Raw genomic sequence first — 144,179 nt, 5'->3', positions numbered from 1 at the left:
GTTTTACGTACAATTTATACATGTTCAATAAAGCCCCTCCATCAGTCATTTAATCACAAACAATATTTACATTTTAACAGCGTCTGCAGGAGGCTTTGCATTTGCGTTTACATGAGCTTTTGTCAAGAGCGGAACTTGTGCAAGTCAGAGAATATTTGTAGATCACTCTCTGTGCATTTACAGGTATTAATGAGACAAATGTAACTCCATAGGAAGTTACCTAACGTCTGCTAAATCAGGAAGTTACCTAACGTCAGGCTCAAAAAACAGCCTTAGAAGTGTTTATTTCTTGCTAGCTTTTACAGAATATATGACAAAGTGGTTAACAGTATATTTGCATACAAACAAAATAGAGTTTGCAGCTAGCTACCAGCCTGTGACATCACCACGCTAACAGAGGCTAAAGGTTTTGTAAATCCTTCCAGAGGTGTTATTGTGTTACAAAAAGAGCGTTTTCAGTTTTACAAGTGTTTATTTCTTGCTATCTTTTACATAATATATGACAGAGGATATATTTACACATAAACGAAACAAAGTTTTGCAGCTAGCTACCAGAATGTGATGTCACTATTCTAATGTCCGCAAAATAAGTTCAGAGGTGTTATTAGGTTCCAAAAACAGTGTTTTCGAAGAGACCAGGACTGATGTCACGGTGCAGCTCTACTCTGTCTGTCATCCCCCGCCACTCAAAAAAAAAAAACAAAAAAAAAAACGCAGAACAGATTCAAACAACATGTGACTTTTTACCCTCTTAAAATACAGTGGGGGAAATAAGCATTTGATCCATTGTCAATTGATCCACTGTCATCAGTTGAGTCGTCAAGGGAGCCATCATGAGAGGGTCCATCCCATCATTAGGAGGGACAGCTGCCCTGTCATTAGGAGGGTGCTAACTAGAGTACAATAGGTGCTAATTAGAGCTATTGTTTAGTTACTAGCCTATAGCAGTCTGTCTCTCGGTAGGAGGGGTCTGGTTAGGTTTAAAACTCCAGCTTTTGTGACTTCTTGATTATTCTTCTCTACAAGAGTCAAGACAGAAGTCAGACCACCAGAGCAAGAATTTTAGCTGAGGAAGCTTCTGCGATTTGAAGCGAAACGTCCTTGCGTCAAGCAACCCAGTCCAGTCGAAGATTCAAGCTTCTCTTCTTCATTCCAAAAAGCTCTATTTTGGTCTAATCTGACCACATGACCTTCTCCCATGCTTGCTCTGGATCATCCAGATAGTCACTGGTGAACTTCAAACGGGCCTGGACATGTGCTGGTTTGAGCAGGGGGACTTTGCTGCCCTGCGGGATTTTAAACCATGACAGCATCATATTACTAATGTAATCTTTGTGACTGTGGTCCCAGCTCTCTTCAGATCATTGACCAGGTCCTCCTGTGTAGTTTCTCAGAATCATTCTTACCTCACGAGGTGAGATCTTGCATGGAGCCCCAAGCCGAGGAAGATTAACAGCCATCTTGTGTTTCTTCCATAATAATAATTCCTTAATAATTACTCCAACAGTTGTCTTCTCACCAAGCTGCTTGCCTATTGTCCTGTAGCCCATCCCAGCCTTGTGCAGGTCTACAGTTGTGTCCCTGGTGTCCTGAGACAGCTCTTTGGTCTTGGTCATGGTGGATAGGTTGGAGTGTAATTGATTGATTAAGTGCGTGGACAGGTGTCTTTTATACAGGTAACAAGTTCAAACAGGTGCAATTAATACAGGTAAAGAGTACAGAATAGGAGGGCTTCTTAAAGAAAAACTAACAGGTCTGTGAGAGCCAGAATTCTTGCTGGTTGGTAGGGGATCAAATACTTATTTCATGCAATAAAATGCAAATTAATTATTTAAAAATCATACAATGTGATTTTCTGGATTTTTTTTTTTTTTTTTAGATTCTGTCTCTCACAGTGGAAGTGTACCTACGATAAAAATTAAAGATCTCTCCATTCTTTGTAGGTGGGAAAACCTGCAAAATTGACAGTGGATCAAATACTTATTTCTCTCACTGTATGTCAAGGTTAGCCATCTTCGAACTATTCCAAGGTCTGTGTCCCAAGAATGTTCCATGTGAATTTAAAGCCTGTGGCAGTAATATAACTGGACTTATGCTGAGCACAGACAGGCGGACAGACAGACAGATGGACGGATGCCAGGTCTGCGCAATATCTGATGGCCATATCTTGGCTTTGGGTAAAAATGGTAATAAGAAAATGTAAACACAAATAGGATCCTATGAAAGAGCATTGCAATCACTCATTTCATCTTACTCATCTTCAACTGCTTATCCAGGATCAGGTCGCGGGGGCAACAACTCTTGCAGGGGAACCCAGACTTCCCTTTCCTGGGCCATATTGACCACCTCTGACTGGGGGATCCCAAGGCATTCCCAGGCCAGTGGGAGATATAACTCTCCACCTGGTCCTGGGTCTTCCTCGGGGTCTCCTCTCAGATGGATGTGCCTGGAACACCTCCCTAGGAAGGCGCCCAGGGGGCATCCTTACCAGATCCCCTAACCACCTCAGCTGGCTCCTTTCAAAGCAAAGGATCAGCTACACTACTCCGAGCTCCCCACGGATGACCGAGCTTCTCACCTTATCTCTAAGGGAGACAGCAGCCACCCTCCTAAGGAAGCCCATTTTGGCTGCTTGTACCGCGATCTAGTTCTTTCGGTCATGACCCAACCCTCATGATCATAGGTGAGAGTAGGAATGAAGATTGACCAGTAGATGGAGAGCTTCGCCTTTGGCTCAGTTCCTTTTTCGTCACAACAGGACGAAGCTTCAAAGCAAATCGCCGTTTCAAATCAAATGACACCTCTTTCCAAACGTTGTACAACAGACCAAAATCGTTTTCCCCCAAAATGAAATGGATTTTGATGTGCAGCTGGCTACAAGAGACTGTCAACATTTTCTTATTATTGCCATTTTTATTCTTGTGTTTACTTAAAATTAAGACGCAAGAAGATCCATTCATGGTCCTGGTCTCTGAAACACGGGGGAAAAAAAAAACGCCCTCAAAGGTGTTCTTCGAGGGCCTGGCCAGGCTTAAAACAGTAGCGATGACTGATATAATCGGTGCTTGCGCCCCCTGGTGGTTAGGCTCCACACAGGTACAAATCGCTACACGCATTTGTGGATTTTCCACGGCAGAAGTGTAGTAAAAGTCACGTGTAAGAATACACGAGTGGCCAGATTTTCACAGACACATGGTTACACACACAATGTTTTTTTGTTTTTGTTTTTGTTACACATTTGTGGATCAAAATACACATTTGCAAATACTTTTACTACAATAATGGCCCCATATGCAAGTTGTTGCTCCTGAAATCAGAACTGTTTGACCCACATGGTTCATATTAAGCCATTATGGGTCATTTACCTGAATAAAAAAAGTGTGGAGAACAAACAACAGTTCTTTATACAATGTCAGGAGTCTGCAGCCTTTTAATATATGGCTGCCATCTAGTGGTTGAAACCCTTTACCAAGAAAAGAAGTTTGAAGTTGAAGTGAGGAAGGCCTTTAACGTGAACAAGCATTTGACCAACACTGTGTTGTGGCCTTTCCTTAGAAATCCTAAAGTTTTTGAGGAGTTTGACCTGGTTGTATTTTTTATTTTTTATTTATTTTTTTTATTGTATTTATTCTTTTGCTGCTGTACTGGTGATCCTCAGCACCTTCTTCATTGTTTTATCCCTTTTTATCAGTTTTACATGTAACCCTCAATTCTTTCTGTGCATTTTTTACCAATGATCCTCAATGCCTTTTTTTTTTTTTTTTTTTTGCTGTATCAATCCACAATGTTGATGTCCATTGCATTCTATGACATGTGACATATGTTGTTCCCCCGTAACATGATAACTAAGCATGACACATCGTGCAAACTATTCCTTTTTAAAACCCTATTAACTCAAGCAATATTTTGCATTACGTTTGAGCAAAATTAGAGGAACTTTAACTTTTGACCCCTGTGCAAACTAAAACTGACCCATGTCACCATTCTTGCTGTTTTTACCCCATAACTCCATAACATTCAGTCACAGATAGTTCATAATATACAAAAAATAATCAAATAATAATGTCAAATAATGTTGACGTCCATTGAATTCTATGACGTTACATATGTTACCCCATAACATAACTCAGCATGATACATGGTGCAAACTATTCCTTTTTGAAACCCTATTAACTCAACCAATAATTTGCATCACCTTTGAACAAAATTGGAGCAACTCTAACGTTTGACCCCTGTACAAACGGAATCTGAACTTTGTCACCATTCTTGTTGTTTTTACTCCATAACTCGAAAGAATTCATAGACATAGATAGTCCAAACTATACCTTTTTTGCAATTTTTATGATCAGACAAATAATGTGGCATAGTTTATGATTGGAGCATCTTTTAATTTTGACCCCTGTATAATTCTTCAGTTGACCCCTACCTGGCTACCTATTGACAATTCAAGTGCCCAATTGGTTTTTATCAAAAAGTAATGTCTAAGGAATATGTGTGACAATGCTGATGCTTGTTTCCAGAAATAAACGACTGTTACAGTTATCTGCTCCACTAATATCAGGGTTTTCTCTCAACCTCAGGCTGGATTAAACGCCATTTCTGAATAAAACTCGTGGAGGACACTGCCCCCTGGTGTTGGATTACTTGCATTTCGCCTAAAAATTATATTTTGTGTTAAAGGTTGGATTTAGTCTCCTTGTGTCTGGTTTGCCTCATGACAGCTGGTCATGCTTTTGTGCTTCTTTTGTACAGCCTCTTTGAATCAAAGTTTATGTGTTCTGTACGCTGCATCTTGCTCACTGCATTTAGTGCAGCAAATGACAAACAATAATTCACATGGTGATACAAGCACCAAATCCAGCACAAATTCTCCTTAGACATTGCTCTTTTGAAAAAACCAACGGGCCACTTGAATTTCAATAGGCGGCCACATAGGGGTCAATTGAAGAATTACACAGGGGTTAAAATATAAAATGCTCCAATCCTATTGAAAACTACACCACATTATTTGTCTGATCATAAAGACTCCAAAAAAGTGCAGGGGTGGTGGCCAAGCGGTTAATGCGCTTGGTTTCAGTGCAGAAAGTTCCAGGTTCAAATCCCACCCCAGCCACATTTCTCCATGTAATGTGGAGTTGCATCAGGAAGGGCATCCGGTGTAAAACCTGTGCCAATTCAACATGCAGATCCACCTTGGATTTGCTGTGGCGACCCCGAGTGCAAACAAGGGAGCAGCCGAAGGGTCTTACTTTTACTATAAAATTCCTATCTATGACTGAATGTATGGAGTTAGGGGTAAAAACCTTAAGAATGGTGACAAAGGTCAATTTCAGTTTGTACAGTGGTCAAAAGTTAAAGTTGCTCCAATTTTTGTAAAAAATGGCAAAAATTGTTGATTGAGCTACTTGGATTAATAAATGGAATAGTTTTGACTGTGTTGAATGCTTGGTCTCTAAACTAAAGGTCAAATAATGTTGACGTCCATTGAATCTATGACATGTGACATATGTTACCCCATAACATGATAACTAAGCATGATACATGGTGTAAACTATTCCTTTTTGAAACCTATTAACTCAACCAATAATTTGCATCACCTTTGAACAAAATTGGAGCAACTCTAACTTTTGACCCCTGTACAAACGGAAATTGAACTGTCACCATTCTTGTTGTTTTACCCCATAACTCTATAGAATTCAGTCATAGATAATCCAAACTATACTTTTTTGGAATCTTTACAATCAGACAAATAATGTGGTATAATTTTCAATATGACTGGACCATTTTTATATTTTAACCCCTATGTAATTCTTCAATTGACCCCTACGTGGCCGCCTATTGAAAATTCAAGTGGCCCGTCGGTTTTTTCAAAAGAGTAATATCTAAGGTGTACTTTTGCCAAATTTGGTGCTTGTATCACAATTTGCAGGATTCCTCTGTAAATATTCTGTTATCTGCTGCACTAATTGGGGTTCTCAAACAAAAACCATTGGGTCTTATGCACTCTTTTAACTGTGATCACATGCCTTCTGTAACCCTCAATGCCTTTTTTTCTCAATTACATGTAACCCTCAATGCCTTCCGTACTGTTGGTCCATGACCCTTGATCCATTCATTGCTCTTTTACCTGGGACTCTGAATAGCATCGACGCTCTTTTACTGCAGACCCTGAATGCCTTTAGTTGTTACCTCCACCAATGAGGTTATGTCTTCACCAGCGTTTGTCTGTCTTTTTGTCTGTTAACAGGATAACTCAAAAAGTTTTGAACGCATTTGAACCAAATTTGGTGGAATAATGGGAAATATGTCCAGGATCAATCGATTAAAATTTGGTGATGAGCTGGATTAAACTCTGGAATATAGCATAATGTATTAGTTTGCCCTTTTGTGAAGCCACATCCTTTGATATTGATATGTGGCGTGGCGGAAGAATGTGCTCTCCCGAGTGCCCTTCTAGTTTCACCTATGATCCTTGGTGCCTTCATGATGACGGCACAGAGCGGCTCCGTCACCAAGGGTCACAGGTGAAACAGCAATAGAAGACATTCAGGGTCTTCAGTTCAGGTCCGTTTTGATCAGCCAGCCGTGATCAGTAGAACTAAAATAATGTTCAGCGGGTTGTTTTCCTATGTAGGCCTGGAGATTACAAGTGTAACATAGGTGATCTATTTGCTCATAGCTGTCATCTGTTGGGGGGGAGATCTAATCAAATATCACAAATCAGTATGTTTTCAAGAGGTAAAATTGAATTTTAACAAAACAGCCATGAAAACGTCAAGATCTTCACTATGTGGCAGGTCGTTTCCTCCACCTGCAATTCAGTCAAAGACAGAAACTGGTTGTCCTCTACTTTATAAATGGCTTAAGACTGCTGAGTCTTACATGTTAGTCCAATTCCAAATTTCGTCACATATCTTAGTTAATAAGTTTGATTTTGTTCACCAGCGCCCTCAACCACTCATAAAACCTACTGGTTCAACAGAAAACTGTTGTGGGCTGGGGTGTTTGGCTGGTTTGGTTTTTGTTTTCTGTTTCTCCCTCCAGGTGGTATGCATTCAGGACTGAGTGGCTGAGCATCAGGACCTCACCCTGAACACCTGAGGCTTGTTATCACATGCAGGTCATCAGGACTCACAGCTGTGGTGTATTTTGTCATAATCAGAGATTGCTGCATTTAAACCTTGAATGCACAGTGTGTGATTGCCAGAGACTCGACCTTGTGAGCAGACGTGTGAGATCGACGTCAGGAGAACAATCTCACCATCACGGACGCAGAGACCGCTCCAGGTTTGACGCCACAGTCTGTGAAGGAGGACTGGGTGAGGTCTCACGCTCTTCAGCACACTTCCTGAGGTAATTTGGTTTTGGTGACTTTTATGAAGTAATGACAGTGGATTAGGTGTCCCTCACACCTTGTGTTAGTGAGCTGTCACGTTACGCTAATTGTCTAATCAGCTTCTGCTGCAGTGGAGATTTGAACTGAGTTGTTCTGTGCCTGCAGGGTGAGAAGCTGATGTATAGCTTTAAGCCAGGAAGTGTTTGCTGATTGCATGCACCTTTGAGTTGTGTCTCTGTGTGGAGTTGGACTCACCTCATGTTTTCTTTCTTCACAGACTCGGTTTGTCGCGGCCACCTGGGGGGTGTCGGCGGGGTCCCTGGGTCCGAACTGCTGTGGCTCCGGACCGTTTGCGCTGTGAAGAGCGCGCCGTGTTTTCACCTCACCAGACCGTGGACGTTTTAGTTGTTTAGCACTACTACACTGTTATGTTTATTAAATTCTGTTATCCTTTGAACCGTGCTCTGCTTATTTCATGCTTGGTCCTTCAAACGCTGGGTCGGTTCTCCGCCCGCGTCCGAAACATAACAAAAACTCTTAATATGTTGTGATGTGAGGACCTTTGGGAAAATGCGTGGGGGAATAAGTGATGGTTGTTCACTGCTGTCCTCATTTCATGTGTGTAGCTTGGTGCAAGATAAATGTATAAAGGACAGGCACATTACAGCTTCAAAGGTGTTTTTGATGTTCATTTACAGAACACTGTGCAGAGCAGGTCATAAACATGCAGCTCATGTCAGGAGCTGTTAGTGTTGCATCAATAAAAGCAGCAGATCTGCAGCAGGTCTGCGCTTTTATTGATGTAACACTAATATATGGCTACTCGTGCACCATGGCTTTCAACCAATCGGGTTTTGGTCAACAGTGGACAGTTCTGGAGCTGAAGGTGATTGATAGGTGAAACCATCTGCAGCACCATCGACCAGCGTGAACGCCTCCAACCAGCAAGATGCAGAGTATCATTCGTTTAAACAGGAGAACCAGCAAGTCCCTGCAAAAGCCCAAGCAGACCTCCTGGGAACAGCTCATGGTTGGCATTTGAGGGTTGACCTTGGGAAGCTACTCAGATACCCAGAAACCATCACAAATACAATCTGCAGACGAGAAATTGTGCTGTTCTCAGAAACAGCCAAACAGGTTGGTCATGTTTGAGCTCACAATGCCGTGGGAAGAGAGGATGGAGGAGGCCAACAGAAGGAAGATAGAGGAAATATGCAGGATTGCCGATGTCAGGGTGGCATGGACAGTGTATGTCCACTGAAGTGGAGACCAGGGGCAAGGCCGAGAGCCTCCTGGACATCACCAGTGTACACACAAAAAAAGCCATTGGCGAGGCCCCAGAAGCTGCAGAGAAGACCTCAAGATGGCTGTGGACCATACAGGACAAGCAGTCGGCTAATGCGGCTTGGTCATAGCTTGAAATTGATCACTCCTGGTCTGGGAAAGGGAGTCTGAAGTTGAAAGACCCGAAACCCCCCTTTGACCCCATGTACTTCATTGATGAAGATGAATCTCTCAAAGTAATTAATCACTGGCATTATTCAGAGAACTAACTAGTGTTTTGTGTACCACCAAGTGTTACAGAAAATCATCTCTCCCCATAGCCACCTCAGCCAGCATGGCAAAGTTATCAATGTTGTTGTTGTTGTTTTTTTTTTTGGGGGGGGGGGGGGTTATAACATTTTGACGCCCATTCACGTGATATCAATGTCACTCCAACATCTTCACGTGTATTTTGATCTATTTTTAATTTCTGTCAGTAACCTATAGGAAGTGTGTATATATTTATTTACACAAAGCAGCAGAAGTGTTGCTTGTTGATTTAAACATTTGTTATAAAAAGTCAAATATTATAATGAATATGGTGAACATACGAGGGCTGTCAATAAAGTATAGGTCCTTTTTATTTTTTTCAAAAACTATATGGATTTCATTCATATGTTTTTACGTCAGACATGCTTGAACCCTCGTGCGCATGCGTGAGTTTTCCACGCCTGTCGGTGACGTCATTCGCCTGTGAGCACTCCTTGTGGGAGGAGTCGTCCAGCCCCTCATCGGAATTCCTTTGTCTGAGAAGTTGCTGAGAGACTGGCGCTTTGTTTGATCAAAATTTTTTCTAAACCTGTGAGACACATCGAAGTGGACACGGTTCGAAAAATTAAGCTGGTTTTCGGTGAAACTTTTAACAGCTGATGAGAGATTTTGAGGTGATACTGTCGCTTTAAGGACTTTTCACGGTGCGAGACATCGCGCAGCGCTCCCAGGCGCCGTCATCAGCCTGTTTCAAGCTGAAAACCTCCACATTTCAGGCTCTATTGATCCAGGACGTCGTGAGAGAACAGAGAAGTTTCAGAAGAAGTCGGTTTCAGCATTTTATCCAGATATTCCACTGTTAAAGGAGATTTTTTTAATGAAAGATGTGCGTACGGATTGCGGCGTCGGCTCGCAGCCGCTGCGACACTCCTCCACAGGAAAAACACCTCTGTTGGAAGCCTTAAGGACAAGTTGGATCATGCCCAACTGTTAAACAATTTCTCATATACTCACTCCACTGAAAGCCATCAAAAGCCACCTGGATTTTACAAATGGTTATCAACACGGAGGTGTTTTTCCTGTGACGCCGCACCGCGCCGGCTGCGTCCCGTCCGCACGTCTTTCATTAAAAAAATCTCCTTTAACAGTGGAATATCCGGATAAAATGCTGAAACCGACTTCTTCTGAAACTTCTCTGTTCTCTCACGACGTCCTGGATCAATAGAGCCTGAAATGTGGAGGTTTTCAGCTTGAAACAGGCTGACGACGGCACCTGGGAGCGCTGCACGACGTCTCGCACCGTGGGAAGTCCTTAAAGCGAATGTATCACCTCAAAATCTCTCATCAGCCGTTAAAATTTTCACTGAAAACCAGCTTAATTTTTCGAACCGTGTCCACTTCGATGTGCCTCACAGGTTTAGAAAAAATTTTGATCAAACAAAGCGCCAGTCTCTCAGCAACTTCTCAGACAAAGGAATTCCGACGAGGGGCTGGACGACTCCTCCCACAAGGAGTGTTCACAGGCGAATGACGTCACCGACAGGCGTGGAAAAACTCACGCATACGCACGAGGGTTCAAGCATGTCTGACATAAAAACATATGAATGAAATCCATATAGTTTTTGAAAAAAATAAAAAGGACCTGTACTTTATTGACAGCCCTCATATATGTTGAGCCAATTTTAGGACTTCTACATTGATCCAGTTTTCAAATCCAACATATTTTCTATGGTGACATAACGTCAGATTTCAACATTGGATCATCATTTTGCTCACTTTGATTAGACTATATAATTCCTCCTTCTCTTACGACGGAGTTTTAGGACCACATAGAATTTTTTTATTTTTTTTTTTTTGTACTTCGAGAAAAAAGGCATAATATTACGAGAATAAAGTCATAATATTACAAGAAAAAAGTCGTAATATTACGAGAATAAAGTTGTAATTTTACGACAAAAAGTCGTAATATTACAAGAGAAAAGTCAAAATATTATGACTTTATTCTCGTAAACTTACGACTTTATTCTAGAAGTCTTAAAATTACAACTTTATTATTGTAATATTATGACTTTATTCTCGTAATATTGCGACTTTATTCTCGAAGTCTAAAAAAAAAAAAAATTCTATGTGGCCCTAAAACGCCGTCTCATTCATTTACACAATAGCTGTTCCGCATAAGACGACCTCTCATCAGCACACAGTATCCATCAGTAGGTGTGTCTTATATATATATATATATATATATATATATATATATATATATATATATATATATATATATATATATATATATATATATATATATATATATATATGAAATCAGTACATGAATACCGAAAATATCAATTGCACAGCCTACAAAAGAAAAAAAATAGAACAGAATACAACAGACAAAAGGCACAACAAAATGAATGAGGTCATCAGCAAGACTGCGTTGTTACTGAACCGGATGTTGGAGGAACGTGCATTGCGACACGCGCTGCAAGCATCAACTGTTACGTAATACGTGACACAAGAGGATTCACATCAAACTCTTTGCATTTTCGTCACTTACGTCGGAACAAAACGTGTGCACGCAGTCAGGTTAAACAAACAAGAATTGCGAGAATTAAAAATATTTTCTACTTAAACATTACCCTCATGTGGTATTTTCATTATAATTTTGAAAATAACGATAAAACCGAAAAAAAAAACGTTTCGGTATAGGACTGTGATAGGTGACAAATCATCGTCATTCCACTATCTTTGAGTGTCATTGTCGCTCGTGCTGCATTGAATGAACCTCGGAATCTAAAGCTATCTCCTTTGTTAACGTGCTTATTTGATAACTAATTCACGACTTTTTTGTGAAACTTGAAAATATTAGGAACCGATTAGGTTTACTTTTTCTTTTTGTTGGTCCAGATTTTATGGATAATGCTTATTGCTTGTTAAAAATGAGAGGACATGTGTCACTGTCACCATGACTCAGCATATTGCTCACAAGCATTAACACCTAGGCCCTGATCCAAATCTGTCTTGTTTGTCATTGGTGGGAATTTGTTTGTTCTTTTACAATAAAAATGAAGGACATACATGCTATTCAACATCAAAACATCGGTGGGTGATGCGAGAAGAGAGAGAGAGAGAGAGTGTGTGTGTGTGTGTGTGTGTGTGTGTGTGTGTGTGTGTGTGTGTGTGTGTGTGTGTGTGTGTGTTTGAGGGGCTTCTACCTATTTTCTACTTAGTGTTGTCATAGTTAGTGTTGTTTAAAACAATGTGTACTGTTTTGAGTAGGGAATGCGGTCTTGCCCCAAGTGAAGGAGTTCAAGTAGCTCTGGGATTTCACAAGTGAGGGGACACTGGAGCTGAGATTGGCCGGAGAATCGGCGCAGCAGGGATGGTATTGCATTTGCTCTACCATACTTTTGTGACAAAAAGGGAGCTGAGCCAAAAGACGAAGCTCTCAAAGTACTGGTCAGCCTTTGTTCCAACTCTCACCTGTTGTCATGAGTGTTGGGTTCCTCAGGAGGGTGGCTGGTGTCTCCCTTAGAGATAGGGTGAGAAATTCGGTCATCTGTGGGGAGCTCGGAGTAGAGCCGCTGCTCCTTCACGTTGAAAGGAGCCAGCTGAGGTGGTTCGGCCATCTGGTAAGGATGCCCACTGGGCGCCTCTCTAGGGAGGTTGTCCAGACACGTCCAGCTGGGAGGAGACCCTGGGGAAGACCCAGGACTAGGTAGAGAGATTATATGTCCACACTGGTCTGGGAATGCCTTGAGATCTCCCAGTCAGAGGTGGTTAATGTGGCCCAGGAAAGGGAAGTTTGGGGTCCCTTGTTAGAACTGTTGCCCCTGTGAACCGAGCGCGGATAAGTGGTTGAAGATGATCTCACCATGACCTGACTTTTGAGTGTTTTGAAATCCTGAGTGAATTTGTGGACCCATTAATTGTTTTATTTAGTGTCCCAAACTTTTGACATAAGGAATTATATTGTGAAGCAGCTGTTTTTTGTTTGTTTTTGTTTGTTTTTCATTTTGTTTTTTGATGTTTTGAAATCTTGAGTGATTTTATGGAGCCATTAATTGTTTCATTTACTGTTTCAAACTTTTAAAACAGTGAACTTTATTGTGAAGCAGCGGTATAATTTGGTGTTTCATGTGTTTTGAAACTGAAGCTGCTACTTCATTGTTGGTCAACAGGGAGCTCTTCTTTAAATTAGCATTTCTTTTTATATTTCAAGCATTTCGAAGCACAACCACAGCTTCATGGTGGAGTGGAACAGAGGATTTTCACACAAAACAATTCTAGGCTCAGTTCACCATTCTGTCTTTATGCAAAGGGTAGCTGAAATTTCAGTTCTTAAGTCCTTCTCTTTGCCACTCCACTTTAAAACTGCATACCTGCTGATGTAACAGCCACAGAAACTTGAAACTCTTTCAGCATTATTGTCTTGGTGGCTTCCCTCACTGGTTTTCTTCTTGCATGCTCAGAACACATCTTTTGAGATCTGCCTACAATCACACGATTGCTTCTTTTTGCCTCCATTATGATAGTGTACCGAGGTGAAATTACACATACACACACACACACACAAAAGCTAGTGTCCAAGTACTTATGGACTTGATTGTATAGGCTCACCAGTGAGATCCATATCCTATATGTTTACAGTATCAGTAGTTTTTGTGCTAAATGGATTTTCTTTTCATTTACAAATGCTGTTATTTATAGTTAGACATCAACCTGTCCAGGGACTACAGGTGGAAATGAGTATTTTTTGCTATAACCTGGCATAATGCATCTTTCCTGTTTTTTTAGGTAAATGTATTATTGTGCACTGTCCCTGAGAAATAAAATCATACCATACCATACCATATCATTTTGATATGATAGAGTGATTTTTTTAATATTATTATTATTTTCACTTTTGATACTCTGTGTGCTTCGTACCCTGTGTGCTGCTATACAATGCTGCTGGAACCTCAATTTCCCTGAGGGACTCTTTCCAAGGGATCAATAAAGTTATATCTAATCTGATTATAAAATGTTGCAAACGTGGCAAAGAGTGATGTTCCCATATGCATTTTTAGGGTGTTAATTGTAGTAAATGCTGACAGCTGGTCCATCCTGCTGAATTGGGTGGACTGTCTTGAATGATAAATAAGATGCAATTGTACTCTTTAAAGAGGTCAATCTCAGCCTTGCTGGTGCTTTTTACTGCCCAATAAACTGCAGTAACTCATCTCAATTGTTTTATTTTCTTTTATTTGTCCGTAGATTAAACTTTATAGATGATGCAATTGTCGTCATCAGACGATCTTATCCAAGAACTATGAAATCTATTTTGCAATCTATGTGACAGGATATAAAAGGTTATAAAACGATACCTCCGCCCTTAATCAGTTTGGATGATTCATGTCAGTTTAGGGTTGTTTCACTTTTTCAGGGGTTTTGCTCTAGCAGTAGCTTAAAATTTGTCAAGAAGAAAAATTTGGGCATGAATGCACAATAGCTCTCGGGCCACCAGTTTGAGACCCTTGATACACGCTGTTACAAGTTAAGTTGAAAGTTAGATATACAATTTCTTCCTGCGCCGCGAACGCATCGCAGTGCAGATACGCTGCTGACGTCAAACTGACGCGTGAGGTTGCATCATCACGCCGGGTTTTTACTTCCTCTCCTCGTGAGATCTGACAGAGTGGTTAAACTTCGTGATCTGTTTGTTACATCGTCTTCAGGCAGCTTTAATTAAACAGGTAAGAATCTTTAAACAAGTGAGAATCAAGCAGACGTGGTGTTATTTTGTGTGCGTGCAGTTGTCGGCCTCGATTGTTTTATTTTATTTGGTTTTCAGTTAAATTTTTATAGAAGGTTCAATCACCTTTAAAGGATCGTAATCCAGGAATTGTGACGTGTATTTTACAATCTCTGTAACGTTTGGGATATAAAGGGGGTATAAAAATAAAACATTTCCACTGCCCTTGTCGACTAACCTCTGGTTAGTTCAGGAGAACTCGGAACAATCAGGCTCGGTAAAGAGCAAACTTGAATTGCAATGTAATTAATTAGGAATATGTGTTTTTGAAGTATAGTTAATACAAACTTCTCTTTCTCTCTCTCTCTCTCTCTAATTTTTACTAGAAATTAAAATGTCGACTGAAGCTTACGACGAGAATGAGGCCAAACTCCTCCGGAAAGTAAAGGAGAATCCTTTTCTCCCACTGGGTGAGTGTTACAGTTTTACTTAGTAAGATTATCTTTGTGTATTACTGTGTACACGCTACATTTGGAATAGTTACTCTAAGTGTAAAAAAGTAGGTCCCTCCGGCCGGCTATACTAAAATACAAAATGGATGAAATGAACGAAATTGGGCTGAAATGGAGCCCAACAATCATGAAATGGGGGTGAAATGTAACGAAATGGAGCAGACTGACTCCAGATATGATTCAATTAAGTACTTTTATTTAATTTTTATTTATTTATGTATTTATTTGTTGCGAAATGGAGCAAAATGGGGACAGAAAACAAAAAGGAAACTGACCCATTGGCTGAAGTTTCATCTCTTGAACAGTAGAGGGCGCACCTGCCTCGAGTACATGTGCGCATCTCACAAAAAACAGATGCCAAACAATGATGTCAGTCTGCTCCATTTTACCCCCTTTATGTGATTATGGGTCCCCATTTAGTATTTTAATGTGGTCTCTCTGGCTGCTCCCTTGTTTTTATTTGGTTCGCCACAGCAAGTCCAAGGTGAATCTACATGTTGAATTGGCACAAGTTTTACGCCGGATGTCCTTCCTGATGCTACTCCACATGGCATGGAGAAATGTGGCAGGAGTGGAGTTTGAACCAGGAACCTTTCACACTGAAACCAAGCACACTAACATTTTAGTCTTGTGTTCATGTCATTATCAACAAATGATTCATAATGTTCAATTTATTTAGAGAACAGTGTTATATTTTATTTGTATTTTTTTTCTTATACTAATGTAATGCGTGATCTATTTTTGGTCCTGTAGGCCACACCCTTACAAGATAACTGAAAAAAACGTAGGAATTTGTATTAAATCAATAAATTTGTTATAGAAAATGTTTAAATTATTTTAATATTTTGAATATTTTAGACCTAGAATGTTACTTTTCTATGAAGTGTGTGTGTGTGTATATATATATATCTTCTATTTCATTCAGCTGCTCCCGTTCAGGGTTGCCACAGCAGATCAGTCATTTCCATTTCGCCTGTCCTCTGTATCTTCCTCTGTCACACCAACCACCTGCATGTCCTCCCTCAGCACATCCATAAACCTCCTCTTTGGTCTCCCTCTTCTCCTCCTGCCTGGTGACTCCATCCTCGGCGTCCTTCTCCCTATATACCCTGCGTCTCTCCTCTGCACATATCCAAACCATCTTAATCTCTCCACTCTGACTTTGTCTCCAAACCGTCCCACCTGAGCTGTCCCTCTGATATGTTCATTCCAAATCCTCTCCATTCTCTTTCAGCATCTTCAGCTTTGCCACTTCCAGCTCTGCCTCCTGTCTTTTTGTTAGTGCCACCGTCTCTAAGCCGTACAACATAACTGGTCTCACTACTGTCCTGTAAACTTTCCCCTTCACTCTTGCAGATATTCTTCGGTCACAAATCACTCCTGCTACCTTTCTATGGCATCAGATTGGTGCCAAAACCACTCTCGCCCAAAAAAAAAAAAAAAAAAAAAAAATGCGTTCGGATGTATTATATTATTTCACACGTGTAGATATTAACTGCACATGCGCAAATTATCTCTTTGCGCACACACTCAGAGGAAACAACAATGAAAGGAGACAGCGGCGTTGACCAATTATCGCCTCGTTTCTAACTTCAGTTATCGTCTATCTCGGCGACAGATCTCTAAAGCTTCTGTACAACAATCATTTCCACATAAAGTCAACATTATCTATATACATAAATGGCTACTTTTGTCTTTCTGTCTGTCTGGAATAGGCTCTAAAACTAAAAAAGGTGATCTCCCCAAAGTTACATATTCTGAACCACCATGACTTGGGCTACAACCTGGTACTATTTTCAAACAAAAAGATTTATATTAAGACAACAATATTAATAATCTGATACATACAGTTTTGTCTTTCTGTCTGTCTGGAATAGTCTCTAAAACTACAAAAGTTGAACTCCCCAAAGTTACATATTCTGAACCACCATGACATGGGCTACAACCTGGTACTATTTTCAAACAAAAAAATTAATATTAAGACAACAATATTAATAATCTGATACATACAGTTTTGTCTTTCTGTCTGTCTGGAATAGTCTCTAAAACTACACAAGTTGAACTCCCCAAAGTTACATATTCTGAACCACCATGACATGGGCTACAACCTGGTACTATTTTCAAACAAAAAAATTAATATTAAGACAACAATATTAACAATAATCTGATACATACAGTTGAACCATATGTACCTCAGTGGCAGTTGTACTCCAGCACAAATCTCTCAGCTTTAATAGCTGGCCGCTGGCCCTATGCATATATGCAGGAGCTCAGTAGCCTGCCTACTGCTATAAACAGAGCCCAGACTCCTGGGCTATCTGCTGCTGGCTGCTGGCTAGCACACATAGCGTGGGTGCGCATGCCAGCTTGGTTGTATAACCAAGCAGATTCAAATATCCCCCTTGATATGAATGCATCCTTTCTCTGCACATGCTGCACGTGGGTGCTACAAACCTGTTTGACTCTCCTTGAAAAGATTTGAACAACTCTACTAACTTTAGTGTTTTCAGACCTGTTTATAGCAAAAACAAATGTGAGTATTCTGTCATTTACTGACTAATCATATACTGAACATTTTGATTGTAAGAATATAAATACACAATTCAATACAAAGTAACTTTCTTCCATGTGCTTTATCCCCATACTCCCCTCTACCAATATTACACCCATGATATTTGACACCATGTGTGAATGAGTAGATATGCCATCCTACTTAAAAATAGTCCTTAAATCTGGTATGGTAATATGCACCCTCAAATTGAGATTTGTCTGTACCTGATGGCCAATACTGCATTATGTTTATCAACTTCAAAATAAATACAGGGTAAACTCTTCATAATGCTGTCCCCAGGAACAAGGATTTAGACCTGCAGATAAGGTGCCAGCTCAGAGATGTAGATGGGTTCTCCCCATGCCAGGCATTGGTGGCTGAGAGGGGGTGGGGGTGGTTGGGGGGGGTCAATCCACATGAATTTTGATAAAACATATACACAATCATTATGATATAATACTTATCAGAATACAGCCTATTCCTTCTTGGAATGAAGGTTTTCACTCTTAGCAGAGAGCTTTCAACCACAGGCTGTAAATTAAACTTTAAAAGTTTACTGGATAAAATATCAAGCTTTGTCTTTTCTTGCAATTTGTACATGTACATTTACATTTGCACATTTTCTAAAAATAAAGGTGTCGAGTGTACATGTGTATCACTTGCCTAGCGTTGATCATAATGTATCAGGCAAATGCATGTTTTCTGTATCACAATGGCACTCTGCAGATCATTTGAAAAAGTGATGTAGTTCTAACTGCTGATGGGGCAGCACCCTTTCAATCAGCCAGTAAGCGGGCATATAGCCTGTGTTCTCCAATGGCGCGTTGTATATAGGCTGCTCATTATGATGTAAATATCATAAATTAAATTTTGTTATTTATCAACTCTTCACAACCTGCTGTCCTATTATAATAGTGCACTAGCTTTGGGGTTGATCTAATAGTTTTGGTATGTTGATGTTTCATGGCTCAAACTGTTTTTAGTGGTCAAACCTCTTTTTTTTTTTACAATTGAAAAGATTGTTTGTTCTCTAAATATACCAATGAATGCATAACTTTAAGAAATATGCAAGGCAATATTTACACCATTTAAAGATGGAATGCCTCAAAGTGTGCAAAAAGAAACCACTACTTTAGCTGATAATGTGGCTGGCCTGAATATGGCAGAACCTGCCATCTCTTACAGTTAGTTAGTCAGATGCTCCAGAGTTGGTAACCCCAATCAGCTGTATATCCACTTTCCTGACAGAAGGACAAGGAACATATAGAAATGGATTTAAATAACATTGAAGCGTGCCACCCTCTGCCCCGGAGAAATGACGGTGATAAACGAACCGTCATCATGAGATTCATCAACAGAAAACACAAAACAGCACTGTTAAAACAAGGAAGAAAACTGAAAGGGACAAACGTATTCATCAATGAACATCTCACCAAACGGAATGCCGACATCGCCAGGAAAGCACGCTTCTTGAAGAAACAGGGAAAAATCCAGCACACATGGACTTCAAACTGTAAAATATTCATCAAACTGAACGGATCACCAGAACAAGCAAAAGTCATGGCAATAAGGAACATCGAGGAGCTGGACAAATATGAACAATAGTGTTTATTAAAGCGAGGATCTGGACAAATATGACCAATAAGGTATGAGGACACAAACACATCACAACACCATGACACAGACCAGAGGAACCTATTCATCTACTACCTATTCATCTACATCTGGAGACAAGAAGGATATAACTCAAAGGATTGCTGATCATGGAAAAGTAGAACTGAGAACATTTAAATACACAGACCACAATGTACTGGACTTGGAGCACGATATAGACCCGGACAATAATTTCTTCTCAAATATCAATGACAGTTGTTGCTATTATACAGATGAACAGTTTAATCGGATCATTAAAACGGATAACAAATTATCAATAATCCATTTCAACAGCAGAAGTCTATATGCAAACTTTAACAACATTAAAGAATATTTAAGTCAGTTTAAAAAAATATTTAACATAATTGCTATATCAGAAACATGGATCAATGAAGATAAAGGAATGGATTTTGAACTGGATGGATATGAATTTAATTGTGTAAACAGAAAGAATAAGAGTGGAGGAGGAGTGGCTGTGTATGTGGATAAGAACATGGATTATAAAATAGTAGACAATATGACAACTGTGATCGATAACTTATTAGAATGTATAACTATTGAAATATGTGAAGAAAAAAGCAAAAATGTATTAGTCAGTTGTATATATAGAGCACCAGGATCTAGTATTGAAACATTCACTGACTGTATGGGAAAAATGTTCTCAAAAACTAATCAAAAAACTGTGTTCATTTGTGGTGACTTAAATATTGATCTGCTCAATCCAAATAAGCATAAAATAACAGATGAATTTATCAGTATAATGTACAGTATGAGTTTATATCCAAAAATCACCAGGCCAAGCAGAATTACATCCCATAGTGCTACCTTAATTGATAATATATTCAGCAATGATATTGAGAATAACACTGTGAGTGGATTATTAATCAGTGACATTAGTGATCATCTACCAGTTTTCATCGTTTATAATAGCAACCATCGGCGGAATCAGCCAGAGGAGAAAATAAAATACAGGCGAGTGCGGACAGAGGAAAACATGAACACACTAAAGAAGGATTTACAGGAGCAAAACTGGGAAAAGGTATACAGTGAAAGTGATGTTGATAGTGCATATGAAACTTTTTTACAAATATTTACATCATTATATGATAAAAATTGTCCAATTAAACAAGACTACAGAAAACAAAAAATCCAAGCTCGACCATGGATGACGAAAGGGTTACGAAATGCATGTAATAAGAAAAATACACTGTATAGAGAATTCATAAAACTAAAGACTAAAGAGGCAGAAAATAGATATAAGAAATACAAAAATAGATTAACTAATATTATACGGGTATGTAGGAAGGAATATTATAGTAACATATTATATAATAACAAAAACAATATTAAAGGAATATGGGATATATTAAATAGCATTATCAAAAATGGTAATAAAAAACAGAGTTACCCTCAGTATTTCATTGATAATAATGTCAAGAAGGAAAATAAGGATGAGGTAGTCAACGGTTTTAATAATTTTTTTGTAAATATTGGACCAAGCTTGGCAGAAAAAATTCCCGATTCCCAACCTGAGGATTGGGATAATAATCTCATAGAAAGAAATCCCTGTTCAATGTTCCTCACAGCAGTGGATGGAAATGAAATTATAGACATTGTGAATAATTGTAAATATAAAACATCTACCGATTTAAATGAAATTGATATGGTGGTGGTAAAACAGGTCATTGAATGGATTGTAGAACCATTAACATACATCTGTAACTTATCATTTCAAACCGGTAAATTTCCCAATCAAATGAAAATAGCTAAGGTTGTGCCGCTGTATAAGACTGGGGATAGACACCACTTCACAAATTATAGACCTGTTTCTTTGCTTCCACAATTTTCCAAATTATTAGAAAAATTATTCAATAATAGATTAGACAAATTCATAAATAAACATAAATTACTTACTGATAGTCAATATGGATTCAGAGCACATAGTTCAACATCACTTGCATTAATAGAATCAGTTGAGGAGATTACAAACGCCATAGACCACAAATTACATTCAGTTGGAATATTTATAGACCTTAAAAAGGCTTTTGATACAATTAATCATGACATATTAATCAATAAACTTGAACAGTATGGGATTAGGGGGTTGGTGTTGCACTGGGTGAGAAGCTACTTAAGTAACAGAAAACAGTTTGTGAAGTTGGGGGAATATACATCATCATGCTTGGACAATGCTTGTGGCGTCCCACAGGGGTCAGTATTGGGTCCAAAACTGTTTCTAATTTATATAAATGATATTGTCAATGTTTCCAAAATATTAAAATTAGTATTATTTGCAGATGACACAAGCATTTTTTGTTCAGGGGGGGATTTGCAGGAGTTACTGAGGAGGATCAGTATAGAAATGGGAAAATTGAAAATATGGTTTGACAGAAACAAATTATCATTAAACTTAAGTAAAACAAAATACATGTTATTTGGCTATTGTAATACAGACATACAGGTTCAGTTACAAGTCGAGGGGGTAGATATTGAAAGGGTACATGAAAATAAGTTTCTGGGGGTGATAATAGATGATAAGATAAACTGGAAGACTCATATAAAACATATACAAAGTAAACTGTCAAGAAGCATTTCAGTTCTAAACAAAGCGAAACATATTCTGGACCACAACTCACTCCGCATTCTTTACTGCTCACTGGTTTTACCATATTTACAGTACTGTGCAGAGGTATGGGGTAATACTTATAAAGGTACAACACAATCACTATCAGTAATGCAGAAAAGAGCTATAAGAATTATTCATAATACTGGCTATAGAGATCATACAAATCCACTATTTTTACAATCCAAATTCTTAAAATTCACAGACTTGGTTCATTTTCAAACAGTACAAATCGTGTATAAAGCAATAAACAATTTACTTCCAGCAAATATTAAAAATATGTTTTTTAACAGATCAGGGATTGCAGTCTGAGGGGGAAATTTAATTTAAAGCATCAGTGGGCACGAACAACATTAAAAGGTTTCTGTATTTCTGTCTGTGGGGTGAGGATGTGGAACAGATTGGGAGTGGGGCTCAAGCAATGTCCAAGCATGAACCAGTTCAAACAGCGGTACAAAAATATGTTTTTTTCTGGGTATAGGGAGGAGGAAGGGTAATGAGGGTTAGGGTGTTTTTGTTTTTTGCTTCGGCTTGTAAATATATAGTATTTTGTATGTAAGTAGGTATGTGTAGGTGTATATTTATGTTTGTGTATATATATGTGTATATATGTATATGTGTATATATGTGTGTGTGTATATATATATATATATATATATATATATATATATATATAGATAGATAGATAGATAGATAGATAGATAGATATCGGTTTAGGTGTGTAGGAATCTATGTGTATATGTGGCAAAGGGTATTACTGGTTGTGGGGAAGAAGGGGTAGGGATAAATAAGCTGATGCTTCACCCTACCCCTTTTCGGACATGTTGGGTACACAGTAGGAACTTTTTTGTTGTTGTTTTTACTGATCTATCTTGTAATTGTTGTTGTATCAAATGTTTGAAATAAACAGTTTTCATTCATTCATTCAACATTGTCTACCAAGAGGCTCTTCAGAACTATTGGTCAGTAAAAGCTACATTTAAATATATATTCAACACCTCAAATCCAAAATTAACGTTTGCTTAAAAGCCATTTTATTTTTGTAGCATTCTTATAAACTATATTTGCAATGTATCAACAATTATAAAGGTCATAACAACAATTCTGATTAATGATTATGAGCATACTTGATCTGCAATATAAAGTCTGAAGAACTTCATTGTTTCTTGCATGCAGCAAAATTCAGTTTTCTCTCTTGGTTTGGGGATTCCACCTAATTTGGGTTTTTAGTTCAAACCTTTGCCTATTCGGACTACATGTATACTTATAAGATATCTACAATTATGACAAAATATAAACTTTGGAATATTTTGTAGATTATATCTTAAACAGGTTAACCTGGGCAACGCCGGGTACCTCAGCTAGTTTAATAATAAATTACATAAAGTCTGAAAAGTTACCTGAGATTATTGAAACCCGGCACATCCGAGTCTGACACTCTACACCCAAACTAATGAAATCAAAGGGAATAATGTGATTATTAACCGTCAGATGACAAAGTAAAACCTCTTAAATCACATGCAAACCATTACGGCACCACCTCCCTGAAGGACACAACGGCGTCTCCTTTGTTTTAGCAGACTGACTCCTGTATTAGAGAGGAGGGCTGTCAAACTAACCTCACTCTTCAGAAAAGACGAATCACAGCAGAGCTAGTACTAATCCCTTGTCCCCCCCCCCCCCCCCCCCCCCCAAAGTTTCGAGCGAGACAGCAGAAATCCACAGTGTGCGAGCAGAAATCAACTTCAAGAGGGTGGGGGCACACGATTCCACACTCGCAGTACCTTTTTCCTCGCTCTAGGAGCAGTTTCCTCAAAGTGCGTGCGAGCACAGAGATCATTTGCATGCGCGCAATTAATATCCATGTGTGTGAAATAAAATATGTCCGAACGCATTTTTTTACACACGAGAGTGGTTTTGGCACAATCTGTCGCCATACCTTTCTCCACCCACTCCACCCTGCCTGCACTCTCTTCTTCATCTCTCTACCACACTCTCCAGTTGACCCCAAGTATTTAAACTCATCTACTTTAACCACACTATTCCACTGGGCTCCCTCTCATTCACCACATGTACTCAGTCTTACTCCTACTGACTTTCATTCCCCGACTAAACTCGACCTGGTCTCTACTCTCACTATCGATCACAATGTCATCTGCAAACATCATAGTCCATGGAGACACCCATCTGATGTCATCTGTCAACCTGTCAATCACCATTGCGATTAAGAAAGGACTCAGAGCTAATTCTTGATGTAATCCCACCTCCACCTCAAAAGAATCTGCAATTGCATCTTCCATAGCAATTTCTTGCACTGGTGACAGCATAGGGCTAGTGGCTTAGTCTACCAGAGCCAGCTTGTACAAGCAGTAAGTCAAAAACCAATAAATGAGTTTTTCCTCATCCTGGACAAATAGATAACTTAATGCAGAGCCCTGTTTTATGTTGCGTGATCATCGGCAACTATCTTTGTGTCGTAATGTTCCAGCCAGGAGGTTGCGTGCAAATATCTTTCACAATCATATGTGAATGAAAGCATTCGACAGATGTTTCATAACGACCAAATAAAACATACCTTTACTTGTCCACCTTTGTCCTTATGATGTTGTAACCAGAACACATTAAACAGGCTGTTCTGTGTACACTGGTTCAGCCTTCTTTTCTTTTTCTTTTCTTTTTTTATTCCAGGCATGGCAGGTTTTTTTGCCATTGTTGGATACAAGCTGATGAAAATGAAAAATCGTGGTGACACAAAGCTGTCTTTGCACCTGATCCACACACGTGTAGCTGCACAGGGCTTTGTGGTGGGAACACTGACAATCGGTATGTAGCCGAGAACCACACATTTCTTTAAAGTCAGAGTTGATTTATTTCTCATTTTGCACAATTCTGTTGCTGTTGGTTATTTTGAGGCACAAAACGAAAAGAGTTGTTGTCTAAATTGCTGTCAAGTCCATAAGTATTTGGATATTGACCCCTTTTTTTTTGCCTCTGTACATCCCCACTTTAAAGAAATTAAATGATGAAGACGTGCTCCTAATGTCGACTGAAATTCAGTGGGTTTAACAACAATATTACATTATCCATTTATAAATTCCAACCAGTTTTATACACAGGCCCTGTTTTCACAGGTCATAAGGAACAAACGAAACATAAGGTTTTTTTTTTCTTTTTTTCGTAAAATACAAATCAGTACTTTCACGGCCAGTTTTCTTTCGACAAGTCAGGGGATGGTTACGTGAACATTTCTAATATGTCTTGGACTTTGTCGCATCAGTCATTAAGAAATACAAACAGTATGGTACTGCATTGTAAATTTGATTGGCATCAGTAGTTCTTAAAATAAGGATTTATTAAAAAATAACCCTTATGTGTAGTTTGTCCAATTACTCCTCTGAAAATGGAAACGGTTTAGCAAAAAAAGCTGTAATTCAAAGTGTTTGTGATTCTGAGTCCATAAGTAATTGGACAAATTACACAGAAGGGTGTCCACCCTTATGTGGAAGTTGGAAGCTGATGGAGGATTATCATCAATTTCCCTGGTGGAAGCCACTGAGGTAGTCAAACAACTCCACAGTGGCAAGGCCCCGGGGGGTTGATGAAATCCGTCCAGAAATGCTAAAGGCTCTGGGCGAGGAGGGACTGTCTTGGATGAGACGTCTCTTCAGCATTGCGCTGAGGTCTGGGACAGTGCCTAAGGATTGGCAAACTGGGATGGTGGTCCCCATATTTAAAAAGGGGGACCCGAGAGTGTGTGCCAGGGGCATCACACTATGCAGCCTCCCTGGTAAAGTCTACTCCAGGGTGCTGGAAAGGAGGGTTCGGCCGATAGTCGAACCTCTGATTGAAGAGGAACAGTGCGGGTTCCGTCCTGGTCGTGGAACAACCGACCAGTTCTTCACTCTCACAAGGACCCTGGTGGGTGCCTGGGAGTATGCCCATCCAGTCTACATGTGTTTTGTGGACTTGGAGAATGCGTATGATTGGGTACCCCAGAGGATATTGCAGGAGGTGCTGCGGGAGTATGGAGTGAGTGGGTCCCTCCTCAGGACCATCCAATCTCTGTTCTCACAAAGCGAGAGCTGTGTTCGGCAGTAAGTTTCCAGTGGGGGTTGGCCTCCACCAGGGCTGCGCCACGTCACCAGTCCTGTTTGTGATATTCATGGACAGGATATCGAGGCGTAGTCGGGGAGAGGAGGGTTTCCAGTTGGGTGGGCTTAGGGTGTCATCACTGCTTTTTGAGTGGTGCTTAAGGGTTATTTTTAAATAAATCATTAATTTAAGAATTACTGACGCCAAGCAAATTTACAACACAGTACCGTACTGTTTGTATTTCTTAATTGCTGATGTGACAAATTCCAAGTCATGTTAGAAATGTTCACGTATCCATTCCCCGACTTGTCGAAAGAAAACTGCCTGTGAAAGTGATGATTTGTATTTTACAAAGAAGAGAAAAAAAATCTTGTAGTTTTTCAAATTGAATGTGATTTGTTTTTTTTGTTTTTTTTTAAAGTAAAATCAAAACTCTACATTACAAACACATCTTGACTAATTTTAACTCCACTGTGTAATTATGCAGGGGAAAAAAATGCTGTCCAAATACTTATGGACCTGACTGAGCATAACATTCATGTGTAACTTAATGTCCTCTGTTCCTCTGATTTGTAGGAGTCCTGTATTCAATGTACAGAGATTACTATGCAAAGCCCAAAGAAGAACAGAAAGCAGCGCAACACAAATGAACATGGATTTTCGTATAGTTAGGTAGTAAATATCATACATGTAACTGAACATCATATTTTTAAGTGCTGTAGAACATTTATTTTTATGTCATAATGTTATGTGTTTTGTTTTTTTTCCATGTAAATATGCTCAAGGTATTGATCATTTCCGAAAGTGTACACTAAGGGTAAAAGTATCAGCGCAGCAGTTGTAGCGGTTTTAGTACTTTGAATTTGACCTATTTAAAATCAAACTGATGGCACGCGATGCGACTGACGGCCTTCTAGTTTGAATCGTGGTGATTTGAGAGCAGTACGACTGAAACACGTTCTGTATTTAAACAAACAGCTTTTGATGCACTCCATTATTAAGTTATTGCACTGGGTGTGTGAGATGCCACCACACTGTAAAGAACAAGGGAAAACTGCAGGATCTTCATCCAGAAGATTCTGTACAAAGTTTGAGCACGCATAGTATTTATTCTACCAACTGGCCCACAGTATCCTGTAAAATGTCTCTGTCTGTCTCTCTCTCTCTCTCTCTCTCACTCACTCACTCTCACACACACACACACACACACACACACAGGGTGTGATTCTGTTAAAAAAATGGAGCCTTATTAAGTTTGATGTACTGCTGTATACTGCCTGCACAGACGATAGTCATTCTGCATTTTGAGCTTATTTTTGTGTGAAAATAAAGATAATTTTCTGTGTGAATTGCTTCCACTTGCTGCATGAACAATTTGTTTCTTACATCTTATTTTATACCAGTATTTATTATTTTATATATATATATATATATATATATATATATATATATATATATATATATATATATATATATATATATATATATATATATAAAATCTGGTGTATCAACATTGAGCTTACTGGTTAATTGGAACATTTTAATGGCGACTTCATTGCGCAACCATAGTTGTGCAAAACCAATCACAGTAATAAAGCACTTACAGATTGTCTGTGTGTTGCACTTCCACTCCCACCAGTGGTTTGTTCTTTTAATTATTATATAATATATATATATTATATTTATTATATTTAATTATTTCAATTTAGCCTCAGTTTAACCAGCACTTATTTAAAGTGCTGTAGAACTTTTATTTTTATAAATGTCAGCATGTTTTTTTTGGGTGGGGGGTGGGGGGGTGTTATGCACTCATCCTTACACATCCTTCTTAATGAATGAAGATTAAGATATTCTGAGTTCCTAAACGGTGGTTATTTTATTTTATTGCCTTCCAGAAACTGACAGAGGAAATACTGTATAATTGTGTCTGTTTACAGGCACTAAATCTAAAAATGGGTGGCTTCATGATTTGGCACTCCTTAATTATGACAAAACAATCTTTGATCACATGGGAAGAAAGACATTCTTACTTGTATTATTAAGCACTATTTGTGTTTATTTTATTTATCATTATTAACCCTATAATGTCTGAGCCAATAAATGTGTATCAAAAATTACATATACGGCATATATTATGCTTCCCTTCAACTGGTCCATAATAGATTTCCAAACCTCCCTGCTGATCTGTGTGAGAAAGTGATTTGTGGTGTATGTCTCCCTCTTACGATGATGTACAATATTGCTCTGTCAGAAAACCACTTTTCCATCAGGAGTTCAATAACAGCAGCTGCATTCTGGATAATTTGGAAACCCTTAAGGCTTTTAAATGGCAAAGCTGTCAACAACGTGTTACAAAAATCTGACAGAAACTAAATTGGTGAGTTTTGCAATACATCGGAAATGAAAAATGTTACTCATCACCTCTCTAATATACTGTGTGCATCAAATGACAGACTCCTGTTTCACTGTGGTGAATCACAGTCATCCAATGAAATGGTGAACTGATCAAACAGGTTTCTTAATTTGGTGGTCCAGTGACCATCATCTCAGCCTTATTTGAGTTGAGAAGCAGAACGTTCATTGACATCCAATTCCTCACTGCAACCAGAGAGGCTATAATTTAGCTCATATGAGCAATGTTAGGCCCATCTTCAGCAATCGCTGGTAAATACAGTTGCATATCATCTACATAACGAACGTTCAGCTCAATGCAACAAACAATGGTGCCACAGTCAGGGAAAATAACAATTGGGCCAAGAACTGAACCATGAGGGACAGCAGGTGTAACAGTGGCAAATCCAGGTGCCATGTTGTTGAAAACTACAGTGGGATTGACCCGGCAAATATAATCTCAGCCACAAAAACAGAGATATCAAAATAATAATAATTCTCAGTCCTAATCAATAGGACACTGTGATCAACTGTATCAAATGCAGTACTGAGGTGCGACAGTAACACTGATACAGAGTTTGAGTCCACAACCTTAGTAAAAGCAGTTTCAAGAGTGAAAGAGTGCAGATTGCACTGGCTCAAAGAAGCTGTTTTCAGACATATTTGACCATCTGATTAGAAACCACTTTAATTATGGTTATAATTATACACAGGTCTATATTTTGCCAAAATTTCTGCATCCAGGCCCAGTTTTTTTTCCGAAAGAGGTTTCAAAGTGGTGACTTAAAAGTGTCTGGAAATATTCCAGTGGAGAGTAACAGATGAACAATATTTTGAACATCAGGTTCTAATATATATACCAAAACTCCATCATCCAAGATGGTAATAGACTGAGAGAACATGTAGTACTCTTGGCACTCATGACCACCGTGGAAAGATCAAAAAGAGAAATGGGTTCAAAATCGGTCAATGCCCTTCTGATGTTAACACAGTTTGTCAGATAAGTCATAGCAAGCACGCAATCTATCATCGCAACATTGTAGTGACCCGCTTCTAATCAACAATCTTATTACAAAAAGACCTAAAAAGACATGAATTAAATGAAAAACAAATTAATGAAATTAAACAGTTGTTTCCATTCAACACAGTTTATTTGCAGCACAGAAAGTATTAAGTAAATAACACATATTAAAAAATAGAAAATAATTTGAAGAATCTAATTCAGGTATTTACTCTGGCTTGGCGGCCTGCTCCTCCATTTCATTGAGATGATGTTAGGGCCCGGTCACACGGCAACAGCAATAGCTGGACGAAGGATAAGTCATAAATCATCATGGTAAGGTGGACGAAAGATCCTGCAACTTTCCCATCACCAAAACTCCTGCAAACGAAGAGCAAAATAAAAAGAACGAAACCAAATGGAAACGAACGAAATAAAAACAAAGCAATTTTCAACCTCAACGCTTTAAACGAAACATTCACGATGACGTGACTGAAAGCCGGTGCAGCCAGCCGGGTCCTCATGTCCACAGCACGTCAAGAACAAAAGCAAAACAAAATACGGACAAAGTGAGGTTGCCGTCGCTATTCATTCAAATTTTTCAACAGTTTAAAAATTCTGATGACGTGCCAGCTGCAGGAAAAACGCTGGACGAAGGTTAAATGATGCCTCCTAAAGTCAACGAAAATCCAGATTTCTTGTTTTGTTTGGGCTTTGTTAGTGCCGTGTGACCGGGGCTTTAGTTGCCTTTGCACAATGTGTCAGTTTCACTTATTTGGATTCATGTACGAGCAGCGAGTGAGAAATTTTGAGCCTGACCCAGAAAAAAATTGGGTGTGGTTCTCCATCTTTAGCATTCTGAGAAACCAATATTTCTCAAAAATGTGTGAAATTTTGACTCACTGGGTGCAATGTTGAGAAATGTTGGTTGTCTCAGAATGCAAAATAATGGAGAACCACGACCTACTTTTTCTGGGTCAGGCTCAAAACCTCCCAATTGCCCTGCGAGCTCCAACATAAACAAATGTATGGTTTGTTTTTTTTTTCAGGTTTGCAAATGTTTAAAACCATAATATATATATATATATATATATATATATATATATATATATATATATATATATATATATATATATATATAAAACCTCATCTGAATTAAAGTGATCTGAACTAAATTTAGTTCCGATAACTTCCGATAACCCTTCGGGGATCAATAAAGTATCTATTTATCTAATCTTTCTATCTAGTGGGAGGAAATTGGACCGCTAATGATTTTCAACGTAAGCTAAAAAGCTAATCTGCTAAAGAAAAAGTTACCATTGCTAATTAGCTGTTAACTGATTAGCTCAACTGTGCCCAACATGGTGTAAAAATAAGTAGCACATTTTGCATAGTCAGGAGATGCTTTTCAGTTTTGTGACAAATTTGCATAATGTTGAATTAAAAACATTTTTTAGGATTTCATAGAAGCTAAACAGAACTGCACATGGTCTTGGTTAATTCAGACTTTGGGTCTGCAAACAGATCACAAATGATCAACAAATAAACAAATAAATAAATCATGCATATTTGACATATCTAAATGCCGTTTTTAAAATTTATTTATTTTGGGTTTCAAGCCCTGAAATGCTCACATTGTGGGCTAGATGGCGACAAAAGCTCCTCAAGGCCTATATTCATTTGAGAAGTTAACTTTTGGTGAAAATAAGATGGGCTGGAAGCCAAAAATAATCTTACACGTGTCACTTGCCCTTATAGACAATTTATGCATTATTGTTATTATTATTAATTTGTTTTTGTGTTGCATTAACTCAGAATCTATGAGGTATTTTTTGTTTTTGAGACGTGGTTTCTGACAATATATTAGATTAATGGTGTGTAAACCAACTCATTTAATCTCTTTAAATTATAATCTGTGATTGAATACAGCTGTAAAGCTCTTTAATGTTATTAATATAACATTAGTGGCTTTTATTTGATGAAAATTCTACACCACTAATATGTTCCAAGAAGAAGAAGAGAAGAGAATGAAGCATGTTTTGGGTGTCAGAGCGTTGTCCCCAAGGCCTTTGTGTGCATCTGACTGAAGAAGCACAGCAAACATCTCTGGTGCAGCACGGAGGTAAAGAAGACGGACATGCAGCTGGACTGATTACAGAATTTGGGTTTTGGACATGTGCTATAGGACAGATCAGCACATGTTTTCAAACTGCAACACATTCTTTTCACTCCAAACTATTACTGTTGTACAAAGGACACAGTCACAGTCTTCACACTTTATGGTCTTTTACTAGTAATAAATCATTGCTCTGTGGTGTCCTCACCTCAGTGTCCTCATCTTCTGCAAATTTATTTAATTTTTGCATCACTGCTATGCATGCTATGTGTAATCCTGTTGCAAATGAACAGGATTACACATCCCCAAAATACTGTGCATCCCGAAAGTATTCACAGCATTTCACTTTTTCCACGTTATCTTACAGCCTTATTTCAAAATGGATGAAATTAATCTTTTCCTCAACATTCTACACACAATACCCCATAATGACAATGTGAAAAAGTTTTTTTTTTCTTTTGCAAATTTATTAAAAAAAAAAAACCTAAGCAATCGCATGTACATAAGTATTCACAGCCTTTGCCATGAAGTTCATAATTGAGCTCAGCTGCATCCTGTTTCCACTGATCATCCACCTGGGGTAAATTCAGTTGATTGGACATGATTTGGAAAAACTCAGCCACATGGGGTGTGCAGCCAGTACATTCTGAGCGCCGGTCCCAAGCCCGGATAAATGAGGAGGGTTGCGTCAGGAAGGGCATCCGGCGTAAAACAAGCCAACCCAACTATGCAGACTCGGAATCGAATTCCCATACCGGATCGGTCGCGGCCCGGGTTAACAACGTCCGCCATCGGTGCTATTGCCCAACAGGGTGCCGGTGGAAATTGGGCTACTGCTGGGCGAAGACGATGAAGAAGAGGAGGAAAACGTTGCCACGAACAGCGGGAGAAGAAGAAAACTAGAAGGGTGGAAATGAGAGTGGGGACTTTGAATGTTGGTAGTATGACTGGTAAAGGGAGAGAGCTGGCTGATATGATGGAGAGGAGAAAGGTAGACATATTGTGTGTGCAAGAGACCAAGTGGAAGGGAAGTAATAGCAGGAGCATCGGCGGTGGGTACAAGTTGTTGTACCATGGTGAGGACAGGAAGAGAAATGGTGTTGGAATCATTTTAAAAAAAGAGTATGTTAAAAGTGTGTTGGAGGTTAAGTGAGTGTCTGACAGGGTGATGAGTGTGAAGTTGGAAATTGAAGGGGTGATGATGAATATCATCAGTGCATATGCCCCACAGGTAGGTTGTGAGATGAAGGAGAAAGAAGATTTCTGGAGTGTATTAGATGAGGTGGTGGAGAGTCTGCCCAAGCATGAAAGAGTGGTGATAGGAGCAGACTTCAATGGGCATGTTGGTGAAGGGAACAGAGGTGATGAGGAAGTAATGGGTAGATATGGTATCAAGGATAGGAATGGGGAAGGACAGATGGTAGTTGATTTTGCAAAAAGGATGGAAATGGCTGTGGTGAATACCTACTTTAAGAAAAGGGAGGAGCACAGGGTAACATATAAGAGTGGAGGAAGGTGCACACAGGTGGACTACATTCTTTATAGGAGATGCAAGCTAAAAGAAATCACAGACTGTAAGGTGGTAGCAGGAGAGAGTGTCACTAGACAGCATAGGATGGTTGTTTGTAGGATGACATTAGAGGTAAAGAAGAAGAAGAGAGTGAGAGCTCAACAAAGGATCAGATGGTGGAAGCTGAAGGAGGAAGACTGTTGTGTGAAATTTAGCGAGCAGGTGAGAGAAGCACTAGTTGGAGGGGAAGCAATTTTGGACAACTGGAAAAGTACTGCAGATGTGGTGAGGGAGACAGCTAGGGCAGTACTGGGTATGACATCTGGACAGTGGAAGGAAGACAAGGAGACTTGGTGGTGGAATGAAGAGGTCCAGGAAAGCATAAGGAGAAAGAGGTTGGCAAAAAAATTTTGGGATAGGTGGAGAGATGAAGAAAGTAGACAGGAGTACAAGGAGATGCGGCGTAAGGCGAGAAGAGAAGTGGCAAAAGCAAAGGAAAAGTCATATTGCGAGCTGTACAAGAAGTTGAATAGTAAGGAAGGAGAAAAGGACTTGTACCGATTGGCCAGACAAAGGGACAGAGCTGGAAAGGATGTGCAGCAGGTTAGGGTGGTAAAAGATGCACATGGTAATGTGCTGACAAGTGAGGAGTGTGTGCTGATAAGGTGGAGGGAATATTTTGAAGAGTTGATGAATAAAGAAAATGAGCGAGAGAAAAGGCTGGATGATGTGGCGAGAGTAAATCAGGAAGTAAAAGAGATTAGCAAGGAAGAAGTGAGGGCTGCTATGAAGAGGATGAAGAGTGGAAAGGCAGTTGGTCCAGATGACATTCCAATGGAGGCATGGAAATGTCTAGGAGAGATGGCAGTAGAGTTTCTAACCAGATTGTTTAATAAAATCTTGGAAAGTGAGAGGATGCCTGAGGAGTGGAGATGAAGTGTGCTGGTTCCTATTTTCAAGAACAAGGGTGATGTGCAGAGCTGCAGTAACTACAGAGGCATAAAGCTGATCAGCCACAGCATGAAGTTATGGAAAAGAGTAGTAGAAGCTAGGCTTAGAAAACAGGTGAAGATCTGTGAGCAGCAATATGGTTTCATGCAGAGAAAGAGCACTACAGGTGCAATGTTTGCTCTGAGAATACTGTTGGAAAAGTACAGAGAAGGCCAGAAAGAGTTACATTGTGTGTTTGTGGACTTAGAAAAGGCTTATGATAGGGTGCCAAGAGAAGAGTTGTGGCATTGTATGAGGAAGTCTGGAGTGGCAGAGAAGTATGTTAGGGTAGTGCAGGACATGTACAAGAATAGTGTGACAGTGGTGAGATGCGCAATCGGAATGACAGACTCATTCAAGGTAGAGGTGGGATTACACCAAGGATCAGCTCTGAGTCCTTTCTTGTTTGCAGTGGTGATGGACAGGTTGACAGATGAGATCAGACAGGAGTCCCCATGGACTATGATGTTTGCAGATGTCATTGTGATCTGTAGTGAGAGTAGAGAGCAAGTTGAGTCTAGTCTGGAGAAGTGGAGATATGCTTTGGAGAGAAGGGGAATGAAAGTCAGTAGAAGCAAGACTGAGTACATGTGTGTGAACGAGAGGGAGCCCAGTGGAATAGTGCAGTTACAAGGAGTAGAAGTGGTGAAAGTAGATGAGTTTAAATATTTGGGGTCAACTGTTCAAAGTAATGGAGAGTGTGGTAGAGAGGTGAAGAAGAGAGTGCAGGCAGGGTGGAATGGGTGGAGAAAGGTGGCAGGAGTGATTTGTGACCGAAGAATATCAGCAAGTGTGAAGGGGAAAGTTTACAAAACAGTAGTGAGACCAGCTATGTTGTATGGTTTAGAGACAGTGGCACTAACAAAAAGACAGGAGGCAGAGCTAGAGGTGGCAGAGCTGAAGATGTTGAGATTCTCTTTGGGAGTGACAAGAATGGACAAGATTAGGAATGAACATATCAGAGGGACAGCTCAGGTGGGACGGTTTGGAGACAAAGTCAGAGAGGCGAGATTGAGATGGTTTGGACATGTGCAGAGGAGGGACCCAGGGTATATAGGGAGAAGGATGCTGAGGATGGAGCCACCAGGCAGGAGGAGAAGAGGGAGACCAAAGAGGAGGTTCATGGATGTGCTAAGAGAGGACATGCAGGTGGTTGGTGTGACAAAGGAAGATACAGTGGACAGGGTGAGATGGAAACGATTGATCTGCTGTGGCGACCCCTAATGGGAACAGCTGAAAGACAAAGAAGAAGAAGAAGAAGGACATGGTTTGGAAAGACACACACCTGTCTACATTTAAGGTCCCACAGTTGACAGTGCATGTCAGAGAACAAATCATGTGTAGAGTTGGCCACTTGTCTAAACTGAGTGATCGGGGCAGAAGAGCGTTAGTCGAGGAGGTGACCAAGAACCCGATGGTCACTCTGTCAGAGCTTCAGCATTCCTCTGTGGGGAGAGGAGAACCTTCCAGAAGGACAACCATCTCTGCAGCAATCCTCCAATCAGGCCTGTATGGTAGAGTGGTCAGATGGAAGCCACTCCTTAATAAAAGGCACATGGCAGCCTGCCTGGAGTTTGACAAAAGGCACCTGAAGGACTCTCAGACCAGGAGAAACAAAATTCTCTGGTTTGATGAGACAAAGATTGAACTCTCTAGTGTGAATGCCAGGCATCATGTTTGGAATAAACCAGGCACCATCTGTACAGTGAAGCATGGTGGTGGCATCATCATACTGTTGGGATGTTCTTCAGCAGCAGGAACTGGGAGACTAGTCAGGATTGATGGAAAGATGAATGCAGCAATGTACAGAGACATCCTGGATGAAAACCTGCTCCAGAGCGCTCTTGACCTCGATCAGACTGGGACGATGGTTCATTTTTCAGCAGGATAATGACCCTAAGCACACAGCTAAGATATCAAATGAGTGGCTTCAGGACAACTCTGTGAATGTCCTTGAGTGGCCCAGCTAGAGCCCAGACCTGAATCTGATTGATTCTGTGTGGAGTCTGTATGTTCTCCCCATGTTTGCGTTGGTTCCCTCTGGGTGCTCCGACTTCCTCCCACATCCAAAGACATACAGGTGAATTGCAAACTTTAAATTGTCTAGGTGTGCATGCAAATGTGAATGTGTCTGTTTGTCTATATGTGGCTCTGTGACAGATTGGCATCTTGTCCAGGGCATACCCCGCCTCACGCCGTATGACTGCTGAAATAGGCTCCAGCTGACCTGTGACACTTAATTGGAGTAAGCAGTTGAAGATGAGTGAGTGTGAGTGAGTAAATTAATTTAGTCCAATTTGGAATAAGGCTGTAACATAACACAATGTGGAAAATGTGAAGCACCGTGAATACTTTCTGGATGCACTGTAGATGCATCACCATCATACCTGTGCCAAAAAAAAATCAGCTCCATCCTGCTTCAATGACTACCGTCCGGTGGCACTGACACCCATCATCATAAAGTGCTTCAAACGGCTAGTCATGTCACACATCAAATCCATCCTCCCCCGTACCAAGGCCCCCCAAGTTCGCATACAGAGCCAAGCGATCTACAGAGGACGCAATCTGCTCAGCCCTGCACCCAGCCCTCACCCATCTAGACAAGAAGGACTCATATGTGAGAATGCTGTTCATAGACTTCAGTTCAGCGTTCAACACCATAATACCTCAACAGCTCATCTGCAAACTGGACAAACTGGGGCTCAGCACCTCCCTTTGCAACTGACTGTTGGACTTCCTCACCCAGAGGCCACAAGCAGCCCGTGCTGGCAACAACACCTCGAGTAGCATTGTATTGAACACAGGGGCTCCCCAAGGCTGCGTGCTCAGTCCACTGCTCTTCACATTACTGACACATGACTGCACAACAACTCACAGCACAAACCACATAGTTTGTGAAGTTTGTGGATGACACAACTCTGGTGGGGCTCATCACCAATGGCGATGAGATTTACTAAAGGGAAGAGGTCAGCCTTCTGACCACATGGTGCAGAAACAACCACGTCCTGCTGAATGTCAGCAAGACCAAGGAGATTGTTGTTGACTTCCGGAAAGGTCACATCCAACACCTGCCACCGACCATCGAGGGTGCTGCTGTGGAGAGAGTGAGCAGCACCAAATTCCTGGGGGTGCACATCAGTGAGGACCTGTCCTGGACCACCAACACTGCGTCATTGGCAAAGAACGCTCAGCGGCATCTCTACTTCCTGCGCAAACTCAAGCACGCAAGTGCTCCACCAGCCATCATGAGCACTTTCTACCGTGGCACCATTGATAGCACATGTCTAGTACATGTGAAGAATTGACAATAAAGCTGACTTTGACTTTGAGATGGACAAATCCACAACATGCAGAAACTAAGGAGGTGCATCAGTATCACCATCGCAAGGAAGAGTTCTCTGGCACAGTCCCAACCAACTGCAAATGCTCCAATTTTAAGAAATATGATTTAAAATGTATTTATAGGTATATGGTCCCATGAATAAATGGTATCCAAGAATAAATCGCCCTGATCATCGTAAGATCTCAGACCATCAAAGAGGAACATCATGGCCCTGAAGCTGTACAGGAGGCAACTGATTAATTTCACCCTCAAAATTCAGGGTTAGGGTTTGGAATCTGCATGAATTTTGATGCTGGGTAGTTGAAATATCAATGGGTGCAATTTGTGATGTGCGTACGGTACAGTGTCAATAGCAACTGCCTTTAATTTAACAAACATCTTCCCCCAAATCAAGTTTTTTAATGTCAATTGTTCCATCTCTGTCTGCTGTGGAATACGTTGTGTTCCAGTGTCTTCAGACTGTTCAGGATATTCTAGCTTTGGAAATGGAGCTTCATGTTGACAAATATTGATTGGACTGGCCATCAGCCTCCAGTCAAGGAAACATGACGGTTTTCCCTGGAAGACACTGTGTGACTTTGCTGTTGTTACAAGGACTGGCTTGTTATATCAGCTGAGCCACAGTGTTTAATATTCATTGAGATGAAGTAATTTTTTTATTTTTATTATTTTTTTGACACGTGTGTGTCATCTGATAAATCAAGAGACTCCACTGGTTTTACCGATCATGTGCCTATGGAATAAGAATGAAATCTGAATTACTTTCTTTGGCCTTGTTTCACCTGGGAGCTGTGAGGGTTTACAGATGAGCGCTGAAGGAGGAGCAAACACGCTCACGTCTCTCCTCGGCCACCGTCCATGTCGTCAAAGACTTTTCATCTACATCTGCTGAACAAAGTGAATGCGGGCGGACCGCGGGGGTCCGAGTTTATGTAACAGATCAAATGTACGTCTGAGCTCTCGGGCTCCTCCACCACTATCATTAAAGTGCTGCTCCTCGGCTGTGGAGCCTGTCCCACAGGCTGCCTGAGAGTGGTGGCAGTCCCATCTCATTTGTTCACTTTTCTCCCAGTTTCTCAGCCGAGTCTATCCTACCCCCAGGCTGAGCGCGTCCCGTGCCAGTTTTACTAAGCCTGGAATCCACTGAAGCGACTGAGAGAAGCCTTGAGGTGGACGCCAACAACTCCCTCAGTCCACACTCTGACCCTCATACGCACTCATTCTCAGACATAAAATAGAATATATATTTAAGTTATGTCGACCGGCCTCATGAAACTGAGTTATGAGAACCTGTTACTGAAATTCAGTGTATCGTACGATAATTTCTGTTTGCTCTTCTACTCCTCTGACGTCCTTTGGCCAGTTTCTACAAAACTTGAGATGCAGATTTGTTTCATCAAAGTTCAAGGTCAATGAAGTCAATGGTCAAGATGTAGATGCATTATTATTATGTTTTATTATTTATAGTTAATTATTCTTATCATTATAATGTGCTTTTAAACAGAGCCCACAAGAAGTTAAAACTATAAAACAAAACACAAAAGGCATTTTGAAATACAACCCCAATTCCAATAAAGTTAGGATGTTGTGTAAAATGTAAATAAAAACAGAATACAATGATTTGCAAATCCTCTTCAACCTATATTCAATTGCATACACCACAAATACAAGATATTTAATGTTCAAAGTGATAAACTTCATTGTTTTTGTGCAAATATTTGCTCATTTTGAAATGGATGCCTGCAACATGTTTCAAAAAAGCTGGGACAGTGGTACGTTTACCACTGTGTTACATCACCTTTCCTTCTAAAGGTGATGTAACACTTCCTTCCTTCTTCAGTTATACATGCTGATAACTGCTGGTAATCTCGTTCATATAAAATCCTTAGAAGATTGCCTTGCAGCAGTGAGAAGTTGGATGTCTAGAAACTTCCTACTTTTAAACTCTGAAAAGACTGAAATGATGGTTCTTGGTCCAGTGAGACATCGGCATCAATTTGACCAGTTAACACTCAGCCTAGGCTTGTGTGTCATACATCACACTGACAAAGTGAGGAACCTTGGGGTAATTTTTGATCCTTCGTTGTCCTTTGGCCTCCATATTAGAAATATTACTAGGACTGCTTTCTTCCACCTTCGAAATATAGCGAAGATTCGTCCCATCCTGTCTATGGCTGATGCTGAGACCCTGATCCATGCGTTCATCTCTTCTAGATTGGACTACTGCAATGTTCTATTTTCTGGTTCACCGCAGTCTAGCATTAGGGGTCTCCAATTGGTTCAAAATGCTGCAGCCAGACTTTTGACACGAAGCAGAAAGTTTGACCACATTACACCCATTTTGACGTGTCTTCACTGGCTTCCTGTCCCAGTGAGATCAGATTTTAAGGTTCTGTTACTAACCTATAAAATTATTCATGGACTGGCACCTCCCTACCTAGCTGACCTTACGTACCGGCCCGGGCTTTACGTTCTCAGGGTTCAGGACTACTTTGTGTCCCTAAGGTGAATAAGAAGTCTGTGGGTCACAGAGCTTTCTCTTATCATGCCCCTGTTCTGTGGAATGATCTCCCTGCGTCAATAAAACATTCAGATTCTGTGGAGACTTTCAAGTCCAGACATAAGATGCACTTATTTTCCCTTTCATATGTCTAGCATACTGGTGCAGTTTTTTTTAAATGCTTTTTACTCTACTCTACTTTACTCTACTTAATTCATGTTATTAGTAATTGAAGTGGGCCGCGCCCTCACCTTCACCTAAATTCTGGGTCTTTTGGTGAAGCTTAGGGCTAGCGGCCGGCGATCACCTTAGTATTTCTTCTGTTTTTCTTGTTGATTAATGCTGGCAAATTATACAGTATTTTTTGTCTTTCTGATGCCTGATTCTGTTTTTTCTCTGTTTAAGGTGCAGCTCCATCCAGAGATGGGAGTTGTGTTTGTGTTGGCGAGCCTCCTGTCCTGTGCACCAACAGCAATTCTTGTATATTCATCCGTGAATTGTTCTGTGAATTATTTCTGTAATTTATGTCTGTAGCATGGCCCAAGCAGAGGGTCACCCCTTTGAGTCTGGTCTGCTTGAGGTTTCTTCCTCAGAGGGAGTTTTTCCTTACCACTGTTGCTGTGGGGGTTGGTAAGGTTAGACCTTACCTGTGTGAAGCGCCTTGAGGCAACTCTGTTGTGATTTGTGTTGGGTATTTTCTCCTCCAAACATTTTTAAAACCTTTAACAAGACAAACAGAGTCAAGAAACACCAGTGAGACAGAAAGTCAAATTTTACGCGCGGAGTGCAGTCAGGCTGTACACCAAGGCTACACTAAAGTCTGGCCTGCTTTTCCGCTCTTTTTATTAAGAGACGCCCTCATCACATAAACAAAAAACTTGTCCTAAGGGTGGGGGTGATGACGCAAGACAAGTTTCTTCCCGTAACATAAACGCATACGTCAATAAGTGCAGCTGTAAGGAAGAACACTTTCTTTTACACAGGTCAGCACATCTCGTTCGTCTGTTGCAGTTATCAGCTGTTCTGCATCTGCCTGAAGTGTCCTGTCCTTCACACTCCTTCACACTAAGCACCACATCACAACAGTCAAAACGTTCTCTTACTCCCAGTCGTTAGAGGCTGCGAAAACAAAGTTATATTATAATAATAAGTACATCCAGCCCTTCATTCCCAGCTCAGATTGACCCCAGAGTGCTAAAACAAGGTTGACTAACACATACATTCTCGGGGTTAGGTGCAAACAGCACAACACCGTTTTCATAAGAAAGAAGACGAAGGTACAAATGTTTAACAGTGATAACATATATATATATATATATAAAATCCTTAACAATTTGGCGCTATATAAAGGAAATAAATTGAAATTGAATTGAACTGAATTGAATTCTAACAACACTCAATAAGCGTTTGGGAACTGAGGACACTAATTGTTGAAGCTTTGTAGGTGGAATTCTTTCCCATTCTTGCTTGATGTACGACTTCAGTTGTTCAACAGTCCGGGGTCCCCGTTGTCGTATTTTGCATTTCATAATGCGCCACACATTTTCAATGGGTGACAGCTCTGGACTGCAGGCAGGCCAGTCTAGTACCCACACTCTTTTACTATGAAGCCACGCTTTTGTAACACATGCAGAATGTGGCTTGGCATTGTCTTGCTGAAATAAGCAGGGACGTCCCTGAAAAAGACGTTGCTTGGATGGCAGCATGTGTTGCTCCAAAACCTGGATGTACCTTTCAGCATTGATGGTGCCATCACAGATGTGTTAGTGCCCATGCCATGGGCACTAACACACCCCTGCTGGGTTTTGAACTTTGCGCTAATAACAATCTGGATGGTCTTTTTCCTCTTTTGTCCAGAGGACACGATGTTCATGATTTCCAAAAACAATTGAAATGTGGACTCATCTGACCGCAGCACACTTTTCCACTTTGCTTCTGTCCATTTCAAATGAGCTCAGGCCCAGAGAAGGCGGCGGCGTTTCTGGATGTTGTTGATGTATGGCTTTTGCTTTGCATGGTAGAGTTTTAACTTGCACTTGTAGATGTAGCGACGAACTGTGTTAACTGACAATGGTTTTCTGAAGTGTTCCTGAGCCCACATGGTAAGATCCTTTACACAATGATGTTGGTTTTTAATGCAGTGCTGCCTGAGGGATTGAAGGTCACGAGCATTCAATGTTGGTTTTTGGACTTGCTCAAATTTTTGGTGGTGATCTGGATGAACCAATGTTCCTTTCTTTATTTATTTAACCTGATATCACAGAGGTCTGATTGTGATAAAAGGCATTTCAGTGACCATTATTAATATTTCCAATCTTAAAGCAAAACTAGTCAGAACACAAGTTAAATACCACCAGTTTTCATGAAGCATGAACGTTATTCTTGCATCTGCAGTAAATATCAGTCAGACCAACCTGACTGATACAGTATTTACATTTGAATTTAGATAGTGCTGTACATGGATTGCTTCAAAAAAGAACTATGAGTCTCGTAGTTGTTATATTTAGGTTGTTTTCAGATCATGTTGTTGGCAGCTGATCAGAGAGCAGGAGTTGGCATGACATACCTCCTGCTCAGGAAATTCCTTTCACAATCTCTTCATCTTTGACAATAACATTTGAAGTGATCTTAAAACATTGTATGATTGCATGAAATACATAAAGAAAAAATAAAATAAGGCCGGCACTCATCTTTGATCCTGACTGGGAAACTTTGATCCTAATCCAAATGCTAGTCTGGTGATCAAAGAGGTGGGTTTGAGACCAGAGGATATTCAGTTTGATTCCCTGTCGGAGAGGAAAATTACTGAGGAGCCCTTTACAAGGTTCTTAATCTTAAAGTTCCTCCTGGTGTGCAGTGGAGCACTTTTCATGACACAAACCTGATGTGTGTATGAACTGAATAATGTGAGGCATCACTATAAAGGGCTTTGAGTGCCTAATTGAGATGGAAAAGAAAAACAGTCTATTTCCTGACCTTTGATGCTATTCATGTGGTTTGGCAGTGTTAGAGAATGAATCTCTGGAATACTGTGTTGATAGCAGCTTTAAGAACAGGGACTCCGGTCACAGAGTGCGGCACAGAGAGATCAGTCCAATAGAAACCCTTTGTTGAACAGTTACAGGTGAACACAACATTACCACTGAGGCATGGGTATGGGTGGGGGGTGTGTTATATGATGTCATCAGCTACGGCAAGTGCGCTAAGACCAAACTAAGACAAAATCTTCTAATGATATATAGCTTCTAACAATTGTACCAATTGATACAAGCCCCAGTAGACCTTCTTGTATTATATAAATAATTAGAATTTTCAACATAACTGCTCTTGTTAATTCTATTGCTCCTGACCACTAAATGTTGATCCGTAAAGTTGACCTTTTGATCAGACTGCTGAATTTTGATTATGATCCTAAACTTAGATTCCATTCACTGACCTTTGATCCTGATCACTGCACTTTGATCCTTAATACTGACCTTTGGTTCCAATTGCTGCTCATGGTCCTAAACTTTTATTCTATTCACTGACCTTTGATCCTGATCACTGAAGTTTTATCCTTAATGTTGACTCTGATTGGTGACTTTTGATGATAATTTTTGACAGTGGTGTTGGGGAGGTGATGGTCTAGTGGTTAAGCGTTGGGCTTTAGACCAGAGGATCCTCGGTTCAAATCCCAGCCTGACCAGAAAATCACTAAGGGCCCTTGAGCAAGGTCCTTAATCCCCTAGTTGCTCCCGGTGTGTAGTGAGTACCTTGTATGGCAGCACCCTCACATCAGGGTGAATGTGAGGCATTATTGTAAAGCGCTTTGAACATCTGATGCAGATGGAAAAACGCTATATAACTGCAGTCCATTTACAGTGATCACTTACCTTTGGTTGCCATTGCTGAACTTTGAGCACAATCTTGAACTTTGATCTCGATGAGCCCATCTAACAATGTTAACAAAAACCTAAAATATAATGGCTTCTTCCTTGAGTTATGTCCTGCATATTTTGGTACAGTTCTGTTTCTTCCTTTTTGTATAATCCTGCTAACAACCTGAACACATGCGAGTGGTAACATAACCTACTTGGTAGGTAAAAGATTAATTGAGCCCACATACAGCATATGCATTAATTACAGTATATTTTAAACCAAAGGGTACTTAGAGAGTGTACGAGGTCTATTAGAAAAGTATCCGACCTTATTATTTTTTCAAAAACCATATGGATTTGAATCACGTGTGATTACATCAGACATGCTTGAACCCTCGTGGGCATGCGAGAGTTTTTTCACGCCTGTCGGTTACGTCATTCGCCTGTTGGCAGTCTTTGAGTGAGGAGTCGTCCACCCGCTCGTCGATTTTTTTTCATTGTTTAGGAATGGCTCAGAGACTGTTGCTTTGTTTGATAAAAATTTTTTTCAAAACTGTAAGGCACAACTGAGTGGACACCATTCAATAAATTCAGCTGGTTTTCGGTAAAAATTTTAACGGCTGATGAGAGATTTTGGTCTGGTAGTGTCGCTTTAAGGACTGTCCACGGCGCCTGACGGCGATCTGCGCTTCGAGGCGGCAGCGTCTCGCCGTTTCAAGTTGAAAACTTCCACATTTCAGGCTCTGTTGACGCAGTAAGTCGTCAGAGAACAGAGAACTTTCAGAAGAAGTCGGCATGAGGAGTTTATTCGGACATTCCATTGTTAACGGTCATTTTGTAATGAAAGAACGTGTGGGCAGAGTCGCATGTCGGGCTGGACCCGACCGCGGGGGGTCGCGGCAGGAAAAACATCTCCGTTGGAAATCTTAACGGGCAAGTTGGAACATGCCCAAGCTGTTAAACAATTTCTCAGTTACTCACTTGTTGAAAGCCATTAAAAGCCGCCTGAATTCTACAAATGGTTTTCAACACGGAGGTGTTTTTCCTGTCGCGGCGCACACAGATTTGACGAGTCGTCACGGAAACGACTCGGCGAATTTGCGCGTACGTCTTTCATTAAAAAAATGTCCTTAAACAGTGGAATGTCCGCATAAATTCCTCATGCCGGCCTCTTCTGAATCTTCTCTGTTCTCTCACGATGTCCTGGGTGAATTAAGCCTTAAATTAGGATGTTTTCAGCTCGAAACAGGCCGACGACAGCGCCTGGAAGCGCTGCAGGACGTCCCGCTCCGTGGGAAGTCCTTACACCGACAGAAACACCCCATAATCTCTCATCAGCCGTTAAACTTTTCACAGAAAACCAGCTTAATTTCTCGAATAGTGTCCACTCGGATATTCCTCACAGGTCCAGAAAAAATTTTGATAAAGCAACGCGCGCCGTCTCGAGCAGCGTGTGAAACAAAGGAATTCAGCCGAGAGGGCGAGACCACATCTCACTCAAGGCCTGCCCACAGGGAAATGACGTCACCGACACGCGTGAAAAAACTCACGCATGCGCACGAGGGTTCAAGCATGATTGGTGTAATCGCATGTCATTCAAATCCATATAGTTAAAAAAAATAATAAAAGGGTCGGTTTATTATCTAAGAGACCTCGTATACCTCCGCCAAAACTCAATAATCCTGTTTATTTGTCCTAAACCAGGTTGATGAACAAGTGGGGGCGCTGTTTTACCAAAGTAAAAATAACAAAAGAAGTCAGTGGGAGATAAGATGTTCAGTTACACTTGAACAGGCAATCGATCTCTTTGGCGTAGCTGAAAATGTTAGAAATTACGTAAATTGCCTCGAGAATCCTTTTTCACTTCTCATGTACAAACACAAACACATTTATTCATGCTCACACTCAGGCGAGGTCACGGGGCTCCTGTGCTACATCAGTGTTCCTTTCTGGGTGAATGCGTTGGGTCACAGTAGAAGTCATCCTGGATGAAATAAATAGTCGGTGGTCATGGCGATGGAGGCGGACATACTGTGGAACAATGTGGCCTTTGCCAGGATGCCGGACTCCTGAGTGTCCTGCCTGTACTTGGTGGAGAGGGGTTTTGAAGAAAAATGACCCATTGTCTCTCTCATCCTGCTTCTGAGCCTGAGCAGTGAAACGATGTCTCTGGAAACCCGCCCAGGATACGCCAACATAAAGAGCACAAAAAGCTTCACTTTTATGCACATGGCCAGGTAGGCACTTTTTTTTCCCTCTTCTTTTAATGAATCTTCTGCAGTGCTGCGGGTTAAACTGGAAGCTCTTATACTGCAAAATTATAGGTTATAATCGAAATGAGTACTTAAATTGAAGATCAATGGTTTATTCATGTTTGTGTTTTCATGCATAAATACATCATATTTGGACAGATTGACTCAAGTGAGGTTTTGCAACGTGTCTAGTTTTTTTTTTATTTTTTTATTTTTAAGTCGTTTGGTATCATGTTGTGCACTGAAAAAAAGGAATTGTTGGACCAGCTTAATGAAGTGTTTCAGTTGGTAAGATTAACATGAATTAGGCTGATTCAAATGCACTTAAGTTAAATAATACATTTACCCCAACTTCTACTCTTAATTTGGACAAACCTAATTCATTTGTGTGGTATCAACGGAAGCAATTTGATTAGCTTTTCTCTTTTTCAGTGTTTGTAACAAGAAAATATTCTTTTGATGATTTAAAACATTGCGAAGAGTGATTTCATGCCTAAATTTTGCTTATAGCAGAGGAATATCTACACACATAAATGTAGGATTGTGGAAGTTTGAGAAATCTAACTTTACATTTTTACCATATTTTGTAAAAGTGTTCAGAAAAAAAAAAAGATTTTACGTACATGTTTTGTGATTTTTGGTGTAACTACCACTTTTTCTGAAGCCTCTGTAATTTGTTTAAATAAACAAAAATTTAATCTCTTGTTAAGGCTGTTAAGGATGGCTGCATCAACAAACACTGAAAAAAGAGAATAGTTGAACCAGTTTAAATAATTTTGTAACATCTAAATGAATTAAGTTGTTTGAACATAAGTTTGGAAGTTACAGTTGACCTAGCTTACTAACTTAAGTTCAAACAACTTAATTCATTCATGTGTTACCAGTTGAAACAACTTTTTATGTTGGTTCTTTTTTCAGTGAACTTAAAATCTGTACTGTTGTAAAGACATTTTAAATTTGCTCAACTTAAAGATATTAGTTGCACCAACTTAGATTAAAGAAATTGCACAAATTGCTATGTTATGTTTGACAACTTATGTTGTTCAACTTAAAACTCACCCTAACCCTAACCTACTTATTTTAGGTTCATTGAACAAGCAACTGTGCCTTAATCTCAAAGTTTTAAGTTGGTCAAACACCACATCAGCGTTTGAAATATTTTATGTAAATGCAACTGTTCTGCTTAAGTTGAGAAAATTATAAATGTCTGTGCCTTATTTTTTTTTTTAAGTATTATCAGTTATGACTAATTTCAGCAACTAAAGCACTTTACTGACTACAATACAGTGAAAAAAGAAAATATCTGAACCAACTTAATTGAACTGTGTCAATTAGTAACACCTGAACGAATTAAGTTCTTTGAAATTCAGTTAATAAATTATATTAACACGTGTTAATTTAACTTAGAACCAAACCAAATTTGACCCCTGCATCCATTGATGTTGATCACATTTGTGGCCCTGAAAAATGTACACCTATGGATTGTCAATCAAAAATTATTGATTTTCAATCAAAAATTCCGAGAATTCACCATTGATCCTGATCACTCATCTGTGATTCTGCTTCGAATCGAACCTTATCAAGCACAGATCCTGCTTGCTGAACTTTGATCCTGATTACACCCTTTGATCCAAAAAACTGCCAGATCTCCCAGTGTTCTTGAAAATGAACAAAAATTCCTTATTTGACCTCGTACCTGAATCTAATTCTCCACCCAAACTGAATGTCTCCTCCTTGGCTCATAATCCGACTGACATGCAGGACAACAAACCTAAGAAAATAATAACATTCTTTCACTGCTCAGATAATGTACACAAATTAAATTATTTTGCTCGTAATGTTGGCGAGCCAGAGTGTGGACTGAGGGAGTTGCTGGAGTCCACCTCAAGGCTTCTCTCAGTCGCTTCAGTGGAGTCCAGGCTTAGTAAAACTGGCACGGGACGCGCTCAGCCTGGGGATAGACTCGGCTGAGAAACTGGGAGAAAAGTGAACAAATGAGATGGGACTGCCACCACTCTCAGGCAGCCTGTGGGTCAGGCTCCACAGCTGAGGAGCAGCACTTTAATGATAGAGGTGGAGGAGCCCGAGAGCTCAGACGTACGATTGATCTGTTACCTGAACTCTGACCCCCGTGTTCCGCTTGCATCCACTTTGTTCGGTAGATACAGATAAAAAGTCTTTGAAATTGACAGTGGCCAATGAGAGACGTGAACGTGTTTGCTCCTCCTTCAGTGCTCAGTTGTAAACCCTCACAGCTCCCAGAATCAGAATCGAATTGATTGCTAAGCAAGTTCTCACATATAAGAAATTTGATCTGGTGTCATTGGTGCATAAACAACAATAAAAAGAAAAGGAAAAAATACTTCTGTAAGAAGTAAGGGAGTCAAATAAACAAATAGGCAAAACTATGTTCACTGTCAAATAAATATAACATAGTGAAATGGGGCTGTGCAAAAGCATGCAGATGTACGGCACCTTTCAGTGCAGGGATGATCAAGCTGTACTTTTTGGTGAAACTGGGCCATAGAATTCTGATTTAATTTTTAATCCATGAGACACAATTTCTTTTCATGAAGATTAAAGCACAGTAGAATCTCTTGATTTATCTGTTGACATGTGACCACGTGTAGATTTTTATTTATTCATTTATTCATGTCGGAGAAGTTCTAACCTTTAAAATGAAAGGCATAAGAGGCCTGATCCATACCCTGCATGCAGTGATTGTTTTTTTTATGTATGTACAACCCCAATTCCAGTGAAGTTGGGATGTTGTGTGAAATGTAAATAAAGCAGAATACAATGATTTGCAAATCCTCTTCAACCTATATTCAAATGAATACACCACAAAGACAAGATATTTAATGTTCAAACTGATACACTTTTTTGTTTTTGTGCAAATATTTGCTCATTTTGAAATGGATGCCTGCAACACATTTCAAAAAAGCTGGGACAGGGGGAACAAAACACTGGGAAAGTTGATGAATGCTCAAATAACACCTATTTGGAACATTCCACAGGTGAACAGGTTAATTGGAAACAGGTGAGTGTCATGATTGGGTATAAAAGGAGCATCCCCAAAAGGCTCAGAAATTCACAAGCAAAGATGGGGCAAGGATCACCACTTTGTGAACAACTCCATGACAAAATAGTCCAACAGTTTAAGAACAATGTTTCTCAACCTTCTATTGCAAGGAATTTAGGGATTCCATTATCTACAGTCCATAATATAATCAGAAGAGTCAGAGAATCTCAAGAACTTTCTACACGTAAACGGCAAGGCCGAAAACCAACATTGAATGCCTGTGACCTTCGATCCCTCAGGCGGCACTGCATTTAAAAACCAACATCATTGTATAAAGGATCTTACCGCGTGGGCTCAGGAACACTTCAGAAAACCATTGTCAGTTAACACAGTTCGTCGCTACATCTACAAGTGCAAGTTAAAACTCTACCATGCAAAGCGAAAGCCATACATCAACAACATCCAGAAATGCCGCCGCCTTCTCTGGGCCTGAGCTCGTTTGAAACGGACAGACGCAAAGTAGAAAAGTGTGCTGTGGTCTGATGACCCACATTTCAAATTGTTTTTGGAAATCATGGACGTTGTGTCCTCCAGACAAAAGAGGAAAAAAAAAAATCCAGTTTGTTATCAGCGCAAAGTTCAAAAGCCAGCATCTGTGATGGTATGGGTGTGTGTTAGTGCCTATGGTGTGGGCAACTTACACATCTGTGATGGCACCATCAATGCTGAAAGGTACACCCAGGTTTTGGAGCATCACATGCTGCCATCCAAGCAACGTCTTTTTCAGGGACGTCCCTACTTATTTCAGCAAGACAATGCCAAGCCACATTGTGCACATGTTACAAAAGCGTGTGTTATGTGTCGGACGCAGGACGGAGAACCGACCAGCGTTTGAAGGACCCAGTATGAAATAAGCAGAGCACGGTACAAAGGATAACAAAATTTAATGACATAACAGTGACGTGTTAAATACAACAAATGAGTGCGCGGTCTGCGAGGTGGAGATGACGGTGTGCTCCCAGCAGCACTAACGGTCCGGAGCCAGAAACAGTTCGGACCCAAGGACCCCGCCGACACCCCCTAGGTGGCCGCGACAAACCGAGTCTGTGAAAGAAGAACCATCATGTGAGTCCACACTCCACACACAGAGAGACCACTCAAAGGTGTACATAAACAGCAAACACTTCCTGGCTTAATTACTAATCAGCTTCCCACCCTGCAGGCATGGAACACCCTGTTCACCTACTCAACTGCAGTGGAAGCTGATTAAACGACTAACATAACAGCTCAATATAATAAGGTGTGAGGGACACCACATTTACTGACTGTACTAATGTTAGTCACAAAACCTAACGTACCTCAGGAAGTGTGCTGACGAGCGTGAGACCTCACCCCCTCCTCTTTTACAGACCATGGCATCAAACCTGGACGTTCTCTGCATCCATAATGATGAGATGGCTCTCAAGACGACGATCTCACCCGTCTGGTCACAAGGTCGAGTCTCTGGCAAATACACACTGTGTACTCCAGACTTAAATGCCACCATGCTCCAATCCGTGTAGATGCACCACAGCTGTGAGTCCTGACGAGCTGCACATGATCAGCCTCAGGTGATCAGGGTGAGGTCCTGATAACTCAGCCACACAGCCACTCAGTCCTAAACGCGTGCCACCTGGAAGGAAAAACAAAAGACAGAAAACAGAAGACAAACAAAAGCCAGCCAGGCACCCCAGCCACAACAGCGTGGCTTCATAGTAAAAGAGTGCAGGTACTAGACTGGCCTGCCTGCAGTCCAGACCTGTCGCCCACTGAAAATGTGTGGTGCATTTTGAAGCGCAAAATACGACAACGGAGACCCTGACTGTTGAACAACTGAAGTCGTACATCAAGCAAGAATGGGAAAGAATTCCACCTACAAAGCTTCAACAATTAGTGTCCTCAGTTCCCAAACACTTATTGAGTGCTGTTAGAAGGAAAGGTGATGTAACACAGTGGTAAACATACCAGTATCCCAGCTTTTTTGAAACGTCTTGCAGGCATCCATTTCAAAATGAGCAAATATTTGCACAAAAACAATAAAGTTTATCAGTTTGAACATTAAATATCTTGTCTTTATGGTGTATTCAATTGAATATAGGTTGAAGAGGATTTGCAAATCATTGTATTCTGTTTTTATTTACATTTTACACAACGTCCCAACTTCATTGGAATTGGGGTTGTAGATAAGACTTCATATTTTGACTTTTTTGTGACTTATTCATGAAGCCAGTTAGACCAGTCAATCATACATATTTTATGAATCAATATAAGCTTTTGATGATCTCTCTAGCCACATTGGTATTACAGATATACTGCACCCAGTGGTGCCATAATTCAAAATGTGTATTTGGGCTATGTTTTACTTGACCTTGATATTTGTCCAATCTGTTCCAAAACCATGTAATACTGTCACCAAGTGTGGTGAAAATCCATCCAACAGTTTTGTGCCAAACATGTATTTTGAGCTACATTTTGCTTGACCTAGACCTTTGGCCAGTCTGATCCAAAACCTAATCAAATGGAGACACTAACCCAGATAACATTCTCAACAAGTTTGATAAAAATCTGTCATGCACAAACACACACTGGAGCGATTACAATATTGCTCACCACACATACATGGTGCTAAAAAAAAATAAAATAAAATCTTAATTTTAATTAATATTAAACACTGTGGCTCGGCTGATACACCAAGCCAGTCCTTGTAATGACAGCAAAGTCACACAGTGTCTTCCAGGGAAAACCGTCATGTTTCCTTGACTGGAGGCTGATGGCCAGTCCAATCAATATTTGTCAACATGAAGCTCCATTTCCCAAAGCTAGAATATCCTGAACAGTCTGAAGACACTGGAACACAATGTATTCCACAGCAGACAGACTCTGCTTTGACTTCAACGCTTCGTTTTTTGCGACCTTTAAAACATGATTATTCTAATGAGGTAGCACATATGGAATAAATAACAAGAAAAAAAATGTGTTTGGGGGAAAAATATATGTTAAATGAATTATGAACCCAGAATATTTAATGGTTTGTGTGGTCATTTTCATTTCCATTACTGCATTTAAGGCTGGCAACACATAAAAAAAGAAACCTAGAGCACCGAGCATGTAGAGCGCAAACATCCACCAACACTAGTTTCCAATTCCACAAATTTTTACCTTAGAGTCCTATTAGAAGTGGCTTTTCATAAGCTAAATTAGATGTGATCACACGTCGGGAGTATGTATTTAGTTTATACAGTTGAATCAAAGCTTTTTTTGTGTTGTTGTTAGGTTTCTGAATTCTTTTTCAGATAATTTTCACAGAACATTGGTTATCTTTGCTACGTACAATTTGTCACCTTTGGCACTCGGTTTCCGACTGATGAATGGAAGATGGACAAACAGGCATAAAATTGGAACCTCCAATTTTGGTGACGTAGGTGAATTCATAACCCAAAAAATGAGAGTGATTGAGGCACTTTTGATTGAGATATAATGCAAAATGTGCACCAAATGGGCTTTTCAATATTAAATTCCAATGTCCACAAAATCCACAATCTGGATCAGATCTGGATCAAACTTTGTCAGGTGATAGTGAGTGTTAGTCTGCACCTCACTATTAAATATGAGAGAGATTGGAGCATGTTTGATTAAGATATAATGTAAAATATACATTATATGGGGTTTTCTATGTTGGATTTAAATGGCCACAAAATGTGTAATCAGGATCAGATCCGGTGTCGCCGACCGAATGGCCCCCAATGAAAAATCGGTCCCCTCTGCCTTCACTGCGCATGTGTCATTTCTGTGCATCAGCCATGGTTTACGGATTATCACCTTGTTTCTGCTTCAAACTTCCCTCCAGTCATCATCTGTCTCAGTGACAGATATCTAAAGCTTTTGTACAACAATCATTTTCACATAAATTCAGCATTATTTCATAATTAAAGACAGAGGAAGCGATCAGAGTGCAGCTGCAAGCTGCTGCGTTCACTGCGCCTCCGGAATTTCAAAGCGACTGTAGCCACTCACTGATTATCACCTTGTTTCTGCTTAAAACTGCCTCGTTTCTACTTAACACTGACTTTAGAATAATTTAAGAGGTTTTACCTTGTCACCTGATGGTTCATAGTCACATTAATCCATTTGATCTCTTTGGGTGAAGAGAGTCCATCTCAGATGAGCTGCTGTGGTCCCAAATGACGCATGCGTAGTGAAGGCAGAGCAGACCAATTTTTAGGGGGGACCGTTTGGTTTGCAACATCGGATCAAACTTTGTCAGTCAATAAAAGATACCATCCTACATAACGCTTTCAAATATGAAAGAACTTCGATCTTTTTCGACAGTTATGAATTTTTAAAAATTCTTTCAATGTTAATGATAGAGATTTTTTCAATTTTCCAAGATTTTTCCTGACTTTGACCTTTGAACTTGACTATCAGGATATGAATCCTCTGTCAAAATTTCATAACAATATGTGAAAAATTGTGGGCTACAGACTGTTTAGAATCAGACAAACAGGGGTGAAAACATAACCTCCTCCAACTTTGGTATGTAAAAAATAATAAAAAATAAAATATTGGGACACAAAAACATTTGCCACTTTGTAATGTTGCCATTTCTTCTCATAACATTGAAGAGATGTTTTGGCATTGAGGATACCAATCAATGATGCATTTCTGGTGTTATTTTGTCCCATGTGTCCTGCAAACATGTCTTAAGGTGTGCAACAGTACAGGTTCATCGTTTTTGCATTTTTTTTTCTTCAAAATTCCTCACATATTCTCTGTTGGGGGCAGATATCAGGACTGCAGGTGGTCCAGTACCCATTCTTCTGCAGCCTTTGTAATGTGTGCAGAATGTGGTTTGGGATTGTCTTGTTGCATGAATGTTCATGGAAAAGATGTTATCGTTAAGGCAGCATATGATTCCCCATTGTCTCAGTGTACTATTCTGCATTAATGCTGCAATCACAGAAGTATAAATTGCCTTTACTGACATAACACCGTACCATGACACACCCTGGGTTTTGGACTTGTTGCTTATATCAGTCTGGATGGTCCTTCTCTTCTTTGATTTGGAGCACACACATTTATTTCTTCCAAAAAAAATCTGCAATACTGATTCATCAGACCACAATACACATTTCCACTGTGTGATGGTCAAACCCAGATGCCTCAGAGCTCAGAGACTTTGATGCCACTTCTGGAAAAGGTTAACATAAGGCGTCTTTGCACAGTAAAGTTTTCAGTGGCATTTGCAAAGCTAAAACTGCAGTGTAGTGCTTGAGAAAGTGTTCCTAAAGTCATCCCTTGTTTATGTGTTTATATCAGCTATTGATGAATGATGGCTCTTCATGCAGTGCAGTCTGAGGAATCAGAGATCACAGGTGGTCAGCTTAGGCTTGTGCTCCTGGTCTTTTTGCACGACATGCCTCTAAATTCCTTGAATCATTTAACTATATTAGGTACTATAGAGGGAGACATATGCAAATCCCTTCCAACCTTTCTTTGAGCAGCACTGTTTTTAAATATTTCAATAATTTTCTCAAACATTTGTTGACAAATTGGAGATCCTCTGCATATCTTTGCTCCTCAAAGATGCAGTCTTTTGTGTCTACTGCTTTTATACAAAATCACGATTACCATTCACTTGAAATCAGTAGTTTGAAATAACAGAATTATTCAGTTCATTTTATCCATTCTCTATGCAATGTGGAGTTGCCTCGAAATGGGCATCCGGTGTAAAACTTGTGCCAAATAAACATGCAGTTCCATCTCGGCTCTACTGTGATGACCCCCGAGTGGGGAAAAAAAAAAGAGGAAGGTGCTGCATACCTTAAATGCAGGAATGGAGGTATATTAATATATGCAATGAATTTTACCTCACTAAAGACTAAATATCTTGGTTCATACTGTTTACAATGATGTCGTAGTTAATATAATGATCACTTTAACCTTTTTTGTTTTGTTTTTGTTTGTATTGATTTGTTATTGCATTTTCAATATCATCCCACCTTTTTCTGATTTGGGGTTGTGCATTTCATGCTGTATTTGCCAACATAGTGAGCATTATGTCGTCCCCAAGGTTGCTATCATGTTAGATGGTTGGACTACAGCGATGGGCACAAGTGTTCAGTATTCAACCTACATCATAGTTTTAAACTGTTTGTTCAGCATCCACTAACCATCCTGTTGTTGGCCGTCATTTTTATGGGATCTTACATTGGAAAAACAAAGCTGCTGTTTCGATTAATCTTCTCCATCAAAGTTCACCAAATCTGCAACATGTCCTCATTATATTTTCTTTGACTATGGTGAGTTATAGGATGATAAAATGTATTGTTTTTGAGTTATTGTCTTCACAGTATTGTTGGGATACAGATACAGATTCTTTATTGTCATTGTAACAAGTGCAACGAAAGGTAAGGTGTAAGCTTGTCAGTGCAAATATAAACCTGAGTAAACCACACACAGGCTTGAAAGGCCTGGAGAAAAAAAGAAAAAAAAAACCTAAAATTTAACTGAAAGAAAGAGGTATGTCCAGAGTGAAAATTTTAAAAAAGAAAAAAAAAATTATAAGAATGTAGTAGCAAAAAAAGTGATCGCATATAAAACAAAGAGAAAAGTATGTACAAAACTGTGAATATTTCAGTGGCAGTGGATATTGCACAAAAAACAAATATGGGATGGACTCACTCACCCACTCATCTACATTTCTGCAATGCAGGGGAAAAAGTGATAATAAAATAAATATTTATGTTTGTGTGCAGACTGATATTATTTTAGTCTAAATTCAGCATTTTACATTGAGTCATTGCAGACAGTAAACCCTGACAAAGGAAACTATGGGCAATGGGTTTTACTGTCAAAGAGCACAAGTGTGACCACTGTGACTAACACACATTCATCAGAAGACTTCACCGGACCATCTGTGTCTTTTGGACACCAGGAACATTTTGAAAGGAAAGGAACACGCTGCAGTTTGAAAGCACGTGCTGATCTGTCCCTTAGGGTTAGCACATGTCCCAAACTCAAAGGCTGTAATCAGTCCAGCAGCGTGCCCGCCTTCTTTTCCTCTGTGCTGCGCCAGAGGTGTTTGCTGTGCCTCCTCAGTCAGATACACAAGGAGGCCTTGGAGGCGTCGCCTGCAGACGAAGAGTCCTGTAGGCGTAGTTGGTTCTCCTTTAGAGCATTTGTTAGTCCACAGATTATTCAAAAACGGTGAGTGCTCACTGTATGTGCTCATAATATCTCCTCGTCCTGCCACACTCTGCTCTCTGATACCCAAAACATGCTTCATTCTCTTGGAAAATATTGCAACACTGTTCAGAATTTTCATCAAATAAGAGTCACTAAATGTTACACTAACAAAACTAAAGATGGCTGCTGTTGTTTACAGATGTGTTCAGTCACAGATTATTTAGTTTAAAGGTATTTATAGGGGTTGTTTTATGTACTATCAAGAATATATTTGAGCCCGACCAATATGGATTTTTTTGGGGGGGGGGGGCTAAAAATTTTATGATACCAATATATCCGCTACTATGATTCCTAACATTCCATTATGAAATCCTCATGAAAAACAAATGTAATTGAGACATCATTTTATTATTTAATCATGAGCTTTATTATAAATAATTATAAATATATCCAACAACCAACCAACGTATATCACTCTGTTATCACGCTGCCTTCACTCCAGATTGGCAGCTGCCAGTCGCTCACCATTTATATACAATAGACTTCTTGGCTATTTTGGCACTGCCTAGCTGGCGGCATAGTGAACACCCCCTTTTCTAGTTTTTTTTACTAATAGCCCAATTTCATAGCCTTAAGAGTGTGCATATCATGAATGCTTGGTCTTGTTGGATTTGTGAGAATCTACTGAATCTACTGGTACCTTGTTTCCCATGTAACAATAAGAAATACACTCAAAACCTGGATTAATCTTTTAAGTCACATAGCACTACTATTATTCTGAACACAACTGTATACAGTGGATTTACTTTAATGCACTTGCATTCTGCTTTGTGCAAGTACAATATAAAGGAAAATACATGTAGCTGATCTGCAGATATTCAACACTGCATGGGTTGAGAGTGCGGGGAAAAAAAAAACTGACCAGGACATCTTCAATCAAACCTTAACTGTTATCTTAACCTACATTAAATGGCCGAGTAAAAATAAAACAGCTTTTCCACAGTTTAATCCTTTAAAATAAACTTCATTCACTGTGATAACCAGATCTTGATGCATCCCATTTATCCTCTGCTGAGTTTAAAGATCCCTCACATACCTAAACAACAGGAAATGGCTCATAAAACTCAGAAAGTCCTTTAATCCGACATGAAACATCTCCTAATCTGGTCTTGTTCATGCTGTTTGTGACTAATGTGACAAAAAAAACGCAGCTGCCATTGCTGTGATTTAATGGTGGGGGGGCATGACGTGCCGTGTTCCATAAGCAGACTGTGAAGATTAAACATCAATGTACAGAGTGAGACCTGTCCACTGCTCTGAGATGTGGGCATCTGCCTGGATTAAAGGTGTAAATATTATGACACTTGACGTGACTGAACGTACATGCTGTGGACTGAAGGCGGAACCACAAGAAGCGAGGTAACTTGTGTCTCTGTGACGCTTCTGTCTGAGTGACCTTTTGGGGTGACCTTTTGAGCTCACACTAATGTGTGTGAAGTGTTCCACAGCTCGGTATGTGAGCCTTCACTGTTACTGTCTAAATGTTTGTGTTGCGTAGCAGGAGCATGGAAAAAAAAAGAAGAAAAAAAAAAAAGGCCTCACATACAGAGAAGAAGAAGAAGAGACACTGATCATGTGTGTCGCTTTGGGGATGGTTGAGTGTGTTGCGATTGCCACGCTCTCTCAGCTGTGTGTTCATTTCTATCCGCAGCAACATTTCCTCAAGTCTGAACTCTTGTTTGAGGGTCACTTGCCAGAGGAGGATTTTTTTTCCTTTTTTTCCTACGCCAATGTTTTTTTTAAATGCTTCCTTCTTGGGCAGAAGGCTGGTGTAATAGAAACCAGACACAATCCAGAATGTGAGGCATTCTCAGCGGCCAGACCTCACTTCTGCATGGAGCAAAACAGGATAAATAGGAAATTTAGTCTCATACGTTTCAGCATTGTTTCTTATTTTTGACATTTTGGAAGAGATGAGAAAGACGGAAAAGGCTGGGGAGTTATGGATGTGGAAATCTGTGGTTATTCGGACTGTGTGGGGGGCATGTAGAGAAGATATGGACGACTTTCAGGACTAGGAATGCATGTACAGCTTTCCCAGGTGGGTTCCCTACTTATGTGCGTTTGACAAAACCTTACTGTGATTATGATTATTATTAGTTTATTCTGCGCTATCACTGATGGTAAGGATATTCCAGTCAGATTGTGAATTTGCTAAATTATAAGATCAAACAACATACTTCACAATCCTACAAATATCAGTAAACCAGAAGATTTCTGCTGCAGTCGCTCTGTTGTTTAACATTCAGTTCTTCCAAAAGGTTAAATTACAGTATGATGCAATAGTATTTATGGAAATCAAAACCGGCCTATATATTGTATGTACTCATGAATTTAGACGTGGTCATACATTTGACCACGTCTAAATTCTTAGTAACGCGTTACTCTAATCTGGCCACTTTTTTACTAACGCGTTAATCTTTCCAAATCAGTAATCAGATTAAAGTTACTTCTCCATGTCACTGTGCGTTACTATTATTCTTCATTGTGGGTCGATAACAGCATTAAACTTGGTCCGTGGGCAGGAGGTCGGGGTTCGACTGAACTGCCCACTTTCAGTGAGCTGTGAGCTTTTCATCCGCGTTTTTTTGCAGCTGCTCGACTCGTCCTCACCTCTTAAAGCGCGGTGATCAGCACACCTGCACTGAGCTTTACAAAGACATTTTTATACTTTTTTCCTCCTTTATTTGGAATTGTGAGCTGAGCCGCTCTGTATCTGCTCGTTAAAAACAGCTGATCCTCCGCGACACGTCAACAACTAACACTATTTTCCACTCAAATGCACCTAAACTCTCTTTCTGAGGACCACATGATGTGAAAACGCAATAAAACTTTCTTACCTGTAAATCTGGTCATGTTTTCTGCATAAATAAATGTTATCCATTCTTTGTGCTCAAACGCCAAAGCAGGGGCGAATCTAGATGGAATGGGGGCGTGGGGCAGGGATGTGCCCCCCCACAACACCCCTAGATTAAAGGTGCAATTTTGAAGCCGTTTTTTACTACAACTAATATTGCTTAAAATAATAATAATTTCGACAAGTAAAATGTTTAGAGAGAATTTAAATGTTAGAAAAATGTTAGAATTTAATAGTTACATTTATAAACAATGTAGGTTCGAAATTGCAAGTTTTACTGTTACAGTGCTGTCAACAGTTAAATATGAGGTCAAGAAAGAGGTCTTTATTTTACTTTTTATAAAACAAGTATTTATTTTCATTGAAGTCAAGAAAGGGTGACTATAAAGTGAGTTTTGGCAAAACAGGTATCATTGTCATGTTGAGGTGGCAGAGGGTTGTTGTCGGCAGCTGGGAAAAGTAACTAAATAAGTAACTAGTAATCTAACTTAGTTACTTTTACAATTGAGTAATCAGTAAAGTAACTAAGTTACTTTTTCAAGGAGTAATCAGTAATCAGTAATTGGATTACTTTTTCAAAGTAACTGTGGCAACACTGCATTTGACTGTGTGAGCTGCTCTTACGACACAACACCACAAAGACATATGCTGATGATCATTTAATAATAAAATAATGGTAAAAACATCAAGAAAACCAAACCAATTTTCTGTAAATTCATGTAAGACCTATACATATATATATATATAAATATATATATATATATATGTGTGTGTGTGTGTGTGTGTGTATGTGTGTGTGTATTTATACAAACTTTTCACATTTCACTGAGAAGTGTTTCTAAAATAGACTCAGTGATGATGCACTTAATGTGAAATAAACTGTTTTCTTCAGTTAAATACAACTTGTAAGTGAACCAGATAAATTCAAGTGATTTCTTTTCACATCTATTTTAACTAACATTAATGATGTGCGGTGCAAAGGTTCTACACACACTAAAGGTGCCTAAGACATTTGCACACCACTGGGGGAAACTTAAAGTAAAATGTGTGACCACTTTTCACCTCATATATATATATATATGTATATATATATATATATATGTATATATATATATATATATGTATATATATATATATATATATATATATATATATATATATATATATATATATATATATATATATGACATGTACATATTGATTATATGTACAAAACATATAAGCATGTATATGTATATACATATATACGTGTGTGTGTGTATAATTTATTTGAAAATGGGTTTGTGTTTTATTAGGTTTTTACAATTATTTTATCATTAAATGATCATCAGCAAATATCTTTATGGGGTTCACACACTACAAAACATCAGTGTGTGCAGTTTTGTTAGATCTGAATGGTAATTATTCACAACTGGCCAGACATGGATAAGTGATAGAAAATGAATAAATGGTGATTATGGCCTTAATGACTAAAAATAAATAAATATAACTTTACACTGGAAAAACAAGTTAATCTGACCTAATAAAGTGCTTCAACTGCTAACAGTTGAATTAACAGCTCAACTAAGTTTTTTTTCTTTTTTTCAGTGTTTTTGGCAACAAAAAAATAAAATGTTCTTATGGGGATTTAAGACATTCCAAAAAACTTTTTCAGGCCCTTGTGAGTGTTTGAGGGTGTTACCTTGAAATCTTAAGCATAACGTTCAAAACACACACACACACACACACACACATATATATATATATATATATATATATATATATATATATGAACTTTTTCACGCCTGTCGATTGTGTCATTTCCTTATAAGCAGCCTTTGTGTGGGACGTGTGCAGTGCGCTCGGCGGATTTTCATTTCAAGGAAAAAGACGGAACACCTGGAGCAGCGCCGCATCAAATTTTGCCAGAAACTGGCCGACAGCCAGGTGGAAACCATTCGGATGATTCAGACGGCTGTGGGCATCACACAGATTAAGGAGCGGTACAACCGGTTTAAAGACGTCCGCACAACGGTGGAGAGCATGCCATGCTCCGGTCAGCCATCAACATGCTGAAATAACCAGATCATTTCCAAAGTGAATGCTGTGGTGATGCGGGACCATCGTGTGACTATCCAAGAAACTGCGGAAGAGGTGGACATCAGCACTTTTTCAGCACATTCCACTGTAGAAGACAGAAGATTTGGCCATGAAAAGAGTGACTGTGAAATTCATTCTGCTTCTGACGGCGGAGCAAAAGCGCCTTCATGTTGAAGTCTCATGCCCACCTCTTCCACAATTTCTTGGATAGTCACATGACTGAAAAGTCACTGAAAGCCGTCTGAATCTTCCGAATGGTTTCCACCTGGCTGTCGCCCAGTTTCTGGCAAAATTTGATGCAGTAGCGCTGCTCCAGTTGTTCCGTCTTTTTCCTTGAAATGAAAATCCACCAAGCGCACTGCACACATCCTCACACAAAGGCTGCTTACCAGAAAATGATGTAATCGACAGGCGTGAAAAAGTTCACGCATGCGCACGAAGGTTCAAGGTTTGCTCATGCAAGCACACGTGATTCAAATCCATGAGGTTTTTGAAAAAATAAAAAGTCTGATACTTTTCTAACAGACCTCGTGTATGTGTGTGTGTGTGTGTGTATATATATATATATATATACAAATTTAATGTAAATTCCTTCAGCAATATGTACGTCATGAAAATCACAATTCTCTGACCAATCTAAAAAATGAAAAAGTTTCATTTATCAACACAAATTAATTAAGTTTGACCAGATTAATTTAACAAAGTAGTGTAAATAGTATTTAAGAAAATTTGGATAAATTTAATTCTTGTGTGTGTTATTGATTGAGTCAGTTTTTTTATGTTGGCCCAGCAATTCCCTTTTTCAATGCAATTTTGATCCAATTTGGCTTTGCAAAAAGTGGTTCTATTAAAACTAAATATTAAGATAAAGATGATAAAAACTAAAGATTTGATTACCAAGAAGACAGTATTCGGCGATCACAGACACAAACACATAATAAAATGACTCGCACAAATCAACACATGACAGTGCATCGGTTTTGTTTTCGTCAAAATCACAGAGCAGATGATTTGTACGAACAGACTCAGTGCACTTCTCTGCAATTACAAAAGGAAGGAGTCCTACTTGTTTTTTGTTTTTTTTTTCCTTCCACACCACCCTGAAGCAGGTGCTAATCTGGAAGTCAGGCCTCATTTCCCACCAATAACTCTCCTGTCTCACCTGCAGCCACAGGAAGCCCACAGCTCCATGTGGCTTTGAGGTTCCATCCCTTTTCAGAGGTTCCTGATATTGGTTTGTTAGCAGGATGATGAAACTGCTTTATGTCAAACTTGATGTTCCTGATGTGGATTAGCGAGCAGTAAATTTTTGTTTTCTAGATAAAGGACAGGAAGTAATTAATGACGCTGCGTAATAAGGTGTTTTGGATATTGGTGGAGGTATGCACTCAAATAATTGTCTTTCTTTGTATGGCATATTTATTTTTTCTACACTCAACCATTTGACATTTCTACCTCTAGATCCTCGAGCTATAACCTTTTCACAATAAATTACAGGTAATGTCACGTGCAGTAGGTTGTAGGATTAACCTTATGGAAGAAGGAATTACTTAATTACTTAATCACTGCAGCACTAAGGTAACATTCTGGAGCAATGACTATTAGAAAAATAATACTTTGCCCTCAATAAAGAAACATGTGTCAATGTGCGCCAAGGACTTACCTACGGTGTAAGTATTGATGATTCCATTGTCGAGTTATTGTGTTTTAAAGAGTGAGCCCACACAGACAAATGGATAGACAGCTGTGTGACACAAAAAAGCATCTTATGATGAGGTCCACTGGTTCCAGTGCTTCAACTTGGATTCTGTAGCATGTATCAGATAAGATAATTTTTCTACCTTCACGTTTGATACTCTGTGTACCCTGTGTGCTGCTATACAATGCTGCTGGAACCTCAGTTTCCCTGAGGGAGTCTTCCCAAGGGATCAATAAAGTTCTATCTAATCTAATCTAAACGAAAGAGTCTAGCATTCCCCCTTGACTCGACTCCAGTCCATCTCAGGTTACTTGGCTGGCAACATGCATAGAGGGTGTCTTGCGCAAGGACACAGATAAGTGTGACAGGGAAACAATCCGAGGTCTACATATTGGTAGCCCAACTCCTGTCTACTGTCCAATGATGTCTTTATCTTTCACCCAACAGTGGATATCTGGATGTAGCATGAAGAAAGTGCTTAACCTGATAATATAGGTCACACCCATTTGTATTCTAACCCTCATCCAGTCATATTAAACCTGTACAGTCTTCTTTTCCAAAACAGAGCGTGGTCAGGCAACCAGATGACCAAAGTCTTTTTTCTCTGAACTAAGCCAGAGGGTCTGTAACCTTTCCCGTCAACAGAGCCATTTGTAACATGGATATGACAAGTCATATCCATGTTACAAATGTTTGCGTAATTAAAAAGGCCAGAGTTTTCCTTGTCATTCCTGACCCCTTTTTTGATTGATCAAGAAAAATGTGCATACTGCACTAACTTTAAATTAATAACTTTAAATATTCCACAAAGAAAACATATTTGACCCTTAAAATGAATGTAAAAAGATAACACAGCTTATGAAGTGATATCCATCCATCCATCCATCCATTTTCTTCCGCTTTATCTGGAGTCGGGTCATGGGGGCAGCAGCTCAAGCAAAGCCGCCCAGACCTCCCGATCCACACACACCTCCCCCAGCTCCTCCGGGGGAACCCCAAGGCGTTCCCAAGCCAGCCGAGAGATGTAATCCTTCCAGCGTGTCCTGGATCTTCCCCGGGACCTCCTCCCAATGGGACGTGCCCGGAAGACCTCTCCAGCGAGGTGTCCAGGGGGCATCCGGAAAAGATGCCCGAGCCACCTCAATTGACTCCTTTCGACGTGGAGGAGCAGCGGCTCGACTCCGAGCTCCTCCCGAGTGACCAAGCTCCTCACCCTATCGCTAAGGGAGCGCCCAGCCACCCTGCGGACCCGCGATCTCGTTCTTTCGGTCATGAGCCAAATCTCATGACCATAGGTGAGGATCGGAACGTAGATCGATCAGTAAATCGAGAGCTTTGCCCCCCTACTCAGCTCTCTCTTCACTATGACGGTCCGATACAGCGACCGCATCACTGCAGACGCTGCACCGATCCGTCTATCGATCTCACGCTCCATCCATCCCCCACTCGTGAACAAGACCTCAAGATACTTAAACTCCTCCACTTGAGGCAAGGACACAATACATACATGTATACATACATATACATACATACACTCAACAAAAATATAAACGCAACACTTTTGGTTTTGCTCCCATTTTGTATGAGATGAACTCAAAGATCTAAAACTTAACTAAACTAAAACTTAACTTAACTAAACAGGTGTGCCTTAGACTGCCCACAATAAAAGGCCACTCTGAAAGGTGCAGTTTTATCACACAGCACAATGCCACAGATGTCGCAAGATTTGAGGGAGCGTGCAGTTGGCATGCTGACAGCAGGAATGTCAACCAGAGCTGTTGCTCGTGTATTGAATGTTCATTTCTCTACCATAAGCCGTCTCCAAAGGCGTTTCAGAGAATTTGGCAGTACATCCAACCAGCCTCACAACCGCAGACCACGTGTAACCACACCAGCCCAGGACCTCCACATCCAGCATGTTCACCTCCAAGATCGTCTGAGATCAGCCACTCGGACAGCTGCTGAAACAATCGGTTTGCATAACCAAAGAATTTCTGCACAAACTGTCAGAAACCGTCTCAAAGAAGCTCATCTGCATGCTCGTCGTCCTCATCGGGGTCTTGACCTGACTTCAGTTCGTCATCGTAACCGACTTGAGTGGGCAAATGCTCACATTCGCTGGCGTTTGGCACGTTGGAGAGGTGTTCTCTTCACGGATGAATCCCGGTTCACACTGTTCAGGGCAGATGGCAGACAGCATGTGTGGCGTCGTGTGGGTGAGCGGTTTTCTGATGTCAATGTTGTAGATCAAGTGGCCCATGGTGGCGGTGGGGTTATGGTATGGGTAGGCGTCTGTTATGGACGAAGAACACAGGTGCATTTTATTGATGGCATTTTGAATGCACAGAGATACCGTGACGAAATCCTGAGGCCCATTGTTGTGCCATCCATCCAAGAACATCACCTCATGTTGCAGCAGGATAATGCACGGCCCCATGTTGCAAGGATCTGTACACAATTCTTGGAAGCTGAAAATGTCCCAGTTCTTGCATGGCCGGCATACTCACCGGACATGTCACCCATTGAGCATGTTTGGGATGCTCTGGACCGGCGTATACGACAGCGTGTACCAGTTCCTGCCAATATCCAGCAACTTCGCACAGCCATTGAAGAGGAGTGGACCAACATTCCACAGGCCACAATTGACAACTTGATCAACTCTATGCGAAGGAGATGTGTTGCACTGCATGAGGCAAATGGTGGTCACACCAGATACTGACTGGTATCCCCCCCCAATAAAACAAAACTGCACCTTTCAGAGTGGCCTTTTATTGTGGGCAGTCTAAGGCACACCTGTGCACTAATCATGGTGTCTAATCAGCATCTTGATATGGCACACCTGTGAGGTGGGATGGATTATCTCAGCAAAGGAGAAGTGCTCACTATCACTGGTTTGTGAACAATATTTGAGGGAAATGGTGGTATTGTGTATGTGGAAGAAGTTTTAGATCTTTGAGTTCATCTCATACAAAATGGGAGCAAAACCAAAAGTGTTGCGTTTATATTTTTGTTGAGTGTACATACATACATACATACATACATACATATATATATATATATGGTCAGGACGGTGGTGGGATTGAACCCCAGACGGCTCGCACTAAAGACCATTGCTCTACCAGGTCAGCCAAAGGGGAATTCCCTGTTAGCCAAGCTAGCAGGAACATCTTTTCATTCAAGACCCAGGACCTTCATCCTGCTACTATATATAGGGTGTCCCAAAAAATATACAACATTTAAAACACATGGTTTGACCCTTAAATGCTACAAACTTAATCACCTATGTTTCTTTTTTACTTGCAGAGACCCTGAAGTTTATGTTGATGCCAAGCAAGACTCATATATATATATATATATATATATATATATATATATATATATATATATATATATATATATATATATATATATATATATATATATATATATATATATATATTATATAGTATAGTATATATTATATAGATATATATATATATATATATGTATATATATATATATATATATATGTATATATATATATATATATATATGTAGATATATATATATATATATATGTATATATATATATATATATATGTATATATATATATGTATATATATATATATATGTATATATATATATATATATATATATGTATATATATATATATATATATGTATATATATATGTATATATATATATATATATATATATATGTATATATATATATGTATATATATATGTATATATATAGATATATATATATATATGTATATATAGATGTATATATATATATATATGTATATATATATATATATATATATATGTATATATATATGTATGTATATATATATGTATATATATAATATATATATATATGTTATATATATAGATATAATATAGTATATATATATGTAATAATATATATAGGATATATATAGATATATATATATATGTATTATATATAGTATATTAATATATTAATATATGATATATATATATGTAATATATATAATATAGTGTATATAATAATATATAATGTATATATAGTATTATATATAGATTATATGATAGCTAGTATATATGTATATAGATAGAGAATATATATAGTAATATGTATATATATATATATATATAGTATTATATTGTAGTATATATAATATATCATAATGTATATATGATTATAGTATATATAATATATGTATATATGTAGAGATAATATATGTAGATATATTATATATATGTATATGTATATATAATATATATATGTATGTATATATATTATATATATATTTATATATATATATATATATGTATATTATATATATATATGTTATATATATATATATATATGTATATATAATATATAATATTATATGTATATATATATATATATGATATAGTAATATAGTATGATATGGATATATAGTATATTGTAATATGGAGATATATATAGTATATAATGTATAATAGTATATATATATTATATATATATGTATATATATATATATATGTATATATATATATATATATGTATATATGTATATATATATATATATATGTATATATGTATATATATATATATATATATATATATATATATATATATATATATATATATATATATGTATATATATATATATATATACACACACCCCAAATAAAAAAAGGGATGATATGGAAAATATGTGTGTGGGGGGGGGGGGGGAGGCATAATAATCCTTCCATTTACTTTGGTTTATATTTCATTGCAGACAACAAGGCCACAAGCTATTTCATGTTTTGTTCATTTTATTTGTTAATAATGTCAATTTTTCAGCCTAGGCCCTTGTTTTAGATGCTTTTAGGTTCAGTTTTTCAGTCAGAACAAATTATAATCAGTGCATCATTGGGTGAAAATACTCACTTCTTCAAGAGCTAAACAGCTATGCAATGGAACTTGAAAACCTGACAGTAAAACTGCTTCTTGTCACCACTGAATATGAAAAAATGTCATTACAGAGGTACCCTTGTACTTGTTTACTTTTTAAACTCACTAATTATACAAGTAGGGATTTACCTTAGTCACAGCGGAGAGTGGCAGAGTCAAACGGGAAGTGTTATCACAATTAAATAATCTTGTCCCCTGTTCATTGGTAAGAAGAAACATTTCACTTTGTACCATACTCCAGAGCCTTCCATTGCGTAGCGCTTTGATGTTAGCATTCAAACTTCACACAAAATTAGCCTTTTCTGTAGTGAAACGCTGAACGCAAAACTTCTAAAAAACTGGGCCTGGGTTATAAACATCTGTAGTTTCCCTTTAAGGTGTGTGTCAGGCACTGGGTGACAGTTTGCTAATGTGTTTTAGCCAAAGAAAACATTTCTTTTTCTTGAGTGATGCAATCGGTTGAAAGTTCACAGCCGCTCCATTAAGATTTACTGCACAAGGTGTCTTTATATTTCAGACATTAATAGGATTCTGAATAATTAACAACTCCCAGATAATTTTTTGAGTCCAATAGAAAGTTCCAAAAACCACATTTGTGAGTCTGAAGTAAATCTGTCAGATAACTACACAAACACAGCTGAGGTAAGAGACATAACAGAAACAATGGGCTAAAACAACACCGCGAGAACGACACACTCAATGTGACTGCTAGAATTAGGGCTGTAACTGCCAAGTGTTTTCATTACAGTCAGCTCATATTTTCCTAAAGTGTCCAACACACACAGAGGTTACGTGATCACCCCGCCATGGTATGACCCTTCAAAAAGAAGAGCACAGGTTTTGACACACTTTTGGTAGAACTGTGCTGCTTGAGTCAGCGACTTGAAGCATAAGATGGTGCCAAGTAGCGCCACATCCACCCCAGTACACCACACCGTGGGTCCTACATGGCAACCACCCAGACAGAGAACTGGTCCCTCTCCACTTATCCAAAGTAACTATGTATCTGCAGCAGCCAGGCGGAACATCCTCTTGGTCCCCAACACTGAGACACCTGTGTGTTGGATCATGCACAGAAAAAAAATGCCATATAAATAACATAATCATAAGCATTACCATAACCACAATCACTGTCACTATCTGACATAATCATTATCATAATCATAATCACGATAATGACCGTAATCTCCAATCATAATCACAATAAAAACAGTCCAGCCTCACATTATTTTCAGTACACCGTCACAACAATAATTTTGTGATACCTTCATTTTGTGATTAAATCACTTTTCGTGAGGCCATCATATTGGCATGACATCAGATTGAATAAAAAGTAAATAACAATCATAATCATAATCACAGTCATGTTGATAACCATCCTCATAATAATAACAACCATAATCACAGTGACAATCTTAATCATCATGACCATGCTCATACAGAAGCCCTAAGGGGCGATGGATTCATATATTTTATTTTTCATGATAATGAGTAAATTTTCTTGTTAGCACCAGAAAACAAAGATTATTTTGTGGTAAGAATAAGCCAAATGATCTATTTATCTCAAGAAGACAGAGTTTTGTTTTTCTGAGCTAATGAGATAATTTATTAGCTTTACAAGAAAACGTGCTTTGAAAACAGAGGGAAAAAATGTTTGAATCCATTACAAACCAAGTATGAAGTCAGAGAAAGCAAATCCAATAGCTGCTACAATGACAAAACACCCCTCATCTGGGGAGCAATGTGAGCAGATGCAGTGAGTTGGGGATGGCGGAGGGATCACCTGAGCCCAAAGGGGTGTGTTTTTACGAAACTGATACATTAAACAAGATTATTAGTTTTCAAAAAGCCGGACGTGAGGGTGATCCGTCTGTATCCGTCCGCCAAACCCCCAATGAAGTAGATACAGTCATATTGTGTGGTTTTTTAAACCTCAGAAATGATATGTGTGAAATGATATGAATCATGATTTTCAGGCCGTATCTTGGAGGTTGACAAGTCTGACATTTTGTTTGTTTTGGTATGAGCAGATGACAATTTCATATTACGCACTGACAAAACAAAGATGGCCGAAAGAAAATAGTTCCACACAACCTGGATCCACTACACCTGATCTGGCAGGGTCTGGATCCACTTGTAAACCCGAGGATCCACATCCGGCTGAGATATAAAAATGATAATGCCATTAACATCTTCGAGACAAGCGCTGCTAACAAGCTAACTTCAGCTCAGGTGTTTTTTACATCATATTTTGGGTGGTGAACAGTGGTTCTCATAATGGTGTTAATCCTCTTACTGTCATACTGTCGCTCACAAAGTACAAAGTTTTGCACTTTTAAATTTATTCAAAGTGACAGTGGAAAAAGGCCTGGATTCTAAAGAACTTCTCTCTTGCAGGAGATCCAGCTGTTCAGAACCTCAAACAATGGACTAAAACAGTTTTTAGAAAACACAACATGGTTGTGACAATGGCGGACTTTATTTTACAAAATCCTTCCCTTACTGGTCCCTGTGGGCATTCAAGAGAGGTCCCCCTTTGCCGATAACCTGCGCAATAACATATGATTGACATATGAGATATGTCATATGTCAATCATATGTTATTGCGCGACAAATGACACATGACAAATGATATATGATTTATATTGTAACCTGAATCTCTTTGTTCTAAGTGGTAAAACCAGTTCAACCCAGTCAACATGCACATTTAAATAAATTGACTAAAAGTATATCAAACTAAGAATATAATCATTTAAGTAATTACTTAATACCATACAAGTAGCAAAGAAAGCAAAATATTAGATAAACACACAAATATATCTAACAGTGGTTTTGCTTTGGTGTGGGCTTTAAAAATTATGATCCATTTTTTCCTCAGTAATCACAGACCAATGACCTAATGTTTTCAAACTGCCAATAGCTGCTACAAATGCTGTTAGCATCTTACCAACAACCTCTGCTAGCAAGCTAACCTCAGTAGGCCTATGTGTGTTTATTACATCATATTTATGGTACGCTAACCTGTGGTTCTCATAACGGTTATGACCCACTTAGTTCCTCAGCTGCTTCAAATGCTAACACCATTAGCATCCAAAATTACATTACGCTATAGCAAGTACCGGTGCATGTCTTAGTTAATCTGTTCAGAAATGTAACCACACAGCAAACCATATGATTTCAGATATTCTCACGGGCTTTGATCTTAAATGTATTTCAATCTGAGATGTTTTCATTTCATCATCTTGTTTCAGCAAAGTACTAAACAACAATACATTCAAAGATGATGACAATATACTTTAAAAAAAAAAAAGAAATGACAGCACCCGTGGCCAGTATTTACAGTCTTTTTCAAACAGTTCATTCTCTGACTAAAAATATAATTATTGCATTTTTTTAATCCTTTGCATTATGCATTCTAAACAATGGGAATTTCTGCTGTTCATAATAATAACTATAAGCACAGTCACAATCAAAATGACAACTATACTCAGGCTTAATCATAATCATATTCACAATCATAATTGTGAGCATAACTTCAGCTCTACATATAATTAATTTATAAAGGAGGTGATTCTCAAGTGGTAAAGGGGTGGGCTTGTGACCACAGGATCCTTGGTTCAAGTCCATATCAAACCATAAAATCACTATTGCCCCTTTGGCAAGGTCCTTAATCACCCAAGTTGCTCCCAGTGTGTGTGAGAGAGAATGTGAGGCATCATAATAAAGCACGTTGACCATGAAAGTGTGATATAAATGCAGTCCATTTATCTTCACAATCAACTCTTCATTCTGTCTTCACAGATTCTAGTTGAAAAGCTTTCAGACCAACATGAGTTGGAGCTTCCTCACTCGTCTCCTGGAAGAGATCCACAACCACTCCACTTTTGTGGGGAAAGTGTGGCTGACAGTGCTCATCATCTTTAGAATCGTGCTCACTGCAGTCGGAGGAGAATCCATCTACTCGGATGAGCAGTCCAAGTTCACCTGCAACACCAAGCAGCCCGGCTGCGACAACGTATGCTATGATGCCTTTGCTCCCCTCTCACACGTCCGCTTCTGGGTCTTCCAGATCATCATGATCTCTACGCCTTCTATCATGTACATGGGCTACGCTATCCACAAGATAGCTCGTAGGTCAGAGGAAGAGCGCAGGAAGCAAAACAGGCTCCTTAGGAAACCGCCTCATGCCAGATGGAGGGAAAGCCACTCTCTAGTAGATGTCTTAAAGGAGGATGAAGATGACGATACTGAGCCCATGATCTATGAGGACACAACACAGGCTCAAGAGGCCAAGCCAGAACCATCAAGTAAAACTAGTCAAGATCCACCAAAACATGATGGTCGCCAAAAAATTGTAGAACATGGACTGATGAGAATCTATGTTCTTCAACTGATGTCGCGAGCTGTTTTTGAAATAGGTTTTCTCGCTGGTCAGTACCTGCTCTACGGATTTCGAGTTAATCCATCATACGTGTGCAACAGAGTCCCCTGCCCGCATCGAGTCGACTGTTTCATCTCTCGTCCCACGGAGAAAACAATCTTTCTCCTCATCATGTATGTGGTGAGCTGTCTTTGTCTAGTTTTAAACGTGTGCGAAATGCTACACTTGGGAATCGGCAGTTTTCGGGACACTCTTCGCCAGAAAAGAAACCGAGGACATCGGACACTCTATGGTTTTCCATTCTCTCGCAATATTCCTGCTTCCCCTCCAGGATACAACCTTGTGATGAAATCAGACAAACCAGGCAAGATCCCGAACAGCCTCATCACTCATGAACAGAACATGGCCAATGTGGCCCAGGAGCAGCAATGCACCAGCCCGGATGAGAACATCCCGTCCGATCTGGTGAGCCTACACCGTCATTTACGGGTTGCTCAAGAGCAGCTTGATATGGCCTTCCAAACATACCAAACCAAAAACAACCAGCAGATCTCTAGAACCAGTAGTCCTGTATCTGGGGGCACAATGGCAGAACAAAATCGAGTTAACACAGTGCAGGAGAAGCAAGGAGCCAGGCCAAAGTCCACCACAGAGAAGGCTGCCACCCTTGTTAAAAATGGAAAAAACTCTGTCTGGATCTAAAGACAACGTTTGTTGGAAGTAATCGTAGCTTGACGATGTGTGTTCAGTGCACCTTTGGACAAAAACAGAACACAAACAGCTTGTCAATCACATTTTAATGTATAGGTCAAATGGTGAGTAGGATTTGTTTTAAGGAGGGAGAAAATGCTTATGAGGAAACCGTCAAATCCAGTATCATGAATCGTTTTTGTTTGCGTATAGTGTCCATCTGTGCTTCCCATAGCATTTGGACATAATTAACATCTAATTAGTTCAATATCTAATTCTAGCTAAGTGGTCATAGTATATGCAACAAGCTATCTAGAACTGATTTATCATCAACTGCCACTGAAGTGGACTTGAACCTAAAAAAAAAAGGGAAAAAAAAAACGTGTGTGTGAATGGGTTTTCAAGCCAATTTTCAAGATGTGGTGCAAAACTGTAAAATTGCACATTAAGTTATTTCTGCTGAATAATGATTGCTGTCTTAAGAAAAATGCAGATGTAACGTTCAGGGATAAGTATTTTGATGCAATATGGATGCGTACTGTGTTTGGCCAAGTGGTTAGTGCACTTGATTTCAGTGTGGAAGGTTCTTGGTTCAAACCCCACCCCTTCCACATGTCCCCATGTAATGTGGAGTTGTGTCAAGAAGGGCATCCAATGTAAAATATGTGCCAATTCAACAAGCAGATCCACCTTGGATTTGCTGTGGTGACCCTGAGTGCAAACAAGGGAGCAGCCGAAGGGACTTGCTTATCGATGCGTACTGTGTTAAAGGGGTAATATTGTGCTCTTTTTCGGCAAGTTGTTGTAGGTGGTGAGGTATCTTCCAGCTGTTATCAAAGTTTGGGAACATATTTGCTTTTTGAGGCACTGATCCAGTTAAAAAAATTAAAACGAAAACAAAACACTGCTCAGCAGATGTGTGTGACATATGTCACAGAAGATGAAAATACAATTTAAGGCTGACATTTTCTTATGGGAAGTTCCTGCACAGTCAAAGAATTGTGACCTTGAAAGATTAAAACATATTTTGTGTATATAACCCTATAAAATATGAAAATTATGAGAAACACCAAGTTACAGTGCATCCAGAAAGTATTCACTAATTATTCCAAAATGGACGAAATTAATTTTTCCCACAAAATTCTACACGCAATACCCCATAATGACAATGTGAAAAAGTTTTTTTTAGATTTTTGCAAATTCAGATAGATAGATAAATAAATAGACCAATAGATAGACTGCTTAACTGATTTCATCTGTGATGTTAATCAGTGAAATCACCTTATGGAGTGGGTGGTTGTAAATAAAACCTGCACAATCTGCCCTTTCTGTAATGAGTTGAAGACCGGATTGTCTTGAGGCACAAATCTGGGGAAGGGTACAAAAACATTTCTGCTGCTGTCCCAATGATCACAGTGGCCTCCATCATCTGCAGATGGAAAAAGTTCAGATCCACCAGAACTCTTCCTAGAGCTGGCTGCCCATCTAAACTGAGCGATCAGGGAGAAGAGCCCTAGTCAGGGAGGTGACCAAGAACCTGATGGTCACTCTGTCAGAGCTCCAGATGCCTCTGTGGAGAGAGGAGAACCTTCCAGAAGGACAACCATCTCTGCAGCAATCCACCAATCAGGCCTGTATGGTAGAGTGGCCAGACAGAAGCCACTCCTTAGTAAAAGGCACATGGCGGCCTGTCTGGAGTTTTCCAAAAGGCACCTGAAGGAGTCTCAGACCAGGAGAAACAAAATTCTCCGGTCTGATGAGACAAAGATTGAACTCTTTGGCGTGAATATCAGGTTTCATGTTTGGAGGAAACCAGGCACCATCCCAACAGTGAAGCATAGTGGTGGCAGCATGGTGGTGTTTTTCAGTGGCAGGAACTGGGAGACTAGTCAGGATTGAGGGAAAGATGAATGCAGCAATGTACAGCGACATCCAGGATGAAAACCTGCTCCAGAGTGCTCTTGACCTCAGACTGGGGCGATGGTTCATCTTTCAGCAGGACAATGACCCTAAACACATAGCCAAGATATCAAAGGACTGGCTTCAGGACAACTCTGTGAATGTCCTTGAGTGGCCCAGCCAGAGCCCAGACCTGAATCTGATTGAACATCTCTGGAGAGATCTGAAAAAATGCTCCCCATCTAGCCTGATGGAGCTTGAGAGGTGCTGCAAAGAGGAATGGACAAAACTGCCCAAAGATAGGTGCACCAAGCTTGTGGCATAGGCTTTATTTAATAAATTTGCAAACAACAACAAAAACAAAACAAAAAGAAAAACAAAACTTTTTTCATGTTGTCATTAAGGGGTGTTGTGGGTTAAAGTTTGAGGGGAAAAATTTATTTACTTGATCTTGGAATAAGGCTGTAACATGACAAAATGTGGACAAAGTGAATCACTGTAAATACTTTCCGAATGCCCTGTAGATGTGTCAGTGCAGGCTCAGAGCAAATAACTAATTTTCTGACATGGTGATGCATGCTTGATTTGGACTACACACAATGCACAGTAGAAATTAATCCTGAGCTATTCTGTCAGCGCTACATTTATGTTCTGTTTTAGCATGTTGGGTCTTCAAAATGACCATTTTAGCTCTTTTATCCATGTTTTTGGAGCACTTTCTAAATGTTACACTCACTTAGATTCAGAGTAACAGCTAATTCTCTGCCTTCGCTGTTGTCATACTTCAAAGTGCCTCAGACTTTTAAAGACTTCTAGTGTTGTATTCATGAAGAAATAAACTTCAGATAAACCCCTCTGCTTTTCTGCCTTTGGGACGTGTGACTGCAGTGTGAGTTGGTTCTTTACTTTTAGATGATGTACTTTTGGTTTTAGCAGAACAATGAAAAATATTTTCTGATATTATAGTTAGATTTTAATATTAGAAATAGATTTATAATATTTTATTGTATTATAGTATAATTATTTATGTTATATAAGCAGTGTGTTTGAGTGTGGTCCACCTTTTGTCTTTCTGGAAAGAAGACAACGCTTGTCTAGGGGCAAACATCTCAATACTCTTATGTCATGAGACCTTTTACAAGAAAATATAGATTTGTATGAAGGTCATAGTGATATGAAAGTGGCCTACAACCATACAATAATGTGAAACCCAATACAAATCTGTGGATTCCAGGACTCCAAGGATGTGTGCACTCTCCCAGTGCAATTCAACTTACCTCAATCAAGGTTATGCTACCACTCGAGTCTGTTGATTGTTTCTTCACAGGATTACCAAAAACTAATGAACCAGTGTCAGAGAGCTTTCCTAGAGGGATGGCACGTGGGACAAGGAAGGACACATTAAGTTTAGCTGTAGATTTGGATCAAAAAGCAAATTCTTTGATGTAGCTTGCTGTGCTTTGATCCTGATTAATTTGATTCTGTAATCAGAATAAAAAGGCAGTCCTCATGAACACATTGTTTTGGTGCAATCCAGGTCAGCTGGTGGACCAAAGGTTACAAATTAGTATCAAAACTGAGTGGAGAGGATCAAAGATCAGTGATCAGGATCCAAGTGTGGCCGTCATGATTAAAGATGAGATGTTAGTTATCACTATCTTGGGTCAAGATCCAGATCAAAGGTCACTAATGAGGATCAAAAGTCAGAAAAAATGATCAAAGATGAGTCATCATTCAACAAGATCACAGTTCAGCATTTCAGAACCAGTTATCAGGATCACAGGTCAGTAGTCAGGATCAAAAGTCAGGAACATGATCAAAGATGAGTTTTCAGAGATCAAGATCAAAGTTCAGTGATTGAGTACAAATATCAATTATCAGGCTCACAGGTCAGTGATCATGATGAAAAGTCAACTCACACAATATAAAGTTAAGGTCAAGATCAAAGTTCAGCCATCATCATCAATGTTCAGCTATGAGGGTCAAAGAGAGGCAAAGAATATCCACTATACACCATGGCTTTTCACAGACATGTACCGCAGTGATAGTTTCATAGATAGGACCAGGGATTAGTATCTGGATTATACCTTTTAGTACTTCATCTTGACAGCAATGCTATAATGTCTGATTTGAATAACTTACATATCATTTATGTTATCACTAGCAGAGATACCTGATCAGAAAGCAATGCCATTATGAAAAAGTCATTAACAGACTTATGATAACAGAACCTGAACCCACAGCATGATGCTGCCACCACCATGCTTCACTGTAGGGATGGTGCCTGGTTTCCTCCAAACGTGGCGCCTGGCATTCATGCTAAAGAGTTCAATCTTGGACTCTCAGACCATGAAAAACAAAATTCTCTGGTCTGATGAGACATTCAGATGCGTTTTGGCAAACTCCAGGTGGGCTGCCATGTGCCTTTTACTAAGGAGTGGCTTCCATCTGGCCACTCTACCCTACAGGCCTGATTGGTGGATTGCTGCAGATGCTTGTCCTTCTGGACGGTTCTCCTCTCTCCACAGAGGAATGCTGGAGCTCTGACAGAGTGACCATTGGGTTCTTGGTCACCTTCCTGACTAAGGCCCTTCTTCCGTGATCGCTCAGTTTAGACGGGCGGCCAGCTCTAGGAAGAGTTCTGGTGGATCCAAACTTCTTCCATTTACAGATGATGGAGGCTGTGCTTATTGGGACTTTCAAAGCAGCAGAAATGTTTCTGTACCCTTTCCCAGATTTGTGCCTCAAGACAATCCCGTCTCAGAGGTCTACAGACAATTCCTTTGACTTCATCCTTGGTTTGTGCTCTGACTGTCAACTGTGGGACCTTATATGTGGACAGGTGTGTGATTTCCAAATCATGTCCAATCAACTGAATTTACCCCAGGTGGACTCCAGTGAAGCTGTAGAAACATCTCAAGGACGATCAGTGGAATCAAGATGCACCTGAGCTCAATTTTGAGCTTCATGGTAAAGGCTGTGAACACATGTGATTTCTTAGTTTTTTATTTGTAATAAATTTGCAAAAATCTCAAAAAGAGGGTTTTTTCACATTGTCATTATGGGGTATTATCTATAGAATTTTGAGGAAAAAACGAATTTGTATATTTTGGAATAAGGCTGTAACATAACAAAATGTCTTGTGAACACTTTCTGAATGCACTGTACATACCTAATGTGACACAGAGCACATTTTATATAAATACTTTTTTCCAGTATATTTCTGATGTGATGATTTAATAAGTAAAACAATTTGTTTCTAGTGTGGAATCAGTGAGTCATAGTTGGAATAAATTGACTTAAATCAGTTATAAAGGAAGGATCTGCTGGGCTTCAGGTGATGCTAATGCAGGCTTTGAGGAAAAGCAATACAACGTATGCACAGTACACTAATACTTCATTATCAGTCTTCTCAGATGCAGTTAGTAAAACATACAGCTGTATCATGTCAATTTTAGAAGCATTTAGTTTAGTTTAAAATGACTGAAAGTAGCCCAGAAATCGCTTTATTCTTCATATATTTCTACTGTCACACTCCACGCCGTTTGGTGGCGGTATTACACGAAATGTTTTTTGCATACTACACAAAATTTAAAAGAAGAAGAAGACGCAGTTGTCATGCGCTTCAGCAGTTTAGCAAGACAAGATAACACAAACTTCAAAGCGTCGGTTGTTTGGCGTGTCAACTTTTACTTCACCGTATATTTTCGGTTATAACATGGGGGCTTTGTATTTCGCCCGAGCAGCGTCCGCTGTCGGCGTTCACTTTAGAAACTCTCCCCCTCGGTATTTGTGTGGGAAGTTGTTTGGCTGTGCTGCAGCTCCGGTGAAGTGTTTGAAGCAGTTCAGCTACGAGTCGAGTCTCTATTACTGCTATCAGCTTTCTCACAGGACTTTACTCCAGATCCGGGGCCAGGACACGAATCCGTTTCTTCAAGGGATTATCACCAACGACATGGAGCTGCTTGAGGAGCGCAGAGCCATGTATGCACACATGTTAAACGTGCAGGGGAGAACGCTTTACGACATCCTGCTGTACAGGTAAAACAAAAACAAACCTAAATTGATAGTGGGCGTGGCAGCGTCGGTGGATCACGTGTCTTAACTGAATCAGTTCATTTATGCATATTTAAAAGTGTTACGTGTCGGCATCACACACATCCTGCAATCACTTAAGTAGAAAATGGCCAACCCTTCTGTTTTAGTACGTGTTAGTATTGTTGGACTGGGGACGCTTGTCATTTTACTTTAATATTGTTTTATAGCAGAAACCAGCATTGTTGGAATTCAAAATGATGAAAACTGATCGGTCAACTTGGTATACGTAATCCTCACTGGCAAGCTGACATACACACAGTTGCCCAGTTCCGGATCACCTTTTTTAAAGTCCCACTGTATGGAGCCATAATGCAATTGAATATCGTTTATTGGGTATATTGGGATGTTATCTAGCTGAAAGTCTGGATGGTGTACCCCGTCTACTTAAAGTGTGAAGCCACATTATGTATGGTGCAAATATTTGCCGGTTCCGGATCACAACACTCTTTGTCACTTTGGGGTCATTCCTGGCATCTGGCTGGAGCCCTTCTAATGCAGAATGATACACACTGTGCCTGAGAATGTGTTTTGAACACAAAATGATATAAATTATACTTATTAAATGAGAATTTACTTAGTTTCGAAAGGCACTGTTATACATTTTTAATGAGCAAAAAATGAAGTGTGGAGGTGAGATTTCTCCCGAATTAAAAAGTAAAAGCTCCCACATCCATGCCCATTCGTGATGTTGAGATGATCCCCCAAAGTACACAAGGGCTCACAAGTACTGACACGAGGCTGCTGCTTCAATGATCCACAACCGGCAAATTTTCGCGTCGGAGATAAATGTGTGCAGCAATTAAACAGCAAGACGTAACACGCTGACATTTTCTACCCAAGTGAGTAAGTATTTTCCCACTCTAGAACGAAAAACACTGAATGGCTAACTCACCTTTGCTACATCTTAGAGATTGTTACTTTCAAACTTGCAGGAATGAGTGAGTGAGGAAAAAGTGCGCACACCGCAGACACAGGGATGTGTTGATTCCTCTGCTGATCACAAGGATGGCTGGATCTGGTTGAGCTTGTGGTCGTTTGTAGACAAAACATCAATCTTTCCATTGGTACCAAGTATTAGCTTATTCGCACTGATTATGAGAAACAGCGGTGCAAATACTACAGCAGTGATCCGGAACCAGCAGTGATCCGGAACTGGGCAAGTGACTGTAGTACAATCTGAAATAAATGTCTTGTAACTATTATTTTTGATTAACTATTTCTGGAAACAAAGAAAGACAATTTGAAACTTATTTTGGTAGTATGAAATCTTTGGAATTGGATCAAACTTAGTTTTAGCTGAGGCGTATGTAAACGTACAGCCTCAGCTGTATAGGTGTGGCTGCTTATCTTGGTAATACAGCTGTTCACATGGGGCACCTCATTGTAAGAGTTCATGGGTAGAAAAATATTCTGGTATATGTACAGTTTGGTGACAGTTAAATTTCAATTCAATTTCAATTTATTTTCATTTATATAGCGCCAAATCACCATAGAGTTCTAACCTTACTAAGCCCCAGAGCAACAGTGGTGAGGAAAAACTCCCCCTGAGGAAGAAACCTCAAGCAGACCAGACTCAAAGGGGTGACCCTCTGCTTGGGCCAAATGACAAGGTGCTTTGAAAACAGTGTAATAGAAACGATCAAAAACATGCAATTTAGGATACTTAGATTTAGATATTGTCAAACTGTTCTTATGGAATACCAGATGTGACATTCTAGTTTTTTTTTTAAGTTAAAAGTTTTCAACATTTAATTGAACAACTCCAAGAATGCAGTGACTGTCATACTGCAATTTAATGTTTTTGTTGTTGTTGTTGTTATCTTACTGTGGATGGTACATGTTCCCATAAACCACTCAACTTGCTGTTTTTACTTTCAGCCTGAAAGGTGAAAATGCAGGACACGGTGTTCTCCTGGAGTGTGACAGCAGCATGAAGGACTCAATCTTGAAACATTTGAAGATGTATAGAATCCGCCGGAAGATCAACGTCAGCTCTTGTCCAGAGCTTTGCATTTGGGCAGTGCTCCCCCAACAAAACCGCGCAGATCAGGTGGCAAATAAGCCTGAGCTGTCTTCTCCAGAACAAGCCCATGTATGGGAGGCTGATCCTCGAACCCAGAAAATGGGCTGGAGACTGGCATTGGATAATAATGTAGACCCTGCAGATGTCATAGCATCATGTCAGCAAGCTGACACAGAGGACTATCACAGACATCGCTATACTATTGGTAAGATGATAAGTAGGTTAGAGTTTGTAATTAAACAATTGTCTGTAAAAAGTGCACTTGTAGGGAAGTACCAAACCCACTTCATCCAGTTTTGGTGTTTGTTACCACTGAAGGTATTAGTCAATTAAGCGGTAAGTTTATATATACGAGGTCTATTAGATAATAAACCGACCCTTTTATTTTTTTTTAACTATATGGATTTGAATGACGTGCGATTACACCAATCATGCTTGAACCCTCGTGCGCATGCGTGAGTTTTTTCACGCGTGTCGGTGACGTCATTTCCCTGTGGGCAGGCCTTGAGTGAGATGTGGTCCTGCCCTCTCGGCTGAATTCCTTTGTTTCACACGCTGCTCGAGACGGCGCGCGTTGCTTTATCAAAATTTTTTCTGGACCTGTGAGGAATATCCGAGTGGACACTATTCGAGAAATTAAGCTGGTTTTCGGTGAAAAGTTTAACGGCTGATGAGAGATTATGGGGTGTTTCTGTCGGTGTAAGGACTTCCCACACAGCGGGACGTCGTGCAGCGCTTCCAGACGCCGTCGTCGGCCTGTTTCGACCTGAAAACATACTAATTTAAGGCTTAATTCACCCAGGACGTCCTGAGAGAACAGAGAAGATTCAGAAGAGGCCGGCATGAGGACTTTATGCGGACATTCCACTGTTTAAGGACATTTTGTAATGAAAGACGTGCGCGCAGATTCGCCGAGACGTTTCCGTGACGACTCGGCAAATCTGTGTGCGCCGCAACAGGAAAAACACCTCCATGTTGAAAACCATTTGTAAAATTCATGCAGGTTTTGATGGCTTTCAACAAGTGAGTAACTGAGAAATTGTTTAACAGCTTGGGCATGTTCCAACTTGCCCGTTAAGGTTTCCAATGGAGGTGTTTTTCCTGTCGCGACCCCCCGCTGTCGGGTCCAGCCCGACATGCGACTCTGCCCGCACGTTCTTTCATTACAAAATGTCCGTTAACAATCGAATGTCCGAATAAACTCCTCATGCCGACTTCTTCTGAAAGTTCTCTGTTCTCTGACGACTTCCTGGGTCAACAGAGCCTGAAATGTGGAAGTTTTCAACTTGAAACGGCGAGACGCTGCCGCCTCGAAGCGCAGATCGCCGTCAGGCGCCGTGGGCCGTCCTTACGGCGACACTACCAGACCAAAATCTGTCATCAGCCGTTAAAATTTTTACCGAAAACCAGCTGAATTTATCGAATGATGTCCACTCAGTTGTGCCTTACAGTTTTGAAAAAAATTTGATCGAACAAAGCAGCAGTCTCTGAGCCATTCCTAAACAATGAAAAAATCGACGAGAGGGTGGGCGACTCCTCACTCAGACTGCCCACAGGCGAATGACGTAACCGACAGGCATGAAAAAACTCTTGCATGCCCACGAGGGTTCAAGCATGTCTGATGTAATCACACGTGATTCAAGTCCATATGGTTTTTGAAAAAAATAATAAGGTCGGATACTTTTCTAATAGACCTCGTATATATATATATGTATGTGTATGTATATATATATGTATGTATATATATATATGTATGTATGTATATATATATGTATATATATATATATATATATATATATATAAATGATTAATGGTGATTTATTTTGGAGTGATTTCATGTGTTGCACCCATTAAAGCTAGAGTTGGTAATCCTGGAGAGCTAGCAGGAGAGCTAGGAAGATTTGAAAGTAGCACCTCCTCTAGGTTCCACCCCCTACCCCGTCAGTGCTCCGTCCAAAGCCACACCCATACAAACTTTAACGTGCATCTTTTGGGCGAAAAGGAGCTACAAAAGTAGCCAAGTTGGCAAATCTTGTATGAAAATAACAAATCCCCCTAAAGCAAAAGTAATTACCTGTCCAACAGAAAGAGAGCAACCTCTGCGTCCTCTTGTCTGACCTCTTGCTTTATCCCGAGCCTTTTTCATCACAGCCTTTTCTGCCTCCGGGTTTCTTTTCGCTTGGTTTTCTATCGGGGTGAGCCATTAAATGTAACGGTGGAAGTAGTAGTTTTGGCTGCATTCCCTCTGCCATTGTACCGAAGTGAACTTCTTTGGTGAAATGAGTGTGCACGTGTGGAGGAGGGAGGGACAGAGGAGGACGTTGAGCCTGGTGGCGTGAGCAGGAAGAACTAGACATGAAGGCATTTGAGAGCGCACCACGGGGCTTATGCTAGTTGGAGTTTTATCGATCCTACAGCTGCTACAGATGTCTGATTTCTTTTTTTTGTTTTGTTTTCCGTTCCTTTTTTTGAATACATAATGTATTGGCTACTGTTAGGACAGACAGACCATTTCACCCAATATAACAAAAAGTGTTTCTGAACAGAGTTACCTACCCTAGCTTTAATGTAATACAAGGAAATCATTGCATTTTCAGCTACTTTTATTCAGACAGGTCTGGGGATGGACACATCAACTTTTCCACCTCACAGAATATGTCTTGGACTTTATTTACATCAAGTATTAAGAAATATAAACACTATTTGTATAATAAATCTGTGTGGTAAATCTTTCTGGTGGAAATTGTGTATTGTGCAAGTTTTGCATCACCAGTTATACAGTTTCATTATGAAGTGGTATGGAGGAGGATTTTCTGAAAAAGAACACTTAAAAGTTCAGGTAGTTTGCCAGAAGGCACATGGCAGATGCAAACCTGTATTATTTCTCTCTGAAAATTCTTCATGCTCCATTCCACTGTGAAGCTGTGGGTGGTAATGCAAAAGTTGTGCTATGCACAATTCCTGCAGTCGCAGCCATAGAAGCCTGTAACTTCTTCAGGGCTGTCTTGGTGGCTTTCCTCACTATTCTCTTTGTACAACCATTCAGTTTTGATAACTAACTCCTCCAGACAGATTTACCATGTTTGTATTTGTATTTTTTTTTTGTTTTTTACATATTTACAGAAATTAAGTCCAAGATGTATTCAGCGACTTGAAAATGTTCATGTACCGTGAGGCGAATAAGTATTTGATTCACTGTCAATTTTGCAAGTTTTCCCACCTACAAAGAATGGAGAGGTCTGTAATTTTTATTGTAGGTACACTGCAACTGTGAGAGACAGAATCTAAAAATTTTTTTAAAAATCCAGAAAATCACATTGTATTATTTTTATATAATTAATTTGCATTTTATACCATGAAATAAGTATTTGATCCCCTACCAACCAGCAAGAATTCTGTCTGTCACAGACCTGTTAGTTTGTCTTTAAGAAGCCCCCCTATTCTGCACTCTTTACCTGTATTGATTGCACCTATTTGAACTTGTTACCTGTATGAAAGTCACCTGTCCACGCACATAAATCAATCACACTTCAACCTGTCCACCATGGCCACGACCAAAGAGCTGTCTGAGGACACCAGGGACAAAATTGTAGACCTGCACAAGGCTGGGATGGACTATAGGACAACAGGCAAGCAGCTTGGTAGAAGGCAACAACTGTTGGAGTAATTATTAGAAAATGGAAGAAACACAAGATGGCTGTCACTCTTCCTTGGTCTGGAGCTCCATGCAAGATCTCGCCTTGTCGGGTAAGGATGTTTCTGAGAAAGGTCAAGAATCATCCCAGAACTACACAGGAAGACCTGGTCAATGACCTGAAGAGAGCTGGAACCACAGTCGCAAAGGTCACATTAGTAACGCACAACGCCGTCATGGTTTAAAATCCTGCAGGGCAGCAAGGTCCCCCTGCTCACACCAGCACATGTCCAGGCCAATTTGAAGTTCACCAGTGACCATCTGGATGATCCAGAGGAGGCATGGGAGAAGGTCATGTGGTCAGATGAGACCAAAATAGAGCTTTTTGGAATCAACTCCACTTGCTCTGTTTAGAGGATGAGAACAACCCCAAGAACACCATCCCAACCGTGAAGCATGGGGGTGGAAACATCATTTTTGGGTGTTCTTTTCTGCAAAGGGAACAGGATGACTGCACCGTATTGAAGGGAGGTTGGATGGGGTCATGTATCACGAGATTTTGGCAAACAACCTCCTTCCCTCAGTAAGAGCATTGAAGATGGGTCATGGCTGGGTCTTCTAGCATGACAATGACCCCAAACACACAGCCAGGGCAACTAAGGAGGGGCTCCGTAAGAAGCATTTCAAGGTCGTGGAGTGGCCTGGCCAGTCCCCAGACCTGAACTCAATAGAAAATCTTTGGAGGGAGCTGAAACTCAAAACCTGAAAGATCTGGAGAAGATCTGTGTGGAGGAGTGGACCAAAATCCCTGCTGCAGTGTGCAAACTCTGTATGCACGCATTGTATGCAAATCATACAGTGTGATTTTCTGTTTTTTTTTTTTTCTAAGATTCTGTCTCACAGTTGATATGTACCTATGATAAAAATGTCAGATCTGTATATTCTGTGTAGGTGGGGAAACTTGCAAAATCGACCATGGATCAAATACTTATTTGCCTCACTGTATCCATCCCCTGACTTGTCAGAAGAAAACTGGCGAATGAGTGTCGTTAAGTATGCAACCCATCATTTTGGCTTTTATATTTTATTTCATTTATGCCATGTTGATTACGTTTCGCCGTATCTCAAAAATATAAATAGTAGTGATTTACAATTTTCAATCTTAATACTTTGAAGATATAATGCACTAGACGTATGGCTGAAGTCATAACTTTGAATATATTTATTTAGAATCCTGACGAGCCACAGTTTAGATACACAAAGAATGGACCATGAGGCTGTGTCTCAATTCAGGGGCCACTTCCTTCTTTGGCTGCATTTGTCGACCAGATACGTCGTAAGTGGTGTGACAAGGCTGTCTCGTTTCCAAGGCTCCTTGGAATGCAGCTGACAAATATGGGCTTCTTTCCCCTAAAAAAATGAAGGATGCAAGTATATCTTTTGCAGCACAAACAATGCAAAATGGTTGGTATTAAAAAAAAAAATAAAATAATAATTTTGGGCTCTAACTGTATCCTATATAAATAAGTAATATTTATCAGTAAGCTCTTTTGACTTTTCCCCGTTTCACCCTGGGTCACCACAGCGGATCCAAAATGGATCTGCATGTTGATTATGCCAGATGCCCTTCCTGACATCTCCGTATTACATGGAGAATGTCCTCAGGTGGTCTTGAACCAGGAACCTTCTGTGTTGCAAACAAGTGCTTCTTTAAAACTGTAATCCTCATATCAAGGATCGATAAGGCATCTATGTATTTCAAAAATATAAATTGATAGCAGTAATGATGATGTTGGAATTATTAAAATTATGTCTGCAATTGAACAGAATATTCTGAGGTCATGGACTAAGAAAATGTATTTAATGAGGCTCTGTCACATTTGGTCAATATCAGACTGTTAGTCCTATGTATCCACACTACACGAGCTTGAGAAATTGAGTGACTAAGGTTTTTGTTTTCGTTGCTGTCATTGTCGTGTAGGTCTACCTGAGGGAGTCAAAGACCTTCCTCCTGGGGTGGCATTACCCCTAGAGTCAAATCTCGTCTTCATGGAGGGCATCAGTTTTAGCAAGGGCTGTTACATCGGCCAGGAGCTTACAGCAAGGACTCATCACACCGGGGTGATTCGGAAGCGCCTGATGCCAGTACGCTTGTCAGCTCCAGTAAAAGACCTGGAGGAAGGAGCACCATTGCTCACACAGTCAGGGAAACCAGCTGGAAAGCACCGAGGGACGATGGGAGAGTTAGGTCTCAGTCTAATCCGCACCGCTTATGCCAAAGAGGTGTTGACGCTCAAATCTGCCGATACCACGATCACTTTAGAGGCCTCTGTACCTGACTGGTGGCCTCAGTCCCCTTGAAGTAAAAGGGGACTGTCACATAGTTGGCTAAAATGTACCATGTCATACTTCTTGTAAACAAGGGGGTATGTTGCACTTTCTACCATTACTGTGGTATTGTTTTTCTTTTAAATATTGTTGGCTGTTTCCCAAAGCAGAAAATAACCATAAAAATGTTGCAATTTAATAAATGTGCAGCTGCAGGATATTACGACTGTTCAGTTGCGTGGGTGGTTGTGGAAAAAATATGTACAATGGCAATAAAAAACATTTATTTAGTACTTTTTTTTCTCCAAGATACATTCTTCACATTCAGTGACACATAAGGACGCAGGATGCGTCGGGTACAACGTAGTGGTACATTTGCCAGGTGTCAGTGACAAATCTAAGCTAATTAGCAAAGCTAACTTTGTGCTAGTGGATTAGATTTTCAGCTAACCTTAAAAACCACGAGTGGACCATCTAGCTTCCACTAAATTTAGTTCCAACTTTGAGTCCATTAAATTTTTTTTGTAAAATAAATTTTAACTAAAGTCTTCGTTAAGCCTAAAATAAGCAAAATCGTGCAAAAGCAACAAGCGTCACATCAATGATGGAGGAGCAGGTCAAGGCAGAGTGACTGAACTGACTAGATCATTATTTTCTATCAGTTTTTATGTTGTATTCATTATTTGTGTAATACTTTCTATACTGTGAATTAACTGTTGAATGGAAAGTGTTTAATTTCATTTGTTCATGTAATTATGTGCATCTTGATCATCTCATCACAGCGTGCGTAACCTTTTAAGGGGAAACCTCCATGTTAATGCTACATCATTAAAATTTCAGCACATTGGGTCAGTTTTTACAGAAGCATAATGCATTCACTTGAGAAAAACAAACCTATTTTACTGAATTCACTGAGTTTCTCATTAATTCAGAAAATTAGGATTTTTTTTGCTATGATTTTCTAAATCATCTTTATCTCGCCTACAAACCAAGCATTTTGTTCTGAATTGAGTTTTTTTTTTAATCAGGTTAAGTCAGAACAACCCTGAATTAACCTGATGACTCAAAATCCTGCCAGAATCACCCAACCTACGATGCAGCTAAACAATTAGAGCCAACAGGGATAAGAGGCATAAAAGCCAGTGTTTTACACGTTTAAGACTAAGACCCTCTTGGAAGTCAAAGTCCTTGTTGTCAGGCAAATGATGTACATCCGGAAAGTATTCACAGTGCTTCACTTTTTCCACATTTTATGTTACAGTCTTATTCCAAAATTGAGTAAATTCATTTTTCCCCTCAAAATTCTACTCACAACACCCCATAATGACATTGTTTTTTTTTGTTTGCAAATTTATTAAAAAAAAATCAAAAACTAAGAAATCACACGTACCTAAGTATTTACACCCTTTGCTCAATACTTTGATGATACACCTTTGGCAGCAATTACAGCCTCAAGTCTTCTTGAATATGATGCCACAAGTTTGGTTCACCTATCTTTGGGCAATTTTGCCCATTCCTCTTTGAAGCGCCTCTCGGCCTCCCATCAGGTTGGATGGGAAGGGTCAGTGCACAGCCATTTTCAAATCTTTCCAGAGATGTTCAATCAGATTCAGGTCTGGGCTCTGGCTGGGCCACTCAAGGACATTCAGAGTTGTCCTGAAGCCACTGCTTTGATATCTTGGCTGTGTGCTTAGGGTCATTGCCCTGCTGAAAGATGAACAGTCACCCCAGTCTGAGGTAGAGTGCTCTGGAGCAGGTTTTCATCCAGGATGTCTCTGTACATTGCTGTATTCATCTTTCCCTCAATCCTGACTAGTCTCCCATTTCCTAATGCTGAAAAACATCCCCACAGCATGATGCTGCCACCACCATGCTTCACTGCATGGATGGTGCCTGGTTTCCACCAAACACGACGCCTGGCATTTACACAAGAACAGAGTTCAATCTTTGTCACATCAGACCAGAGAATTTTGACCCTCATCGTCTGAGAGTCCTTCAGGTGCCTTTTGGAAAACTCCAGGCAGGCTGCCATGTGTCTTTTACTAAGTAGTGGCTTCCGTCTGGTCATGCTACCATGCAGGCCTGATTTGGTGGATTGCTGCAGAGATGACTGTCCTTCTGGAAGGTTCTCCTCTCTCCACAGAGGAATGCTGGAGCTCTGACAGAGTGACCATCGGGTTCTTGGTCACCTTGTTGACTAAGGCCCTTGATCGCTCAGTTTAGATAAGTGGCCAGCTCTAGGAAGAGTCCTGGTGGATCTGAACGTCTTCCATTTACAGATGATGGAGGCCACTGTGCTCATTGGGACCTTCGAGCAGCAGAAATGTTTATTGTACCCTTCCCCAGATTTGTCTGAGACAACCCTATCTTGGAGGTTTACAGACAATTCCTTTGACTTCATGCTTGGTTTGTGCTCTGACATGCACTGTCACGTGTTGGATCTTTTTAGACAGGTGTGTGATTTCCAAATCATGTCCAGTCAACTGAATTTACCCCAGGTGGACTCCAATTAAGCTGTGGAAACATCTCAAGGATGATCAGTGGAAACAGTATGCACCTGAGCTCAATTTTAAGCACCATGGCAAAAGGCATGATTACTTATATACATGCGATTTCTTAGTTTATATATATATATATATATATATATATAATCTAAAAAAAAACTTTTCACATTATCATTATGGGGTGTTGTGGGTAGAGTTTTGAGGAAAAAATAAATTTCATCCATTTTGGAATATGGCTGTAATATAAAATGTGGAAAAAGCGCAGCACTGTGTATACTTTCTGGATGCACTATATATTCCATTTTATATCTGTGAATGTGTGTAAAATTGCTTTTGAAGGGGACTGTAGCACTAAAGGAGATTAGTGTTTATCCACTAGTTGGCAGCAATGTTTTCCTTCCAACACTATAAACATCCTATCCAGTTCATTCCAACATTAATAGCATAAACATGCACTGTTTACTCATCCTATGAATTTTTGGACCAGCTATCTGTCAGGATGTTAACAACAGAGCCACTAACACTGGACTTTATATCATTATTGAACAATGCACCTCATCTGATTGATTCCAAATGTACATGTGTAATCCTATACGAGGTTTCCTAATAACTGGGACATTCAGCATCATGCGCCATCTCTGCATGCTTAAAAATTAGCAGTAGCTTCAGCTAAATGTTTTAGCAGATTTGTGGTTACCAAAGCTAGCTCTGACGTTAGCTGTGCCCACCACTGCTCAGTATACAAATGCACTTTTTAAAAGGCCACTTCTTGTATCTCATTCTTGATAAAGCAGATGCTGCCCTCTGGTGGAGAGTATGATGTCTCTGATTTGTTGTAACATGCTTTCTGGCTGCAAGGTCAGTGCAGAATGATCAAGCCTCTTAAAATCTTCATTGCACAGTAGACATTCAAGTATATGAGCAACCCTTTGTAGGTCAAAGGCAGCGTGATAAGGTCCAAGGGTGGAGAGTGTATCCGACAGATGTCGTGGAAAATCGGCAGAATCCCCAGAGGAGAAAGCATTCAGGAAACTAATTCGGTTTTCGGCAATAATTTTCAGAAAGGAAGCAAATTCCCCATAGTCAATGCCAGAACTAGCCTTCATGATGACCTGAAAAGTAACATACAAAGGTTATATTACATCCTAATGATGTCATGATTATTGGGAAACAGCAAGTTTTTTGCACAACTTCAACAGCGCACTTGCATTCCTGAAGTACCTGGCAGTGCTGATGCCACGAGTCCATGGTGTCCCTCCACTCGTCTATCTCTTTTTGGACAGATGACAACTCGTTCTGAAGGAACTGCCACATAATGTCAATATTACAGCCATTAAGCCAGTTGTGATTAACAGAAATAGTATCCTCCTGTAAGATCAAATATCAGTTATATCAGCTTTATTGGAAATGAATCAGAGCAAAATTAGAGAGATCAGAAAGATCAAATCCGTCAAACTGAATGTTGTTGATTTGGCACACCATTCATAGAATCTATAGATAAATCACTGCTACACAATGATGCCCAGAATGGAACTGATCTTTACATTTGAATACTTCCACACTGTAATGAGACTGCGCGAGCTTGTAGCAAACAGTTCTTACCAGATTATAAACTTGATGGTGCCAACCACTGGGCACGAAAATGATTTCACCTGCCTCTTGAATGATTTCAAGAGGTTGACAAGCTTCCTCAGAGTGTGGATAAAGGCCTCTGTCTCGAAGTTCAGATGAGGTCACATCATAAGCGAGGTTGCCGTGCGAATCTCGTAAGAACTCCTCTTGGCCTGGTGGATACAGAAGCCATTTCTTCCTGCCGCAGATGTTTGCAGACCAACTGTATGAGCGGAACACATCGGCATGGAACGGAGTCCTACAGTTACAAGAAAGTATTTTGATTGAGTGGAAATACTGACGTCATGTAACCTACACTACTATTATTTTCTATTTGATGCAGTACCATGAACCTTTGGGCCCCATGTAGACAAACCGGTAATCATCCACTTCAAGTGTATCCCAGTATTCATTCAGCCAATCAGAGGAGAAGAACACTGGTGTAGTGTAAACATTATGTTCTGGAAAGTCCCTGTAGTTTAATAAAACAACATTCATCAACTGCAGTAAAATATGTGGCAAGTTATTCCACAAACAACACACTGGCCACTTCATTTGGCACACTTATTCAACTGATTAGCACAAATATCAGCCACACCAGGTAGCACTTCTCTCAGGTATCGAGTCTGCAGTGGGCATGGGCTCACTGAAAAACATTGTCTAACGAGTAGACCTTGGCCAATAATATCGGCTGATATGCACCTTTCACAGACACCAGTATCCTTGTTATTTTTGCAGACATGAAAACTTTCATTTTACCAAATCAACAAAGAAGAAAAACAGTTGAAAATGGTGTCATTGTGTAGTCTGTCCAGCATAGCTCACTCTGATGGTATTGTTTGCAATGCTGTCAAGCGTGGCTGTGACCCTGTCATATTAGCTACAAGAGATAGAGACAAAGTGTCCAGCTTCCATTCATTTTCAATCAGAGTGGGTGTTTTACTGCAACAAGCAAAAACCGGTCACTATGCTGACAGCTAGGCAGGGCCAGAGTAGATAAGAAGTCTATTTTAACGCAAATTCTGAGTGATACGACATAGTGACTGCCAATCTGAGTGATGCCGACATAATTTATAGTGGTTGGTTATTATACGTATCATTATTTATAATGAGGTTCATGCTTAAACATCAAGTCTTTTACATTTTTGTCAGTAGGGTTTGATAACAAAATGTTCAAAATTATGTATACATCATAATCTTTTAAAATCCACAATACTGGTATAGTACAACCCCTGGCAAAAATTATGGAATCACCGGCCTTGGAGGATGTTCATTCAGTTGTTTAATTTTGTAGAAAAAAAGCAGATCACAGACATGACACAAAACTAAAGTCATTTCAAATGGCAACTTTCTGGCTTTAAGAAACACTATAAGAAATCAAGAAAAAAAAGATTGTGGCAGTCAGTAACGGTTACATTTTTAGACCAAGCAGAGGAAAAAAAATATGGAATCACTCAATTCTGAGGAAAAAATTATGGAATCACCCTGTAAATTTTCATCCCCAAAACTAACACCTGCATCATATCAGATCTGCTCGTTAGTCTGCATCTAAAAAGGAGTGAACACACCTTGGAGAGCTGTTGCACCAAGTGGACTGCCATGAATCATGGCTCCAACACGAGAGACGTCAATTGAAACAAAGGAGAGGATTATCAAACTCTTAAAAGAGAGTAAATCATCACGCAATGTTGCAAAAGATGTTGGTTGTTCACAGTTCAGCTGTGTCTAAACTCTGGACCAAATACAAACAACATGGGAAGGTTGTTAAAGGCAAACATACTGGTAGACCAAGGAAGACATCAAAACGTCAAGACAGAAAACTTAAAGCAATATGTCTCAAAAATCGAAAAATGTACAACAAAACAAATGAGGAACGAATGGGAGGAAACTGGAGTCAACGTCTGTGACCGAACTGTAAGAAACCGGCTAAAGGAAATGGGATTTACATACAGAAAAGCTAAACGAAAGGCATCATTAACACCTAAACAGAAAAAAACAAGGTTACAATGGGCTAAGGAAAAGCAATTGTGGACTGTGGATGACTGGATGAAAGTCATATTCAGTGATGAATCTCGAATCTGCATTGGGCAAGATGATGATGCTGGAACTTTTGTTTGGTGCCTTTCCAATGAGATTTATAAAGATGACTGCCTGAAGAGAACATGTAAATTTCCACAGTCATTGATGATATGGGGCTGCATGTCAGGTAAAGGCACTGGGGAGATGGCTGTCATTACATCATCAATAAATGCACAAGTTTATGTTGATATTTTGGACAATTGAAAGGATGTTTGGGGATGATGAAATGCATCTTGCCATAGAGCAAAAACTGCAAAAACATTCCTTGCAAAAAGACACATAGGGTCAATGTCATGGCATAGGGTCAATGTCAATGAGCAGATCTGATTTGATGCAGGTGTTAATTTGGGGGATGAAAATTTACAGGGTGATTCCATAATTTTTTCCTCAGAATTGAGTGATTCCATATTTTTTTCCTCTGCTTGGTCTAAAAAAGTAACCGTTACTGACTGCCACAATCTTTTTTCTTTATTTCTTATAGTGTTTCTTAAAGCCAGAAAGTTGCCATTTGAAATGACTTTAGTTTTGTGTCATGTCTGTGATCTGCTTTTTTTCTACAAAATTAAACAACTGAATGAACATCCTCTGAGGACGGTGATTCCATAATTTTTGCCAGGGGTTGTACTGTGCCTCTCAAAAACCTGTATTGGTCTGGCTCTACTGAATCTTGACTTCTGGTGCAATAGAATTTGTCCTAAACAACATGAATAGAACAATTGCTGCCTTGTTCCAACAATTCAGGCTACTTGTGGTGTTGTGACAACTGTGTGATGTCATGTCAATATGGGGAAAAAAAAAATCTCAGAGGAATGTTTCCAGCACCTTGTTGAATCTATTCCATGAAGAGTTATGGTGATCCTGAAGGCAAAGATGGATCCAGGTTGGTCCGCGCAAGATTTACCTAATGAAGTGGCCAGTCCATCTCAATGGCTATAAAATCAGCAACACTGAGCCATGGTGATACTGTACTAACTCAACTGGAAGTGTATTACTGGAAACACAGGTCAGGTCAGGTCTGGCAGCCTGTGCTGGTACACTGCATTGCAGTATTCACTACATTTTTGTGCAACATGGAATTGTCATAAAAAACAGAGGCACTGATAAGAGTTAATAAAATCTGAGGTACATGATTTTCCTTGATAAATTTGGAACCAATCTCAATTAGAAGCTGCTCTCCAGGTGTATTCCAAGAATAGAGGGGGATCTGTGCCATTTGTGGGATCTCAAACATTTTTAACCAGGGTTAAAAAGGTTAGTCAGTGTTTGTACTCACTGGGCTTGAGGTTTTGTAAGCAAATATTAACTCACCCTATACAATGCTTCAAATGTAGCAAGTTGAAAACCAGATTGAAATGCATTCCTACTAGCTTGGCTTTGGAGGGGTAAATTACTCTTTGCATAACCCAGTAGAGCGTTGGCCTTGTGAGAGAACCACAAATTGGCATTGGTGGCAGGATGTGGCAAATAGTCACACACGAAGGTTCTTAATGCTTAAATGCACTTGTGACATCAGGATGAGGTCAAAAACTGTGGAGAGAGATGTGTAACAAAGTGAAATCCAGATTGAAATTTGTTCCTACTATCTTGGGAGAGATTCCCCCTTTGTCTAATTTGGTAGATTGTTGGCCTTATGAGCAAGGAGTCTGGTGATACGAATCCCACAAGGAGCAACAAAGATATACTACTTGGTTACACGAAGATTGTAAATACAGTTATTACTTCCTCGTACAGCTTGGCCTACAGGTGATATTTAGCCAAAATTATAGACACAAGCATTTCAGATCCATTTCATGCAAACAAAAAATGTCATTGAATGAAGTAGAAAACAAATCAGAACAAATGTTTTAAGTGAACTGATGGAAGCGACTGTGTTCCAACTATGATTCATCTGGTTCTTCATTAATTTTAAATCAATATCTAAATTGTATTAGTAAACACACAAGGTATTACAAATACAATTAACATTATCTGAAACCTTGACATGTGCCAGTCCTTAAGATAAAGGCATCCCTTAGGTGACGAGTGGCCATTCTGGATGTACTCCTTCCAGTAGTGTACAAATTCTTTGAAAGGCATAACTTGTTTGGGGTTTGCATTGTACTCCTTTGCATTGCAGTTTGCAACAGGAACCGGAGTCTCATCTGTGATGAAGAAAAGAAATGATTGTTACTGATGCTGTCGCATGCATAACAATAATTAATGGATACTACATAAGCATTAAGCTTATTTACCAAATTCTTGCAACAGTTTCTGGAAATTAGGTTTGCCCTCCTCAGTCACCCATTGTTTTCTACACTTCCAGTCCTCAGTAAACCTCCTAGAAAACATACACGGATGATTGGGAAGTAAATACTTTCTGAAGAATTTAGAATAACTGAGCTCCTTGTCGATGTAATTGACAAAATGTGAAGACCAAAACTGCTCGTAGGACTGCTTTGGGATTTTGACGAGGCTGCAGCAGTTATGATAAGCCTCCCTGTCCATGACAGCGGCTAACCAGCTAGTAACATTAGCTGTCAGTGTTAGGCTAGCAAGAAAGGACGGCTAACAAACTAGCATCACGACGCAAAACCCATAAAACAACGGTTAAATGAAACTGCCGCTGTTGAGGCATCGACTACTTTATCTCTAACACTGCACATTATTTCGGTTAATAATACAACTTCAGTCCGAGCTGTTATTTCCAAATAAAATCCCCGAAATAAACATGGATTGTTCTTTTTTTTTTTTTTTTTTTTTTTTTTTTTTTAACCCTTGTTTTCAGGCCGGACAGTAAAGAGAGCCGTGCGTGACGTCACTTCTGTGTTAAACAGCGACGGTCGACGCTGAGCTCAGGCAATGTCTGTTTATTTATTTAACGAATTGATTTGTTGTCCCCCCGACCCCCCAGGAGAAATTTAACGAGGACAACGTGATAAGTGTTAAAAGGGATTTTTTTTTTTTATCCTCATTAAGGCGGCGAGTCGCTCATCCACAGCAGAAGTGTGACCATGAGCTTTGAGCTACCCGGATGCTAGCTAAAAGGACCAAAGTGAGACATTTAGATCGAGCTTCTAATATTCGTCGAAATAATATCACATTATGTGTGTGATGTCATAGATAAGGAGTGGAGAATCATCAAACTGGTAGCACACCACCTAAAGTGCTAAAGGTCAGTGACACAGAAATAGCCAATATATGGTTGGTTAAGATAGCCATTATATAATGTTGGCTTTGTCATGGGAAAAATAGTAATTTTTCAAAAACCATGCACAGTTGTTTACATAAGTGTTTGGACAGTGACATAGAGTTTGGTAATTTTGTCTTTTAACCATGGCAGTAGTTGATGCTGTCAAAGTGTTGCTTGTATTGTCGACTTTGATCTTTATTTCCAGAGGTTATCAAAAATAATCCTTCATTGATTTATAAATTCTTCTGTCACTTATCGGGGTCCAGGTCTTGTTCATAATAGAACAAGCAGCTCATCAATTCGGTTCAATTCCATTTATTTATATAGTACTAAATCACAGCAAAGTCACCCCAAGGTGCTACCCTGAGCAAACACCTCCCACACATCCCTATCCTGGGCCAAGTCCTTTTAGTCTTCCTGGGGGATTGAGTCTGAGGCATTCCCAATATTGCTGGGAGATATAATCCCTCCAGTGTGTCCTGGGTCTTCCTCGAGCCCTTTTCCCAGTTGGATCTGTCACTGTCTGATGATCCCAACAGAACCACATCATCTGCAAAAGGCTGATATGCAATTCTGAGGTCACCAAACTGGACACCTGCCAATCCCTGACTGACCCTTGAAGTCCTGTCCCATGTCAAACACAAACAGAATTGGTGACAAGGGGGAGCTCTGGTGGGGTCCAACACCCACCGGGAACAGGTCTGATGCAATGTTATGAATGCTAACACAGCTCCTACTTTGGTTGTATAGAGACTGGACCACGCGTTGCAGCAGTCCCAGTACCCCATACTCTAGCAGCGCCCACCCCAGGACACTTTGGGGGACCCATTGGTATGCCTTTTCCAAGTCCACAAAATACTTGTTGAGTGATTGGGCATTTCACTTAGGAATTACAGCCAATTTTTAGCCACAATCCTTCCATTTTCAGAGCCTACACGTTATTGGTGTTGGCCATAGTGGTCTGTGTGAGTCTTCCTCTGTTAACTCTGGACCCTTGGAGCTATATTTTAAACCTGTGATTACTGATCTTGGTTTTAAGGTGGATAGTGATTTTAAAATGGGTAGCCAAATTGCAGCTTTAGTAAAATCCAGCTTTTATTATTTAAGAGCCAATTTTTTTAAGGATCAGGCGGGCTGTGATTCAAGCTGATTTGGATTTCAACTAAACATGGCTCAGAGATGGAAACTACCAAGAAATGAACTTTCCCAAAATTTTTCGACCGAAAACCAAATGGGGACCTTGCCAGGGGTCATCAAAGTTCAAGGCAAAAATACGCAAAAACTGATATTTCATTACATTTCCATCTTTCAAGTGGTGTAACATTCAGCGCCATCAAGTCCCCAAGCCAGTTTAACTATCAAATGACTTATGGAGGCAAACTCTTTCATCTTACATACATATTAGGTTGGGGGATCGATGGCGCTGAATATAGGGGGCACTTAAAGTCTGGTCATTTTGAGAAATTGGCTGTATTTAAAGGCCCATAACCCTCTGCGCCATCAAGACCCCAACCATATTTCAATGTTATCAACAAATATAGGCCCTACTTTATCAAATGCAACTGAAAAAACATTGGGGTCTTGATGGCGCTGACCACCAGGGGGTGCCAAAGTACTCAACTTGCCCAATTTTGAGGAAGTTTAGCGCCACCTGGTGGCCTGCACCATCAGCCTTTTTTAACGAAATTTGCAGGAGTGGATAAACTAACATCTCTACTTTATATAACAGTTTGCAGAATTTTGGGGACTCCTCTTATACTGGTTGATACCCCTTTTTAGTCATGTCTTTGAACACATGCTCGCTAACCCAATTGCATGAATTATCACATAAATGCATGTATGATCTGATGATATTTTCTTTTGATTCTCCTTCCCTTATGTACAGTCAATCCAATACATGTGTATTGGTATCAGTTGCTATGGCAACAAGCTTGTGAACATGTCCTGTTCAATAGAACATAATAATTTTCTTGAAGTTATTTTTCCCATACCTAAATCCTCAAGTTTGCCAATGGAAAAGGAAATTTGAGGCATATCCAAGTAAGTCATGCATGAACTCTTGTACTGCAGATGACCCAGATTGAGAAACAAATGTCTGACCAATGACCTGATTTTAAAGGGGTATCAAATCAATCTAAGAGGAGTCCCCAAAATTCTGCGAACTGTTATATAAAGTAGAGAGTACCTCTTGAGCTTCTTCACCCTTATATACCCTGTCGATCTTTCACTAAAAGGAAGCTCAGAGGTGAAGGGGCCTTTTCTGTTGTTGTATGTAAATCGTGGAACAGTTTGCCTTTGGGTGTAAGAGAGACACCTTTTTTGGCCACTTCTAGGCGTTGTCTTAAAACCTATCTTTTTTCTTTGGCTTTTGACTGCAGTGAAACTTAGTTTTTAGATTTTCTAGTTTTAGATTTTATATTTATTAACTTGTTTAAATATATGTCTTAATGCTTTAAATGTATGTTTTAGTGTACAGCACTTTGCGTCAGCTTTGGTTCTAATAAAGTGCTTTATGAATAAAGCACTTTGGTATGGTATGGTACAAACTAGGGATGTCCCGATCAGGTTTTTTTGGCCCCGATCAGATTCCGAGTCATCTGATTTTGAGTATCTGCCGATACCGAGTCCCAATCCGGTACTTTAAAAAACTGAATGAACAATGAACAAATGCTAAATATATAATTATTTCATTTTAATCACCTTATTTTATTATTTATCACTTAAACAGTGCACTTCTCCTTGAGGTAGCTTGAACAATCAAGTAATAATCTACCAGAGTTAAAAAATGTAGAAATTTCCATGTTTTTTATTTGTCTAAAAATAAATGTCCAAGGTTCTGTATGTTAAACAACAAATTATGTAATCTGAAATAACAGGTGGTTTTAATTTATAGATGAAAGGTTTCTAAAGAACCATTTATTGATTTAGCTATTTTAATTACAAGTGTTCTAAACTTTTTTAAACAGTAATCAGAAATTTTGAGGTAACAACAACAATAAAAAACATTTCCAAGGATTTTTCTTCAGACACGTGGTTTCTGCACTGATCTGTGGTTCAAATCCCCGCCTGACTGGAAAATCACTAAGGGCCCTTGGGCAAGGTCTTTAATCTCCTATTGCTCCCGGTGTGTAGTGAGCGCCTTGTATGGCAGCACCCTGACATCGGGGTGAATGCGAGGCATAATTGTAAAGTGCTTTGAGCGTCTGATGCAGATGGAAAAGCGCTATATAAATGCAGTCCATTTACCATTTGTACAGATCAGTGGTTTCTGCCACTAGTCTTCCGTGTTTTGGCCCGACGCATCATTCCTATTGGACAGCGCGAAGCTACGTCACAGCTCAGAGCGTCGAAAGTTCAAAAGTCAACTTGAAAAGTAAAAGAAAAAAAAACCCCTTACATTTGCGTCCTGACAGTCCTCAGTGTCCCTCTGATGCTTTATCAGTGTTCAACAACTTTAGAGCAGCGTATTGAATGTGAATGAAGATGGAAGCTCTTTGACGCATTCTTAAATGAGATGAGTGTGCATGTCGCTCGTGCGCACCCCACCTCTGTCCGAGTTACAATTCCATCTCTTCTTCCCAAATTCACTGCGCAACCCTTGTTCCCTTTTCTCCTCTGGAATCGGTTTCAGGCACACGCGTGTGCGAGAATGTCCGGTTGAACTTATGTTTTTTCTTTTGTTCAATTAAAAAAAAAAAAAGATTGTGTTGAACTTTGACCGCGTCAGCCTGCCGACAAGCAGCAATGCGCGCTCCTGTCAGAAGTGTTGCGTCAAAAGAGCTAAAGCGATGCTTCTGACGCCTCTAAAAAGCAATGCGTCTCACGCCTCTGATGCTTCCGACGCGTGGAAGGCCCATTAATCTGCAATAATGAGCCTGAAATAGCGCTGATCAAAATAATGAGGATAAAATCTATATCGGATTCCTGATCGGGATGCAATGTCCGATTTCGGTCAAGTCTGAAACCACATGATCGGGTCCGATTTCCGATCACGTGATCGAAAAACAGCACAGGTGAGTGTGAGTACGCACACTCAGTAATCCCACAGTCTGTGTTTTTTTGGGAGGGAGCACCTCCACCTCCAATCACACACTCGTGCAGCTCCTGTCTAACCACTTATCTGGTTGGGGTGTGAAGCGAAGCCGTCGCTGATCACACCAAACGCCAATCCCACAGATAAGGCAACACCACAGGAAAACGGCTGCAAAAGAGTTCAGACTATTAATTAGTTTTAAGTCAGCAGAGAAATTACCTCCAAGGTAGCTGATTTCTCGGCGGGGAGGTGGAGTTGCAGTCCGGCCTTTATGGTGGTGGTGATGTGGATAAGTGACAGCTGGTGCTGATGAGGAGTGACAGCTGTCACTCCCGGTTGCTATGACGCCCTCTCGTGCTTGAAGCCCGCACTTCAAGCAGGGCGCCATCTGGTGGTGGTGGGCCAGCAGTACCTCCTCTTCAGCGGCCCACACAACAGGACCCCCCCCCTCAACGGGCGCCTCCTGGGGCCCGACCAGGCTTGTCCGGGTGCTGCCGGTAGAAGTCGGCCAGGAGGGCCGGGTCCAGGATGAAGCTCCTCTTCACCTAGGAGCGTTCTTCGGGTCCATACCCCTCCCAGTCCACCAAATACTGGAACCCCCGGCTCTTCCGACGGACGTCCAGGAGCCGGCGCACAGTCCAAGCCGGCTCCCCGTCGATGATCCGGGCAGGAGGCGGCGCTGGTCCGGGGGTACAGAGGGGTGAAACGTGGTGAGGTTTGATGCGTGACTTCAGCTGGCAGCTTCAGCTTCACTGCGGCTGGACTGAGGATTTTGAGTATGGTGAAAGGTCCAATGTATCTGTCCTTTAACTTCTGGGATTCCACTTGCAGGGGAATGTCTTTTGTGGAAAGCCAAACCTCCTGCCCAGGCTGATACGTAGGGGCCGGGGCACGCCGGCGGTCTGCATGGTTCTTGGCCCTCGTCCGGGCTTTGAGCAGGGCAGAGCGGGCGGTACGCCACACCCGACGGCACCTTCTCAGATGGGCCTGGACCGAGGGCACCCCGACCTCTCCCTCCACTAGCGGGAACAATGGGGGCTGGTACCCCAAACACACCTCAAATGGGGAGAGGCCGGTAGCAGACGATATTTGGCTGTTATGAGCGTACTCGATCCAGGCCAGATGGTTACTCCAGGCCGTCGGGTGCGCGGAGGTCACGCAGCGGAGGGTCTGCTCCAATTTCTGGTTCGCCCACTCTGCCTGTCCGTTCGTCTGAGGATGGTACCCGGACGACAGACTCACGGTGGCCCCCAGTTCCCTGCAGAAACTCCTCCAGACCTGAGAAGAGAACTGAGGACCACGGTCTGAGACAATATCCGATGGAATCCCATGCAGACGCACGACGTGGTGGACCAGGAGGTCTGCAGTCTCCTGGGCCGTCGGGAGGGCCACGAAGTGGGCCGCCTTGGAGAACCGGTCCACTATCGTGAGGATGGTAGTCATGCCTGGGACGGCGGGAGGCCCGTGACAAAGTCCAGGCCAATGTGAGACCAGGGGCGATGAGGCACGGGCAGAGGCTGGAGGAGGCCTTGGGCCTTGTGGTGGTCGGCTTTGCCCCTGGCACAGGTGGTGCAGGCCTGGACATACTCCCGGACGTCGGCTTCCGTAGACGCCCACCAGAAGTGCTGCCAGACCACTGCCATGGTCCTTCGCACCCCTGGAGGACAGGAGAGCTTGGAACCGTGACAGAGTTCTAGGACCGCAGCCCTGGCCTCTGGTGGGACGTACAACTTGTCCTTCTGACCTGTCCCCGGGTCCGGGCTCGGTGTCAGGGCTTCCCAGACGGTCTTCTCCACGTCCCAGCTGAGGGTGGCCACGACAGTGGACTCGGGGATGATGGTTTCCGTCGGGTCTGACAGCTCGGTCTTGACCTCCTCTTCGTGCACCCGGGACAGGGCGTCAGATCGTTGGTTCTTCGTCCCGGGGCGGTAGGTGATCCGAAAGTCAAAACACCCGAAGAACAGTGACCAGCGGGCTTGCCTGGGATTCAGACGCCTGGCGGTCCGAATGTACTCCAGGTTCCGATGGTCCGTGAAAACCGTAAATGGTACAGATGCTCCCTCCAACAGGTGTCTCCACTCCTCAAGAGCCTCCTTCACCGCAAGAAGTTCCAGATTGCCGACGTCATAGTTCCTTTCAGCCGGGGTCAACCTGCGGGAAAAGTAGGCACATGGATGGAGAACCTTGTCGGACTCCCCGCTCTGGGATAGCACGGCTCCTATCCCTGAGTCAGAGGCGTCCACTTCAACTATAAACTGGCGATTGGGATCGGGCTGCACCAAAACTGGTGCAGTCGAGAACCGGTGTTTCAACTCCCTAAACGTGGCTTCGCACCGATCCGACCAGGTGAAGGGGACTTTTGTGGAGGTCAGGGCTGTCAGGGGGCTAACTACCTGACTGTAGCCTTTGATGAACCGCCGGAAGAAATTTGCAAAACCGAGGAACTGTTGCAGTTTCCTACGGTTTGTTGGTTGGGGCCAATCTCTCACCGCCGCAACCTTGGCCGGATCAGGGGCGACGGAGTTGGAGGAGATTATGAACCCCAGGAAGGACAAAGAAGTGCGGTGGAACTCGCACTTCTCGCTCTTCACAAACAGTGGGTTCTCCAACAACCGCTGCAGGACCTGACGTACATGCTTGACATGGGTCTCAGGATCCGGAGAAAAGATGAGTATATCGTCCAGATATACGAAGACAAACCGATGCAGGGAGTCCCGCAAGATGTCATTAACCAACGCTTGGAACGTCGGAGGCGCATTGGTGAGGCCGAACGGCATGACCAGGTATTCAAAGTGACCTAACGGGGTGTTAAATGCCGTCTTCCACTCGTCTCCCTCCCGGATCTGAACCAGGCGATAAGCATTCCTAAGATCCAATTTTGTGAAAATTTGGGCTCCATGCAAGGGCGTGAACACTGAATCCAACAGAGGTAACGGGTATCGGTTGCGAACCGTGATCTCGTTCAGCCCTCTGTAATCAATGCATGGACGGAGTCCGCCGTCCTTCTTGCCCACAAAAAAGAAACCAGCACCCATCGGGGAGGTGGAGTTCCGGATCAACCTGGCAGCTAACGAGTCCCGGATGTAGGTCTCCATTGATTCGCGTTCCGGACGAGAGAGGTTGTACAGCCTGCTGGACGGGTACTCAGCGTCCGGTATCAAATCAGTGGCACAATCGTACGGACGGTGCGGGGGCAGCGTGAGTGCCAGATCCTTGCTGAAGACGTCAGCAAGGTCATGGTACTCGGCTGGCACCGCCGCCAGATTGGGGGGGACTAAAACCTCCTCCTTAGCTGTCACACCGGGTGGAACCGAGGATCCTAAACACTCCCGATGGCAGGTTTCGCTCCACTGAACCACAACCCCAGATGGCCAATAAATCCAGGGATTGTGTTTTAACACCCATGGAAAACACAAAATCACTCGGGAGGTAGAAGGTGTTACATAAAACACAATCTCTCCCTGTGATTTCCAGACGCAACCAATGTCACTGGCTGTGTCTGGTGTGTGATTATTGGAAGAAGGGTGCCATCTAGTGCCCGCACCGACAATGGTGACGGTAAGGCCACTAGAGGGAGCCCAACCTCCTTTGCCCATCTGCTATCCAGCAGATTCCCCTCCGACCCCGTGTCCACCAGTGCTGGGGCGTGAAGGGTTAGATCCCCACTCAGGATCGTGACTGGGATGCGTGCAGATTTTCGGGGTCTCCCCGCGTGGGTATTGTGACCCACCCTTAGCCCAGTCTCTAAGGACGAGTGTTGCTGTATTGACCGTTTGGGGCATTTTTTCTGTGTGTGCTCGGTTGAGCTGCAGAGAAAACACTCCCCACGGATCAGCCTCCTTTGTCTCTGATCTGATCGCCTTTTGGCCCTGCTCGTTTCCATAGCAACGTCAGCAGGGGGAGCTGTCGTCACGTGGAGTGCCCTGGCTGTGGAGCGTGGGGAAGTCGGCTCCCTTTCGGACCCGGGAGGAAGAGGGACGGCTTGTGCCTGACCACGCCCTTCGTCTCGCTCCCATCGGTGTTCTGTTAATCGGTTGTCTAACCGTATAACCAGGTCGATAAGCCCGTCTAAATCCCGCGGCTCGTCCTTCGCCACCAGGTGCTCCTTAAGGACCAGGGACAGTCTGTTTACAAAGGCGGGGCGGAGCGCAACAGCATTCCAGCCGGCTCGCGCTGCCGCAATGCGGAAGTCGACTGCATACTTCGCTGCGCTCCGACACCCCTGTCTTATTGACAGCAGCACGCTTGAAGCGGTCTCGCCTCTATGAGGATGGTCGAACACCTGTCGGAACTCCCTCACAAACCCAGCGTATGTCGTTAGGAGCCGTGAATTCTGCTCCCAGAGCGCCGTAGCCCAGGTGCGTGCCTCTCCTCGAAGCAAATTTATAACGTAAGCCACCTGGCTAGCGTCTGACGCGAACATGACGGGACGCTGTGAAAAGACGAGCGAGCACTGCATCAAGAAGTCTGCGCACGTCTCAACACAGCCTCCGTACGGCTCCGGAGGGCTTATGTATGCTTCAGGGGAAGGTGGGGGGGGTTCGTTGAACGACCAGTGGAATGTCTGTTTCTGGCATTCGGTCAGCAGGAGGAGGTGCTGCAGCAGCGCCCTGGGCATGCACTTCCACCTGGGCGGTGAGAGCCTCCGTCCTTCGATTGAGAACAATGCTCTGCTCGGTAACTAAGTCCAACCGAGCAGTAAAAGCGGTTAAGATGTGCTGCAGCTCACCTAACATGCCTCCTGCTGTCGCCTGTGCACCTCGCTCTTCCATTGGCTGTTAAAGCGATGGTTGACGCCCCTCGGGATCCATGACGCTGGCCGAGAAATCCTGTTGTGAAAGTGTAGGAACACGGACCCACAACAGGCGGCGTAAATGAACGGGCAATGGGTAAGCCAAACAGTAACAATTTAATGTTGTAAATTGTGCACAACGGAATACAGACAATAACAAGTTTGAAACTACAAGTTTGAAATCCAACAGCAGGGATTGATATTATCCAAAGATTTATGAACATACAAATTAACGTGCTTACACTTTATCATGATTTTCTCCGTTGTGAGATATAAAAGTGTCTTATCGTAGCGTTCGTGTGTATGTGCATTATAACGCAGCGCACGAGCGACGTTACGATATTCTTCAGAACGACAACATACGCAACATGCATCCAGCAGCAGACACGCTGCTGTCATAGACAACTGCCTGTAAAGTTTTTTGGCAAGTTATAACTTTCTAAACAGCGTAATTTGTAATGAAAGCCGCTTCATTTGTGCGGCTCTTTCGGCGCCATGTTTGTTTTTTCAGAGACAGCAGTAAGCTCCTCCTACCCCTCCAAACGGAGGGATTTGTAGCCCTTCGCCTTCCCCTCTGCCTCGCTCCAAAAAGAGGCACTTTTACCCAGAATCCTTTGCGATCTGTCTGTTTGTTACAAAACCTCAGAATTAGTGCATTACTCAACATTAAAAGATATATGTTATATTTTAAGTTTGTACAAATGACATAATTGACATTAATGGAGTTATTCTATCGGTATTAATGTTATTTATAATCAAAACCATAAGTCAGCATGACTTTATTTTTCAAGACCTGCGCCTGACCGGAGTGTCATAATTGATAGAGAGTTGGCTTTATGGCTGCTCTTGGAGTGCCTCTGTGTTGGGAGCTCTGTAGTAAATAAGAGCTTCCAGCAGGGGCAGAATGTAGAAAGAAAAATGTGGTCTCATTGTTGGGGTCTGTTTTTATTTTTAATATTATTGTAAGGTATTAAATTTGTTCTACTACTAGTTGTAGATGTGTCAGAGGTAATATTGGAATTTATCTGTTATCGGTTATCTGTAACTTCCGATACATTTTTGGGTGGTTTATTGTTTTATCTTTATCGAAGATAACTTTTCAGTTATCTGATTATCTGTTATCGAAGTTAATTTTTTGGTTATCTGTGCCTACCACTGCTAAGGAGACCCTTAATAATTTTCTGTTTATGCATGTAAATACTTACCAGTTTTGATTCGATTTCGTCCTCTCCCAGGTCAGGAGCCTTTGTCTTGCTGTCCAAAATGAGCCGGGATGTTCCCATTCACAGCTGGCCTGGCTCCTACTACATCAACAATGAGAAGCGATGGGAAAGCGGCACACTTTCCCTCACCAGAACCATGGTGCATTTCGTGTCTCACCAGAGCAAAAAGACTCTTGCCAGTTTCCGCCTCTCCAGAATCATAGAGATCAAGACGGAGTCATCAAGTTTTATCTTCAGCACCCTTACAGTACTTGAAGAGGGCAATGTGAAACATTGGTTTGGCTCTCTTAAGCCCAACAGATTGGTGGTTTATAATGTGTTGGAGCATTTCTGGAGAGAGCGCCTCCTGTCTCCAGGCACAGAAGCCCAAGGGGCCGGGTGTCAGCCCTCCAAAGGGAGAGAGCTGCTCAACCTCGTGGCAGGAGCCCAGAGACGACTGGAGGACACTGGACGAGTTCTCAGCCACCAGGGAGAACAGTTTGACAACATGATGCAGGGACTAGAGAAGATGGACTCCGACTTGGGCGTGGCTGATAAGTAATTATCCTGACATTTCCTAATTTGATCATTTATTGTACACTTGTGTTTGTGTGAAAGTTTGAACTTCATACTTATGCCTTTTTCTGCTGTACCAAAGTGATGAAAAAACAAGATAGAAGGGATTTGGTGGCTTGGAGGCTGTTAAAGTGGTGGGCTTGTGACTAGAGGTTCCTCGGCCTGAATCCCAATTCGGCTATGGTGCCTTTAAGGTCCTGATTCCCTAGATTGCGCCCGGTGTGCAGTTGATCACCTTGGATGACATTGGTGTGTGAATGGGTGAATGTAAGATACTTTTGTAAAATACTTTTGAGTGTTTGCATCACATGAAAAAGAACTGTATACTTAAAAAAACAAACAAACATACAGCTTAATCCCAGGCCTGAAATGCCAAAGGTTCAGTGATTTAAAAAACCTCCGCTCTGCCCTTTTATGTAGATCTGTCTCAAAATTTCATGTTATTGTGTCTATTTCCAACTGGACTCAACATTTCACTGAGATCAAGGAAGATACTAGAGCCCGACCGATATATCAGCCGGCTGATATTATTGGCCGATATAAGCCCTTTTCAAATTACTCACTATCGGCTGAAATTTCGCCGATAGAACGCCCATAATTTCTCATAAACAGAACAGTTACTGAAATAATATTTGTGTCGGCAATGTAAAATATCCTTGCACTGTTTGTCCAGTAGATGGAGCTCTGACTCCATTCAACTGAGAGCTGCTTACACCCCTGCTTAAATGTGTTCATCGCCGGCCCCCGTAGTTCGCCATCACACTGCACCGATCGGCTGACAAAAGCATACAAGTATGTTTATAAGGATCTATATCCTTATCCTGAACCTATATCTAAGTTGCAGCAACAAGAGGTACAAGATCAGATGTGTTTCACAACTCTTTTTAAGGATATGTATTTGCTAATTTCACAAAGGTTTAATTCTTGATTGCATTTTTTGAACTTGAAAATGTTTCTCTGTTCTAAAGTTAATCAATATGAGGACAAAGGTTCAGCTTTTAGCTCATATCTTTTTGTTAAGGGTCCAAAAAAGAACATTTTATTCATTTAAAAAAATCAGCCGATTTATCGATTATCTGCATTTTTTTATCCAAATATCGTTATCGGCATCGGCCTCACAAAATCCATATCGGTCGGGCTCTAGAAGATACGTGTATGTGTTGTAGTAACAAGGGCAACCTTGTGTTTTGCTCTGTCAGTTTTGCAGATCTATGCTGAACTTTAAAATCAGAATCAACTTTATTGCCAAGCAAGTTTTCTCATACAGTGAATTTGCTATGGTGTTTGGTGCACAACAATAAAAACACAAAAAACCCAGGCATATACTGTAATTTTAGGAGCAAAAGAAGGAAATATAGGTTTACCAAAAAATATATATATATAAATAAATAAAAAATGGACAGCTATGAGTATGTAAGGTATTCTGTAAAATATACTGAAAAATCATGTTTGTTACTAATAATAGTAATTATTATATAACGGCTGAGTGGATCCTTGTCATTTGATTGGTGCTTTGTATGTCACGTGACATGGATTATTCATCCCATTTGTGTTGCATTGCATTTAGAGTGCAAATTGGGTTCCATACATTTAGTACCATTGCACTCTGCACACACACATACACACCTACACACGCACGCATGCACATGCCTACACGTGCTCATACACACATGCACGCATGCGCGCGCACACACACACACCAAATCCACTGCACTGTAAGCTATCTGACATGATTTGTTTTTCACTGCACTGAGGAAATAGTCTTTTTTTTTTTTTTTTTGGTACTACACGCGTGCACAAGCGCCTTCCCGCTTGTGTGAGCACACACCATGCACCGTGCGCATGCTCACAGAAGCCGGGCAGAGCTTAACTTTAAAACAAACATGACGGAGTTTGTTTTGCTGACAGAAAACGATTTGATGCACGGCATGGTGGACTTCATTGTCAGAATTATTTTTGGACTCCTGTTTAAAGTTTGTCTTGGGTTGTTGATGTCAAAGCAGCATTGACACACCAAAGCTCGATTAATTTCTGATGTTATTTTTTTGCTGCACTGAGGAGGTACCAAAATCAATCAATCAATTTTTTTATATAGCGCCAAATCACAACAAACAGTTGCACCAAGGCGCTTTATATTGTAAGGCAGGCCATACAATAATTATGTAAAACCCCAACGGTCAAAACGACCCCCTGTGAGCAAGCACTTGGCTACAGTGGGAAGGAAAAACTCCCTTTTAACAGGAAGAAACCTCCAGCAGAACCAGGCTCAGGGAGGGGCAGTCTTCTGCTGGGACTGGTTGGGGCTGAGGGTGAGAACCAGGAAAAAGACATGCTGTGGAGGGGAGCAGAGATCGATCACTAATGATTAAATGCAGAGTGGTGCATACAGAGCAAAAAGAGAAAGAAACAATGCATCATGGGAACCCCCCAGCAGTCTACGTCTATAGCAGCATAACTAAGGGATGGTTCAGGGTCACCTGATCCAGCCCTAACTATAAGCTTTAGCAAAAAGGAAAGTTTTAAGCCTAATCTTAAAAGTAGAGAGGGTGTAAAAATGTAAGTCCTTTTTTGTTGTTTCTAAATTAATATAATATAAAATGACAGGGATCTATTTTAGCCATTATATAAAACAAATAATGAATGTTTTTACATTCTTTCAATGGAATGAATATTTAATTTGGTGAAAGCTGGAACACACCATTCCACTTGGCTTTGCCTCGTTGAATGGTGTGTTCCAGCTTTCACCTCATAAAATATTTGCAGTACACCATTGAACTCATAAAAATTCATTATTTGCATATAATATCTATTTATATAGGACATTCTCAGGAATCAAAACACTATACAAAATAAACTCCAATGTAGTAAATGGCAATAATAAAAAGTACACTACAACAATAAGCAAAAATCCCAAATTTAACCACTCCTAATAAAGAAAAAGGTGCAACTTATAGTCCGGCACGACTTTTAGATGGATTTTAATCTTTACAAGCCATTTTTTGACAGGTGTGACTTATTTTCCAGAAAATATGGTGCTTTACAGTATAGGGCACCACAGTGTTGTTTGAACCCTGGATGATATCGTGGGATTTGACCACTTATGGGGACAGCTGCTGGCGTTGTGCAATATATACACAGCAAAACTTCACATGGAAAAATGGTGTACTGTTTTGTTTTCGACTGCAATCACAAAGCAGTCGCGAAGTGTGTTTTTTTTTTTTTTGGTTCCCAGTGGAGAAGGGAAGACGAGGCGAATCGGAGACGTCATGTTGGTAAGCGTTAGCCTACACAGCTAACCAGAGTAGCTGTGATCTTGCACATGCAAAACTGCCTCGACATGTTTGTGCTCCAGGTCATAACCAAACCACAACACATGTCCACTTTCCCACCGCATCGTCACTTTTCTTTGCATTTTTACTTTGTTTGCGTGTAATTTGCCCAAAAACTCAGAGAACATGCCGTGTTTTTGTCCCCGGAAGTAGAAAAATTACATCATATGCGTCATATATTACCCCTTTAGCGCCCGCCCTCAAACGAGATTGCGCTGCCCAGTTACTGTAGTAGATAGGTGGAGTGCTGGTGTGGCAGTTCACGGTATCAGAATGTGTTCTCAAACCTAATGTGATGTTTTTCCATCAGTTGTATTGTCTGAGATCAACTGTTTTTACACAGCTGTGTTTGGGTTTGTCCTCCTAGAAGTGTCCTTGTTGCTGTTCAACATTTTCCACTCAGTGAAACACACAATTCATTGATGCTTGTTTGGCTTATTATGTATGGTTGTGACGAGTAGTCACTCACTGAATTTTGTCCAGGACAGATCTGTCCAGCTGTCCTGGAGTCATGTAGGTGCAACTTTTAAACACTTTGGTGGATTTAAGCCCTGCTGTCTAGCTCACTGCGGTATTGTATCACTTCCTGTTCCGGAGCACAGCGGTGTTTTGCTGTATCTGTTAATTTTGGCTCTCTGTTGGGACTGTTTACACAGAGACTGCTACCTGCTGCTTTGGACTTTGAACTAATAGTCTTTTTCAAGACTTTTTTACTTTTTTACCTTTTTATTTTTTTTTTTTTTTTTTTTTTTTTTTTTTTTTTTTTTTACTTTTTACTTGACTCTACTGGTGGTCGGCTCTCACTGCGGTATTGTATCACTTCTTGTTCCGGAGCACAGCGGTGTTTTTCTGTATCTGTTAGCTGTTTGATCTGCGCAGTTAGATTGATCTAGTTTGTTTCCCAGTGTAATCTTTACGTGCCTTAACTAAAGCACTCCTTCTGCTGAATCACCTCTAAATTATTTACACATTATTCACTTTGCGTGTTTTTAGGAATCCGCTAGCTTAGCGTAGCTACTAGCTCTTAGCCGATTTAGCATGGCGGCTTCTCCTGTCTCTCCCGCACTTTTCTGCTCTGGGTGTGAAATGTTTAGTTATTCCTCGGCCTCCTTTAGCAGTAATGGTACTTGTAATAAGTGTAGCTTATTCGTAGCTTTGGAGGCCAGGCTGGGCGAATTGGAGACTCGGCTCCGCACCGTGGAAAATTCTACAGCTAGCAAGGCCCCTGTAGTCGGTGCGGACCAAGGTAGCTTAGCCGCCGTTAGTTCCCCCCTGGCAGATCCCGAGCAGCCGGGAAAGCAGGCCGACTGGGTGACTGTGAGGAGGAAGCGTAGTCCTAAACAGAAGCCCCGTGTACACCGCCAACCCGTTCACATCTCTAACCGTTTTTCCCCACTCGACGACACACCCGCCGAGGATCAAACTCTGGTTATTGGCGACTCTGTTTTGCGAAATGTGAAGTTAGCGACACCAGCAACCATAGTCAATTGTCTTCCGGGGGCCAGAGCAGGCGACATTGAAGGAAATTTGAAACTGCTGGCTAAGGCTAAGCGTAAATTTGGTAAGATTGTAATTCACGTCGGCAGTAATGACACCCGGTTACGCCAATCGGAGGTCACTAAAATTAACATTAAATCGGTGTGTAACTTTGCAAAAACAATGTCGGACTCTGTAGTTTTCTCTGGGCCCCTCCCCAATCAGACCGGGAGTGACATGTTTAGCCGCATGTTCTCCTTGAATTGCTGGCTGTCTGAGTGGTGTCCAAAAAATGAGGTGGGCTTCATAGATAATTGGCAAAGCTTCTGGGGAAAACCTGGTCTTGTTAGGAGAGACGGCATCCATCCCACTTTGGATGGAGCAGCTCTCATTTCTAGAAATCTGGCCAATTTTCTTAAATCCTCCAAACCGTGACTATCCAGGGTTGGGACCAGGAAGCAGAGTTGTAGTCTTACACACCTCTCTGCAGCTTCTCTCCCCCTGCCATCCCCTCATTACCCCATCCCCGTAGAGACGGTGCCTGCTCCCAGACCACCAACAACCAGCAAAAATCTATTTAAGCATAAAAATTCAAAAAGAAAAAATAATATAGCACCTTCAACTGCACCACAGACTAAAACAGTTAAATGTGGTCTATTAAACATTAGGTCTCTCTCTTCTAAGTCCCTGTTGGTAAATGATATAATAATTGATCAACATATTGATTTATTCTGCCTAACAGAAACCTGGTTACAGCAGGATGAATATGTTAGTTTAAATGAGTCAACACCCCCGAGTCACACTAACTGTCAGAATGCTCGTAGCACGGGCCGGGGTGGAGGATTAGCAGCAATCTTCCATTCCAGCTTATTAATTAATCCAAAACCCAGACAGAGCTTTAATTCATTTGAAAGCTTGTCTCTTAGTCTTGTCCATCCAAATTGGAAGTCCCAAAAACCAGTTTTATTTGTTATTATCTATCGTCCACCTGGTCGTTACTGTGAGTTTCTCTGTGAATTTTCAGACCTTTTGTCTGACTTAGTGCTTAGCTCAGATAAGATAATTATAGTGGGCGATTTTAACATCCACACAGATGCTGAGAATGACAGCCTCAACACTGCATTTAATCTATTATTAGACTCTATTGGCTTTGCTCAAAAAGTAAATGAGTCCACCCACCACTTTAATCATATCTTAGATCTTGTTCTGACTTATGGTATGGAAATAGAAGACTTAACAGTATTCCCTGATAACTCCCTTCTGTCTGATCATTTCTTAATAACATTTACATTTACTCTGATGGACTACCCAGCAGTGGGGAATAAGTTTCATTACACTAGAAGTCTTTCAGAAAGCGCTGTAACTAGGTTTAAGGATATGATTCCTTCTTTATGTTCTCTAATGCCATATACCAACACAGTGCAGAGTAGCTACCTAAACTCTGTAAGGGAGATAGAGTATCTCGTCAATAGTTTTACATCCTCATTGAAGACAACTTTGGATGCTGTAGCTCCTCTGAAAAAGAGAGCTTTAAATCAGAAGTGTCTGACTCCGTGGTATAACTCACAAACTCGTAGCTTAAAGCGGATAACCCGTAAGTTGGAGAGGAAATGGCGTCTCACTAATTTAGAAGATCTTCACTTAGCCTGGAAAAAGAGTCTGTTGCTCTATAAAAAAGCCCTTCGTAAAGCTAGGACATCTTTCTACTCATCACTAATTGAAGAAAATAAGAACAACCCCAGGTTTCTTTTCAGCACTGTAGCCAGGCTGACAAAGAGTCAGAGCTCTATTGAGCTGAGTATTCCATTAACTTTAACTAGTAATGACTTCATGACTTTCTTTGCTAACAAAATTTTAACTATTAGAGAAAAAATTACTCATAACCATCCCAAAGACGTATCGTTATCTTTGGCTGCTTTCAGTGATGCCGGTATTTGGTTAGACTCTTTCTCTCCGATTGTTCTGTCTGAGTTATTCTCATTAGTTACTTCATCCAAACCATCAACATGTTTATTAGACCCCATTCCTACCAGGCTGCTCAAGGAAGCCCTACCATTATTTAATGCTTCGATCTTAAATATGATCAATCTATCTTTGTTAGTTGGCTATGTACCACAGGCTTTTAAGGTGGCAGTAATTAAACCATTACTTAAAAAGCCATCACTTGACCCAGCTATCTTAGCTAATTATAGGCCAATCTCCAACCTTCCTTTTCTCTCAAAAATTCTTGAAAGGGTAGTTGTAAAACAGCTAACTGATCATCTGCAGAGGAATGGTCTATTTGAAGAGTTTCAGTCAGGTTTTAGAATTCATCATAGTACAGAAACAGCATTAGTGAAGGTTACAAATGATCTTCTTATGGCCTCGGACAGTGGACTCATCTCTGTGCTTGTTCTGTTAGATCTCAGTGCTGCTTTTGATACTGTTGACCATAAAATTTTATTACAGAGATTAGAGCATGCCATAGGTATTAAAGGCACTGCGCTGCGGTGGTTTGAATCATATTTGTCTAATAGATTACAATTTGTTCATGTAAATGGGGAATCTTCTTCACAGACTAAAGTTAATTATGGAGTTCCACAAGGTTCTGTGCTAGGACCAATTTTATTCACTTTATACATGCTTCCCTTAGGCAGTATTATTAGACGGTATTGCTTAAATTTTCATTGTTACGCAGATGATACCCAGCTTTATCTATCCATGAAGCCAGAGGACACACACCAATTAGCTAAACTGCAGGATTGTCTTACAGACATAAAGACATGGATGACCTCTAATTTCCTGCTTTTAAACTCAGATAAAACTGAAGTTATTGTACTTGGCCCCACAAATCTTAGAAACATGGTGTCTAACCAGATCCTTACTCTGGATGGCATTACCCTGACCTCTAGTAATACTGTGAGAAATCTTGGAGTCATTTTTGATCAGGATATGTCATTCAAAGTGCATATTAAACAAATATGTAGGACTGCTTTTTTGCATTTACGCAATATCTCTAAAATCAGAAAGGTCTTGTCTCAGAGTGATGCTGAAAAACTAATTCATGCATTTATTTCCTCTAGGCTGGACTATTGTAATTCATTATTATCAGGTTGTCCTAAAAGTTCCCTAAAAAGCCTTCAGTTAATTCAAAATGCTGCAGCTAGAGTACTGACGGGGACTAGAAGGAGAGAGCATATCTCACCCATATTGGCCTCTCTTCATTGGCTTCCTGTTAATTCTAGAATAGAATTTAAAATTCTTCTTCTTACTTATAAGGTTTTGAATAATCAGGTCCCATCTTATCTTAGGGACCTCGTAGTACCATATTACCCCAATAGAGCGCTTCGCTCTCAGACTGCAGGCTTACTTGTAGTTCCTAGGGTTTGTAAGAGTAGAATGGGAGGCAGAGCCTTCAGCTTTCAGGCTCCTCTCCTGTGGAACCAGCTCCCAATTCAGATCAGGGAGACAGACACCCTCTCTACTTTTAAGATTAGGCTTAAAACTTTCCTTTTTGCTAAAGCTTATAGTTAGGGCTGGATCAGGTGACCCTGAACCATCCCTTAGTTATGCTGCTATAGACGTAGACTGCTGGGGGGTTCCCATGATGCACTGTTTCTTTTTCTTTTTGCTCTGTATGCACCACTCTGCATTTAATCATTAGTGATCGATCTCTGCTCCCCTCCACAGCATGTCTTTTTCCTGGTTCTCTCCCTCAGCCCCAACCAGTCCCAGCAGAAGACTGCCCCTCCCTGAGCCTGGTTCTGCTGGAGGTTTCTTCCTGTTAAAAGGGAGTTTTTCCTTCCCACTGTAGCCAAGTGCTTGCTCACAGGGGGTCGTTTTGACCGTTGGGGTTTTACATAATTATTGTATGGCCTTGCCTTACAATATAAAGCGCCTTGGGGCAACTGTTTGTTGTGATTTGGCGCTATATAAAAAAAATTGATTGATTGATTGATTGATTGATTTAAGTGAAACTTCACCCAGTGACCACACACACCATATCAAGGCAGGAATGAAGGAAAATAATTCTTGTCTTCAAGGAGAAATAATTGGACTTTTGTTGTTGTTTCATATACATTCTATTTATTAATTATACTGTAAGCATCTGTTGGGCTCTTCAGTACAGTGGTTGACTGTTTTAATAATTCAGGTGTTTCAGGAAAAAAAAGGTAATCAGACTCCATTATTCCAGTTAAGGGTCATGGGGGTTTGGGGCTGGAGCCTATCACAGTGGTCACTGAGCAAGTACACTCCAGACAGGCAGCCAGCCTATTCTAGGACAGACATGCATGAACCCATTCACACATACGGTCAATTTACAGTCACCAGTTTGTCTAACCTGCATGTGTTTGGAAGTGGGACGAAGTCGGAGCACCTGGAGGGAACCCACTCCTATATGGGGGGAACATGCAAACTCCACACAGAAAGGACCAGATCTGAAGTGATCCTGGGACCTTCTCACTGTGAGGCAACAGAGCTAACCACTAACCCACCGTGCCGTTCACCACAGAGTATATGATGCATTCAATATAGCACCAAATCGCAACATAAATCACCCCAAGACACTATACACTGGTAAGATCCACACAGCGGTATATACAAGGAACTGCTTGTAGTAATGACAGAGCTGGGGTGGGTATAATTTTGGAAGCTTGGTCTCAGAGCTCTCGTTGTGTTTCCCTCCTTTATCTTGCAGACTTTTGTCAGAACTGGAGTCTCCTTCCTGGTGGCCCTTTGGCAAACTTCCCTGGAAGACTCAGCAAGACGCAAAGGCTGCAGATTCCGCAAGAGCTGCCGCAGCTGCAACAGCTGGCAAAGGATCTGGTAGGAACAAGGTCATCTCCAGCATCCCGGCTGTAGTGTCCAAAGGTGGGGACACCAATTTGAAACCTGGATGCTTATTGGTTCTGGTGTCCTCTCTTGAAGTGCGAGACACAGACTGTCAACTCCTTCACCGCTTTGAACGTAACGAAATCGATGAAATCAGAGTGCACAGCCCTTACGAAATCAGTGTTAGACAGCGTTTTATCGGGAAGCCTGACATATGCTACAGGTTGTTGTCTGCCAAAATGCCAGAGGCGATGTCAGTCTTAGAGATGCAATACAAAAAGAAGTTGGAGTTCACTCGTGAATACGCTGCCTTCAAAGTAACTCCGGCGACATCTCCATGCGACACAGAGGGATCAAAGTGGAAAGAAGGTAAGGAACATAGATATTGTGAACACAATCATCAATGTCTGTTATTCTGGTTTTCCAGTGCATTGGTGCTTAGCTTAAATTTGACCACTATGTGGCAGGGTAGGCTTATGTTTCTCCACCAGGCACATGTACAGGGTCAGTGGTGTCTTTCCTTGACAGAAATGTATTTTGATGAGTCACTTCTCCCAGATTGCCTCAGTTGGTGCCCTTTTAGTTTACTGTCTGGCTTCCTCATAAACAGCATACGCACTCTGTACTTTTTCGCCACCTCCACCCATGGAGTCAGGTTTACCGCAGAGGTGCCAAGAGACAGAGTTCCCGTTGGAGGTCCCAGCAGGAGAGTTGCCTCAGTTGCAGGTGCATGTTCTCCAGTCATCTGTCAGTCAGGCGGAGGCCCAGGAGCTCAAACAGGTGAGGGCCATACGTTGGATTTCCATTGCTGTACAAGTTCAGCTATTGTTGCATTGGATTTGTAGTTAAATGCAAAAGGCAAGTAACAATCTTTTGTGCAGAAATAATTTATTTCCAACAGTGGCTATAACCAGATGAGTAAGTAGTTTGACAGCTAGTTTATGAATTATAGCACTAATGCAATTAATTGAGCTCTGTTACCACAGTGGAATGAGAATGGGCAAAATACTAACAAGGGTTTGATTTCTAATTCCCATCCAAACCACGCTTCATCATCATGATTTTTATGTTTCATTCTGTATGTTTAAAGTGTTTAGTTGGCGAGACCACAAACGAGAGCCCATGCTGTGTTTAAGAGAATGAAAGAGACGCGGTCAGTTATTTGGACAGACTGAACAACGTCTTTCCACTCAGAACCTTGTATCATTGACTCAAGTTTGAGACGTGGGCTGTGGTGACAATACTTACATAGTGACGCACGTTCAAAATTTTTTTTTTTCCCCACTCAATATTACAGGTTTCGTAAAACTGTGTTTTAGTACACTTTTTGTTGTTGTTGCAAGTTAGACCACACTTAGATATGCAGTGCTTTGCAGACATTTTCAGCATACCTGAATTGTAATAAAAATGAAAGTACTTAGATATTTTTATTCATTTATATTTTTTTACCCTAAGGACAGCGTTTATATTTGTAACATGTTGTAAACTTGCAGCTCATTCTAATCAAAAGAAGATATTTACATAGGAGGAATTCTGTAAAGAGTATTGCCTTTTCCTTCTTATGGCGTCATGCAGATTAACTACAGGAGGAAATGTGTGCGTGCATGAGTGAGATTTTCACATTACTTGTGACCTGACCCACTTGCTTGATGTGCATTTGCGGGATATGCACGCTAACCGTAAGATGTCTTGTAAATCAGTTCAGAGGTGTTGTCTGGTTTCAAAAGCAGCGTTTTTAGATTTAGAAGTATTTCTCGCTAACTTTTAAAAAATATATGAGAAACATTAGATTTGTACAGAAATAAGCTGTTTCGGAGAATTTTCCACCATCTTGGTTTATTTTGTTCGAGCAAGCAGCCAACTGATGTAACGCTGCCTTTCTTTAGACCCATTGGCTGTCACCGTGTGCTTCCCAGCATCCCTCACACAGATCAGTGGAAGCCTCCACATGATCTAAAATCACTACCAAATGTAGGTCATGGCCGTCTGATCAGTAGAAATTCTCCCCTTCGTGAGGAGAAATTCTAAATGGTTTCCAGACAGTGAAAATTTTGGTAATATTGACAATATCATGTTATGATTCCCTTATTTAATTGCTAAGGAATAAAGTTATAGTGGTGACAAAGAAAATTATTTTTATGATTTAAATCTTAAAAAAAAAAAAAACAGAGGCCATACAGCTTTCAAGAATGAAAACAGTCAGTTATTAAATTTTAAAATAAAAAACAAGGTGTACAAACTAAAAAGCTTGATTACAACACATAGCCAAATGCTAATTATGGCAGTAATAAAGTGAGTGTAAAAACCTGATTAAACACAACCTTCTGTCTTATAATTTGCATTAGATCACTCCAACGAACAGATTGATTGATTGATCAAGCAAATCACGTTCTGCTTTAGAAAGTCAATTGCAAACTTACAAATATGTCACATTGTAAAATCTTTTTTGGGGGTGGGGTTGGGGAGTGGTACAGTAGATTCTGTACCCCTGTAAATGGCGCAACACAACAGTATAAAAATATCCCAAAGTACTTTTGCCTACATGCATGTTATTTACATAGGCATTAGTAAGATAAGGAATGCCACATTGCATAATTGTCCTTTTCAGTTTGTTATACACTAGGGATACAACTTTTTTTCAACCCCATAGTCCTGTATCAGATTCTGATGAGCCTTTGCTAGAAAACAGTGAAAATAATGTGGAGTTTTCTTTGTATTTGATCAAAATCTTTACCCATGACTAACTCTGAAATTTTTATATTCGGTTGCATTTGGATGGATTTCCAAAAACGAGAACCCTGGTTGAATAATAAACAAAAAAGGGAAAGAACATGATGACTCAACAATACAATCTAATCACCACTGAAGTCTTACAAATGCAAATAATTTATTGAAAGCCAAGACTGCGATGCAACCGTGTTCATATTCAAACAGGTTTTGCGTAAGAGTACAAACATGGGTTCATGGGCGAACTGTTATTTAAAGATAGTGTGAAAGTGAGTTTACTTTAGTTACTTATGCAAAAACGCTCATCTAAATATGATACAGGAAATAGTTTTTGAGTAAAAAAAAAAAATAATAAAAAGTTGTATCCCTACTATCCATGTTTGTGGTCCTGTAGTTTGGATTTTATATACCAACTCAAGCTTCAAAGATTACAACATTTGCCTTTATTTAGTTTTATAAATCTCCACATTCATGTGACACAAGTGCAACATTTTTTTTAGCTCATATATTTTTCTATTAGTTGTAGCCTAAATGTTTAATTTTGGGGGTTTCTACATGACTTAAGCCCTCTAGCCATTGTATAAGCATCAGCTAAAAATATTCATTTACTGTGTTTTTCTATGACATACCAATTTCCCCATGAATGTTCACTGTCAGCTTCAGTCAAGTCGTCCAAGTTTAAATTTTGAAGTCACAGACCTGTGTGAGTGAATACATTTGTGTATTGACATACTATCTGTGTTTAAACTGCTGTCTGGAGCAGTTTCTGCGCTGTGTTGCAATGTCCATGTGTACCAGCCAGTGAAAGCTGACATAATGTCAGCATGTGTAACATAACATAATATTAGTTTAGAAACCATGGTGGTAGGGTTTGGAGACAGCGTTTATTAAGTTTTGCTTGGCATATCCTTGTATATTTAAGTTGTTCCATCAACCTTAACGTGTACCGTAATTTGATGTAGATATGTACTCTAGTCGGGGGGCAGCATTTTGTCAATCCAGTGAAAGTCAAAAACAAAGGCTATTATCTGTAATATAACAGTAATTCCGGGATGAAAGACTTGTCTTTTTGTGAATGATGTAATATGAAATATTATAATTGACTGTAACTGTCTTATTGGTAGTTTTTCTAACAAATAGAAGAGGGTGTAGGCTCTTTCTTTACAATCTGTGGCACATGGTCTAAAGCGTGTAGTGCAAGTGCATGTGGAGCTTGTCCAGCTCCATTATGTTATTTACTGGATGTGTAATCTAAACACAAAGTAAAGCGCAAGGCGCAGTATTTAATTGCTTAATTAGTCATAGGTGTTTTCACCATATTAAACATGCAAGTTCACCAGCAACTGGCACATTGCTATTTCCATGGCAAACTTTCAAATGAGAGGATTCCTGGCAAGGAAACAGATCTTGTACAGAGTGTCAAAGTATGAGAGTAGAGCAGGTGTCATCCACCACAGCTCCCTGAGGTGAAGCATTTGAGCGTCTCGTTTCAGAACAAACCCACCGCCTCAACTTCGGACTACCCGAACCCTTCCATGTCCAAAACATGCACAGACAGTCAGACAACCCACAACCCAGCTAAAATAAATGATTACATGTTGCCACAACAATGTATTTATTAAGCTGTGTGTGCCAGATGTTGATGCAGCTGAAGAACCTGGCTCTGGAGGCGGAGGCAGAGTTGGAAAGGCAGGATGAAGCTCTCGATGTCCTGACCAGCTCCACGGACCGAGCCACCATGCACATAGAGAAGCACACCTGCCGCATGAAAAGACTGATGTAGTTCACAAAGTCCAGCAGCTTATAGTATGTGGTCACCATGTCCCTCCGGAGAAATGAACTGTAAGTTTCTTCTATTTATCAGAGAAGTATAATATGAGAACATTGATGAATGAACGCTTTCAGACACACCAAACCAGAGATTATTGAACTGGCAATGTGTTGCCATTGCAAGGAAGCATGGTGGGAGTTGCAACAAATTGAACTTTATACTATATGATTTTCATAGGGAGCATGCACCTGACATGACCTGACATGACTTTATTCATAGTATAGGATTTTCATGGGAGAATAAATAAGACTGATCTAATGCTACAAAGATAGTGTTTCAGTTTGCAAAAGTTATTCAGAAAGACGTAATGTAAAATACAAGAAGGGACACTGTGACAGTGCAACACCTGCGCCTTTCATATCTGACTGAAATTCATGCAAATGAATTAAGCTACTAAGTTAGTTAAGTGTGACAAAATAATATATGGTCCTGTGTCATCTTGACATTTGATCAGGCATATCCAAAATTTAATCATTGTCCTTCTGTCTAAGACATTTCAAATTGTTAAATCCACCTGGGCTCCAAACTGCTGGAGTTAAATAGTTGTGACCTTGAGTTTGATCTTTCAAGGTCACCCAAGGACAGGAGGTCTTCTGACCAAAAGAAAGGTGATATGTAACATTGTTAGTGTTTCTTAGCAACCCTTTTAACCGCTTTGTATTAAAGCATTTTTCCTTGTAGGCATTCCAAATGACATTGAAGATTCATGTGACCAATAAAAAGTGATATGAGCTGTATTTTTAAACAGTTCTTCAAAATAGCCATTCTAAATATTTGAGCACACACTACACTGGGAATTTTTTTTTCCAAAAATTCTGCTGTTTTTACGGGTGGCGGGCGGGAGCAGCAGCTGTGGTTGACGCAATAATTCTGTAAAAAATCCAATGAAAATATGTAAAAACCTTTTCAGACAAGATTGTAAATTTCAACAGCATAAAACTGTTATAATTAGCAAAAAAAAAAAAGTACTACAAGGAAAATGGAGTATGGTAGCCTTGAACCAGGGATAGTCTGTTTGGGAAGCAAGCACACTAACTGCTTGCACCATTTTGAGGCCAATTGTGCTGAACTACTGAAAGAACCTTTTATGTTTTCAACTTTTTTTTTTTTAATCAGTTAACTACATCCAGGTACAGGTACTATCAAAATAATTATAAAAATAGTTAAGCTATCAAATTTACATGAATTGACAATTTATGATGATTTATTTAATTAATTTAAAGCCTGATTTATGCTACTGCAGCTCTGTAACTCCGTGTCATGATGCCAACGTACATGACAGTTTTAAAGTCCCTCAACCAGCTTTTCTTTCTAATCAACTTTCCAATTCAAAAGTAAGATGTACTATTTCCTATTGTTTTGACTCCGTGTTGTAAATGAGAGTTTTCTGCCTGGCATATGTGATTCCAAAATGTAATCAGCGTGCGTACTGCATAAACTATTATAATAGGAGAGGAAAGAGTGAAAGCAGAAAAGTGTCAAATCACAAACTTTTGCTGTGTCTGATTTAACAGGTGCATGTCCAGGCTGTGGGTCCAAGTCTGAGCACAGTGTGTAAAAAAAAAAAAAAAAAAAAAAAAAAAAGAAACGGTTGGGCTTTTAATCATGGAAATGACTCTGGTCCCACTTTCCTCGAATCAGAGAATGTCAGTGCTGAACTTTAATTTTGTACCTCTGTTACTGTGCACGCCTAGACTGCTCAGTCTTTTTAATGGAAATGCATTGCGATCGGATGTGACATTTTATCCGATGTGAGCGCAAAATCCGTTATACAAAATCCGTTATACAAAATCCGTTATATACGCTGTTTATTACATCGAAATACAAAAACATTGGGACTTTTTTTGTCCGGTGACTGCGAATATCCGGTTTATACGATGGCGGTTTAGGTGACTTTTACTGTACATGGGACTGAACGCTGAATTTACCTCTCAAAGCTTTGACGATGAAGTTGCTTCTGTCCCACACAGCTGACTTTATTTTCCTAAATTTTTCTTCTGTTCAGATCTGAAGAGAATGTGTACATCTTGAAGCCCTTGTGTCAATTTGTGCATCCAAATGGACAGCGACCCGACATTTTCAGTGAATAAATAAATAAAATAGCTGGATTTAAATGCTGACACTTAACAGTGAACGCTATTTTGTCCCCAAAATGGCACCATAAGTCAGGCGATCGTTTTTTTTTTTTTTTTTTTTTGGAGGGGGCTTGTCATGTCGCTACTCTCTGAATAAAGGGACTGTAGTTGGAGCCTATCCCAGCGGTCATGGGGTGTGAGGCAGGGTACACCCCGGAGACGATGCCAGTCTGTCACATTGCTTAGTCTGAAAATGTAACTGCAAAATCCATTTTATTCTATTGATATTTAGCCTACTCAATTCTAAATAGACCTGATTTTAATCAGAACTCAGGATACAGTAAAAATATGTTAATTTTGCAAAGTGATACTCAATTAGAGATAGATAAATCGATATTTTATTCATTCCGAATGAGATTTTAGAAGGACAATGGGCAGGGGTGGTCTTGAACTCAGAAACAATGCATATGCTGGCTAAATTGTCAAGGTGTGACTGGGCCCTTAAAAATAGAACAGAATCTATAGTAGTTATTACACAATCTACATTTAGGCCCACATAGAGTGCCCTCCAAAAGTATTGGACCACTTGGTATTTCACACATTTTTACAGGAGGATTTTCTTGAAAAGAAAATCTGAAAGTTCAGCTACAGTTTGTCAGAAGCTGCATCTGAGATGCAAGCCTAGATTTGATGTTTTGGTGAGAGCAAATCCTCCTCTATACCACTTCATCATGAAGCTGCAAAACATGCACTATGCACAATTTCTCCAATCATGGCCAGAGAAACCTCTAACTTCTTCTGGGTTGTCTGGGTGTCTTGGTGGCTTTCCTCACCCTTCTCCTTCTTGCACAGTCACTCAGTTTTTGAGAACTGTCTACTCCACGCAGATTTACCATAGAGTTTATTTACACCAATTATGAAGAGATACAAAGTGCAAGATGTTATGGATAAGACGCGGATTGAGGAGCGGTCCAGTATCTGACTGAACCCAGCATGAAATAATCAGAAGCAGTTCCAAAAAGAAGACATTTATTTTTCTCCCTTTGTGCTATACATGAAATACTAAATAAGTTCTGGTGAGGTGAAAAGGCGGCGCGCTCTCTCAGCGTCTCAACAGTCAGAGTCCGAACGTTCAGGACTCAGGAGTTCTGCCAACACCCCCCCCCCCCCCCCCCCCCAGGTGACTTTCCCAGACTGTACTCTGCGAAGGAGGAACAGATGAGATTATTCAACACTTATTACTACGAAATATTGTTTAGAGGCAAACTTATCAGCTACACGTTTAGGTCTGGTTTCAAACTTAGTTCAAAGAGGCTGCTGCTCACAGCTAGTGGAGGATCATTAATCCGCATGCCACTGCCGTGAGGAGCACACAAAACAATTTTCACCAATAATTACTTATAGCTGCGTATAAACGCCAATTTACATTCACGGATAAACTTTTCAGAAGATTCACCTCTGTCGTGTGCTGACAACGTTTGCCTCTCACCCTCGTCATCCTTCACAGGTGCGATGTCAGACTCTGAAACGGCCCTCAGCGTCCCCACACGGTCGTCACAAGGTCGTATTCTCTGGCAATCTTATCCAACTCACTGCTGGTTTAAATGTAGTTCTTCATCACTACACTGGTACCAGCTGGAAGTCCTCAGATCTGCACGTGAACATCACAGGTGTCGTGGATTGTCCTGATAGAAAGCCGCACGAGAATGCAACAGGTGCAGCCAATCATCGTAACAGAGGAGAGAGACTCTTCTGCAGCACATTTTCCTCAGAGAACAGCCCCAAATCACCTGGGAAGGAAAATAAACACAAAACAACCCAACCTTGTCCAGCCAAACCCCCCCAACACACAACACCAAGACATATTTAGTGACTTGGAAATGGTCATGTATCATCCCTTGACTTGTCTGAAGAAAACTGACAATGAAACTGATTATTTGTAGGAGTTATACCAAAGGAGCCCATTACTTATGCAACCCATCATCTTGGCTTTTATATTTGTAATTAATTTATATGAATTTGTAGAGATTTGCTGGCAGTTTGAGTTTAAGGAAAATATATATTTTTATTATTTTTATATTGAGAATCCTGATTTACTTTATGTATCTGAAATGGCAATGAAATGGAAATGGCATGGAAATGAAATACCAAGAGTCCCCATACTTTAAGAGGGCACTGTATGTCTCTGAGATTGCACATGTACGTACTGTAATACTGTCATTTTATTGATGCTCGTTTTAACTGTGAATCACTAAACAATGGTTACTTAAACTTGAATTATCTGCATCATGTTTTACAGTTATATGATAAGTGGGTTGTACAAATGTTTTTTGGTTATCACAATGTTAGCTTGAAATGATTAAAAAAATGCCTGTTTGTGGAATTGCTGGTATAAAATGTAATTAACTTTGAAAAAAGGTTATGCCTGAGTACAAAACAATATAATAAAAAAACACAACCTTTTTGTTGTTCTATCAGAAATTAAATGAAGTGAAATCATACTGCCAATAAAAGTAGAAAATGTCTTCATCAGCTCAGGCATGATTGTGCAGATTCTGTAAAAATCGTATAAATAACGTAATAAAATGAAGTCTAATTATTACCAACAAGATCTGTGGTTGATTTATTGCATAGTTGTCTTTATAATGGTGACTGTTCCTTCACACAATTTTTTTGTGTGTTTACAAAAAAGCACACAACCTGCAGAATGACAGATTTTACAAGCCCTGTATTTACCAGAGTGTAAGTCGCATCAGAGTAGAACTTGCACCTGTCACAAAATGCTTCTTGAACAAATTGAGCTTCTTAAAAGTTGCACCTTCTTTTCTGTATGTGAAACTTACTTTTTAGCACACCTGTTCCCTGTGGACCAGTTTAACAATGGACAGGAACTCAGTGTTGCTCATGTGCTGTTACTTAACATAAGAACTTTTAAGTTCCAAAAATAAGCAAGCTGGACATATTAAAATGCAATGCTCAAGATACTGGATGTTATCTGATGCAGTTTGGACAGCATAAATACTCAGATGGCCACAGATGGAGATGTGAACAGTGACCTTTTGAAGGAATCTCTCACCTTATGGTGTGCACCATAAGGACTATTAAAAAAAAAAAAAATAGCAAAATGGACAGAGTGGATGTTATTTGATGCAGATAAACATGGATTGCTGACCCACAGTGTTGGAAACACTATAATAAAAATGATTTTATTTATTTTATCACCTCTCTAATTTGGGAGTTTTGTGCAGGATTTATTGCTAAATTTAAAAAGCAGCTGACTGTGCATCATAGCCCACTCTGATGTGGCAAATGGCAATATCAAAATGTGCAAACTAAAAGTGGATTAACATTTCAGCTGCTGTGTATGCTGTTGCGTGGAAGTGCTCCACTTTGTACACTCGGCTGTAAAAACATCCTGCTGGCACCACGGTTTTGGCACCAGCCGAACACCGCCATCCGGCCGCTTTTACTAGAAAGAGGGGACCATTTCGTCTCGGCAGTGGACCTGACTCATTTGACTTGGCAAAGCGGTTGATACCTCCTACTTATGAACCCCTCTACATAAAGGGCTTTGAAAGAAGCCCGACAGCCTCACTCGTCAGTCTGGTCCCAGTATCATTTCCATTAAACTCAGCCCACCATGAAAGATTTGACATCCCCAAACTGAGGTTCCACCACATGGACTCAATATGCTTTTTCACTTTTTATTTTTTTATTTTTGTTGATTTCAGTGATAAACAGATTTTGAAAGTCCCAATCATCAGAAGCACATGCCACATGTGAATTCCAAGACCTGAAAAAGCTTACTGCTGTGGTTTTGAAGTAGCCTTGCAATACGAGGAAGTGGTGGCGGTCTAGTCTGACCACAGATACATGAGATCCGGCTTTGCCGTCCTCACAGATGGTATGGAGACACGAGGGATTTTGCTGGCCTTGACTTCCAAGTCCTGTTTACGTGATCGCTCTGTGGTGAGTGTTCTCACTTGAGGAGCGTGTCTCTGTTGATGGCCAATCAATCAGCTCTTTGCTATGCAGCCCAGTTTGTGGGCTGCAGGCTGTGGATTTGCCGGTTGCCCTGCACTCCGGCATGAGGAGCTGCAACACGGCAGCTGCACAACAAAATAAAACTGTCATTCAGAGGAATAGCTCTTTTAATTTTCTGCTTGTAACACATTTGTGAAATCCTGCTCTTACCTTGTGTTATTTGGCCTTCTTAATGTGTTCTTTTCAGGTTATTATTCAAGTCGCATTGATTTTCATCAATTTCAGGGCAGGTCTGAAGCGTTAAGAAGAAAAAAAAAATCAGAAAATCCATATTCTCACGTCCAGCCAGCTGTCAGATCGGATCTGAGCGTAATGGTCTTATTTCTGACTCTCGTCCTGGCCGGCGTCTTACTCGTGCAGGTGTTGCTGTGTTTCCTTTTGCTGAGGGAGTTTCTGGTTTCAGGAAATAAAGCATGATGGTTAATGTCAGAACTGGGAGAAAACATTCCTCGAAGGAAGGGCCAAACAGGGGCTTCATACTGTGTGTAGTTTCCAAAGAAAAGTGGCACAAAACTGCGCATCATCTCATCTATCTGTGACATTATCTATGTTATACTGCAGCAAAAGATCCCCCCCCCCCCCCCCCCCACCACACACACACACACACATGCGCATTTACAGTCTTAGCAACCGGCCCGGCAATCATTTCATTATTTTTACTGCACCTCTATCTTGGTCCCATTTTTCCTTCTTTTCTTTTTTCCTCCCTTGGGCACCAGACAGTTTGTGCTGTTTTGTCATTGTTATTAAATTATGTAAATCACGACCTGATACCAGACAGTTTGAGCTGTTTGACGTTGTTATGTCGCAATGACGTAATGACTTGGAAGGGCTCATTAGAGACTTTAGATGGGGCGACGAGGAAACTATTGACCGGTTGCAAAGAATGTAAATTGTTGTGCTGCATTGCATTATGAGAGATCTGGGATTTGGGGTTTTAAGTGTTGTTATTTTGGTTCATGTTGATTTAGCAGTGTTGTTGATTTATTGTTTTTTGTTGTTCGATTGGTTTAGTCAGTTTGGTTGAGTATCATGTTGCTGTTACCATAAGAGTAAAGTGTAGCGTGTTTGAGTTCCACCATTGTTGTTGTGTGTAAAAATAATATCTCCTTGTGGCAGATTGCAGAACACACAAAAGCTCCGGCTTGGTCTTCATTCTTCCATGCAGCTTGCCACACTATTATCATCATCATTATTATTTAATAGCCTTTGCTATGCAATTAAATCAATATGGTCTTATATTTATTATATATTAAAAATAAATATTATTAACAAGTTTTACTATAAGAACAGTGAGAGTTGACTTTATTTTTTTCTTCATTTGTGGCGCCACCCCTGGATGGACGGTGCACTTAACATAATGCCTACACTGTGTATAGGCTGTGCCGTCCCCGATGTACACTTATTATGTTTTCTTTGGTCTTTGAGGTGCACTTTGGTTTTCTGGATTTTGTTTCAGACTCTTCTTTCTGCACAACAATTAAAAGCTGGGCAGCGGAGCCAAACTCGGCTGCGCTGATGTGACTCTGGTCAGATGAACATCTTCCAACATGTTTATTGGAGCTTTACTTTTTCTCCCTGCAAAGATGTCATTCACCTGCAAAAACAAGCTTAACTTGAATGCCTCAATCATCCTGCAATCCATGAGGTGACATCCACTAAAATAGTCTTTGTAAATGCAAGTATTGGTAATAATTGCTGATTGGATTCAGTAGAGGGCAGCAACGAGTTGCTTTTGATTATTATGTGTTTTGGGGACAGGTTTTGCATTTGTTAGATAGAGCAGTGTATGTGATAATGGTCTTTCAACTCAGGAATCGAACCATGGGATTTTGATTGTAGAGATTTATAGGCATTATGACCAAGATATTTCATGTAACAATGCAATTTTATTGTTATTTATTGATTTAATGGATATAACAGGTTGGTTAATGGGATAAGGAGTTGGATTACTAATTTGCAGATGTGGGTTCACCTCCCAGTAATGTACTGCCTGTCTGTGTCCTTGGACAAGACACTTCATCTGAAATGTATCAGTTCAACTAGTGATACATGGGTACAAGCTGTGGCTGAAGAAGTATCCTGTGATAGATTGGCATCCCATTTTTGGGGGGGTATAGATCCTCATCCAATACAGAATTTGGGGATAAGCACCAGCACCAACAGGCTTTAGAGCTTCCCAGAATGCACTGCGGCGGCAGCAGAGCTCAGGCATCTCACAGAAAATGTAAACAATGGTTACTGATGATGTGGATGCCGTTGATCCAGTGAGTTTACTGGCGATTATGATGGTGACACATTCTCCCAAGTTGAGAGGGTTATCTTGAGGAGGTGTAGGACCTGTGATGGACTTCTGCCGCGCCCCGATGTTGTCTTATTGTCCATAGTTCACAAGGTCTGTTTACATTGTGCCCTAAATCGGAACTCTGCTGAAACTGACTTCTTGCATGAGTCACGGACCGCAAGATGGTGCGAGATTCACAACTACAAGACAGCGAATACAGGACTTACTTCTTGTACTGTTTATTTAGTGGACTGCTTTTCCATAACAGCCATCATAGGTCCTGGATTGCAACCACCAAGGGAGACAACTGGTCCATTCAAAGCCCTTAACAGTAAGAGTCTATCAGCAGCAGCCAGGTGACACTTGGCTGCCCACTTGGCCTTCTCCAGCTACTTTGGACCTCAACACTGAGGCACCCACACACTGTATCATGTTGTTACCTGATGTTCCCTCTCAATGCAAGTGGTTAGTCTCCCTAAATAACTGTTTGTTTTACACAAAGTCATTCCAGCAGCATCTACCGATTCGCCAATGGGGCAGATCTGGTTTGTAAGATAATTTTATTGGCCTTCCTGCATGTGTGGAACTCACCAAATGTGGCTCACGAATTGTATTAATTTATGTAGCCTATTTATTGGATAGCACACTGAGGAGTGATAGGAAATGGAATAGAGGGGGAGAAGCATGTGACACAGGGTTCCCAAACTGGGAAAGTTTGTCTCCAAACCGTCGCACATGAGCTGTCCTTCTGATATGTTCATTCCAAATCCTGTCCATCCTTGTCACTCCCAAAGAGAATTGCATCAATTTCCACCGTCTCTAAGCTGTACAACATAGCTGGTCTCACTACTGTCTTGTAAACTTTCCCCTTCACTCTTGCTGATATTATTTGGTCACAAATAACTCCTGCCACCTTTTTCCACCCTGCCTGCACTCCCTTCTTCACCTGTCTACCACCTCTCCATTACTTTGTACAGTTGACCCCAAGTATTTAAACTCATCTACTTTCACCACCTTGAATCCTTGTAACCGCACTTTTCCACTGGGCTCCCTCTCACACACACGTACTCAATGTTGCGCCGACTGTCTTTCATTCCCCTGCTCTCCAGAGCATATCTCCACATTCCAGGCTAGACTGAACTTGCACTGTACGCTCACTACAGATCACACTGTCATCTGCCAACATCATAGTCCATGGAGACTCCTGTCTGAGCTCATCCTTCAACCTCTCCATCACCATTGTGAACAAGAAAGGACTCAGAGCTGATCTTTGGTGTAATCGCACCTCCACCTTGAATGAGTCTGATATTCCTACTGCACTTCTCACTGCTGTCACACCATCCTTGGACATATCCTACACCACTCACACATACTTCTCTGCCACTCCATACTTACATACAAGACCACAACTCATCTAGAGTCCATGAATATTGATATTTTCATTGGTGCATATATATTCAAGATTCAAAGCTTTAATTGTCATATGCACAGTAAAGAAACACATTTCTCTGTACAATGGAATTCTTACTTTGCTGCCCACACTGGTCACACGGAGGAAGACGTTGCATCAGAATTTTGGCTCTCTGTTGGAACTGTTTACACAGAGACTGCTACCTGCTGCTTTGGACTTTGAACTAACAGTCTTTTTCAAGACTTTTTTAGTTTTTTACTTTTTTTTTTTTTTTTACTTTTTCACCGTGCTCCAACGCCTAAAGAAGACCTCTAACGGTCGAAACATCGCGACGGAGTACTTTTATCAGCTAACTTTCATCAGCGTTGGCAAGTTAACTAGCTTGCTAACGCTTTCGTTTTTATTTTATTTTTTAGCACTGTTGTCGTGCTTTACCTGTGCTGCTCCACAGCCTGTCTAGTGGATTTTTATTTTATTTTAGCACCGTTGTCGTGCGTTACCTGTGCTGCTCCACAGCCTGTCTAGTGGATTTTTATTTTATTTTAGCACTGTTGTCGTGCGTTACCTGTGCTGCTCCACAGCCTGTCTAGTGGATTTTTATTTTATTTTAGCACTGTTGTCGTGCGTTACCTGTGCTGCTCCACAGCCTGTCTAGTGGATTTTTATTTTATTTTAGCACTGTTGTCGTGCGTTACCTGTGCTGCTCCACAGCCTGTCTAGTGGATTTTTATTTTATTTTAGCACCGTTGTCGTGCGTTACCTGTGCTGCTCCACAGCCTGTCTAGTGGATTTTTATTTTATTTTTTAGCACTGTTGTCGTGCGTTACCTGTGCTGCTCCACAGCCTGTTTAGTGGATTTTTATTTTATTTTAGCACCGTTGTTGTGCGTTCGCTGTTGCCGTGCGTTACCTGTGCTGCTTCATGGCCTGTCTGGTGCCTTAACTAAAGCACTCCTTCTGCTGAATCACCTCTAAATTATTTACACATTATTCACTTTGCGTGTTTTTAGGAATCCGCTAGGTTGCGTAGCTACTAGCTCTTAGCCGATTTAGCATGGCGGCTTCTCCTGTCTCTCCCGCACTTTTCTGCTCTGGGTGTGAAATGTTTAGTTATTCCTCGGCCTCCTTTAGCAGTAACGGTACTTGTAATAAGTGCAGCTTATTCGTAGCTTTGGAGGCCAGGCTGGGCGAATTGGAGACTCGGCTCCGCACCGTGGAAAATTCTACAGCTAGCCAGGCCCCTGTAGTCGGTGCGGACCAAGGTAGCTTAGCCGCCGTTAGTTCCCCCCTGGCAGATCCCGGGCAGTCAGGAAAGCAGGCTGACTGGGTGACTGTGAGGAGGAAGCGTAGCCCTAAACAGAAGCCCCGTGTACACCGTCAACCCGTTCACATCTCTAACCGTTTTTCCCCACTCGACGATACACTCGCCGAGGATCAAACTCTGGTTATTGGCGACTCTGTTTTGAGAAATGTGAAGTTAGCGACACCAGCAACCAATTGTCTTCCGGGGGCCAGAGCAGGCGACATTGAAGGAAATTTGAAATTGCTGGCTAAGGCTAAGCGTAAATTTGGTAAGATTGTAATTCACGTCGGCAGTAATGACACTCGGTTACGCCAATCGGAGGTCACTAAAATTAACATTAAATCGGTGTGTAACTTTGCAAAAACAATGTCGGACTCTTCTTGTTTTCTCTGGGCCCCTCCCCAATCAGACCGGGAGTGACATGTTTAGCCGCATGTTCTCCTTGAATTGCTGGCTGTCTGAGTGGTGTCTAAAAAATGAGGTGGGCTTCATAGATAATTGGCAAAGCTTCTGGGGAAAACCTGGTCTTGTTAGGAGAGACGGCATCCATCCCACTTTGGATGGAGCAGCTCTCATTTCTAGAAATCTGGCCAATTTTCTTGGATCCTCCAAACTGTGACTGTCCAGCGTTGGGACCAGGAGGCAGAGCTGTGGTCTTATACACCTCTCTGCAGCTTCTCTCCCCCTGCCATCCCCTCATTACCCCATCCCCGTAGAGACGGTGCCTGCTCCCAGACCACCAATAACCAGCAAAAATCTATTTAAGCATAAAAATTCAAAAAGAAAAAATAATATAGCACCTTCAACTGCACCACAGACTAAAACAGTTAAATGTGGTCTATTAAACATTAGGTCTCTCTCTTCTAAGTCCCTGTTGGTAAATGATATAATAATTGATCAACGTATTGATTTATTCTGCCTAACAGAAACCTGGTTACAGCAGGATGAATATGTTAGTTTAAATGAGTCAACACCCCCGAGTCACACTAACTGCCAGAATGCTCGTAGCACGGGCCGAGGCGGAGGATTAGCAGCAATCTTCCATTCCAGCTTATTAATTAATCAAAAACCTAGACAGAGCTTTAATTCATTTGAAAGCTTGTCTCTTAGTCTTGTCCATCCAAATTGGAAGTCCCAAAAACCAGTTTTATTTGTTATTATCTATCGTCCACCTGGTCGTTACTGTGAGTTTCTCTGTGAATTTTCAGACCTTTTGTCTGACTTAGTGCTTAGCTCAGATAAGATAATTATAGTGGGCAATTTTAACATCCACACAGATGCTGAGAATGACAGCCTCAACACTGCATTTAATCTATTATTAGACTCTATTGGCTTTGCTCAAAAAGTAAATGAGTCCACCCACCACTTTAATCATATCTTAGATCTTGTTCTGACTTATGGTATGGAAATAGAAGACTTAACAGTATTCCCTGAAAACTCCCTTCTGTCTGATCATTTTTTAATAACATTTACATTTACCCTGATGGACTACCCTGCAGTGGGGAATAAGTTTCATTACACTAGAAGTCTTTCAGAAAGCGCTGTAACTAGGTTTAAGGATATGATTCCTTCTTTATGTTCTCTAATGTATACCAACACAGTGCAGAGTAGCTACCTAAACTCTGTAAGGGAGTTAGAGTATCTCGTCAATAGTTTTACATCCTCATTGAAGACAACTTTGGATGCTGTAGCTCCTCTGAAAAAGAGAGCTTTAAATCAGAAGTGTCTGACTCCGTGGTATAACTCACAAACTCGTAGCTTAAAGCAGATAACCCGTAAGTTGGAGAGGAAATGGCGTCTCACTAATTTAGAAGATCTTCACTTAGCCTGGAAAAAGAGTTTGTTGCTCTATAAAAAAGCCCTCTGTAAAGCTAGGACATCTTTCTACTCATCACTAATTGAAGAAAATAAGAACAACCCCACGTTTCTTTTCAGCACTGTAGCCAGGCTGACAAAGAGTCAGAGCTCTATTGAGCTGAGTATTCCATTAACTTTAACTAGTAATGACTTCATGACTTTCTTTGCTAACAAAATTTTGACTATTAGAGAAAAAATTACTCATAACCATCCCAAAGATGTATCGTTATCTTTGGCTGCTTTCAGTGATGCCGGTATTTGGTTAGACTCTTTCTCTCCGATTGTTCTGTCTGAGTTATTTTCATTAGTTACTTCATCCAAACCATCAACATGTTTATTAGACCCCATTCCTGCCAGGCTGCTCAAGGAAGTCCTACCATTATTTAATGCTTCAATCTTAAATATGATCAATCTATCTTTGTTAGTTGGCTATGTACCACAGGCTTTTAAGGTGGCAGTAATTAAACCATTACTTAAAAAGCCATCACTTGACCCAGCTATCTTAGCTAATTATAGGCCAATCTCCAACCTTCCTTTTCTCTCAAAGATTCTTGAGAGGGTAGTTGTAAAACAGCTAACTGATCACCTGCAGAGGAATGGTCTATTTGAAGAGTTTCAGTCAGGTTTTAGAATTCATCATAGTACAGAAACAGCATTAGTGAAGGTTACAAATGATCTTCTTATGGCTTCGGACAGTGGACTTATCTCTGTGCTTGTTCTGTTGGACCTCAGTGCTGCTTTTGATATTGTTGACCATAAAATTTTATTACAGAGATTAGAGCATGTCATAGGTATTAAAGGCACTGCGCTGCGGTGGTTTGAATCATATTTGTCTAATAGATTACAGTTTGTTCATGTAAATGGGGAATCTTCTTCACAGACTAAAGTTAATTATGGAGTTCCACAAGGTTCTGTGCTAGGACCAATTTTATTCACTTTATACATGCTTCCCTTAGGCAGTATTATTAGACGGTATTGCTTAAATTTTCATTGTTACGCAGATGATACCCAGCTTTATCTATCCATGAAGCCAGAGGACACACACCAATTAGTTAAACTGCAGGATTGTCTTACAGACATAAAGACATGGATGACCTCTAATTTCCTGCTTTTAAACTCAGATAAAACTGAAGTTATTGTACTTGGCCCCACAAATCTTAGAAGCATGGTGTCTAACCAGATCTTTACTCTGGATGGCATTTCCCTGACCTCTAGTAATACTGTGAGAAATCTTGGAGTCATTTTTGATCAGGATATGTCATTCAAAGCGCATATTAAACAAATATGTAGGACTGCCTTTTTGCATTTACGCAATATCTCTAAAATCAGAAAGGTCTTGTCTCAGAGTGATGCTGAAAAACTAATTCATGCATTTATTTCCTCTAGGCTGGACTATTGTAATTCATTATTATCAGGTTGTCCTAAAAGTTCCCTAAAAAGCCTTCAGTTAATTCAAAATGCTGCAGCTAGAGTACTGACGGGGACTAGCTGGAGAGAGCATATCTCACCCGTGTTGGCCTCTCTTCATTGGCTTCCTGTTAATTCTAGAATAGAATTTAAAATTCTTCTTCTTACTTATAAGGTTTTGAATAATCAGGTCCCATCTTATCTTAGGGACCTCGTAGTACCATATTACCCCATTAGAGCGCTTCGCTTTCAGACTGCAGGCTTACTTGTAGTTCCTAGGGTTTGTAAGAGTAGAATGGGAGGCAGAGCTTTCAGCTTTCAGGCTCCTCTCCTGTGGAACCAGCTCCCAATTCAGATCAGGGAGACAGATACCCTCTCTACTTTTAAGATTAGGCTTAAAACTTTCCTTTTCGCTAAGGCTTATAGTTAGGGCTGGATCAGGTGACCCTGGACTATCCCTTGGTTATGCTGCTTTAGACGTAGACTGTGGGGGGGGGTTCCCATGATGCACTGTTTTTTTCTCTTTTTGCTTTGTATGCATCACTCTGCATTTAATCATTAGTGATCGATCTCTGCCCCCCTCCACAGCATGTCTTTTTCCTGGTTCTTTCCCTCAGCCCCAACCAGTCTCAGCAGAAGACTGCCCCTCCCTGAGCCTGGTTCTGCTGGAGGTTTCTTCCTGTTAAAAGGGAGTTTTTCCTTCCCACTGTAGCCAAGTGCTTGCTCACAGGGGGTCGTTTTGACCGTTGGGGTTTTTCATAATTATTGTATGGCCTTGCCTTACAATATAAAGCGCCTTGGGGCAACTGTTTGTTGTGATTTGGCGCTATATAAAAAAAAGTTGATTGATTGATATATATATATATATATATATATATATATATATACAGTGAGGAAAATAAATATTTGAACACCCTGCCATTTTGCAAGTTCTCCCACTTAGAAATCATGGAAGGGTCTGAAAACATGGTAAGTGGAGTTGATTCCAAAAAGCTCTATTCTGGTCTCATCTGACCACATGACCTTCACCCATGCCTCCTCTGGATCATCCAGATGGTCACTGGTGAACTTCAAACGGGCCTGGACATGTGCTGGCTTGAGCAGGGGGACCTTGCTGCCCTGCAGGATTTTAAACCATGACAGCATCATGTGTTACTAATGTAATCTTTGTGATTGTGGTCCCAGCTCTCTTCAGGTCATTGACCAGGTCCTCCTGTGTAGTTCTGAGCTTTCTCAGAATCATCCTTACCCCACAAAGTGACATCTTGCATGGAATCCCAGACCGAGGGAGATTGACAGTCATCTTGTCTTTCTTCCAATTTCTAATAAATAATCATAACATTTGTTGTCTTCTACCAAGCTGCTTGCCTGTTGTCCTACAGTCCATCCCAGCCTTGTGCAGGTCTACAGTTTTGTCCCTGGTGTCCTTAGACAGCTCTTTGGGCTTGGGTATGGTGGACAGGTTGGAGTGTGATTGACTGAGTGTTGGAGTGTGATTGACTGAGGTCTCTTTTATACAGGTAACACGTTCAAACAGGTGCAATTAATACAGGTAAAGAGTGCAGAATAAGAGGGCTTCTTAAAGAAAAATTAACAGGTCTGTGAGAGCCAGAATTCTTGCTGGTTGGTAGGTGATCAAATGCTTATTTGCAGCAGTAACATACAAATAAATTATTTAAAAAAAATCATACATTGTGATTTCCGGATTTTTTTTTTTTTTTTTTAGATTATGTCTCTTGCAGTGGACAGGCACCTAAGATGAAAATTTCTGACCCCTCCATGATTTCTAAGTGGGAGAACTTGTAAAATCGCAGGGTGTTCAAATACTTATTTTAATCACTATATATATATATATATATATATATGACTGTAAGTATAAATATCTATAAGTGGGAAAAAAGAAATAACATAAAATAAGCATATTGTAAGAACAATAGAATATAACAGCAATGTGCTAAAATGGAAATATACATTATAAGAGGGGAAATATAAAATATACTTGTGTAATGGCCTATGTACATAATAGTGCATCAGTGTGCAACATTCACTGTTTTGTGCAGCATTCAGCAGTAAATGGTTTAGTGCAAATGAGCCAATGGATTCAAGTTAGCAGGCATTGTAGTGCAATAGAATGAAGTGTCCGTAATATAATAAGGTGGCCAGTAGAAAATAAAGTGACCAGTGATGGGGAGCTCCGTCCTTAGGGGGGGGGTTCAGTTGTTTAACAGTCTAATGGCTGTGGGAAAGGAGTTCTTGAACCTGGTGGTTCTGCATCTCACAGTCCTGAACTTGCGGCCTGAGTGTGAATAGTCCATGTTGGGAGTGAGTGGGGTCTTGGGATATATATATATATATATATATATATATATATATACACACACACAAGACAGCGGTGTTTCTGGATGTTGTTGATGTATGGCTTTCACTTTGCATGGTACAGTTTTAACTTGGACTTGTAGCGACGAACTGTGTTAACTGACAATGGTTTTCTGAAGTGTTCCTGAGCCCACGCGGTAAGATCCTTTACACAATGTTGTTGGTTTTTAATGCAGCGCCGCCTGATGGATCGAAGGTCACGGGCATTCAGTGTTGGTTTTCAGCCTTGTCGCTTACATGTAGAAAGTTCTCCAGATTCTCTGAAACTCCTGATTATATTATGGACTGTAGATGATGAAATCCCTAAACTGCTTGCAATTGAACAATGAGAAACATTGTTCTTAAACTTTTGGACTATTTTAACACACAGTTGTTCACAAAATGGTGATCCTCGCCCCATCTTTGCTTGTGAGCGGCTGAGCCTTTTGGGGATGCTCCTTTTATACCCAATCATGAGACTCACCTGTTTCCAATTAACCTGTTCACCTGTGGAATGTTCCAAACAGGTGTTCTTTGAGCATTCATCAACTTTCCCAGTCTTTTGTTGCCACTGTCCCAGCTTTTTTGAAATGTGTTGCAGGCATCCATTTCAAAATGAGCAAATATTTGCACAAAAACAAAAAAGTCTATCAGTTTGAATATTAAATATCTTGTCTTTGTGGTGTATTCAATTGAATATAGGTTGAAGAGGATTTGCAAATCATTGTATTCTGTTTTTATTTATATTTCACATAACGTCCCAACTTCATTGGAATTGGGGTTGTGTGTGTGTGTGTGTGTATATATGTATATATATATATATATATATATATATATATATATATATATATACTCGTATTTATGAGCAACTTTTCAGAAAGTTCAACAAAGATTAAAAGCTTGTAAGTACACAATATTTTGCCTGTATTTGAAATATTTATTGCAGTGTTGTATCTTTGATAAAAATCATTATTTAAAAGAAAAAAGGGGAAAAATATAAATGATGGATGGGGCTAACAAAAATATTTTGCAGGTCTTTCTTATTTTCTTTGAGGCTCCACACCTAAAAACGCTTCATATTTCTCCACAGAGGGTGAATAACAACGCAGGAGTCCAGAATGCAACTTTGGCAAGTGTGAGGAGCCCTTTTTTGTCATGACTGGATTATATATTCATTAAAACTCCATCTATACAGCTCCCCAAACAGGTTGTCAGGCCTAGAGCCAGCTCAGACCGCATCGGTACTTTTACAAGCAGGCCCCCCAGAAACCTCCACTAAGTCTGTTTTCAGTGGCTCTTACTGCAAATGGAAACACTTAACTCCCACAATAAATTACCCACCGACTCATGCTGCACTGCATGGACCCCCACCACCAGCTCAGCTAGTCCCAGGCTGCAGTCAGACTATGGATTTAGATTTTTACGTTTGAATTAGTCGTGTTATTGTGACTTTGGATCACATGAGCTGTCAAAAAGACATGGAGGAAATATGCCGCATTAAGGCACCAGCGTGCGGAGCTGCAGGGCCGGACGTTTGATCAAGGAAATGTCCTGCCCTTCTGGTCACCTCTTTGGGTTTGACACTGAGGTCATTTCAGGATAAAAATAGACATTTTGTTCCTCTGAAATATAAATACTTCTTGGTGCAGCAGGTCACTGATCTCAAGAGCGCTGCTCTCCAATTTAAAGTCTTGTTTATGGCGTTGTTGGATCATTAAGAGATGGCCGTTCATCTCAGCTTCTGCTGTTATTCTTTTAGTCATGATAGTACCCCTATGGGGTCAAATTCCCACACTGTGAAAACAAACTCAGAAACATTGATTTAAACTCCTGTATTGGATGTATGTGTTTGTTAGGAAATAACAACGCCATCAAGGACACTCGCTGAGAGTGCCAGTGAAGTAATCATCATTATCGTTCCAGCAAACGTATGTGTTTGGCCACCTAGTGATGTCATTGCAGCTGACCAAACAGATTTGTTGATGAAATATTGCCCCGCTGTTATAGCCACGTCGTGACGGCATTGCGTGTTCGCCGAGGGCTGGTGCAAACACAACAAACACAGCTGAATGTGGGGTTTACATTTCAGCAGGATGCCGGCACACGCAACGTCTGGGCAGGACAGGCGGTAGGCGGGGGGTGCAAAGGACCTTGACCCGCCAGCCGTGCCTGGCAATCTGCCCCCATGGTCAGAGTGGCCTTGATGGCAGGAACTGTGAAATGAATGACAGGATTTGCACACCAAGAAAAGTCAGACAACATGTTTGATCAAATACATAAAACCACACCAGGACCATAGACTGGGCCTGTAATGAGGGTGTAGTCCATCAGTTTCAAGTTGGAATTATTGTGTTTTTGAAGAGCTTCCAAAAGGAAGCCGCCAGCCTGAATACCATCGGCTGTGACTTTTGAGGTCAACACAACCACAAATGGAAAGAAAAGTTGAAAACCGTCTTTGGCCTGAAAAAGGGGATTTAATCTTGAAATAGTTTGAAACTTCATTCCGAGTTAATCAATTACATCCTGTCTCCACAAAAGAAGAAGAAGAAGGAAAAAGCAGCCTGAGAATGGTAAGAGACTGAAAATTTGCATTGGGATTGGAAACATTTTCACCAAACCCCAGTCTGAAAACTGGAATTCATTTTCAGTTGTTTGTTTCATCGGTTCTTTATTCAGTTAGTTATTGTAGAAAGAGACTACAAGTTAATGGGTTCCTCTGCTTGTTTTTTGGGTCCTGGTGCTTTATGTTATAAGTCTTTATGGTTGTGAGACTTGGACACAAACCAGTGACTTGAGGTTGCGACCGGAGGACCTACCTTTGTGGCTGAATTTGAACACTGGACTGCTCGAACTGAAGACCAAAACTCTACCAGGTCAGCCAAAGCGGAATTCCCCATGAGCCAAGCTAGCAGGAACATCCTTTCAATCCGGACTTCATCTTGCTACATATTTCCCCACCATTTTTGACTTTGTCCCGAAGTCAAAGGTGTATTTAAGCATGTTCTGTGGCTGGCTACCCACATCCTCTCGACAACACCAGTTTGTGATCGGAGGACCTATCTTTGTAGCACGGACGGCCATCTTCGACTCGCGCCCTATGACAGCTAGGATAGGCTCTAGCCCCCTATGACCCTTAACTGGAGTAAGTGGGTATAAAAAAATGAATGGATATCACCAAGATCTCAAAGGGTTATAAGATCAATAACAAACCAAAACAAACAAATAACCAGACAACATCCATCCATCCATCCATCTTCTACCGCTTAGTCCAATTAAGGGTCGCGGGGGGCTGGAGCCTATCCCAGCAGTCATAGAGCGCGAGGCGGGGTACACCCAGGACAGGACGCTAGTCTGTCGCAGGGCCACAAATAGACAAACAAACACAGACACGCCCACACACACACCTACGGACAATTTTTTTAAAGATTCCAATCCACCTAACCCGCATGTCTTTGGATGAGGGAGGAAACCGGAGCACCCGGAGGAAACCCACGCAAACACGGGGAGAACATGCAAACTCCACACAGAAAGGCCACGGGAATTGAACCCACAACCTTCTCGCTGTGAGGCAACAGTGCTAACCACTAAGCCACCGTGCTGCCCGCCAGACAACATAAAGGCAAGAAATAGAAAATTAAATAAATTACTGGTTTGCAACTGCAATCACAAAAAAAAAAGAAAAAAAAAGAATGATTTAAAACTGTAGTGTGCAAGATTTAGGGGTGTTTATCAGCAGAAATAGAATACAGCATTCATAACTACGTGGCCATTCATGCACCAGTAATATTTGCAAACGCATGTGGAGACTTGTGTGTGTGTCAAGCTGTTTGTGCGTAAACAGATGTGCAAATGTGACCTGGCTACATGAAAAGTGGTTAAAAATAGTTAATTAAGTTTGGGTAGTGTCTAATTAATATGGCAGCGCAGTCTCGTATGAACCCCTATGTGATATTGCGGGATTTGACCACATATGGGGACAGCCGGCACGAACATGGCAAAGAAACTCCGGCTGAAGTGTGGGAGTTTCAGCACAAACCATTCAGCCTGGCTCGGTAAACTTTAAAGCATACTTTGTCACATAGCAGACCTGATGGTTTAAAATGGTTTCCGCTGAAACCCCCACCCCCCTAATGGTTTGTGTCGACACCCCCACACGCTGCCCAGGGATTAGTCTCTTCCCACAAACAGTGTCACTTCTAATGGAAAAATGGTGTACTGTTTTGTTTTCGGCTGCAATCACCGAAGCAGTTGCAAAGTGGGTTGTTTTTTTTTTTAATTCCCAGTGGAGAAGGGAAGACGAGGGAAATGTGAGACATCGTGTCGGTAAGTGTTAGCCTACACAGCTAACCAGAGTAGCTGTGGTCTCTCGCCTGCACAACCACCTCAACATGTTTGAACTCCGGGTTATAAACAAACTGCAATACATTTTCTTTGCATTTTCACTTTGTAATTTGCCCAAAAACTTAGAGAAAGTGCCATGTTTTTGTCCCCGGAAGTAGAGAAATTACGTCATATTTGACTCCTTTAGCACCCGCTCTCAAACGAGACTGCGCTGCCGAATTGTGTGCCACATGGCGTTATCGTGGACACATATTTTCTCTGCTAAAGGTAGAAATCAGAGGCTGTTTTGTGCCTCCATTCAGCAGCGGCCTGCTCATGAAGCAGTGGGCTCATCCTGTGTGAGGCTCAGAGACACTGCTTCACGGGTATCGGACACAACGTCTTGCACATTTGGCTCACAAAGTCTCAGTTCTGGTCTTAATTTCTGCACTCGCTAGCTAGCGTTCTTTTAAATAAGCAATTATCAGTGCTCAGTTTGATTTCTGGAGAAATTTTTGCCGAGCCATCATTAAGTTTTGTGTGTGACGTCAGGTCACACTCAGATTAGGTCTACACTCTACACAGCCCAGTCTCACACTTTTTATTCTCGTGATCATGAAAGGAGTCACATTTACATAACTCTTATTTTTATATTTTACTATTTCTAACCCTACCCCTTCCTCTCATTTTAACCATAACCCTCACGGCTAATACCCTATGACTGCGGACGTGACCCTTAATGCTGCGTTTACACATAACAACAACAAGTCACGAATGCCACAAAGTACACATTCTTGGTCGCTGATCAGGAATGTGATTATTTGGGGCAGAGGCGTCAGGTGTCCTTAGGAACTGTTGCAACCTACCACACGTTACGATTAATGGCATGTGTTGCTGGAGAATTATCAGGAACAATTACGCACGGTCAAGAATAGTGTTCCGCGTTGTTGCGCGCTATTGTGCGTAACAGCGCATCGTTAAGTTCTGTCACATTGTGAACGAGGTGAATTGTCTCCACACACACACAGCCATATTCATCCAACCGAATTCAGATCGCTCCAGTTTTTCAGAAGAACTTTGTGACTGCATGCGTAGTTGGGCTCTGTGCCATGGAGTGGCGCAGAGAGGAGGAGGAGACGGACAGAGCCAGATGTGTGGCTTCATGCGGCTCTCGTCTTGCACATTTTCCCAAACATCTGGTGCATGCAGCAGGTGGAACACCTGCAGGAGCGCGCTGAAGAGCACTGAAATTTGACTTTTAGCCGACTTGGTGTCAGCAATCAAACTGAATGCGGTGCAGCAGGGTTTAATTGTGCGCGCGCTTCTTCCTCCTCCGGACTGGAGGAGGTACAGAGATGTCTGGCTGCACGTGAGTCTCCTCTCACTCCTCTGGTTCCTCTGGCTCAGACTCGTCCTCCTGCTCATCAGTTACAACAGCAGGTGGAACACCTACAGGAGCGTCCTGAGGAGCTTCAGCAGGAACTGTGGAACGACATTTGGAGCCGAGTTTAATTGTGCGCACATGACAGAAAACTGATTCGTCGTGGCGCGCAGTGAAATGTGACACCGCATTACAAGTCGTGTCAAAACTTGACAGTTTCTGTGTCACTTCGCAATAACGTGTGACAGTTTGGGCTCCAAGAACCATCACAGGAACCACTACGAACGTTGTCACGTTCTATTAAGGATCAATACACATCAAGACGGATCAGTACGCTCAGTTGCGACCTCCACGACATGAGACGAAATGAGGGTGGTGTGTGACATTCGTGGAAGATTTTTTGACAGGCAAAAACATGCGCCACGAATATCAAGAATATCACGCACCAACACGCACTATTAAGAAACCTATTCAGATGCGTTAAGTCACATTAAGAATGTCAGGAATGTGTCACGAATGACAGAAAAATGACATTCGTAACGCATCTTGGTTATGTGTAAACGCACCTTAACTGCAGTAAGCAGGTACAGAAAATGAATGAATGTGTGTGTATATGTGTTATGTGAGCTGAAGCTAAGTAGGGTGGCGCCAACCGAAACGGTCCCCCCCCTAAAAATCGATCCGCCCTGCCTTCACTTGCATGCG

At 40.7% G+C, this 144,179-nt stretch overlaps 5 protein-coding genes across 7 annotated transcripts; 4 read left to right on the top strand and 1 right to left on the bottom strand.

Annotated features, from left to right (window-relative positions):
• The first annotated feature begins 14,475 nt into the window (after positions 1-14,475).
• On the top strand, positions 14,476-27,072 carry higd1a (HIG1 hypoxia inducible domain family, member 1A). Its single transcript, XM_034183746.1, has 4 exons — positions 14,476-14,601; positions 14,987-15,070; positions 24,628-24,762; positions 26,608-27,072. The coding sequence occupies exons 2-4, from the start codon at positions 14,995-14,997 to the stop codon at positions 26,679-26,681; spliced, it is 285 nt and encodes a 94-aa protein (XP_034039637.1). The 5' UTR covers positions 14,476-14,601; positions 14,987-14,994; the 3' UTR covers positions 26,682-27,072.
• Positions 27,073-45,717: 18,645 nt separating this feature from the next.
• cx47.1 (connexin 47.1) lies at positions 45,718-73,294 on the top strand. Of its 2 annotated transcripts, none has more exons than XM_034183366.1 (2): positions 45,718-45,975; positions 71,646-73,294. In XM_034183366.1, exon 2 carries the CDS (start codon positions 71,674-71,676, stop codon positions 72,925-72,927), a length of 1,254 nt encoding a protein of 417 aa, XP_034039257.1. In that variant the 5' UTR covers positions 45,718-45,975; positions 71,646-71,673; the 3' UTR covers positions 72,928-73,294. The 2 variants fall into 2 exon arrangements, with proteins under 2 accessions (XP_034039257.1, XP_034039256.1); XM_034183365.1 differs by lacking the exon at positions 45,718-45,975 and adding an exon at positions 57,722-58,337.
• Positions 73,295-78,431: 5,137 nt separating this feature from the next.
• On the top strand, positions 78,432-88,020 carry iba57 (iron-sulfur cluster assembly factor IBA57). Its single transcript, XM_034183133.1, has 3 exons — positions 78,432-78,855; positions 80,791-81,140; positions 86,551-88,020. The coding sequence occupies exons 1-3, from the start codon at positions 78,533-78,535 to the stop codon at positions 86,928-86,930; spliced, it is 1,053 nt and encodes a 350-aa protein (XP_034039024.1). The 5' UTR covers positions 78,432-78,532; the 3' UTR covers positions 86,931-88,020.
• Positions 88,021-89,789: 1,769 nt separating this feature from the next.
• Positions 89,790-95,826, bottom strand: jmjd4 (jumonji domain containing 4). The gene is made up of 6 exons (XM_034183132.1): positions 95,323-95,826; positions 95,067-95,232; positions 91,359-91,484; positions 91,004-91,271; positions 90,623-90,769; positions 89,790-90,513 (listed from the first exon to the last, which is right to left on the bottom strand). The coding sequence occupies exons 1-6, from the start codon at positions 95,573-95,575 to the stop codon at positions 90,178-90,180; spliced, it is 1,296 nt and encodes a 431-aa protein (XP_034039023.1). The 5' UTR covers positions 95,576-95,826; the 3' UTR covers positions 89,790-90,177.
• Positions 95,827-95,963: 137 nt separating this feature from the next.
• Positions 95,964-121,168, top strand: snap47 (synaptosome associated protein 47). Of its 2 annotated transcripts, none has more exons than XM_034183516.1 (5): positions 95,964-96,242; positions 106,326-106,845; positions 116,347-116,849; positions 117,136-117,260; positions 120,844-121,168. In XM_034183516.1, exons 2-5 carry the CDS (start codon positions 106,349-106,351, stop codon positions 120,988-120,990), a joined length of 1,272 nt encoding a protein of 423 aa, XP_034039407.1. In that variant the 5' UTR covers positions 95,964-96,242; positions 106,326-106,348; the 3' UTR covers positions 120,991-121,168. The 2 variants fall into 2 exon arrangements, with proteins under 2 accessions (XP_034039407.1, XP_034039406.1); XM_034183515.1 differs by having other exon boundaries at positions 95,965-96,242; positions 106,321-106,845.
• Positions 121,169-144,179: the final 23,011 nt, after the last annotated feature.

Source organism: Thalassophryne amazonica, chromosome 12 (assembly GCF_902500255.1).
Source record: "Thalassophryne amazonica chromosome 12, fThaAma1.1, whole genome shotgun sequence".
Taxonomy (NCBI): domain Eukaryota; kingdom Metazoa; phylum Chordata; class Actinopteri; order Batrachoidiformes; family Batrachoididae; genus Thalassophryne; species Thalassophryne amazonica.
This window is presented reverse-complemented; position numbering and strand designations above follow the sequence as displayed.

What these genes read in the sequence shown, in the direction of transcription:
- higd1a (XM_034183746.1), top strand. Translation starts at nt 14,995, where the DNA reads ATGTCGACTGAAGCTTACGACGAGAATGAGGCCAAACTCCTCCGGAAA. An exon ending in GAATCCTTTTCTCCCACTGG is followed by an intron (nt 15,071 to 24,627) that starts GTGAGTGTTACA and finishes TTTTTATTCCAG; the next exon opens with GCATGGCAGGTTTTTTTGCC. An exon ending in GGTGGGAACACTGACAATCG is followed by an intron (nt 24,763 to 26,607) that starts GTATGTAGCCGA and finishes TCTGATTTGTAG; the next exon opens with GAGTCCTGTATTCAATGTAC.
- cx47.1 (XM_034183366.1), top strand. Translation starts at nt 71,674, where the DNA reads ATGAGTTGGAGCTTCCTCACTCGTCTCCTGGAAGAGATCCACAACCAC.
- iba57 (XM_034183133.1), top strand. Translation starts at nt 78,533, where the DNA reads ATGGGGGCTTTGTATTTCGCCCGAGCAGCGTCCGCTGTCGGCGTTCAC. An exon ending in TACGACATCCTGCTGTACAG is followed by an intron (nt 78,856 to 80,790) that starts GTAAAACAAAAA and finishes TTTTACTTTCAG; the next exon opens with CCTGAAAGGTGAAAATGCAG. An exon ending in CAGACATCGCTATACTATTG is followed by an intron (nt 81,141 to 86,550) that starts GTAAGATGATAA and finishes ATTGTCGTGTAG; the next exon opens with GTCTACCTGAGGGAGTCAAA.
- jmjd4 (XM_034183132.1), bottom strand. Translation starts at nt 95,575, where the DNA reads ATGGACAGGGAGGCTTATCATAACTGCTGCAGCCTCGTCAAAATCCCA. An exon ending in AAGGACTGGCACATGTCAAG is followed by an intron (nt 91,485 to 95,066) that starts GTTTCAGATAAT and finishes ATTAAACTACAG; the next exon opens with GGACTTTCCAGAACATAATG. An exon ending in CGTGGCATCAGCACTGCCAG is followed by an intron (nt 90,514 to 90,622) that starts GTACTTCAGGAA and finishes GTTACTTTTCAG; the next exon opens with GTCATCATGAAGGCTAGTTC.
- snap47 (XM_034183516.1), top strand. Translation starts at nt 106,349, where the DNA reads ATGAGCCGGGATGTTCCCATTCACAGCTGGCCTGGCTCCTACTACATC. An exon ending in GGGATCAAAGTGGAAAGAAG is followed by an intron (nt 116,850 to 117,135) that starts GTAAGGAACATA and finishes CCATGGAGTCAG; the next exon opens with GTTTACCGCAGAGGTGCCAA. An exon ending in AGGCCCAGGAGCTCAAACAG is followed by an intron (nt 117,261 to 120,843) that starts GTGAGGGCCATA and finishes TGTGTGTGCCAG; the next exon opens with ATGTTGATGCAGCTGAAGAA.